At 30.4% G+C, this 144179-nt stretch overlaps 20 pseudogenes; 4 read left to right on the forward strand and 16 right to left on the reverse strand.

Moving 5' to 3' along the window:
- Positions 1-48878: 48878 nt before the first annotated feature.
- LOC131804911 (cytochrome b-like) lies at positions 48879-49599 on the reverse strand (annotated as a pseudogene).
- Positions 49397-50993, reverse strand: LOC131804912 (NADH-ubiquinone oxidoreductase chain 6-like; annotated as a pseudogene).
- A 2259-nt stretch (positions 50994-53252) lies between these two features.
- Positions 53253-53973, reverse strand: LOC131804913 (cytochrome b-like; annotated as a pseudogene).
- LOC131804914 (NADH-ubiquinone oxidoreductase chain 6-like) lies at positions 53771-55366 on the reverse strand (annotated as a pseudogene).
- Positions 55367-57571: 2205 nt separating this feature from the next.
- On the reverse strand, positions 57572-58290 carry LOC131804915 (cytochrome b-like; annotated as a pseudogene).
- LOC131804918 (NADH-ubiquinone oxidoreductase chain 6-like) lies at positions 57873-60282 on the reverse strand (annotated as a pseudogene).
- Positions 60283-61269: 987 nt separating this feature from the next.
- Positions 61270-73945, forward strand: LOC131805064 (NADH-ubiquinone oxidoreductase chain 5-like; annotated as a pseudogene).
- LOC131804920 (cytochrome b-like) lies at positions 69131-69851 on the reverse strand (annotated as a pseudogene).
- On the reverse strand, positions 69649-71245 carry LOC131804921 (NADH-ubiquinone oxidoreductase chain 6-like; annotated as a pseudogene).
- LOC131805063 (NADH-ubiquinone oxidoreductase chain 5-like) lies at positions 72248-73945 on the forward strand (annotated as a pseudogene).
- A 4304-nt stretch (positions 73946-78249) lies between these two features.
- Positions 78250-78797, reverse strand: LOC131804922 (cytochrome c oxidase subunit 1-like; annotated as a pseudogene).
- A 192-nt stretch (positions 78798-78989) lies between these two features.
- Positions 78990-79987, reverse strand: LOC131804923 (NADH-ubiquinone oxidoreductase chain 2-like; annotated as a pseudogene).
- A 2350-nt stretch (positions 79988-82337) lies between these two features.
- LOC131804924 (cytochrome b-like) lies at positions 82338-83072 on the reverse strand (annotated as a pseudogene).
- LOC131805065 (cytochrome b-like) lies at positions 82640-102955 on the reverse strand (annotated as a pseudogene).
- On the reverse strand, positions 82784-84432 carry LOC131804925 (NADH-ubiquinone oxidoreductase chain 6-like; annotated as a pseudogene).
- On the forward strand, positions 85741-87092 carry LOC131805066 (NADH-ubiquinone oxidoreductase chain 5-like; annotated as a pseudogene).
- LOC131804926 (cytochrome c oxidase subunit 1-like) lies at positions 90442-91921 on the reverse strand (annotated as a pseudogene).
- Positions 90442-92796, reverse strand: LOC131804927 (NADH-ubiquinone oxidoreductase chain 2-like; annotated as a pseudogene).
- On the reverse strand, positions 102610-104334 carry LOC131804928 (NADH-ubiquinone oxidoreductase chain 6-like; annotated as a pseudogene).
- Positions 104335-107518: 3184 nt separating this feature from the next.
- Positions 107519-109239, forward strand: LOC109614246 (NADH-ubiquinone oxidoreductase chain 5-like; annotated as a pseudogene).
- Positions 109240-144179: the final 34940 nt, after the last annotated feature.

Raw genomic sequence — 144179 nt, forward strand, 5'->3', positions numbered from 1 at the left:
AATTCATTTTACAAACAATATGTATATATAATATTTACAAAATGTATCTGCATAATCTATCCCACGAAGCCCTTATTAGGCTTGTAGGAAATAATGTTGGATTACGTTTATCTCAATAGAATATATTTCATATAGGCTGTAAGCTTCCTTCACTTCTTGTAATATTATTTTTTACATATATTAACTTTATCATTTTTCAAAAATTACTATTAACAAAATAATTTTTTATATTTTTAATTTTTAATATCTTGTTTCTAATCTCTAAAATCTCCTTCGGTATATCATTAAGGATCTTTGGAACGGCCACTGCCAGTGCGAAGTTACCATATTCATTTACGAACGTGGGTACTTCGTAGCATCCTTCGCTTCTTCTTCTTGTGCTGTACCGATGCCTAATTTTTCAGAAAACTCGCTTGCAATTGTTATTGCATAAAGCTGCTTGACGTTTACTATCCTCTGTTGCTGGTATATATGTTTCAAATTCTCATTGTGATATTCTGTATTTTGTGATTTTTTATGTATTGATTTTAAAATTCTGTCTTGTGTAAATTGAAGTTTTTTACAACACCTCGCATTACCCCATGCAGATATACCATGCCGTAATTGCGACTCAACCAAGGAGTAGTATGCTTGTTTTAGTACATTATAGGGAGCGCAATTGTTAAGGTAATATAGAGCGAATGAGGATTTACGCAACTTTTTTTTTGTAGATTTTCAATGTGTTTTTTCCACTTGAAATTGTGGTCAAGGTGTACACCTAAGTACTTGTACTCTTCCACAAGCTCAAGTTGAGTAGTACATTTATCATTCGATGTCGGATTTCTTTCTCTATAATTGGTGTGAAGGCACTCATTGCTATGGTAAATAATAGGTATGTTATGTTTGGGTACATGTCTGGATCAAAAGTGCATTATTTTAGTTTTTGAAGGGTTAATTATTAATCCCATATCATGGCACCATTTTGTTAGGATATTGAAGTCTTCTTGCAAGAGATTTGTTGCATTGTCGATATTTTTATGTGAGACTATGATTGCTGTGTCATCTGCATAAGAGAACGATGTGTTATTTTTAAGGATTTGCGTCATCTTATTTGTGTATATTAAGTAGAGTATTGGACCTAACTTTGAGCCCTGAGGTATACCATATACTAATTGTTTTTTACTGCTGTTGATTTCATTTATCTTAACGCTGAATGCCCTGTGATTGATGTAATTTTTGAACCATTGTATGCACCGACCTCTGATTCCACTTTGTTCTAATACGTTTATAACTTTGTCATGAGCCAATGTATCAAACGCTTTGCTGAAGTCGTTATGTAGTTTGAGATTTTGGTTTATGTAGTTCGAGAAATATCCAAGAAGTTGGTTGATATTTTTGTTTTTTCTGAAATCCGTATTGATTTTTGTCTATAATTTTATATTTAGAAAGGAAACTAGTTAGCCTTCTTACCACGATTTCCTCTAGCACTTTCTCCAATACGGGTAATATAGAAATTGGCCTATAGTTGTCGTAATCCGATTTATTTCCACCCTTATATATTGGCCTTTGTACAAGTTCCGATACGGTCGAAAGGACTTGTAGGGATTCTAATTCTACTGAGTAGATTTAGAATCGAAGATTATTGTTGAACAGGACGGACAACAATATAAATTTGCAAACTACAACAACACAACAAGTATTCTGACGATACTTACGTTTGTTGTCTGCAAATAAAAACACAAAAAATAAACTTTCAAATTCAAACGTATGACGCTGGCGGTCAATTTATTTGTAATTAATTTATTATTTGTTATTGATCTGGCGATCGACACTATGGGTTTTAAAAACTTCAAGAAGAAGAGTGGTTTTTTTATTGTTGGTGGTGATGGGACCTCATCGATTAATTATTTATCCAGGTCGATGAGGTCCATTTCGATATCATCATCCAAGGGGTTGGGAAGATTCCCAACATGCCGGGCCCCTTGCACTGGTGCAACTGATAGTGCAGTCGCTATCCTCTCCAGCACATCTAAGACTCTATCCAATCTAACCGGTTGTTGTTGAGCTTCCGAACTGTTGTGATCCTGCTCAGTTTGTTGTTGCTGATTTTTATTCTCTTTTTTGGATAGTTGACGTTTTGAATGTGGATTTTTGTTGGCTGTCTGTTCTTTGCCTCGATTTTTCTGCATTTGACCTTGTTGCTGAATTATTTTAGCTTGTTTTTGTAAATCTTTCGTCTTCTTTTGTAGTTTTTTGGCTTCCTGTTGAAGTCTTTTTGCTTCTTGTTGCGGATTCGTTGAATTTCTTATCTGAATACCACTAAGTATTTCGTGTTGTTGTCGTCGTTGTACGTCTCTCTGATTGGCGTATGGGTGAAATCTGGTTGCCGGTAGGTTTCCAATAATTAAGCGATTGCCATTTTCTATTTTTGTTGGTTGCGATGAATGGTGAAGCATGGTGTTGTGGCGAGCACCACACAGTCTACAATTGCCTGACCATAAACAATTGCGGACAAAATGATTTGCCCCCAAGCAATTAATGCAGTACTTGTGAGAAAGTACTACGCCTTCTCTCTGCTCTACAGACATCATCTTGAAGGCTGCGCAAAATCTCAATGGATGCATGCCAAAGCACACCCTACATTGTTCTATCTGGCCCATGTTCATGATTATACAACTGCAATTAATGTTAAGAGAAAAAGAATATAGACGAAGAGGATGCCATTTAAGGCATGACATGTTAATTAAAGTTACATCTTTTCGAAACACACACACTACTTTCTACTAACAACCATTGACTGGAAGTACACACAGTTTAACAATTGGACGAGATATGATACCTGTTGTAGTTTTAACATCAACTACTCTTACGTGGTCATCATGCCCTTCATACACTTTTAAAACTCGCCCCATTTTCCAGTCATTCGATGGCAAAAGTTCATCTTTTATCAAAACCATGTCGTTTTCCTTCAGACTCCGTTGGGGATACTGCCATTTATATCGCTTATGCAGCTCTTGGATATATTCATTTTTCCATCTCTTGCTGAACATGTGATGAAGAGCTTTAACCTTTTCCCATCGATTTATAAGTGATAAATCTTCTGTTGGCATTTCTGGAGCAAATATCAGTGACCCACCTCTCAGAAAGTGTGCTGGTGTTAAAGCTTCTAAATCATCTGGATCTTCGGATAACGGTGTTAACGGTCTCGTATTTAAGACACTTTCAATTCTGACTAAAATCGTTGAAAATTCCTCAAAATTGAATTTTCTATCTTTCATTATCTTTTGGAAATGAGATTTAAAACTTTTAACACCTGCTTCCCATAATCCTCCCATATGTGGAGCACTGGGAGGGATAAATTTCCATTCGAAGCCATTGACTATGTACTTTTCACATACTTCTTTGGAGCATTTTTTAAGAAATTCTTGATATTCTCTCATAAGTATACTATTCGCCCCTACAAAATTTGTTCCATTATCAGACATTAAACATCTGGGCAACCCTCGTCTACCTATGAATCTCGTAAATGTCGCAAGAAAAGCATCACTTGATAATGCAGAGCAAGCTTCGAGGTGAATCGCCTTTGTCGAAAAGCATACAAATATACAAACATACGACTTTTGGTAAGGGGAATTTCTTAAAGAACCTGCCTTAATCTGAAATGGGCCTGCGAAATCTGCTCCAACATATGTAAAAGGAAGAGTGAAAACCGTTCGTTCCAAAGGTAGTGCTGCCATTATCTGGGATTTAACCTTATGTTTATATCTTGTACAAATCAAGCACTCATGAACAATTTTCTTTATTGTCCGTCTTAAACTTGGAATGTAAAACTGGCTTCGAACGGTTGACATCATTAACGATATGTCTGCGTGCAGCATAGTTTTATGGATGAATTCAAAAAATATTTTACAGAAATGCGACGAATTTGGCAATATTATTGGGAATCGTTCATCATAGGAAATGTTAGCGTTCGCTAATCGACCATTAACTCTTATTATGCCATCTTTATCCAAAAACGGATTTAGTGCGCGCAATAAGCTTTGACGTGAAATGTCTTTCGAATTTCTTAAATCATTATACTCTTGCGGATAATGAAACATTTGGGTTGTTCGGACAAGAACCAATTTTGCATGATTTAACTCTTCGTGAGACAGAATCTTACCATTTGACAACTCAGACTTTTCATTTTTTTCTTTACGCTTCTTCATACTAAATATGTATCCTACATATTTATTATTTTCAGGACTAAGTAACCATATTGGACCATTCCACCATAGCGAATTACTACATAAATCTTCAGTACTGGAACCTCTAGTTCCAAGATCTGCTGGATTACACTTTGTAGAAACGTGTCTCCATTCACCATTTTCAACATTCTGAAATATTAATGCAGTTCTGTTTGCAACATACGTATTCCATGTGGATGGATGTTTTTGCAACCATCCCAATACAATTGTTGAATCTGTCCATAAATGAACAGAACAATTTTTAATAGTCAAATTTGAGACAACATATTTTACCAAAGATGAGAGCAATACGGCACCACAAAGCTCTAGTCTTGGTAAACTTTTTTTTCCAATGGCGCAACTTTGCTCTTAGCCATCAATAATTTTACAGTTGTGCTATTCTCTGTATTCGTACGAATATATATTGTAGCACAATAGGCTTTCTCAGATGCATCACAAAACCCATGTATTTGAATTGTGCCCTCTAGGCAAAAATTAATCCATCTTGGGATTTGTATTGAATCAATTTTTGAAAATTGTTCCACAAAATTTTTCCATTTAATCAATGTGGATGATGACACTTTATCATCCCAATTAATGCCTTCTAACCAAAGGTCTTGCAACAAAATTTTAGCTTGTACGATTAAAGGCGTTAACCACCCTGCTGGGTCAAATAATTTCGAAACTGTTGACAAGATTTTCCTTTTAGTTATTTGGCCAGTCACCTCTAGTGACTTCATACTATAAGAAAATGAGTCGGTAATGGCATTCCACCGAATACCTAATGTTTTTGTTGAACTCATATCTTCAATTCTCAAAAATTCTTCATTCAATAAATCCTCCGATCGGACGTTTGAAAGCAAACTCGGATGATTTGCCGTTATCTTTTTTAACGGAAATCCTGCCGAATGCAATGTATCAGTAAGTTGTTTTTGCGCCTCCAGCGCTGAAACAATGGTATGACCTCCAGTCAAAACATCATCAACATATAGCTCGTTTTTTATTATTTTAGACGCAATTGGACTTTTATCACTTGACTCTTCTGCCAATTGCAACAATGTGCGAATCGCCAAATACGGAGCACAATTTATACCAAAGGTAACTGTGCATAACTCATAATCTTTAACTTCTTCATTAACATCTTTTCTGAATAATATTCTTTGATACTGCCGATCAGAAGGATGCACATAGATCTGTCGGTACATTTTCTCAATGTCACCGTTAAACACATACTTATACAAGCGCCAATTTAAAATTACAGATACTAAATCATTTTGTAATATTGGCCCTGTATGCAAAACATCATTTAAGGAATACGAGCTTTTCGTTTTACTCGATCCATTAAAGACCACTCTCACTTTTGTGCTAGTACTTTCTGGTCGAAAGACAGCATGATGTGGTAAATAATATGAATAATATTTTCCATCATTACAAATTTCTTTTGAATTTGTAGGCTTCATGTGTCCTAATGACAAATACTCATTCAAAACATCATTATATGATTTTTCTACTTCTTTATTTTTCCTCAATTTTGCTTCCATATGCTCATATTGCCTCTTTGCTTTAAATCTGGACGAATCTAAATATTTTTTATTACGAAATTCATCTTTAAATGGTAATTTTACAACGAACTTTCCATCTGAACGACGGTAAGTCGTATTTGCGTAGAATTCCTCACAATAGTTGTCCGATTCTGTAGCAATTGGAACGTTATTGACTTCTTCTTGTTCCCAGAATTTCTTTAAGGCGGAACTAATGTCATCTTCACTATGTTCTTCTACTTCTACTGAAGCTAAACAAATTTCATTTGCTTTTATTGGCCCATAGATGTACCAACCATAAATTGAATTTTGAGCTATCATGTTTCCCAATATGTTCTTCTTAACACCTTCCAATATTATTTGTGGGATAACATCGCTCCCAATTAGCATGTCTACTTGGGCAGAAATCATAAACCCAGGGTCTGCCAATTTTAATTCTTTTATACTTCCTAAGTCAGAAATTGATACTGTTTGTGTCGGCAACAAACTCGTTAAATTTTGAACAATTAATGCTTCAGTTTCAATTTCGTTGTTGATTGTGTCTGAACACAGCGTCAGCATACATTTTTTATTGGAGTTTGCAACGACTGTTCCACTCAGACCACTTATTTTAAAATTTGCCTTTTCTGTGCAAAGTCCAATTCTTTTTACAATTTTCTGGGTTATAAATGTTCGCTTAGAAGCAGAGTCAATGAGCGCTCTAACAGTAAATAGTTCCCCAGCATGTTTAACTTTTACTAATGCTGTTGGCAACATAATGTCATCATGACACACTGAAACATGTGTTTCCACATTGGAAGCTTGAACTAACGAACTAGATGAACAAGGTATTTCATCAACAGTATTGTCAGTGGTAACAAGAGTATTTGTTTGACGCCCATTTGCTGAACGGACAGGTGCTTGGTTATCCCTTGTTACATTTCTTGGTTGTATAGATCACTCCTGCCCATTACTTTGTAGGTGCAATTTAATATGATGTTTCTTTTTGCAAAACATACACCTATGCACACTCACGCATTCCTGCGAAATATGTCCACTTGTTAGACAATTATTACACAACCTCTTTTCTCTTGCGAACTCTATTCTCTGATTAACAGTCATATTATTAAATCTCATACAATTTTTCAAAATATGGTTCTTATAACACATGACACATCTGTTTGATTGTATCAAATGAGCATTTTGATGCGATATATGATCATTGCTAAATGAAGTTGAAGCTGTTTGACTTCTGAGACCATCTATTCGCTCTAGAACCCGATGTCTGTTCTTAAGAAAATCTTCCATTTGCGACCATTTGGGTAGCTCTGAATGTGATTCGAGCGATTGTTCCCATAGGGTCAGTGTATCAACCGGAAGCTTAGTTGAACATAAATATATTAAAATTGGATCCCATTGATCCACCTTTACACTATGAGCTCTCAATATAGCCAAGCAGTCACTAACTGTCGATTGAATTCTTTTAATATCTTTGCTAGATTCAACCGTTGCTGCAGAAAGATTGAATAATATCTTCAGTTGGTTATCAACTAGTACCCTAACATTTTCATATCGCACCGATAATGCTTCCCATGCTAACGAAAAATTTTGATCAGATAAAGGGTACCGATCTATAATTCTACCAGCCTCACCTTTAGTTTTATTACGCAAATGATAAAGCTTTTGCGCTGGTGTGAGTCTGGGATGATTTCCATAAATAGCCGTAAACATATCTCTAAATGTTGGCCATTCTTCATAACTTCCGTAGAAGTCTTGAGTGTCACAAGGTGGCACTTTAATACAAATCTCAGACATATCAAACGTTGTACCCGGAGGATAAACAGCTGAGCTGTGAAACAACGATGGATTTGTAACTTCGCCTCTAGCGTTATTACTTTGGCTCTGCGCCTTTCGATTTTTTAATATTTCCAATAATGTAGCTTTAGTCACTTGGTAATTATCTCTGACTGACTCATAATATTTTTTTACCTTTATTTTATATTGTTTATCTTCCTCATCTTCTGTACCCGCAAAAAATACACTCTCAAACGCACTACGTAAATTTTGCCAATCTTCATCAAGCGATTCTAATTTTGTTTCTATTAAAGAATCGCTTAAATCCTTTTCTGGCATATTTCTCAATTTTTTGCATTCTTCCAAAAGGTTGTCAGCTTCATACTCGAACTTAGCACAACTTACTGACTCCATTTTTGATTATTTTATTGTTATCTTTTTTTTCAAAATGTTATCTAATTTTTTTTTATTTATGAATTTTATTAATTTATGAGTATCTATTTTTAAACGTTTTATGGTAGTTATATCGTATTTGCTTATACTTGTTATTATATCAAACTTTAACGTTCAATTTATTTACTAAATAATAAATAAATGAAGTTATTCCACATAGATTTCAAAATGTTTGAAGTATAATTATATTCGTTTCTCAATAAATATTTAATATATAAAAATTTATTGAAAATTTATTAATATGTTTTAAATTTAGTTTTTAATTAAATATATATATTTTTTTATTTTTTAATTTATTATTTTTATTGTATTTATTCTTGTATTTTATTGTTATTATTAGTTTTATTTCTATTCAATATCAATTTATGATACGTTCAGTACTTGTGCTACGTTAAGATACGTTTACGACAACCTTTCGTTACGTTTCACTAACTTGCTCACTTTCCTGAACACTTCCTAAAATAATCGATGGTCAGTATGACAGCTGACAGATCGATGTAAACAACAAGGAACAGGTGATTATGACTTGTTCGATGTTGTAAAATGGCAGATGATCAAAACGACGAGCAAATGCCAAAATGATGGAAAAAATAAATGCAGTGAGAGTGATCTTTATAAATGTGTTAGTGTATATGTGTTATTTTAAAGCGTGTTAGATGTAATAAGAACACCGCTTTCAATGTATTTCACAAATTACTTCAATTTGTTGTATGTATTAGTGACAACAAACAACACAAAAGCCGCCACTTTCAAATGCAAATTACAAAACAACAACACTTCTCACTACTTTACAATTAATTTTAAATTATTATTTTTTTGTGATTTTGTTGGCAAATCAGCCGATTCTTATTTTTTGGACTCGAAGGACCATGTACAAGTTCCGATACGGTCGAAAGGACTTGTAGGGATTCTAATTCTACTGAGTGGATTTAGAATCGAAGATTATTGTTCAACAGGACGGACAACAATATAAATTTGCAAACTACAACAACACAACAAGTATTCTGACGATACTTACGTTTGTTGTCTGCAAATAAAAACACAAAAAATAAACTTTCAAATTCAAACGTATGACGCTGGCGGTCAATTTATTTGTAATTAATTTATTATTTGTTATTGATCTGGCGATCGACACTATGGGTTTTAAAAACTTCAAGAAGAAGAGTGGTTTTTTTATTGTTGGTGGTGATGGGACCTCATCGATTAATTATTTATCCAGGTCGATGAGGTCCATTTCGATATCATCATCCAAGGGGATGGGAAGATTCCCAACAGCCTTATTATTGATTCTTTTAATTAATGTTTGCGGTATTGATGATTCCTTTAGGCTTGAGTTTATGAAATGTGTTACGATAGGTGTAAGAATATCGGCATTATTTTTAAGGTCGATTGCTCTTATATTGTCAATTCCGGCACTTTTTCTTGCATTTAATGTCTTAAGTATGTTATTTATTTCACTTTCCTTAGTGTATTCAAGATACATTGAGTTTGATATGATTCTTTGAGCCCGGGTTTCTAGAGTTGTTACATTACATGGATGCACAATGTTTATGACATTCTGATTGAAATTTATTGCGAATTTCTCTGCAATTTCTCATATTTCTGTCGGTAAAACTGAGTTTAATCTGTTGATCTATGTTGTTAGTTTTTTTTACCAATCACCTCGTTTATAATTTTCCACGTTCCCCTTATGTTGTTTTTATTGTTAAAAAATTGTTGATATATATGCCTATTTTTTGAGGTGTTATTTATGTTGCAAAAAAGTTCATTTGTATTTGTAGATTTGTTAATTAGTTCTTGCCAGTTTACTTTTATAATGCCATTATTTACTTTATTATTATTAATTTTATATTCTATGTCACTCTGTATATTTTCTTTTGTTTTATGGCCTATTTCTGCTATGCTTCCGAAAATTGCATGATGATCGGATATATCTGTAGTAACAACTGCTGCGTAAGCTTCTTTTAATTTTTTGTCCCACCTGATAAAAAAGTGATCAATGCATGTTTTTGACCCGCTTCCTTCTCTTGTAGCGTTGTTCACCAGACTCTTTAATCCATTTGATGAAAGAATACTCAGATACTTTGTTGTATTTGTGTTAGTTTTCTGAATATCTATGTTGATGTCGCCAATTAGTATAATTTTGTTTATCTTGCTTACATGATAAAGTAATTGCTCAATTTCATTTAAAAATTGTGAAATACTTTTATTTGGTGTGCGGTAGGTTGGAAAAACAGTCAAAGTATTGTGTGTTGCATATTGTATCTCAACTTGCAATATTTCGGCTGAGATCATGTTTATATTCATAGTTTCATATTGCATATGATCTCTTATGTAAATTGCGATACCACTTCCTTTGCCTTCTCTGTTTAGGAATATGGAATTGAATCCATCAATTGAGTACAATTCATTTTCCTCATCTGCAATGTTGGTTTCACATAGAATTATGATTTGAATTTTGTTTATGATACTATTGATGTTTGCTAGAAACGTAAGAAAGCATTTCCTCAAAGATCGTATGTTTAAATGTTTAACCACGGAGAGAGAGAAATCAAGGTAATTTGGTTTAATTTCATTAAAATTTGTTAATATTTCTTCTGTGTAATTCATTTCTTTTAGTTGCTTTTAATTTTCAAATTCAGAAAAAATGTATTTGCAATCTAATTTTCTTTAATATAGACCACATTATTTGAAAAAAAAAGAAATTATATTGTTTGTTTTTTGTGATTTATTTATTTATAATTTGGATTTTTACCAAAAATAAGAGACCGATATTATGATATTGATTTTAAAAAGTTTTTTTTTTCAATGATAGAATTTCTACATATAAATTAAATTGCTTCGGTTAATTTATTTTGATTCTGGTTAGTAATATTTTCCAAATCAGCAGTGTTACGTATAATAGTGAATGAAGAATTTTCATTTTTCCTGGCGTATATGTTACCATTTTTCACCCATACGAATTTCCATCCGAATTCTTTTGCCTTAATCTTCGCCAGCCATAGCAATCTTCTGCAATGTGGTGTAAGTTCATCGTTTATGTATAAGAACGTGTTAGTACCACCAGATTTTCTTATTTCGACACGATACTCTTTATTTTATTCATAATCTCTCTTTTTTTCTTAGCGTGGAGAATTCTACAATAATCTTGTTCTTCTTCTTCAATTTAAATGCTCTATCTATGTCATCTTCTTCAATATCAATTCCTATGGATTCGCTCATTTTATTCAACACCTCGCTCACCACAGCATTCTCATCTGTAACGTTCCCGATTTCAATGTTCCTAGCTATTGCTTTTTGTTCCAACATATCAACTCTTGTACATAGATCGTTTATCTGTTTACCTTTCTCTTGATCTCTCATTTATTTGAGTGGTGATTGTCGCTACATTTTTGCGAATATCGGCGATGTGTTCTTTTATTTCAACATATCAACTCTTGTACATAGATCGTTTATCTGTTTACCTTTCTCTTGATCTCTCATTTATTTGAGTGGTGATTGTGGCTACATTTTTGCGAATATCGGCGATGTGTTCTTTTATTTCAACGTTAGCATTGGTGATTTTTGTCATGTTTTCAACAAGTTCTTTCATACATATTTGGATGCTATTCACTCCTTCTTTTAGATCAGCAATGTCTCTCTGTTGAGTTGATGTTTCTTGGCAGGCTTGTGATGTTGTTGGTGTTGACATATTTCGGAATCTCTTGCTTGCTTTACCCATATTCTCATCATCTCTTTGCTGTTTTGTTTGTGCTTGTTGTTCAATTTCATTTTTGGTTTCTTTTACAAATACGTACGTTTTGTAAATATTGTTGGGAGATTTTGAGAGGGTTTACACAAGTGATATTTCCATTCCGTTTTTCTTGCATGTCCCATGCCATCATACGTACTCTCCGCTAGAGAGCAGCACGGGCTAAAATGGAATTGTCTATTGCAATTATAACAGCGCACATATTGAATTGATTTTATTTGGAGTAAACATTGACCACAATTATTACTATTTGGCACTTCTAATTGCGACATTATTAGGATTATATTATTTGGAGTTTTGGACGAGAAGTTTAAATAAAGTTCTGTATAAGGTTTATTTACTTCCGATTTAACTTCTTTTACGATTTAAAATAAGTATCGATGCGCTAAACAAAAGTACGTCCTTTCTGTTGAAGGCTACAGCGAAGTTTAGGTTTTTTTTTAAGAGAAAAGCTAACCATTTACAACTTATATCAGGTTCTTAAATATATGCATTACTCGCTAATACTATGGGCCAGCAACGCGGTATGTGTTAGCTAGTTATTATTAGTATTACTATTATTATTATTATTATTATCATTATTATTATTGTTATTATTACTATTTTTATTATTATTATTATTATTATTATTATTATTATTATAATTATTATTATTATCATTATTATTATAATTATTATTATTATTAATATTAATATTATTATTATTATTATGCTGTTCACCTTGGGAAGCTTTGTCATTCCGTTTGTCACATCAATAAATATTCGCCGTAGACCCTATAAAGTATATATATATATATATATATATATATATATATATATATATATATATATATATATATATATATATATATATATATATATATATATATATATATATATATATATATATATATATATATATATATATATATATATATATAAAAGTCGATTTTACAATGTCCGTCTATCTGTCTATATTGTGTCTAGGATGGTATAATATATAACGGTACCTCCCGATATTCGGTATTTTGATGATTTTGGCCACATTTCCCAACAGATTTGTCTAAAAATTGGTATATGTAGGTCATAATGGTTTCTAGCTCATGTCGCGAAACATTGTATGTACAGGTCCACGTCTTTGTATAGTCCCATATAACGGTACCTCCCAGAATACTTTGGTGTTTCTTTGTAGTTTGCTAAATAATATTGTTGTTCGTCTTTGTGCAACAATAAATTCCGGCTCAAAATCTACTCAGTAGAATTTGAACCACAACAAGTCCATACGACGGTATTGGAACTTGTACACTCTCTATTCTCACTAAAACAGTGGCAAATTCCTCAAAATTGAACTTTCTTTCAGACATTACCTTTTTGAAATGTTTAACTCCTGCTTCCCATAATCCGCCCATGTGTGGAGCGCTAGGTGGAATAAACTGCCACTCGAAGCCATTAACAATATACATACTTCTCTGAAATTTCTTTGGAGGACTTTTTTATAAATTCATGATATTCCCTCGAGAGAGTACGACTGGCATCCACAAAATTGGTTCCATTATCTGACATTAAACATCTAGGCAAACCTCTTCTACCTATGAATCGTGTAAATGTTGCAAGAAACGCTTCTATGGATAGTGACGAACACGCTTCAAGATGTATTTCTTTTGTCGAAAAACATACAAATATACATACGACTTTTGATACGGTGAATTTCTCAAATTGCCACTTTTAATTTGAAATGGACCTGCAAAGTCTGTTCGAACATAGGTAAAGGGAAGTGAAAAAGACGTTCTCTCTAAAGGCAAGGCAGCCATTATCTGTGATTTAACATTCTGTTTGTATCTTGCACAAATTACACAATTATGCACTACTTTTTTTAACGGTTCTTCTTAGTCTAGGGATTTAAAATTGCCGTTGAACCATGGACATCATAAGTCATACATCAGCATGCATTAATGTTTTGTGGATAAGTTCCTAGAATATATGACATAAACGAGACGAACTTGGAATTATTATTGGAAATCGTTCGTCATTAGAAACATTTGCATTAGCTAGACGTCCATTAACTCTCATTACCCCATTCTCATCCATAAATGGATTCAAAGCACGTTACGGACTTTTTCGTGATATAAAAATTTTTGAATCATTTCTTTATAATCATCTTTCTCTATAATTGGTGCACAATGTACTTCAATATTTCTCTTTTCTGGCGGATCTTTCGATACCATATTAGATTCTGGCCAATTATTACCAGGACTTAATAACCACATTGGGCCATTCCACCATAGCGAACTACTTAACTCTACAGAATTACAACCTCTTGTTCCAAGGTCTGCAGGATTACATTTCAAAGAAACATGTCTCCAAGTTGCATTTTCGATATTTTTGAATATAGTTGCGGTTCTATTTGCAATATAAGTATTCCATGTGGATGGATGTTTTTGCAACCATGCCAATACAATTGTTGAATCTGTCCACATGTGGACAGAATAATTTTTCACATCTAATTTGGAGACAACATACTTCACCAAAGATGAGAGCAATACGGCACCACAAAGCTCTAATCTTGGCAAACTTACTCTTTTTAATGGAGCAACTTTACTTTTCGCTATTAACAAGTTTACTGATGACTTTGATTCTGTGTCCATTCGAACGTATACTGCGGCACAATACGCCTTCTCAGAAGCGTCAAAAAATCCTTGAAATTGTATATTGCCCTCTAGGCAATAATTAATTCATCTTAGTATTTGAATAGAATCAACACTTGAAAATTGATCCAAAAATGTTTTCCATTTATCATACGTGGATGAACTTACTCTTTCATCCCAATTAACACCTTCTAACCAAAGGTCTTGCAACAAAATTTTTGCCTGTATAATTAAAGGTGTAAACCACCCTGCTGGGTCAAATAATTTCGAAATGGTTGAAAAGATTTTCCTTTTAGTTATCGGGCTAGTCACCTCTAGTGACTTCATACTATAAGAATATGAGTCAGTTAGGCATTCCAACGAATACCTAATGTCTTTGTTGAACTCATATCTTTAATTCTTAAAAATTCTTCATTTAACAAATCTTCTGATCGGACGTTAGAAAGAAGGGTCGGATGATTTGCCGTTATCTTCTTTAACGGAAATCCAGCCGAATTCAACACACAAATTAATTGTTTTTCCGCCTCCAAAGCTGAGGCAAGAGTATGACCTCCAGTCAATACATCATTAACATATATCTCATTTTTAATTATTTTCGAGGCAATTGGTCATTAATATCTTGACTCTTTCGCCAATTGCAACAATGTGCGAATCGCCAAATAAGGTGCACAGTTTATACCAAAGGTAGTAGTAAACAATTCATAATCTTTAATATCACTCTGACCTTCTTTTCTAAATATAATTCTTTGGTATTGCCAATCAGAATCATGAACACATATCTGTCGGTACATTTTCTCAATGTCACCGTTAAACACATACTTATACAGGCGCCAATTCAAAATTACAGACACTAAATCATTTTGTAATATTAGCCCTGTATGTAAAACATCGTTTAAATAATAAGAGCTTTTTGTCTTACTCGATCCATTAAACACCACTCCCACTTTTGTACTAGAACTTTCTGGGCGAAAGACTGCATGATGCGGTAAATAATATGAAAAATATTTCCCACCAGTACATATTTCTCTTGATTAAGTGGGTTTCATATGACCCAATGACAAATATACATTTAGTACTTCATTATATGAATCCTCGAGGTCTACATTCTTGCTTTACTTTACTTCCATATGTTCATATTGTTTCTTTGCCTTTTTGGGGAAATTCTTCTTTGAAAGGTAATTTTACAACGAATCTTCCATCTGATCGACGGTATGTCGTGTTAGCGTAAAATTGCTCGCAATATTCGCCAGATTTCGTGGAAATGGGCATTTCACTTATTTCTTCTTGTTTCCAAAACTTTCTCAATAATTCACGAACGTCATCTTCAGAATTATTTTTTATTTCTATAGACGCTAAACAAATTTCATTGGCTGATATTGGCCCATAGATATACCAACCGTATATGGAATTTTGAGCTAACATGTTGCCCAATATGTTCTTTTTAACTCCCTCTAGGATTATATATGGGATAACATCGCTACCTATAAGCTATCAATTTGAGCAGAAATCATAAAGCCTGGACCTGCCAACTTCAAATCCTTAATACTTCCCAAATCTGAAATTTTAATAGTCTGCGTCGGCAATAAACTTGTCAAATTTTGCACAACTAAAGTTTCTGCTTCAAATTCCGTTTCATTTATTTCTGAACACAGCGTCAGAACACATTTTTTATTTGAATTAGCCATGACTGTTCCACTCAGACCACTAATCTTGAAACTAGCTTTTTCAGTTAATATGCCAATTCGTTTAATTATTTTTTGGGTAACGAATGTTCGTTTCGAAGCAGAGTCAATGAGAGCTCAAACTGTAAATATTTCCCCAGAATACTTTACTTTTACTAGAGCTGTAGGCAGCATAACGTCATCATGACTTACTGACACATGTGTTTCCACATTAGAAGTTTAAGCTACAGAATTGGACGAACATGGCATTTCTTCTACAATATTCTCTGTGGTAACTAGAACATTTGTTTGGCGTCCATTTTCAGAACGGTAAGTGTTTTGACTTTCTCTTGCTACCAATCTTGGCTATGTAGATCTCTCTTGAACGTTATTTGGAAAATGCAGTTTAGTGTGGTGTTTCTTTTTGCAAAACATACACCTATGTACACTAACGCATTCCTGAGAAATGTGTCCATATATAAGACAGTTGTTACACAACCTTTTTTCTCTTGCAAATTCAATTCTCTAATTAACACTCATACTATTAAATCTTGAACAATTCTTCAAAATATGATTTCTATTACACATGACACATCTATTCGATTGTGTCGATTGAGCTTTTTGATGCGCTTGAAATTCATCATTAAAGGCAGTTGAAGCTGCTATAGTTCTTAGACTGTCTATTCTCTCTAGGACTCTATGTCTGTTTTTTAGAAAATCCTCCATTTGTGACCATTTGGGTAGCTCTGAATGTGATTCGAGCGATTGTTTCCAAAGAGTCAATGTTTCAACCGGAAGCTTAGTTGAACACAAAAATATCAAAATAGGATCCCATTGATCTACTTGCACCTTATGTGCTTTTAATATAGCTAGACAGTCGCTAACTGTTGATTGAATTCTTTTTATATTTCTGCTAGATTCAGTCTTTGCTGCCGAAAGATTGAATAAAATCTTTAATTGATTATCTACCAGTACCCTCACATTTTCGTATCGCACTGATAATGCTTCCCATGCCAACGAAAAATTCTGATCAGATAACGGGTACCGACCAACAATTCTACCAGCCTCACCCTTTGTTTTGTTACGCAAATGATAGAGTTTTTGCGCAGGTGTGAGTCTGGCCGTAAACATGTCTCTAAAAGTTGGCCATTGTTCATAACTTCCGTAGAAGTCTTGAGTGTCACAAGGTGGCACTTTCCGACATGTCAAAGGTTGTACAAATTTCCGACATGTCAAAGGTTGTACCCGGAGGATACACAGCTGAGCTGTGAAACAGTGACGGATATGTAACATCGCCTCTAGCGGTATTATTTTGATTTTGTTTTCTTTTCTTCAAAATCTCTAATAATTTAGCTTTTGTAGTATGGTATTTGTCCCTGAGGAACTCAAATATTTTTCTGACTTCTAATTTATAAGCCTTTTCTTCTTCCTCCTCTATTTCTGCTAAATATACACATTCAAATGCACTGCGTGCATTGTGCCAATCTTCATCAATGGATTCTAATTTGGTTTCTATTAAAGAATCCGAAAATAGTTCCTCGGGAGTATTCTCCAATTGAATGCACATATTCATAAGGCTTTCGGTTTCGTATTCAAACTTAGCACAAATTGTTGAATCCATTTTTCTATTTATTTTTATGTATATTTATATGAGGTTTATTTATAGTTATTTATTATTTTCTATTTACTTTTTTATTTACTGTTTTTTTTATTATTATTTATTATTATACAAACAAATTATAATTATCACTTTACTTATTGTTAATAAATAAAATGAAATTATTTCTGCTAATGTTTTTGATTTGCCGTATAATATTACTTTTCTCAGCAAAAGTTTAATTTGTTTTTAAACTTATTGAAAAAACGTTTTCAATATATTTTTATGATTTGTTTATTTAATTATTTTTTTTTTAAACTTAGCTTTTATTATCTTATTATTTATTTTTATTCAAAATTATTCATGTGTATTATTATTTTTTATTCATTCAATAATTTATGCAAAGTTTTATACGTTTCGTCAGAAACTTGCATTACGTTAGCGAGTAATTGCACAACTTTTCTGATCCAGCAGCTGATCGATAGTCGATATGGTAAGCACAACAGACGGATCGATCTGGCACAATAAACATGCGTCAAAAGATTGTTTATTACAAACGGCACAAATGACGAATGCGACAAATGTAACACAAAACAAAATGAAAAAAATGCCAAAAATAATGATGGAGAATATGAAAGTGATTGTGGTGTTTTATAATGGTGTTAGTGTATGTGTTTTTGATAGTGTTAATAAACAATGAATACAAATAAATATCTCTTTTTCTTCTAACTTCACACAAACGATTTCTTTTGGAAATGGCAGTGCTGATTTGTTGAATGTATGTGTGTCTACGACAAACAACACAAAAGTCGCCACATTCGAACACAGATGAAAACACAACAACACTTCTTACTACTTTCAAATTAATTTTAAATAAAAATTAGTGCTTTTTTTGGAAAACATTTTGCCAAATAAGCCGATTCTTTATTTTTTGGACTCGAAGGACAATGTACAAGTTCCAATACCGCCGTATGGACTTGTTGTGGTTCAAATTCTACTAAGTAGATTTACCCATTAAATATTACCCAATGGTCATGGAAGTTGAGTTCCTGGCGAGAGTTCTCAACCTATCGCTGGCCTCCCATATACTACCCGAAGCCTGGAAAATGGGTCGGGTGGTCCCGCTGTGGAATAATAAAAACATGAATTATGTGATATTTGATTTATTCCAGAACTGCAAGAATGTAAAACTTTTTACTAATAACTTGAAGATTCTCGCAGGTTCTGAAGCAAAGCAACAGGATGAATTGTGTGTTACCTGTTGGCTTTGTCTTAATCAATGAATTGTCAAATGTGCTAGGATCAATGCTAACGTGGTAGATGCAATAAGAAATAACGTTGGCGTCCATTGATGTTGTGTGCAGCGTAGAAATCTCTCTGCAAGCTTTAACAATTTTGTAAAGGATTGGCAGTCGGAATTGACATACAGGGTTGCCCATATTCGACGGACCCATGGGCCCATTCCAACCGATGACGCTTGTCCGCAGGCAACATTCTTTGCGTCAATTGAATTTTGTACGGGAACAAATGCAAATCAATGCGAATAATCCGTTGTAAAGTGGACCGAGCCATGCCCAACTGCTGAGAACGGCGTTTTTGGGATGTTCTTGGGGACCTGGCTCGTACGGCAGCGATATTCTCGGCCGATCGCCTTGGTCACTTTTATATGGCCTCTTCGGATTAGAAAGAGCCTTACCAGTCGAAAATTTTTCGTATAAACGCTTAGTGGTGTTCTTAGAAGGCGCACTTCTCAAATTTTTTAATGTTTTAAAAGCACGTTGAGTTTTAACAATTGACTTCTTCTGTTGAATGTAAATTTCAACTATTTCAGAACGCTCGCGTGTCGTGTATTGGTTCATGGTAAAAATCTGCTTGGACTGACGCTTCAAACGCGGTATGTTATTGAGCGATGTGACATCTCTGTCAAAAGTTATGGCGTTGCCAGATGGGTCCGTCGAATATGGGCAACCCTGTATATGAAAACTGTTTGGGAAATGCCAAGAACTGTCAGTTTCTGGTCAGAATCGCGAAAGTGGCATCAAATAAAGAAATGTCTATTCGCAAAGCCATAGTTTCTGTGGAGAACATTGTTCCACAGCCGGTTTCAGTTAATATCATTGATACACAGGAGACCGGGCGTAAACAGTCATATTTCAAAGTTGTTACACATTAAGTTCTGATAATTAACTGCGGTATAAATAAAGAGGTAAATAATCCCGAGGATATGAGTAGATATTTAGTTTCCTAAAATAACGTCATAATCTACTCATGACACTATGAAATTATGATTTCCCATATCATTTGATCGTCCCGAGACTTTTACTGTCAAAACTCAGTCTGTCAAAAGACCAGATGACTTAAATAATTATATAAAATCAAAAATTGAGGAAGATCTTTTTTGAGGCGTTATAAGCTTCCATTTACATTTTGTGAAAGTTAGCTCATTTGCCGCTGAGACCAGATTCAGTGCAACAAATAGAACTCAATAATTCATTAACTATTTGCTATTTTAGAAAATATAGTGTTTGTAAAGAATGTGGTGGCAGCCGTGTTGCGGTGGATGCCAAATATACCACTAATTTAATTGATCTTGAGTTTATTGGCGTATCAATTGAATTGGGCAAAACATAATTGTGTCTAACTTGTACTTATATTCCACCTTCATCGTCACTTGACATTTATAATCAGCATTTGTCATCAATAAATTACTGAAAAAAATTAAAGATTTAGTTTTTAGTTTGATTCTTGGTGATTTTAAAATTCGTTCTATTAGGTGGCTTTCAATGACAGATTCTGAAGCTTTGATCCCTTTGTCATTCGTAACGAACAATACCCAGCATATATTCTAAGTTATTAATCGTTTTTGTGACAATAATATTTATGAAATAAACAGTGTTGTTTAATTTTATGTCAAATTTGTTCTAATTTCTAACATTAATTTATGTTTAATTTCATTGTAATTTGAACTGTTAGTATTTCTTGTGATAGCAACGTTTTTAACTCAAATTGGAATAATTTGGATATTGGATTACCTTCAGTCACTATTGGGAATTTGCGAGATAGAAGAAGGATATTTGGAATCAATGACATTGTCGGTCTTTCTTTGCTTGGTGAAAGGCACAGCGAATTAATTAAATTAAATATGCATCCTGATAATGAACAAATTTAACTAAGTACATCACGTGCAACGATTAAACCATCGGGTTCACAAACGGCTAACACACCATTCAATAGTGTAGAACAGGTAACCCAACATTTTACCACATAATCATAGGAAAATATATGATTTGCCAACGTTTTCTGGGTCTGGGTCACCTGAAGAGTGGTCAAAGTTTGTTGAAACTTTCAACTGCACCATCGCGGAATTTGGTTATTCGGACTTGCATATTGCCATGCGATTACGAAATGATTTACAAGGAAAGGCATTTGGTAAAGGCAAACGGTGGAATCATTATTATAAAACTCCAGAAACGTCTCAGCAATTATGAAAATCCTCGCCGAAACATATGGAAGGCCTGATCAGTTAATTAAATCGCAGATTCAAAAGGTAAGGGCCCTTCCTGCTATTAAGGAATCAGGTTTTGATGGGCTATTAAAATTCGCAATTAAATTAATCAATATGACCATATTCATACAGTCGGCTAGAGGTAACAATCACTTAGCAAATCCATTGCTCTTGAGCTGGAAAAGTTTTTATATGTTAAATATTGCAAGCATAGTTGATTTATCGAACTTGTTGAAAGATATACGCAAAGTAATCAATATGGCATCGGATTCACTGCCAGTTACTGCTAATGTTGTTGAGAAACAGTCTAACGGATGTGCTTGAGTAAACTCCACAGTGGAAAGAAAGCCCTGCAAACTTTGTGGACAACAGTGTAAGAGTCTGGCCATTTGTGATAAATTCACAAAATTACCTCTGCAAACGAAAGGGGAAATGGTTAAGGCGATGGGTATATGTTTCTCATGTTTTAAAGAAGGTCACCGAACTGTGAAATCTTTTTCTAAAACGAAATGCGGTGTCAGTTCTTGTCATTGTTGCATGCTAATTTTGAGAAAGATGAAAAGGTGGAGAAACCTGTTAAAGGAATTAATAAAAACAGGAATTAATAAAAAAAAGGAATTAAAAATTAATAAAAAAAAAATTGCAATCAAATGCCGCACGAAATTACTTAGTAGACGAAAATGCTGGAAACGGCTCTGTTTTATTTCACATTTTTCCAGTTAAGCTATATGGACCAAATGGATACGAGGAAATATTTGACTTTATAGATGATGGGGGCAAGTATATACATGGTTGACAATGACGTCGTAACGAATTTGGATATTACTGGAAAACCTGATGTCCTTAAACTACAGCTGATCAATAGTCAGACCTCTAGGGAAAACAATTCAACCAAATTTTCGATTGAAAATGTGTATGTTACTTCCAACTTTAATTTACCAGTACAGAGTTTCAACATGAGCTATATGCTAGAATAATATCCAAATGCCCCTCTTTTGGAAGTAAATTTGAAAGATTATACCAATGTGAAGTCGAAAATGATAGCAAGCATTTCTCATGCCTTTTTGACCAATAGCCTCAAAGTCTAGATTGGGATGGATTATTTACGGGCCGACGGCAAATAAAAGGGGAAAGAGTATTCTTGTCACTATCGAGGATCGGAAATGCAAAAACTAATGGAACTAGATGAAGCGAAGAATTGTTATTTTGGAATGGAAACGTTTGGTATCAAAATTCCCGTGAAGAAATTATTTTCGAAGTATGACGAAAGAGCATTGAAAATCTTAAACAAGACAACGGTCAGGAAAGGCAATCGCTTTGAATCTGGACTACTTTGAAGAAGTGATGACTTCACTCTCCCTGGATAGCGCTGGACCTACCTCTCTAGATCATGTATGTCCTTCCTGACACGCCAGGGTGGGGGAGATTTATCCACCATATGATGGTTGGGATGATTCTCATGGTAACACCCAAGCAGGTACTTCAACGAAAGCATATGATTATGCTGACGTAAGGGAAGGTCTTTCGTCTCCTCATGTAGATGGTCCACTGGTGTCATGAGAAGGCACTACGTCGCAGTTCTCAGGGCAGCGTTCTGGCAGGTCTGGATATGCTTCCACAGCGTAGCGCTAGTATTCGCAGAACCACACTGGAGCCGCATAGCTGACCACAGACCGACCTATCGCGTTATAAGAGGTCTACAAGGTTTCTTTGTCCGCACCTCAAAAACTGCCGGCTAGCGCCTTAAGGACATTGTTCCTACTTTTCATCTTGTCGCATATTGCTGTGGCTTACGCGGTCGAAAGTGACCCCAAGAATCTTGGCGTAGTTCGTGGTCGGTATTAGATTCATCTTGACCTGAACATTCAGCTGGTTCTCATCTCCGCAGACTATGTGGTAAAGAGTGTGGCCGTTGATTTCGTGGCGGATATTTTCATATTCCTCGCGTGGAAGTATGCGGCAAGTTCCGCGAGATAGGGTTTCAGCCTTTCACATATGTCATCGACCACTGGGCCCGACGCGATGATCGTACAATCATCCGCATATGTTACGATCTTAATGCCGTCTGGAGGGCGAGGAATTCCGGAAAGGTAGAGGTTAAACAGTTCCGGAGATATCACCCCACCTTGGGGAACTCCCTGTTTCACTCTACGGGCTTTGGACTTCTTGTTGATATAGTTGATTATCCAACGTTTCAAAATTGGCCGGAGGGTAGTTCTCTGCACGTCCTCAAACAGTGTGGCATTATTGACCGTATCAAATGCCTTTGATAGGTCAAGGGCTACCAACACTGTTCCTTTAACACGGCCTGTTCTGGTTCAGTGGGTACTCGACTCCCGGCGTATCCAGCTGCTACAAAATTACCATTGCGATTCTGTCCGGGCCCAACGCTTTGGATGACTTAGCGTTACGGATGATATTTGCAACATCACCCATCGTAAACTGTGGTGGTTCCTCCTCGGCGGGAAGAGATCTGATACGACGTAGTACTTTCGCATCGCCCTATTGGACCCTGGACTGAGGTCTAATCATCCTTTTTTCCAGGGTTCGAGAGCGACTTACCAGTTACCCACAGCTTATTCATATCGGTTCCAATGTTGCAACACTTCAGATGGTCTAGCCACTTTTTCCTCTTATGCTCCTGTACCAACCGGTTGACTTCCACTGTTAAATCACTGACTCTAGGATCAGTAGGGTTGGTACGACGGAGATCATCACGCTCGTTTACTAATCCCGCTGCCTCTGCTGGGAAGTTTGGTCTTATCTCGGGTATTCGACCAGGAGGTATATAGCGAGCGGCTGTAGCTTTGATGATGTTTCGGAAAATCCTTTCTGCTACCCAAACATCAGAAGGGTTGGGCAGTTCTATGAATCGGCGGTTGATGAATTCTATGAACTCTGGCCAGTGAGCTTTCCCATGTTTAAGGAAAGTGCGGCGTTCAGAGGTTATAAAATCGGGCGGCCTGCTTATCAGACCGGGTGACACTATGGTTAAGTCTGGCGAACTGTGACACTCTCCTCTTATTCCTCGTTGACCGTGCAGAATGTGGTGCAGTCAATCTGCTCTGCCAGCGCTGATCCCCTCTGGTCATTACCTAGGACGGAATGCCACAACTCATGGTGGGCATTAAAATCCCCTAGTACCAGGAGACTGCGGTGGAGTGCCATACTCCGACGACGAAGAAGTGGACTCGCTGGGGACTACGTTACTGCAGCAAGTCGCAACATAATCCCTTTAGCTGTAGTCTCCCAAACGCCTTAGTCCGGAACAGTTCTTGAAGTTCTTCCCTACATCCATTACATCGCACCGACACAGATCTGTGGTGGGTAACGTTCTTACAAACCGAGCAGAACCAAGGTCCGGGGTTCTCCTAAATCCCGGCACGGACCAATAAAATCCGGAGCAAGCATTCCGGGATATGCTGCTCCCAATGCAGAAAAATAAACAAACACAAACATGAACATACTGGGCTGGCAGCCGCGGGCCGAATCTGGGATCCTTGTTGTTTCGGGTCAATCCGGTATCGTAGAATCCACTGCCGTGGGATTGCTTTATATTTACGCTCGCTGAAAATTGTTGTTCATTTTACCCACTTAATATTATCCAATGGTCATCCAAAATGCTTCACTGGAACATTTCGCGAGGATTGGACCATCATTTCGACCTGAACATAATACATATAGCATTGTATTGTAAAAAAATTATTACAAAATGTACAATTCAAAATTGAGTGCGCTTTGTATTTTAGCCGACAATTTGTCGAAGACCCCAAGAGCGACAGGGCGAAGCGGAGGAGGAGGAACCACCACAGCAAGGAGGAAACACCACAGCAAGGAGGAATCACCACAGTTTACATTGGACGATGTTGCAAATGTCATCCGAAATGCAAAGTCATCCAAAGTGTTGGGCCCAGGCGGAATCTCAATGGTAATGCTGAAACAACTGGATATGTTGGAAGTTGAGTTCCTGGCGAGAGTTCTCAACCTGTCGATGGCCACCCATATAGTACCCGAAGCCTGGAAAATGGGTCGGGTGGTCCCGCTGTACATGAATTATGTAATATTTGATTTATTCCAGAACTGCAAGAATGTAAAACTTTTTACTAAAAACTTGAAGATTCTTGCAGGTTCTGAAACAAAGCAACAGGATGAATTGTGTGTTACCTGTTGGTTTTGTCTTAATCAATGGATTGTTAAATGTGCTAGGATTAATGCTAACGTGGTAGATGCAATAAGAAATAACGTTGGCGTCCATTGATGTTGTGTGCAGTGTAGAAATCTCTCTGCAAGCTTTTACAATTTTGTAAAGGATTAGCAGTCGGAATTGACATATATGAAAACTGTGTAGGAAATGCCAAGAACTGTCAGTTTCTGTTCAGAAACGCGAAAATGGCATCAAATAAAGAAATGTCTATTCGCAAAGCCATAGTTTCTGTGGAGAACATTGTTCCACAGACGGTTTCAGTTAATATCATTGATACACAGGAGACCGGGCGTAAACAGTCGTATTTCAAAGTTGTTACACATTAAGTTCTGATAATTAACTGCGGTATAAATAAAGAGGTAAATAATCCCGAGGTTATGAGTATAGATATTAAGTTTCCTAAAATAACGTCATAATCTACTCACGACACTATGAAATTATGATTTCCCATATCTTATGATCGTCCCGAGACTTTTACTGTCAAAACTCAGTCTGTCAAAAGACCATTATCTATGATTCCCGTCATGAAAATTATATTTGCGACAAGGTTTGCAACATAAACAACGGCCGATAACATAAGTAATTATAGCAAATAAAAAATTGAGGAAGATCATTTTTGAGGCGTTATAAACTTCCATCTACATTTTCTGAAAGTTAGCTCATTTGCCGCTAAGACCATATTCAGTGAAAAAAATAGAACTCAATAATTCACTTACTATTTGCTATTTTAGAAAATATAGTGATTGTAAAGAATGTGGTGGCATCCTTGTTGCGATGGATGTCATATACCACTAATTTAATTGATCTTGAGTTTATTGGCATATCAATTGAATTGGGCAAAACATAATTGTGTCTAACTTGTACTTATATTCCACCTTCATCGTCACTTGACATTTATAATCAGCATTTTTCATCAATAAATTACTGAAAAAATTAAAGATTTAGTTTATAGTTTGATTCTTGGTGATTTTAAAATTCGTTCTATTAGGTAGCTTTCAATGACAGATTCTGAAGCTTTGATCCCTTTGTCATTCGTAACGAACAATACCCAGCATATATTCTAAGTTATTAATCGTTTTTGTGACAATAATATTTATGAAATAAACAGTGTTGTTTAATTTTATGTCAAATTTGTTCTAATTTCTAACATTAATTTATGTTTACATTCATTGTAATTTGAACTGTTAGTATTTCTTGTGATAGCAACGTTTTTTAACTCAAATTGGAATAATTTGGATATTGGATTACCTTCAATCACTATTGGGAATTTGCGAGATAGAAGAAGGATATTTGGAATCAATGACATTGTCGGTCTTTCTTTGCTTGGTGAAAGGCACATCGAATTAAAGTCGGTCTTTCTTTGCCTGGTGAAAGACACAGCGAAGTAATTTTTATATGATTTTACGAAGTGATAAATTATATCTGCCGAAATGCCGCTACATAGATCTTCGCAACGTCCAATAAATTTGAAAGGTCTGAAGAATTAAATATGCATCCTGATAATGAACAGATTTAACTAAGTACATCACGTGCAACGATTGAGCCATCGGGTTCACAAACGGCTAACACACCATTCAATAGTGTAGAACAGGTAACCCAACATTTTACCACATAATCATAGGAAAATATATGATTTGCCAACGTTTTCTGGGTCTGGGTCACCTGAAGAGTGGTCAAAGTTTGTTGAAACTTTCAACTGCACCATCGCGGAATTTGGTTATTCGGACTTGCATATTGCCACGCGATTACCAAATGATTTTCAAGGAAAGGCATTTGAAACGGTGGAATCATTAGTATAAAACTCCAGAAACGTCTCAGCAATTATGAAAATCCTCGCCGAAACGTATGGCAGGTCTGATCAGTTAATTAAATCGCAGATTCAAAAGGTAAGGGCCCTTCCTGCTATTTAGGAATCAGGTTTTGATGGGCTATTAAACTTCGCAATTAAAGTAATCAATATGACCATATTCATACAGTCGGCTAGAGGTAACAATCACTTAGCAAATCCATTGCTCTTGAGCTGGAAAAGTTTTTATATGTTAAATATTGCAAGCATAGTTGATTTATCGAACTTGTTGAAAGATATACGCAAAGTAATCAATATGGCATCGGATTCACTGCCAGTTACTGCTAATGTTGTTGAGAAACAGTCCAACGGATATGCTTGAGTAAACTCCACAGTGGAAAGAAAGCCCTGCAAACTTTGTGGACAACAGTGTAGAGTCTGGCCATTTGTGATAAATTCACAAAATTACCTCTGCAAACGAAAGGGGAAATGGTTAAAGCGATGGGAATATGTTTCTCATGTCTTAAAGAAGGTCACCGAACTGTGGAATCTTTTTCTAAAACGAAATGCGGTGTCAGTTCTTGTCATTGTTGCATGCTAATTTTGAGAAAGATGAAAAGGTGGAGAAACCTGTTAAAGAAATTAATAAAAACAGGAATTAATAAAAAAAGGAATTAAAAATTAATAAAAAAAAATTGCAATCAAATGCCGCACGAAATTACTTAGTAGACGAAAATGCTGGAAACGTCTCTGTTTTATTTCACATTATTCCAGTTAAGCTATATGGACCAAATAAATACGAGGAAATATATGACTTTATAGATGATGGGGGCAAGTATATACATGGTTGACAATGACGTCGTAACGAATTTGGATATTAATGAAAAATCGGATGTCCTTGAACTATAGCGGATCAATAGTCAGACCTCTAGGGAAGTAACGGAAGTTGTAGATTTGGTCATTAGCAGTGCTGAAAACAATTCAACCAAGTTTTTGATTGAAAATGTGTATGTTACTGCCAACTTTAATTTACCAGTACAGAGTTTCAATATGAGCTATATGCTAGAATGATATCCAAATGTCCCTCTTTTGGAAATGAATTTGAAAGATTATACCAATGTGAAGTCGAAAATGATAGCAAGCTTTTCTCATGCCTGTTTGACCAATAGCCTCAAAGTCTAGATTGGGATGGATTATTTACGGGCCGACGGCAAATAAAAGGGGAAAGAGTATTCTTGTCACTATCGAGGATCGGAAATGCAAAAACTAATGGAACTAGACGAAACGAAGAATTGTTATTTTGGAATGGAAACGTTTGGTATCAAAATTCCCGTGAAGAAATTATTTTCGAAGGATGACGAAAGAGCATTGAAAATCTTAAACAAGACAACGGCCAGGAAAGGCAATTGCTTTGAATCTGGACTACTTTGGAGAAGTGATGACTTTTCTCTCCCTGGATAATATGCTATGGTTTTTAAAGAGCATTTGACAGTGGAAAAAAAGGAGAGAGATGCAACATTTGCTGAAGACTGTTTGCTTGAAAACGTAATTGCGCCAAAACTACCCTGGTTTTTCTAGGCAGCTGACGTTCTTCAGCTGCAATGGATGGGGGCGTGGACTCCGAGGACGGTATGAATGCCACAGAGACCTGAATGATTGTCTTCTTGATCTAGAGGTTCTCTCTTGTAGCGCTGGACCTACCTCTCTAGATCATGTATGTCCTTCCTGACACGCCAGGATGGGGGAGATTTATCCACCATATGATGGTTGGGATGATTCTCATGGTAACACCCAAGCAGGTACTTCAACGAAAGCATATGATTATGCTGACGTAAGGGAAGGACTTTCGTCTCCTCATGTAGATGGTCCACTGGTGTCATGAGAAGGCACCACGTCGCAGCTCTCAGGGCAGCGTTCTGGCAGGTCTGGATATGCTTCCACAGCGTAGCGCTAGTATTCGCAGAACCATACTGGAGCCGCATAGCTGACCACAGACCGACCTATCGCGTTATAAGAGGTCTACAAGGTTTCTTTGTCCGCACCTCAAGTACTGCCGGCTGGCGTCTTAAGAACCTTGCTCCTACTTTTCATCTTGTCGCATATTGCTGTGGCTTACGCGGTCGAACGTGACCCCAAGAATCTTGGCGTAGTTCGTGGTCGGTATTAGATTCATCTCGACCTGAACATTCAGCTGGTTCTCATCTCCGCAGACTATGTGGTAAAGAGTGTGGCCGTTGATTTCGTGGCGGATATTTTCATATTCCTCGCGTGGAAGTATGCGGCAAGTTCCGCGAGATAGGGTTTCAGCCTTTCACATATGTCATCGACCACTGGGCCCGACGAGATGATCGTACAATCATCCGCATATGTTACGATCTTAATCCCGTCTGGAGGGCGAGGAATTCCGGAAAGGTAGAGGTTAAACAGTTCCGGAGATATCACCCCACCTTGGGGAACTCCCTGTTTCACTCTACGGGCTTTGGACTTCTTGTTCCGGAATTCCACGTACAACTGGCGTCCACACATATAGTTGATTATCCAACGTTTCAAACTTGGCCGGAGGGTAGTTCTCTGCACGTCCTCAAACAGTGTGGCATTATTGACCGTATCAAATGCCTTTGATAGGTCAAGGGCTACCAACACTATTCCTTTGACACGGCCTGTTCTGGTTCAGTGGGTACTCGACTCCCGGCGTATCCAGCTGCTTCAACATTACCATTGCGATTCCGTCCGGGCCCAACGCTTTGGATGACTTAGCGTTACGGATGATATTTGCAACATCACCCATCGTAAACTGTGGTGGTTCCTCCTCGGCGGGAAGAGATCTGATACGACGTAGTACTTTCGCATCGCCCTATTGGACCCTGGACTGAGGTCTAATCATCCTTTTTTCCAGGGTTCGAGAGCGACTTACCAGTTACCCACAGCTTATTCATATCGGTTCCAATGTTGCAACACTTCAGATGATCTAGACACTTTTTCCTCTTATGCTCCTGTACCAACCGGTTGACTTCCACTGTTAAATCACTGACTCTAGGATCAGTAGGGTTGGTACGACGGAGATCATCACGCTCGTTTACTAATCCCGCTGCCTCTGCTGGGAAGTTTGGTCTTATCTCGGGTATTCGACCAGCAGGTATATAGCGAGCGGCTGTAGCTTTGATGATGTTTCGGAAAATCCTTTCTGCTACCCAAACATCAGAAGGGTTGGGCAGTTCTATGAATCGGCGGTTGATGAATTCTCTGAACTCTGGCCAGTGGGCTTTCCCATGGTTAAGGAAAGTGCGGCGTTCAGAGGTTATGAAATCGGGCGGCCTGCTTATCAGACCGGGTGACACTATGGTTAAGTCTGGCGAACTGTGACACTCTCCTCTTATTCGGGTGTGGGCATCCTCGTTGACCGTGCAGAATGTGGTGCAGTCAATCTGCTCTGCCAGCGCTGATCCCCTCTGGCCATTACCTAGGACGGAATGCCACAACTCATGGTGGGCATTAAAATCCCCTAGTACCAGGAGACTGCGGTGGAGTGCCATACTCCGACGACGAAGAAGTGGACTCGCTGGGGACTACGTTACTGCAGCAAGTCGCAACATAATCCCTTTAGCTGTAGTCTCCCAAACGCCTTAGTCCGGAACAGTTCTTGAAGTTCTTCCCTACATCCATTACATCGCACCGACACAGATCTGTGGTGGGTAACGTTCTTACAAACCGAGCAGAACCAAGGTCCGGGGTTCTCCTAAATCCCGGCACGGACCAATAAAATCCGGAGCAAGCATTCCGGGATATGCTGCTCCCAATGCAGAAAAATAAACAAACACAAACATGAACATACTGGGCTGGCAGCCGCTGGCCGAAACTGGGATCCTTTTTGTTTCGGGTCAATCCGGTATCGTAGAATCCACTGCCGTGGGATTGCTTTATATTTACGCTCGCTGAAAATTGTTGTTCATTTTACCCACTAAATATTATCCAATGGTCATCCAAAATGCTTCACTGGAACATTTCGCGAGGATTGGACCATCATTTCGACCTGAACATAATACATATAGCATTGTATTGTAAAAAAATTATTACAAAATGTACAATTCAAAATTGAGTGCGCTGAGTATTTTAGTCGACAATTTGTCGAAGACCCCAAGAGCGACATGGCGAAGCGAAGGAGGAGGAACCACCACAGCAAGGAGGAAACACCACAGCAAGGAGGAATCACCACAGTTTACATTGGACGATGTTGCAAATGTCATCCGAAATGCAAAGTCATCCAAAGTGTTGGGCCCAGGCGGAATCTCAATGGTAATGCTGAAACAACTGGATATGTTGGAAGTTGAGTTCCTGGCGAGAGTTCTCAACCTGTCGATGGCCACCCATATAGTACCTGAAGCCTGGAAAATGAGTCGGGTGGTCCCGCTGTACATGAATTATGTAATATTTGATTTATTCCAGAACTGCAAGAATGTAAAACTTTTTACTAAAAACTTGAAGATTCTTGCAGGTTCTGAAACAAAGCAACAGGATGAATTGTGTGTTACCTGTTGGTTTTGTCTTAATCAATGGATTGTTAAATGTGCTAGGATTAATGCTAACGTGGTAGATGCAATAAGAAATAACGTTGGCGTCCATTGATGTTGTGTGCAGTGTAGAAATCTCTCTGCAAGCTTTTACAATTTTGTAAAGGATTAGCAGTCGGAATTGACATATATGAAAACTGTGTAGGAAATGCCAAGAACTGTCAGTTTCTGGTCAGAAACGCGAAAATGGCATCAAATAAAGAAATGTCTATTCGCAAAGCCATAGTTTCTGTGGAGAAGATTGTTCCACAGACGGTTTCAGTTAATATCATTGATACACAGGAGACCGGGCGTAAACAGTCGTATTTCAAAGTTGTTACACATTAAGTTCTGATAATTAACTGCGGTATAAATAAAGAGGTAAATAATCCCGAGGTTATGAGTATAGATATTAAGTTTCCTAAAATAACGTCATAATCTACTCATGACGCTCAGAAATTACGATTTCCCATTTGATCGTCCCGAGACTTTTACTGTCAAAACTCAGTCTGTCAAAAGACCATTATCTTTGGTTCCCGTCATGAAAATTATATTTGCGACAAGGTTTGCAACATAAACAACGGCCGATGACTTAAATAATTATATAAAATCAAAAATTGAGGAAGATCTTTTTTGAGGCGTTATAAGCTTCCATTTACATTTTGTGAAAGTTAGCTCATTTGCCGCTGAGACCAGATTCAGTGCAACAAATAGAACTCAATAATTCATTAACTATTTGCTATTTTAGAAAATATAGTGTTTGTAAAGAATGTGGTGGCAGCCGTGTTGCGGTGGATGCCAAATATACCACTAATTTAATTGATCTTGAGTTTATTGGCGTATCAATTGAATTGGGCAAAACATAATTGTGTCTAACTTGTACTTATATTCCACCTTCATCGTCACTTGACATTTATAATCAGCATTTGTCATCAATAAATTACTGAAAAAAATTAAAGATTTAGTTTTTAGTTTGATTCTTGGTGATTTTAAAATTCGTTCTATTAGGTGGCTTTCAATGACAGATTCTGAAGCTTTGATCCCTTTGTCATTCGTAACGAACAATACCCAGCATATATTCTAAGTTATTAATCGTTTTTGTGACAATAATATTTATGAAATAAACAGTGTTACATTAATTTATGTTTACATTCATTGTAATTTGGACTGTTAGTATTTCTTGCGATAGCAACGTTTTTTAACTCAAATTGGAATAATTTGGATATTGGATTACCTTCAATCACTATTGGGAATTTGCGAGATAGAAGAAGGATATTTGGAATCAATGACATTGTCGGTCTTTCTTTGCTTGGTGAAAGGCACAGCGAATTAATTAAATTAAATATGCATCCTGATAATGAACAAATTTAACTAAGTACATCACGTGCAACGATTAAACCATCGGGTTCACAAACGGCTAACACACCATTCAATAGTGTAGAACAGGTAACCCAACATTTTACCACATAATCATAGGAAAATATATGATTTGCCAACGTTTTCTGGGTCTGGGTCACCTGAAGAGTGGTCAAAGTTTGTTGAAACTTTCAACTGCACCATCGCGGAATTTGGTTATTCGGACTTGCATATTGCCATGCGATTACGAAATGATTTACAAGGAAAGGCATTTGGTAAAGGCAAACGGTGGAATCATTATTATAAAACTCCAGAAACGTCTCAGCAATTATGAAAATCCTCGCCGAAACGTATGGAAGGTCTGATCAGTTAATTAAATCGCAGATTTAAAAGTAAGGGCCCTTCCTGCTATTAAGGAATCAGGTTTTGATGGGCTATTAAACTTCGCAATTAAAGTAATCAATATGACCATATTCATACAGTCGGCTAGAGGTAACAATCACTTAGCAAATCCATTGCTCTTGAGCGAGTCAGTTTCAAAACTGCCTGCATCAAAAAGAATTCAATTTATATGTTAAATATTGCAAGCATAGTTGATTTATCGAACTAGTTGAAAGATATACGCAAAATAACCAATATGGCATCGGATTCACTGCCAGTTACTGCTAATGTTGTTGAGAAACAGTCCAACGGATATGCTTGAGTAAACTACACAGTGGAAAGAAAGCCCTACAAACTTTGTGGACAACAGTGTAAGAGTCTGGCCATTTGTGATAAATTCACAAAATTACCTCTGCAAACGAAAGGGGAAATGGTTAAGGCGATGGGAATATGTTTCTCATGTCTTAAAGAAGGTCACCGAACTGTGAAATCTTTTTCTAAAACGAAATGCGGTGTCAGTTCTTGTCATTGTTGCATGCTAATATTGAGAAAGATGAAAAGGTGGAGAAACCTGTTAAAGGAATTAATAAAACATATAAAGTATCGGAATTGCAATCAAATGCCGCACGAAATGACGAAAATGCTGGAAACGGCTATGTTTTATTTCACATTATTCCAGTTAAGCTATATGGACCAAATGGATACGAGGAAATATATGACTTTATAGATGATGGGGGCAAGTATATACATGGTTGACAATGACGTCGTAACGAATTTGGATATTAATGAAAAATCGGATGTCCTTGAACTATAGCGGATCAATAGTCAGACCTCTAGGGAAGTAACGGAAGTTGTAGATTTGGTCATTAGCAGTGCTGAAAACAATTCAACCAAGTTTTTGATTGAAAATGTGTATGTTACTGCCAACTTTAATTTACCAGTACAGAGTTTCAATATGAGCTATATGCTAGAATGATATCCAAATGTCCCTCTTTTGGAAATGAATTTGAAAGATTATACCAATGTGAAGTCGAAAATGATAGCAAGCTTTTCTCATGCCTTTTTGACCAATAGCCTCAAAGTCTAGATTGGTATGGATTATTTACGGGCCGACGGCAAAAAAAGGGGATAAGAGTATTCTTGTCAATATCGAGGATCGGAAATGTAAAAACTAATGGAACTAGACGAAATGAAGAATTGTTATTTTGGAATGGAAACGTTTGGTATCAAAATTCCCGTGAAGAAATTATTTTCGAAGGATGGCGAAAGTGCGTTGAAAATCTTAAACAAGACAACGGTCAGGAAAGGCAATCGCTTTGAATCTGGACTACTTTGTAGAAGTGATGACTTTACTCTCCTGGATAATATGCTATGGTTTTTAAAGAGCATTTGACAGTGGAAAAAAAGGAGAGAGATGCAACATTTGCTGAAGACTGTATGCTTAAAAATTAAAGAATATGTCGATAAAGGTCATGCAAGAATTATGTCGGAAGATGAGGCAGAATCTCAATCCAGTAGGACGTTTTATTTGCCTCATTTTGGTGTTATAAATCTAAATAAAAAGAAGTTGAGATTTTTTTTGGCGCTGCTGCAGAAACAAATGGCATTTCCCTGAACAAAGCCCTTTTACCAGGACTTGATATAAACTATTCTCTTTTGGCGACTCTGTTAAAACTCCATCAGACTAAGATCGCATTGTGCGGCGATTTAAAAGAAATGTTTCACCAAGTGATTATCTCCAAACAGGATAAAGATGCTCCACGCTTTTTATGAAGAGATGGCGATCCGTCTAAACCTGTAAAGACGTTTGTGACATGTTCTCTAACAATTGCACAACTTGAAGAAAATAAGAATGCACAAGAATACGCAAATATCTACCCCAGAGCGGCGAAAGCAATTGTGAAAAGGCACTATGTCGACGATTAGGTCGATTCAGAAAATAAAGTGATCGAAGTAGCTGAAGCAGTGAAGAGAATTCATAAATCCGGTGGATTCGAAATGCATAACTTAATTACTAATTCTGATCGAGTAGCTGAGAGATTGGGCATTTTGAATGATTTTATTTTTGTTCTGAAATTTCATAAAGTTTCCAATAAAGTTATAACAATGAAGCGAACGCCAACCAAAAGAGAATTATTAAGCATTTCAATGTCAGTTTTTGATCCGTATGGTTTTGCCGCAATTATGATTTGATTTCTTCTAAATTATTAATACAAGAAGTATAGAGATGCAAATTAGGATGGGACCAAAAACTTCCAGAAGATATTTATCACAAAATCACGAATTGGTTGCAAGAGTTAAAGAAGGAGGAAACTTTTAAAATCCCACGATGTTATTTTAGCAACGGTTCAATGTAGAAATTACAGCTTCGCATTTTCTGTGATGCCAGCTTTGGCTGCCGTGGCTTACTGGCGAACAGAATGTGGACAAAATAACATTCAAATAACCTTTGTCATAGGAAAAACTTCTTGTGCACCACTTCGTTATAATTCAGTTCTAAGACTTGAACTACAAGTAGCAGTGATGGCCGTTAGTTTGAAGGAAACAATTGCAAAGAATCACGAATTTAGGAATTTTCAGACGTATTTTTGGAGTGATTCTCATACAGTTATACAATGGAAAAAGTCTGATCACCGTAAATATAAGCAGTATGTAGCGAATCGAGTTGCTGAAATTCTGGAAAACTCAGAGGAAGAACAATGGCGATGATGTGCAACATCTCAAAATTCTGCCGATAAAAAAGAAATGTTTCCGATACCTTACGAACCGGAAAGCGTATGAGAGAGTGGTTCATGAAGAGTCTACTTAGAGCGTCCCGAGGAACAAGGTTGACAAGTCAAAGGAAGATATAAAATTTAAGTTTGTTGTGGATACTGTAAATCAAACGTTTGATATTATAGACAAAATGATATGTCAGTCATCAAAATTAAAAATTCGATGATAAATTACTTGACTTCTGAGATGTAAAAAGTATATACAACATAAGTATTTGAAAACTGAAGAATACACATTGATGAAAAAAAAATCAATTATACTGTCCAGCCAAATTGTATCATTCAGACGAGAAGGGGGCTCATTAGATTAATGACCGTTTAAACAATGCAACCATTTTATTATTTCTTATTTTGCCCAAGAAGCAGAAATACACTCAAGTGATAACTCAATGGGCAATGTAAGGGAAAGCTTTTGGATTCCGTCTATTAGAACTGTTTTGAAAACAGTCGAAGCACAGTGCAGCCTATGTAAGATTATGAAATCCAAGCCATATCAGCCTCAAATGGCTTCACTTCCTAAGGACAGAGTTACGCCTTTCGCTCGACCTTTTTCGTACTGCGGTGTGGATCTTTCCGGTCCTTTCGACGTAAAGAAGAAGATGTACTGAGAATCGCTGGATTGCGCTATTTGCTTACCTTTCAACGAGGGCAATACACATGGAAGTCGTTAAGGACTTATCTTTTTTTTTTTTGATTCATTTCCATTAAGTAGAACTTACATACGAATCTTCGCAACTAAAGAAAAAGGGACAATTTCATCCAATTTATAGCCTTAGGCTTCTTTGTAATCGCGGTGTGAAAATTGAAGAACCTCAAAAAAGAAAAGGCTAACCTCAATGTACAAACTGCCAAGAGTATGGGCATACCAAAACGTATTGTAAATTGCTATCGGTTTGTGTTACTTGTGGTGACCACCACAAATCATCGGAATGTCCACATCCCAAAACTGACCCAAGCGTCAAAAAGTGCAGCAATTGCGGTGGAAATCATACTGCAAACTAAAGAGTCCTGTATATATCCACTTAACAAAATCTAGCTTAGCCACAAAAAATCCTGCAAGCTACCGGGTTCGGGAAAATCCACAATTTAATATCAAAACAGAAGAGTTTCCTGAGCTAAACAAGAGGAATGAAACCACCGCTCCTAATTACAATCTCCCCTCACAGAATATGCAATACTTATGTTCTGATACTTTGAGAAATGACTCACCCAACTATAAAAATTCAAACATAGAATCATCTTTCGAAAAACTTTGTCTTTTATGACAAGTATGCAAAGCATGATGCAAGATATTGTGAGAAATCAATCTCTGATTATGCAAATAGTTTTAAAACAAAAATAGATAAAATTCGAATCTGTTTTTGGAACGCAAACGGCTTAAGCCAACATAAACACGAGGTCGAAAACTTTATTCACTCACTCAACATAAACATTTTACTGGTATCTGAAACTCATTTCACTTCTAGAAACTGTTTTAGAATAAAGGGTTACTAATAAAATTCAGCATTACCCCATGCCAGAATATAAGTTTGACCACCTACAAACTACAATTGTTGCACTATCTTCAACGAATACAGCTATATCTGCTATATATTGTCCTCCGAGACATAGTGTAAGCAAAGACGAATTCGCACACTTTTTCCGCTAAACTGGACATGTTATCTGCTGGCCAGCCTACTTACTGGCCTTCAGACCTGCAAAAACGTCCTGACTTAATTGACTTTGCAGTAAAAAGAATATTAAGAAGGAACAAATGTCCGTGGTACCCTCGTTTGACTTGTCGTCAGACCATTCCCCAACTATAATAACATTAAATGATGTTCAACTCGCAACTTCCCCGGATTATCTACCAAATAAATACACAAACTGGATGAAGTACAAAAAATATGTGAGTACACATGTGAATTCTAAAACTCCTCTAAAGTCCAGAGAAGAAATTGACAATGCAGTTAAAATATTTATTTCGATAGTTAACACCGCTGTCAATGTTGCCACTCCCACTAAATTTTCTAAACTAGAAAATAATTCCTACAATCCATCGACCATTCGAAAACTCGTGTCTGATAAAAGGAAGGCCGGAAGAGAATGGCAGAAGCACCGCTCACCTAGGTTTCGGGAAAAACTAAAAGAATGTGAAAAACTCTTACAACAAGCACTCAGATTAAATGAAGAGCGAAACCTAAAAATATTCCTAAATAACCTGGATCCCACAGCGAGAACAGACTACAGCTTATGAAAAGCCACAAAAAACTTGAAAAGACCTATCGCCCACGGATCTCCAATTCGCCAATTCGGACTTGGGCAAGATCTACAGAAGAAAAAGTAAACGCATTTGCCGAACACCTTGAATCTGTATTTACCCCAAATCCCGGACCCTCGACAGTTGTTCAACCTTTAATTGACGACATTGTTCCGAATCCAATACGATTTTCTCTAAAAGAAAATGAAACTTCTATAGCCTCGATGAAACTAAAAAAATCCCCGGGTAAAGATAGAATTACTCCAAACATGCTCAAGAAATTACCAACACCGGCCGTTAAACTATTGTTATTTATATTTAACAGTATTCTTCGATTAGGGTTCTTCCCGTCTGTATGGAAAGAATCTGAAATAGTAATGATTCCGAAACCTGGAAAAGATCCAGGTAAAATCGTAAAGACCCATCAATCTTCTATCTATACTCTCAAAGCTGTTCGAAACAACATTACTAAGGAAGTTAACTCCCCATATTACAAGTAGCAATATTATCCCCGACCACCAATTCGGCTTCCGTAAGAACCACAGTACTATTGAGCAAGTTCACCGCATAGTCGCAAACATTAGAATGGCATTCGAAGGGAAGGAATACTGCCCCGCGTTATTTATAGGCATTTCCCAAGCGTTTGACAGAGTCTGGCATCTTGGAATTCTATACAAAATTTGTGAAACTCTACCTAAAAACACTCATAAACTTTTTTGTAGTTATTTATCAAATCGTACGTTTGTTGTTAAATCGAAAGACATACTTTCAAATTCGAAAAAAATATTGGCTGGCGTCCCACAGGATAGTATCTTAGGACCAATTCTGTACGTGTTATTTACTGCCGATATGCCCACAACCAATGAAACTCTAACCTCAACGTTAGCTGATGATACTGCTGTCATTAGCCTACACAAGAATCCTCTGATTGCGTCGGAAAAACTACAATACCATGTATATCTTCTCGAAAATTGGCTGACAAAATGGAGAATATCGGTAAATGCCAGCAAGTGCATACACGTTACTTTTGCTCTAAGACGTGAACTTTGCCCACGATAAAAATCTTTAATACTCAAGTTCCACAGAAAGATACCGTAAAATATCTCGGAATGCAAAAATCACACAAATTAAACTAAATAAGGCCAACCTTGAGTGGTTAATTGGTATACGTTCTTCTATTAAATTAGAATACAAAGTCGTATTATATAAGACTGTAATAAAGCCAATTTGGATGCATGGCATACAGCTCTGGGGCACAGCTAGTGCCTCTAACGTAAGTAAAGTACAAAGCAGACAGTCGAATATTCTTCGATCTATTACAGGTACATAAGGTACCATGGTACATAAGGAACGCAAACATCCACAAGGACCTAAATATACTTACTGTTGAAGAAATAAAGAAGCTTTGCCGCAAGTACTTAAACAAACTCTCCGAGCACCCAAATAGCTTGGCCTGCCAACTCCTACTATTCGGAGAACACGATAGACTGCGCAGACGTGACACTCTTTCTATCATATAGTTTATTTTTTTGTCTTACGCTCTCATTATTTTCAGCTCTTGTCTGGCCAATTGATCGTCGCCCACGGTTATACTTCTACAGGTAGTAGTATGCTAAATTGGAAGCTGCTTCTGTGAAGAAATTGAAAAGACTATTACTGAAGTCCGCGGGAAGATAAGTGAAGAAATCGATAAGACTATTACTGTAGTCCGCGGGATGATTAGATATAACTGTATCTAAACAAAGCAACATTATATCCGTGAGACTATTTCTGTAGTTCGTGATTGACTTAGATATAACTGTATCTAAACTAATCTTAACTACCTACTCAATTAATTCACGGATATAACTGTATCCACAAGCCACAAAATAACACACATCTATATCATAAAAAAACAATAATTAATAATTAAAGCATAAAAAAATTGGGGTGATTGTATTGACAACCTCCCTATAAAAAATATTAGTATATAAGATATGAAACCTTATTGTTATTTTCATTAAATATATGAAAGATTCAATAAATTAAACAATATAAAAAAATTCCATTAAGCTTGTGAAATTTTATAAATAGAAGGGGACAATGGAGCAAACTTCGTTGGTAATATGAAAGAATTGAGGAACGAAGCATTTTTTAGATCACAATGAAATTACAAGATATTTTACCCCTCTTGGTATAAAATGAATGAGGCCACACGATCCTGAGCCCTTCACCCCAAATCACTTTTTATTTTATGTCAAATCTGTTCTAATATTTTTCCAATAATTTTTGTTTACATTTATTGTAATTTGAACTGTTGGTTAACGTAGAAGGGTCTACAATTTCAATAAACCCTCACTGATATCGGTTGTCTAAGGCATTTACGTGTTTTGTCTTACGTTAGCAACGTAAGACAAGTAAGACGTCTGTTCACCTAAAACGAAAGGTTTCCTCAAAACTCTCAGTATTGCAATGTAACAATAAGGAATTTGTCCCAGGCACATATATCGTTGAATTTTGCCACAACCTATTCCAATACAACCTGCCAAATCAAAGATTCATATCTCTATAAGTTATCACAGACCGATCAAATTTGAATGTCTAACAAATATGTCAATTTATAGAGGAATCGCAAAATTAAGTGTCATTTCAAAATTGTTCGAAAAATGAATTACTGAAGAAATTTTACTCAAAATTCAATCATTATGGAGTCCATATCAGCATGATTTTCGTACTGGTCTCTCAAATATAACAACAATTTTATTCAATTTATATCAACAGTTATAAAATAATTTGTTCAGCGTAATCAAATTGATACAATTTATACAGATTTTAGTAAAGCTTTTGATAGAGTTAACCACCAACTCATAATATATAAATTAAGTTATAGGGGCTTTAACGAAGTCAAATAGGGGTCATCTTACAAGATAGATCACATCTAGTTTTGTTTGAAAGGGTGACCATAAATCATTCGAAATTGTTAATGTACGCAGATGATGTTAAATTATTAATTTTCTATAATTGTGAAAAACAAGTTTATTTACTTCAAAAGAACTTAAATAGCATTTTTTAATGGTGCAGCTTCAATTGTATGGATTTAATTGTAAGCATACGAGCTTCTCCAGATCTTCTCTGACTTTGCAATATAATATTGACGGTCATTCATTATCAACTGTAGAATCATTTGTCGACCTTTTGATGTATCCAAAATTAAATTTTAATACTTATGTAATAAATTTCTTTGTTGTTACAAAATATTAAGGCAATAATGGAATTATATTGTTGTTTTTATGGAAACAACGTTTGGAGAAAGATGGTAATGCTTAAGGTATGGTAAGCCCAGGTTTCGAAAAGAGACACCAATTATCATCAGTTCCCTTGCTTTTTGATTGGGATATTCTCCCCAGGAGTTATTTTGAAATAACCCCTATGCCAAAAAAAAACTTTTTTACTCAAGTGACGAAATCGTAGGCTCAATAGAAGAGGACCAGAGAAGCAAATAAAATTTGGCAAAAATCATTACAATACCAAGTATCGGGGGGTACCGTCATATGGGGGCTATACAATATTTTCAATTGCAACCATCCTAGACACAATACAAATTGTTCTGCCAAATTTTGAAGCGCTACGTACAATACTATGGGCTGTATCGTGATTTCAACATGCAGACAGAAGGACTTTGTTAAATCGACTTAGAATTGTATCTGATCATAAATATATACACTTTAACTCAGATGATTCCTCACGTACCTGGGCGGAGGTTGCCTATCCACAATTGTGATTGGGATGGATCTATCTGTAACATCCAAGCAGCATTGACAGCATTTTATTAGCTTTCGCGCCGGTAAGATCTTTGTCTTCTCATGTAGATGGTCGGCAGGTGCAATGACGAGGTACCTTGTTGCGGTTGTAAGGGAGCGTTGTGGTAGGACCGAATATTTTTCCACTGCGTAGCACTAACATTGGCGGACCACTTAAAAAGGCTATCGAATGTGACCCCTAAGACCTTGGGATAGTTGATAGTCGGAATTACAACACCGTCGACCTGTATATACGGCAGTCTATGTGGTGAAAAGTGTTGACGTCGATTTATATTCCTCGAAGTGAAAAAGCCGATTAGTTGTACTAGATAAGCTTTTAAGTGATCGAAAGATTGACTGTTTTATAAACCGTTCTGGTTGAGTCCTCTGCTGATATATATGGAAATGGTGACTAAAGCTGCTGTTGTGCTATGCAATTTCCGGAAAACTCTTTTTAACTCGTGATATCGGCTTGTAGAAATCACTTTTGCTGGCATTCTTGCCTGTCCACCCTGCCCAGGGTGGCTAACAACAGGTTGAGGACTTTGGTGAAATACTCAACTCCTAGTTTATCCCGATGATTCAGCATCATTGTAGAGATTCCATAGGGACCAAGCACCTTGGGTGAGATTGCGCTTCTGATGACTTGTGCAACATCTTCCCATATAACGGTACCTCCCGATATTCGGTATTTTGATGATTTATGCCACATTTTTTCACGGATTTATCTGAAAATTGGTATTTGTAGGTCATGACGGGTCCCTGAGCGTGTGGCAAAACATTGCATGTATAGGTCCACGTTTTGGTATAGCCCCCATATAACGGTACCTACCGATATTCGGTATTTTGATGATTTATGCCACATTTTTTCACGGATTTGTCTGAAAATTGGTATTTGTAGGTCACAACGGGTCCCTGAGCGTGTGGCAAAACATTGCATGTATAGGTCCACGTTCTGGTATAGTCCCCATATAACGGTACCTCCCGATATTCGGTATTTTGATGATTTATGCCACATTTTTTCACTGATTTGTGTAAAAGTTGGTATTTGTGGGTCATAATGGGTCCTAGTTCGTGTGGCGAAACATTGTAATTATAGGTGCACGTGTTGGTGTAGCCCCTATATAACGGTACCTCCCGATATTCGGCATTTTAATGTTTTTTGCCACATTTCTTCTAATGTTCTTTTACCCTAGGGTGGAGGGTATTAAAAGTTTGGCCCGGCCGAACTTAATGTTTTTTTACTTGTTCCACTTATGCTCGCTGAGAGCGTCATGCCTGGTCGTGACCTAGAACGGAATGATTTAATTCATGATGGACATTATAATTAACTAACACCAAACGGTTATCAGAAGTGAACTGATATTGGGCATATATAACGCGGGGCAGAACTATTTAACGGTGGGATGTACACGTAAAGCACCTTTAAGACTAATCTCGAGATTGCGTCATTGGCGGATGTAGTCTTTGTTGGATTTGGTAAAGGCATCAATCGAGGCAAATATGTGATTATAATTTTTGTTTGTGATTTCCAGTGGTCCAAGATTGGCAATATGGTAAGTGTGCAGTTGCGAGTCTAATTTCAGTGAAGGGTTTAATTCTCCTTCCTGTTTTCCACGCTTCCAACCAGTTATCACACAAGCAACACAATTCGTTAGAAGTCTGTGAATATCATATACCAGCTTCGGAATGTAGTATTCCTTATTTAGTCTTTTTTATGGAGAAGTATCCCTTTCATAAGCATTGGAACCACTAAAAGTTCACAATCGTTTTCAATCTTGTACAATATACCAAATTTGACAAGAATACTTTATAATTAGGCTTTTTCTTTAAGATTTCTTGAATTGCTTAAAGTTCTTCGTCCAACTCTTGCAGTCTTCTTATACGTTCTACTAAATCAACATCGTGACTAATCATTATCGGGTACTTGGGGCATATACATACTTCATCTGTGTAACAGATCTGTGTTCGACCACTAAATCGTATTCTTGTGAAAATATAATGAATCTTGCTACTCTTGTACTTAAATCTTTTTATCCAGAGTTTTCGAAAGCATTGCAATCCGTCATAAATTAAAAATGTTTATCAGTGTCTGTACCAGGTGAAATTTTTCTATTTTCAATGATGTAACCTAGAAATTGAATTCTTTTCTTTAGGAAACTTCACTTTTTAACATTTATGTCTAATTCATAGTCTCTACAGGTATCCAAAGCTCTTTGAATATTTATAACAACCTCTTCGTAATTACTTGCTGGTATTATTTATGTAACGTTGAAACACGGCCGACGATTTATTCTTCGATAATCAACACATTGTCTAGACGTCGAACCACGGTTCTTCACCATAACGATTAGACTGCAAAATTCTAAGTCCGAATGCTCCAACCAGTTTTCAAATTGATTTTCAACTGCAGTCCTCTCTTGTATTGTTAGTCGTCTGGGATTGCATAATATTGGTGTTTCATGTATAAGTACGAGACTCATTTCCACGTTCGTTGTTTTGCTTTTGTTGGGCTTATATGTTTGAACAATATGCCTCACTTTCAATGCGTCAATGTTTGAATCAATTTTCTTGTATTCGTCGCAAACTTCCATAAACATTATTCTGAGCTCCTCGTCATCTTCTTGTAATGTGTCTTTAATCTTCTCGATCCTCAGACAGTCTGGAGTAGCTGTTTTGTTGGCCTGGCTACAAATATCGGTTCCTATTGTTACCTCAACCTTGCTACATCTATTTGGAACAACATTAAATTTCATATTGGATCCTTCGTTCTCCAATATAATCTTGTAATAATAATTCCTTAAGGGCTTGTCTTTTTTTCTTTGGAGTTCTTACCAAATCCCAGTAGGTGGAAATTGTATTCAATTAGCTTCGGATTCTTACCGAAAAATTTCGTTAATTACCGAAGTTATATGCATTTTAAGTTCACCGACTTTTGTCGGTAACTCAAAAAATGCATATAACTACACAACAGTAGTGGAATTCTCTAACTCATTTTTTGAGTTACCGACAAAAGTCGGTGAACTTAAAATGCATATAACTTCGGTAATTAACGAATTTTTTCGGTAAGCTAGCGACGAAATCAAAGTAGTCGTTAAGACCTACCGATAGATACCAATGTATGAACTTTAACTTCTTTTTCATATCAAAAATTTTGATTTTAAAGTTACCGATTATTGTCGGTAACTCAAATAATGACTTAGAGAATCCCACTACTGGTATGGAAACAAGTCGTTAAAGTCGTATGCAATTATCAACATTTTGCAGATTGATCACAACATTAAATCTATGAGAGAGGAGAAATATCGTTGTATCCAAATATTATACCAGACAAGATTCAACACTTCTGATCTCTCCGGGATTAGCCGCTTAATTTTTGGTTATTTCGAGTTGATCAATGACGTTTCGTTCAAATTATCGCGAGTTGAGCGCCCAAATTTATAGGTTTTTATTCAATATAATTCTGTTAAGTCTTAAATCTATGACATTTAAAATCTCTACCCCGAGAGAACTTTACTATTGATTTACTAATTCCTACCCATGGTAAAATTAAGAAGGTTCTAGTTTTCAGTAATTTAGCTTGTCAAATTTCATTGCATGGAAAGCAAGTTCACATCTCTGATTTGTGTATGTATAATGGATTTATAAATATAAATTTTGACAATGAGATGTTGTCAATTAAGTAATTTTGAAAAAATTGTACACATGTGATTGCATGACTTTGCCTTCTTCATTCTACCATGTTCCTGCCTTTGGCAATAAAAAGTTACAGTTTTACCTTTAATCTATATAATTATAGATTTGGAATTCAAAAATAATGTTTATATAACAGAGTGAATTGATTAAGTAAAATTGAATTGGGAAATGACTGAATGAAAATGAGAGTTTTGCCGATGCACGTCTTTACAGCAGCGAACAAATACGAACTATATGTTTGCAATCGTTTCGTTCTGTATTTTCTCGATGTTCGAAACGAAACAAAACCGACATTGAGATAACGGGACTTGTTTCTTCTTTTGTCCTTTTTGTGTTGATGAGTGAAAACAAAAACAGAACTGTAATCTTCTCTGCTGTATGACGCAACATTGGAAACTAAACAGTACAAAGTAAAAAAGTACAAAATTTATTAAGAATAACAACTCTAAAGGGCTAAGTACATAAGAAGCTTGAAGTCATGGCTAGGCATATTAATGTCAAATTATAATGGAAAACGACGGCTGGATTTTAGTGCGGTTCTGTAATCCCTTTGTAAAATGTCACAAAATATGCCTAGCCATGACTTCAAGCTTCTTATGTGCTTAGCCCTTTAATGTAACAGTCATAATTTCGCTCAGCAAACCTTTCCCGGTGAATCGTTCGCAAGCGATACAGCTCGGCAACTCACAGCCGAAATACGTTATAGCAATCGTATTGCTTGTGTACTTCTGGTATTTAAATATTTGTGGTTTTGTTTTGTTTGGAGTACAAAACGATTGAAAAATAGTTAAAAAGTTTGTGTTTTCGTGCACACACATTATTATAAAACATTCTAATATTTTGTTAATGTGATCTAATTTTTAATCCACATTTCAGAAATATATATTTTTGAAATAAAAACGAAACAACAGCTGATGTAACCAGAGAATTCTTACTGATACTCTGTTCCAAAACGTGCAAGAATCCTTGGTACAATAATTACAAAGTGGGACAGAAAGATTAAATGTAATTAATTTAATGATTTATATTAGTAACAAACGTTTATATATATATATATATATATATATATATATATATATATATATATATAACATATATATATATATATATATATATATATATATATATATATATATATATATATATATATGTATATATATATATATATATATATATATATATATATATATATATAACATGGGCTATATACATTTTTGAATTTCCACTTGGAACTGGATATATAGCATCAGAATCGGAGGTACCTCCCAAAAATTTAGATTTTATATGCACATATCTATTGATTGGTTGAAGATACAGTCTCCAAATTTGCCTCAAACACAATATGAATGTTCGATTCCAATGAAATTTGGAATGTGTGAGGGGATTTAATCCGAAAATAAATTTGTCAAGTTATATTGAAATCGGTTCTGATTTGGATATAGCTCCCATATATATATTCGGCCGATTTCAAGCATTTGATGCACCAAACACGCTATGTATCCCCAATTTCAATGAAATTTGAAACGTGTGATCGATTTTATCTAAAAAATTGATTTCCGAAATTATATTGAAATTGGTTCAGATTTGGATATAGCTCCCATATACATTTTCGGCCGATTTCATGTATTTGGTGGACCAAACACGATATGTAATTCCAATTTTAATGAAATTTAAAATAAGTAACGGAATTGGGAGCAAAAATGAATTTGTCAAATTAAATTGAATTCGGTTCAGATTTGGATATAGCTCCCATATATATTTTCGACCGATTTCATGTATTTGATGCACCAAACACGCTATGTATCTCTAATTTCAATGAAATTTGGAATGTGTAGCGGAAATTAAAACAAATATACATTTGTCAAATTATATTAAAATCGGTTCAGATTTGGATATAGCTCTCATATATATTTTCGACCGATTTCATGTATTTTATGCACCATACACGATATGTATGTTCGATTCCAAAGAAATTTGGAATATGTAACGGGATTTTGATTAGAAAATAAATTAGTCAAATTATATTAAAATCGGTTCAGATTTGGATATAGCTCCCATATATATTTTCCGCCGATTTCACATATTTGATGCACAAAACACGATACGTATTTCCGATTCCAATGAAATTCGGCATGAGTGCTAAGTTTGGTACAAAAATAAATTTGACAAATTATATTCAAGTACGCTCAGATTTGATTATAGCTCCCATATATATACTCAGCCGATTTCACATATTTGATGCACCCAAAGCGAGAGAGACAAAATCTGGCACCAGAAAAAATTGCCAAATTATATTGAAATCAGTTGAGGTTTGGATATAGCTAACATATATATTTCGGCCGATTTCATATATGTTATGCACCAAACATGATATATATGACCGATACCAATGAAATTCAGAATGTGTGGCGGAATTTGGTTACAATAATAAATGCGACAAATTAATTGGAAATTTGTTAAGATTTGGATATAGCTCCCATATATATATATATTATCGGCCGATTTTACATGTTTGACGCACCAATTTCAATGAAATATGAAAGGTGTGGCGGAGTTTGGTGTAAAAGTATTTTTTTAATATTATATTTAAATCGGATCAGCGAAGTATGTTGCTATCTCGAATTCACTAATTGCAATAGAAATGCCACTCAGCTTCAAAAGATTGCAGTATACTGCACGCTTGGTATTTGCTATGAAATAAATAAATCCGAAGGACAAACCCTTCGTGTATGTATGTCATGTTACTGCTTTTCTAACGGTTTTGGTTATTTACGCATTAAAGTAGTGCAATAATTTTTTTTTAAATTTTTAAATTTGTTTTTTTTTTTTAACCAACATATATTCGTAAATAAAATTTTGAATGCATATAAAATCAAAAGGGGTAGCGAAGCGCACCGGGTTCAGCTAGTATATATATATATATATATATATATATATATATATATATATATATATATATATATATATATATATATATATATATATATATATATATATATATACAATTCATGTTGTTGTTATAATAATAAATCCAACGATATCCTTATAAGTAAAATAAGGATGGAAAGGAATTTTATCAATATTAGAATTTAATCCAATAGGATTATTTGAACCTGTTTCATGAAAAAAATAATAAATGAATTATTGTTATTGCTAATACAATAAAAGGTAAAATAAAGTGGAAAGTGAAAAATCGAGTTAAAGTTGCATTGTCTACAGCAAATCCTCCTCAAACTCATTGTACTAAGTCAATTCCTAAATAAGGAATAGCTGATAATAAATTAGTAATAAATGTTGCTTCTCAGAAAGATATTTGTCCTCAAGGAAGAACATATCCTATAAAAGCTGTTCCTATAACTAGAAATAAAATAATTACTCCTACTAGTCAAGTTGGTGTATATAAAAATGATCCATAATATATTCCTCGTCCTACATGTAGATAAATGCAAATAAAGAAAAATGATGCACCATTAGCATGTAAAGTTCGTAATAATCAACCATATTTAACGTCTCGACAAATATGATTTACTCTATTAAATGCTAAATTAATATCTGCTGTATAATGTATAGCAAGAAATAATCCAGTTAAAATTTGAATAATTAAACATAAACCTAATAATGATCCGAAATTTCATCATGATGAAATATTACTTGGAGCAGGTAGGTCTACTAGTGCATTATTTGCAATACTTAAAATTGGATGTTTAAGTCGTAAAGGTTTGTTCATTAGTTAATTAAATATTGGTCGTAAAGGTCCCTTAAATAAATTAGTAATTTTTACTACTGCAATTAATGTAATTAATAAATAATTTATTAATAAAATTGTTAATAAATTAGTTGGATAATTATATAATTTGTTTAAAGAAAGAGAATTTTCTATTATATATGAATTTAAATTAGAAATTGATTGAATTTCTATATTAGAATAATTTAATAGAATTCTTTTGTCAATAAAATATAATGAAATAATTATAATAAAAAAATAGAAACTGATGAAATCAAAATTTTTGAAGAAAATGTAAATATTTCATTTGAAGCTAAAGAAGTTACATAAATGAATAGAACAAGTATTCCTCCTAAAAATACTAAAAATAAAATATAAGAAAATCAAAATGTTTTAGTTATTAATCCTGAAATTATTGAAACTAAAATAGTTTGAATAAGTAAGGTTAATCCTATAGCTAATGGATGTTTAATATTTATAATAATAAAATTAAAAATAAATAGAAGAGTTATTAAAATTCATTGTATAATATCAAGAAATAGTTTAATTAAAATATTAATTTTGGGGATTAATGATAAAGAAATTTCTTTTTTCTTGAAGTTTTAAAAGAGTAACTCTTATTTTTGGTTTACAAGACCAATGTTTTTATTAAACTATTAAAACTAATGTTAATAATTTTAAATTGATGTTTACCTAGAATTTTATTTATTATAGGAGTATTTACTTTTGTTTCTAATCGAAAGCATTTATTGTCTATATTATTAAGATTAGAATATATTGTTTTAAGATTATTTCTTTTATTATTTGTATATTTAAATATATATAATTATGAGAATTTTTTTAGAATAATATTTTTAACTTTTAGAGTATGTGAAGGTGCTTTAGGTCTTTCAATTTTAGTTTCAATAATTCGTACACATGGAAATGATTATTTTCAAAGATTTAATGTATTACAATGTTAAAAATTATTTTTATAGTTTTATTTTTATTTCCTTTATGTTTTATTAAAAATTCATATTGAATGGTTCAAAGTTTTTTATTTTTTATTTCTTTTATTTTTATTTTAATAAATATATATTCAAATTATTTTATATCAATTTCTTATATATTTGGTTCAGATATAATTTCTTATGGGTTAATTTTATTAAGATTGTGAATTGTTTCTTTAATATTAATAGCAAGAGAATCAGTGTTCAAATATAATAATTATGTAAATTTATTTTTATTTAATATTATTTTATTATTATTAATATTAGTATTAACTTTTAGAAGTATAAGTTTATTTATATTTTATTTATTTTTTGAAAGTAGTTTAATTCCTACTTTATTTTTAATTTTAGGTTGAGGTTATCAACCTGAACGGTTACAAGCGGGAGTATATTTATTATTTTATACATTGTTAGTTTCTTTACCAATATTAATTGGTATTTTTTATTTATATAAGGTAACAAATACTATAAATTTTTATTTATTAAATAATTATATATTTAATTATGAAATTTTATATTTTTCTTTAGTTATAGCATTTTTAGTAAAATACCAATATTTTTAGTTCATTTGTGATTACCAAAGGCTCATGTAGAAGCTCCAGTTTCTGGTTCAATAATTTTAGCTGGAATTATATTAAAGTTAGAAGAATCCTTGGTACAATAATTACAAAGTGGGACAGAAAGATTAAATGTAATTAATTTAATGATTTATATTAGTAACAAACGTTTATATATATATATATATATATATATATATATATATATATATATATATATATAACATATATATATATATATATATATAACATATATATATATATATATATATAACATGGGCTATATACATTTTTGAATTTCCACTTGGAACTGGATATATAGCATCAGAATCGGAGGTACCTCCCAAAAATTTAGATTTTATATGCACATATCTATTGATTGGTTGAAGATACAGTCTCCAAATTTGCCTCAAACACAATATGAATGTTCGATTCCAATGAAATTTGGAATGTGTGAGGGGATTTAATCCGAAAATAAATTTGTCAAGTTATATTGAAATCGGTTCTGATTTGGATATAGCTCCCATATATATATTCGGCCGATTTCAAGCATTTGATGCACCAAACACGCTATGTATCCCCAATTTCAATGAAATTTGAAACGTGTGATCGATTTTATCTAAAAAATTGATTTCCGAAATTATATTGAAATTGGTTCAGATTTGGATATAGCTCCCATATACATTTTCGGCCGATTTCATGTATTTGGTGGACCAAACACGATATGTAATTCCAATTTTAATGAAATTTAAAATAAGTAACGGAATTGGGAGCAAAAATGAATTTGTCAAATTAAATTGAATTCGGTTCAGATTTGGATATAGCTCCCATATATATTTTCGACCGATTTCATGTATTTGATGCACCAAACACGCTATGTATCTCTAATTTCAATGAAATTTGGAATGTGTAGCGGAAATTAAAACAAATATACATTTGTCAAATTATATTAAAATCGGTTCAAATTTGGATATAGCTCTCATATATATTTTCGACCGATTTCATGTATTTTATGCACCATACACGATATGTATGTTCGATTCCAAAGAAATTTGGAATATGTAACGGGATTTTGATTAGAAAATAAATTAGTCAAATTATATTAAAATCGGTTCAGATTTGGATATAGCTCCCATATATATTTTCCGCCGATTTCACATATTTGATGCACAAAACACGATACGTATTTCCGATTCCAATGAAATTCGGCATGAGTGCTAAGTTTGGTACAAAAATAAATTTGACAAATTATATTCAAGTACGCTCAGATTTGATTATAGCTCCCATATATATACTCAGCCGATTTCACATATTTGATGCACCCAAAGCGAGAGAGACAAAATCTGGCACCAGAAAAAATTGCCAAATTATATTGAAATCAGTTGAGGTTTGGATATAGCTAACATATATATTTCGGCCGATTTCATATATGTTATGCACCAAACATGATATATATGACCGATACCAATGAAATTCAGAATGTGTGGCGGAATTTGGTTACAATAATAAATGCGACAAATTAATTGGAAATTTGTAAAGATTTGGATATAGCTCCCATATATATATATATTATCGGCCGATTTTACATGTTTGACGCACCAATTTCAATGAAATATGAAAGGTGTGGCGGAGTTTGGTGTAAAAGTATTTTTTTAATATTATATTTAAATCGGATCAGCGAAGTATGTTGCTATCTCGAATTCACTAATTGCAATAGAAATGCCACTCAGCTTCAAAAGATTGCAGTTTACTGCACGCTTGGTATTTGCTATGAAATAAATAAATCCGAAGGACAAACCCTTCGTGTATGTATGTCATGTTACTGCTTTTCTAACGGTTTTGGTTATTTACGCATTAAAGTAGTGCAATAATTTTTTTTTAAATTTTTAAATTTGTTTTTTTTTTAACCAACATATATTCGTAAATAAAATTTTGAATGCATATAAAATCAAAAGGGGTAGCGAAGCGCACCGGGTTCAGCTAGTATATATATATATATATATATATATATATATATATATATATATATATATATATATATATATATATATATATATATATATATATATATATATATATATATATATATATATATATATATATATACAATTCATGTTGTTGTTATAATAATAAATCCAACGATATCCTTATAAGTAAAATAAGGATGGAAAGGAATTTTATCAATATTAGAATTTAATCCAATAGGATTATTTGAACCTGTTTCATGAAAAAAATAATAAATGAATTATTGTTATTGCTAATACAATAAAAGGTAAAATAAAGTGGAAAGTGAAAAATCGAGTTAAAGTTGCATTGTCTACAGCAAATCCTCCTCAAACTCATTGTACTAAGTCAATTCCTAAATAAGGAATAGCTGATAATAAATTAGTAATAAATGCTGCTTCTCAGAAAGATATTTGTCCTCAAGGAAGAACATATCCTATAAAAGCTGTTCCTATAACTAGAAATAAAATAATTACTCCTACTAGTCAAGTTGGTGTATATAAAAATGATCCATAATATATTCCTCGTCCTACATGTAGATAAATGCAAATAAAGAAAAATGATGCACCATTAGCATGTAAAGTTCGTAATAATCAACCATATTTAACGTCTCGACAAATATGATTTACTCTATTAAATGCTAAATTAATATCTGCTGTATAATGTATAGCAAGAAATAATCCAGTTAAAATTTGAATAATTAAACATAAACCTAATAATGATCCGAAATTTCATCATGATGAAATATTACTTGGAGCAGGTAGGTCTACTAGTGCATTATTTGCAATACTTAAAATTGGATGTTTAAGTCGTAAAGGTTTGTTCATTAGTTAATTAAATATTGGTCGTAAAGGTCCCTTAAATAAATTAGTAATTTTTACTACTGCAATTAATGTAATTAATAAATAATTTATTAATAAAATTGTTAATAAATTAGTTGGATAATTATATAATTTGTTTAAAGAAAGAGAATTTTCTATTATATATGAATTTAAATTAGAAATTGATTGAATTTCTATATTAGAATAATTTAATAGAATTCTTTTGTCAATAAAATATAATGAAATAATTATAATAAAAAATAGAAACTGATGAAATCAAAATTTTTGAAGAAAATGTAAATATTTCATTTGAAGCTAAAGAAGTTACATAAATGAATAGAACTAGTATTCCTCCTAAAAATACTAAAAATAAAATATAAGAAAATCAAAATGTTTTAGTTATTAATCCTGAAATTATTGAAACTAAAATAGTTTGAATAAGTAAGGTTAATCCTATAGCTAATGGATGTTTAATATTTATAATAATAAAATTAAAAATAAATAGAAGAGTTATTAAAATTCATTGTATAATATCAAGAAATAGTTTAATTAAAATATTAATTTTGGGGATTAATGATAAAGAAATTTCTTTTTTCTTGAAGTTTTAAAAGAGTAACTCTTATTTTTGGTTTACAAGACCAATGTTTTTATTAAACTATTAAAACTAATGTTAATAATTTTAAATTGATGTTTACCTAGAATTTTATTTATTATAGGATTATTTACTTTTGTTTCTAATCGAAAGCATTTATTGTCTATATTATTAAGATTAGAATATATTGTTTTAAGATTATTTCTTTTATTATTTGTATATTTAAATATATATAATTATGAGAATTTTTTTAGAATAATATTTTTAACTTTTAGAGTATGTGAAGGTGCTTTAGGTCTTTCAATTTTAGTTTCAATAATTCGTACACATGGAAATGATTATTTTCAAAGATTTAATGTATTACAATGTTAAAAATTATTTTTATAGTTTTATTTTTATTTCCTTTATGTTTTATTAAAAATTCATATTGAATGGTTCAAAGTTTTTTATTTTTTATTTCTTTTATTTTTATTTTAATAAATATATATTCAAATTATTTTATATCAATTTCTTATATATTTGGTTCAGATATAATTTCTTATGGGTTAATTTTATTAAGATTGTGAATTGTTTCTTTAATATTAATAGCAAGAGAATCAGTGTTCAAATATAATAATTATGTAAATTTATTTTTATTTAATATTATTTTATTATTATTAATATTAGTATTAACTTTTAGAAGTATAAGTTTATTTATATTTTATTTATTTTTTGAAAGTAGTTTAATTCCTACTTTATTTTTAATTTTAGGTTGAGGTTATCAACCTGAACGGTTACAAGCGGGAGTATATTTATTATTTTATACATTGTTAGTTTCTTTACCAATATTAATTGGTATTTTTTATTTATATAAGGTAACAAATACTATAAATTTTTATTTATTAAATAATTATATATTTAATTATGAAATTTTATATTTTTCTTTAGTTATAGCATTTTTAGTAAAAATACCAATATTTTTAGTTCATTTGTGATTACCAAAGGCTCATGTAGAAGCTCCAGTTTCTGGTTCAATAATTTTAGCTGGAATTATATTAAAGTTAGAAGAATCCTTGGTACAATAATTACAAAGTGGGACAGAAAGATAAAATGTAATTAATTTAATGATTTATATTAGTAACAAACGTTTATATATATATATATATATATATATATATATATATATATATATATATATATATATATATATATATATATATATATATATATATATATATATATATATATATATATATATATATATATATATATATATATAACATGGGCTATATACATTTTTGAATTTCCACTTGGAACTGGATATATAGCATCAGAATCGGAGGTACCTCCCAAAAATTTAGATTTTATATGCACATATCTATTGATTGGTTGAAGATACAGTCTCCAAATTTGCCTCAAACACAATATGAATGTTCGATTCCAATGAAATTTGGAATGTGTGAGGGGATTTAATCCGAAAATAAATTTGTCAAGTTATATTGAAATCGGTTCCGATTTGGATATAGCTCCCATATATATATTCGGCCGATTTCAAGCATTTGATGCACCAAACACGCTATGTATCCCCAATTTCAATGAAATTTGAAACGTGTGATCGATTTTATCTAAAAAATTGATTTCCGAAATTATATTGAAATTGGTTCAGATTTGGATATAGCTCCCATATACATTTTCGGCCGATTTCATGTATTTGGTGGACCAAACACGATATGTAATTCCAATTTTAATGAAATTTAAAATAAGTAACGGAATTGGGAGCAAAAATGAATTTGTCAAATTAAATTGAATTCGGTTCAGATTTGGATATAGCTCCCATATATATTTTCGACCGATTTCATGTATTTGATGCACCAAACACGCTATGTATCTCTAATTTCAATGAAATTTGGAATGTGTAGCGGAAATTAAAACAAATATACATTTGTCAAATTATATTAAAATAGGTTCAGATTTGGATATAGCTCTCATATATATTTTCGACCGATTTCATGTATTTTATGCACCATACACGATATGTATGTTCGATTCCAAAGAAATTTGGAATATGTAACGGGATTTTGATTAGAAAATAAATTAGTCAAATTATATTAAAATCGGTTCAGATTTGGATATAGCTCCCATATATATTTTCCGCCGATTTCACATATTTGATGCACAAAACACGATACGTATTTCCGATTCCAATGAAATTCGGCATGAGTGCTAAGTTTGGTACAAAAATAAATTTGACAAATTATATTCAAGTACGCTCAGATTTGATTATAGCTCCCATATATATACTCAGCCGATTTCACATATTTGATGCACCCAAAGCGAGAGAGACAAAATCTGGCACCAGAAAAAATTGCCAAATTATATTGAAATCAGTTGAGGTTTGGATATAGCTAACATATATATTTCGGCCGATTTCATATATGTTATGCACCAAACATGATATATATGACCGATACCAATGAAATTCAGAATGTGTGGCGGAATTTGGTTACAATAATAAATGCGACAAATTAATTGGAAATTTGTTAAGATTTGGATATAGCTCCCATATATATATATATATTATCGGCCGATTTTACATGTTTGACGCACCAATTTCAATGAAATATGAAAGGTGTGGCGGAGTTTGGTGTAAAAGTATTTTTTTAATATTATATTTAAATCGGATCAGCGAAGTATGTTGCTATCTCGAATTCACTAATTGCAATAGAAATGCCACTCAGCTTCAAAAGATTGCAGTTTACTGCACGCTTGGTATTTGCTATGAAATAAATAAATCCGAAGGACAAACCCTTCGTGTATGTATGTCATGTTACTGCTTTTCTAACGGTTTTGGTTATTTACGCATTAAAGTAGTGCAATAATTTTTTTTTAAATTTTTAAATTTGTTTTTTTTTTTAACCAACATATATTCGTAAATAAAATTTTGAATGCATATAAAATCAAAAGGGGTAGCGAAGCGCACCGGGTTCAGCTAGTATATATATATATATATATATATATATATATATATACAATTCATGTTGTTGTTATAATAATAAATCCAACGATATCCTTATAAGTAAAATAAGGATGGAAAGGAATTTTATCAATATTAGAATTTAATCCAATAGGATTATTTGAACCTGTTTCATGAAAAAATAATAAATGAATTATTGTTATTGCTAATACAATAAAAGGTAAAATAAAGTGGAAAGTGAAAAATCGAGTTAAAGTTGCATTGTCTACAGCAAATCCTCCTCAAACTCATTGTACTAAGTCAATTCCTAAATAAGGAATAGCTGATAATAAATTAGTAATAATGTTGCTTCTCAGAAAGATATTTGTCCTCAAGGAAGAACATATCCTATAAAAGCTGTTCCTATAACTAGAAATAAAATAATTACTCCTACTAGTCAAGTTGGTGTATATAAAATAGATCCATAATATATTCCTCGTCCTACATGTAGATAAATGCAAATAAAGAAAAATGATGCACCATTAGCATGTAAAGTTCGTAATAATCAACCATATTTAACGTCTCGACAAATATGATTTACTCTATTAAATGCTAAATTAATATCTGCTGTATAATGTGTAGCAAGAAATAATCCAGTTAAAATTTGAATAATTAAACATAAACCTAATAATGATCCGAAATTTCATCATGATGAAATATTACTTGGAGCAGGTAGGTCTACTAGTGCATTATTTGCAATACTTAAAATTGGATGTTTAAGTCGTAAAGGTTTGTTCATTAGTTAATTAAATATTGGTCGTAAAGGTCCCTTAAATAAATTAGTAATTTTTACTACTGCAATTAATGTAATTAATAAATAATTTATTAATAAAATTGTTAATAAATTAGTTGGATAATTATATAATTTGTTTAAAGAAAGAGAATTTTCTATTATATATGAATTTAAATTAGAAATTGATTGAATTTCTATATTAGAATAATTTAATAGAATTCTTTTGTCAATAAAATATAATGAAATAATTATAATAAAACAAGTAAAAAAACATTAAGTTCGGCCGGGCCAAACTTTTAATACCCTCCACCCTAGGGTAAAAGAACATTAGAAGAAATGTGGCAAAAAACATTAAAATGCCGAATATCGGGAGGTACCGTTATATAGGGGCTACACCAACACGTGCACCTATAATTACAATGTTTCGCCACACGAACTAGGACCCATTATGACCCACAAATACCAACTTTTACACAAATCAGTGAAAAAATGTGGCATAAATCATCAAAATACCGAATATCGGGAGGTACCGTTATATGGGGACTATACCAGAACGTGGACCGATATATCTCATTTTCAATACCAACCATCCTAGGGACAATACACACACTTGTGCCAAATTTCAAAGGTCTACGTCAAATAATGTGGGCTCTATCGTGATTTCAACAGACAGACAGACGGACAGACAGACAGACAGACAGACAGACGGACAGACAGACGGACATCGCTAAATCGTCTTAGAATTTTATGCTGATTATGAATATATATACTTTATGGGGTCTACGACGAATATTTAGAGGTGTTACAAACGGAATGACAAAGTTAATATACCCTCCTACCCATGGTGGAGGGTATAAAAATAGAAACTGATGAAATCAAAATTTTTGAAGAAAATGTAAATATTTCATTTGAAGCTAAAGAAGTTACATAAATGAATAGAACTAGTATTCCTCCTAAAAATACTAAAAATAAAATATAAGAAAATCAAAATGTTTTAGTTATTAATCCTGAAATTATTGAAACTAAAATAGTTTGAATAAGTAAGGTTAATCCTATAGCTAATGGATGTTTAATATTTATAATAATAAAATTAAAAATAAATAGAAGAGTTATTAAAATTCATTGTATAATATCAAGAAATAGTTTAATTAAAATATTAATTTTGGGGATTAATGATAAAGAAATTTCTTTTTTCTTGAAGTTTTAAAAGAGTAACTCTTATTTTTGGTTTACAAGACCAATGTTTTTATTAAACTATTAAAACTAATGTTAATAATTTTAAATTGATGTTTACTTAGAATTTTATTTATTATAGGAGTATTTACTTTTGTTTCTAATCGAAAGCATTTATTGTCTATATTATTAAGATTAGAATATATTGTTTTAAGATTATTTCTTTTATTATTTGTATATTTAAATATATATAATTATGAGAATTTTTTTAGAATAATATTTTTAACTTTTAGAGTATGTGAAGGTGCTTTAGGTCTTTCAATTTTAGTTTCAATAATTCGTACACATGGAAATGATTATTTTCAAAGATTTAATGTATTACAATGTTAAAAATTATTTTTATAGTTTTATTTTTATTTCCTTTATGTTTTATTAAAAATTCATATTGAATGGTTCAAAGTTTTTTATTTTTTATTTCTTTTATTTTTATTTTAATAAATATATATTCAAATTATTTTATATCAATTTCTTATATATTTGGTTCAGATATAATTTCTTATGGGTTAATTTTATTAAGATTGTGAATTGTTTCTTTAATATTAATAGCAAGAGAATCAGTGTTCAAATATAATAATTATGTAAATTTATTTTTATTTAATATTATTTTATTATTATTAATATTAGTATTAACTTTTAGAAGTATAAGTTTATTTATATTTTATTTATTTTTTGAAAGTAGTTTAATTCCTACTTTATTTTTAATTTTAGGTTGAGGTTATCAACCTGAACGGTTACAAGCGGGAGTATATTTATTATTTTATACATTGTTAGTTTCTTTACCAATATTAATTGGTATTTTTTATTTATATAAGGTAACAAATACTATAAATTTTTATTTATTAAATAATTATATATTTAATTATGAAATTTTATATTTTTCTTTAGTTATAGCATTTTTAGTAAAAATACCAATATTTTTAGTTCATTTGTGATTACCAAAGGCTCATGTAGAAGCTCCAGTTTCTGGTTCAATAATTTTAGCTGGAATTATATTAAAGTTAGGAGGTTATGGTTTATTACGAGTATTTCCTTTTTTACAATTATTAGGGCTTAAATTTAATTTTATTTGAATTAGAATTAGATTAGTTGGAGGAGTATTAGTAAGTTTAACATGTTTATGTCAAACTGATTTAAAGGCTTTAATTGCTTATTCTTCAGTTGCTCATATAGGAATTGTCTTAGCTGAGTTAATAACTATAACATATATAGGAATATGTGGTTCTTATACTTTAATAATTGCTCATGGATTATGTTCTTCTGGATTATTTTGTTTAGCAAATATTTCTTTTGAACGATTAGGAAGACGAAGTTTATTTATTAAAAAGGGTCTATTAAATTTTAGACCTTCAATGGCTTTATGATGATTTTTATTAAATTCTGCTAATACAGCAGCTCCTCCTACTTTAAATTTATTAGGAGAAATTTCTTTAATTAATAGAATTGTTAGTTGATCTTGATTAACAATACTAATGTTATCTTTATTGTCTTTTTTTAGAGCTGCTTATACATTATATTTATATGCTTATAGACAACATTGAAAGTTATTTTCTGGAGTTTACTCTTTTAGAGGAGGAAAGATTCGAGAATATTTATTATTATTTTTACATTGATTTCCTTTAAATTTATTAATTTTAAAGGGGGATATATGTATGTTATGATTATAATTATTTAAATAGTTTAATAAAAATATTGATTTGTGGTGTCAATGATAAGATAAAAATCTTTTTAAATTGTGAAATATTTATTAATTTGTTCAATTAGATTCATTAGTTTATTTTTTTTTAGACTTTTGTCATTTACTATAGGATTAATTTTTATTATAAATGATTTTACAATTTTTATTGAATGAGAAGTTGTTTCTATAAATTCTTTAATAATTGTAATAACAATTTTATTAGATTGAATAAGATTAATTTTTATGTCTTTTGTATTAATAATTTCTTCTTTAGTTATTTATTATAGAAAGGAATATATAGAAAGAGATTATAAGATTAATCGATTTATTATATTAGTATTAATATTTGTAACTTCAATAATATTATTAATTATTAGTCCAAATTTAATTAGAATTTTATTAGATTGAGATGGATTAGGGTTAGTTTCTTATTGTTTAGTAATTTATTTTCAAAATATTAAGTCATATAATGCTGGTAAATTAACTGCTTTATCAAATCGAATTGGAGATGTAGCTTTATTATTAGCAATTGCTTGAATATTAAATTATGGTAGTTGAAATTATATTTTTTATTTAGATGTAATGCAATCTGATAGAGAAATGTTAATTGTTGGAATATTAGTAATATTAGCTGCAATAACAAAAAGTGCACAGATTCCATTTTCTTCTTGATTACCAGCTGCAATAGCAGCTCCTACCCCAGTGTCGGCTTTAGTTCATTCTTCAACTTTAGTAACAGCTGGAGTTTATTTATTAATTCGATTTAATATTGTATTAAGAACAAGTTGAATGGGTAATTTATTATTATTATTATCAGGTTTAACAATATTTATAGCTGGATTAGGCGCTAATTATGAGTTTGATTTAAAGAAGATTATTGCTTTATCTACTTTAAGACAATTAGGTTTAATAATAAGAATTTTATCTATAGGTTATTATAAATTAGCTTTTTTTCATTTATTAACTCATGCTTTATTTAAGGCTTTATTATTTATATGTGCAGGAGCAATTATTCATAATATGTATAATAATCAAGATATTCGTTTAATGGGAAGTTTAAGATTAATAATACCATTAACTTCTTCTTGTTTTAATGTTGCAAATTTAGCATTATGTGGAATACCATTTTTAGCTGGATTTTACTCAAAGTATTTAATTTTGGAAATAATATCATTTTCTTATATTGATTTATTTTCTTTTTTTCTATATTTTTTTTTCAACAGGGTTAACAGTATGTTATTCTTTTCGATTAGTTTATTATTCAATAACTGGAGATTCTAATTTCTCTTCTTTAAATATACTTAATGATGAAGGTTGAGTAATATTAAAGAGTATAATAGGTTTATTAATTTTAAGAATTGTAGGAGGAAGTATATTAAGTTGATTGATTTTTCCTATTCCGGAAGTTATCATTTTACATTTAAATTTAAAGTTATTGACTTTATTTGTATGTATTATTGGTGGTTCAATAGGTTATTTAATTTCTAATGTATCTTTTTTTTTATAAATAAGGCTTTAAGAAATTATAATTTTTCTTATTTTTTAGGTTCAATATGATTTATACCTTATATTTCTACTTATGGAATTATTAATTATCCTTTAATTTTAGGTAAAATAAGAATTAAATCATTTGACCAAGGTTGATCTGAATATTTTGGGGGTCAACAAATTTATTACAATTTAATTAAAAATTCTCAGCTAAATCAAATATTACAAAATAATAATTTAAAAATTTATTTATTAAGTTTTATTTTTTGAATTGTAATTTTATACATATATATAATTTGTTTCTATTCAAATAGCTTATATTTAGAGTATGACACTGAAGATGTTAGGGAGATTAATTAATCTTTGAATATACTGATTTATTTTAAGTAATTTATAAAATAAAATTATTTAATTTTACAATGAAAATGTAATGTTTTTATTAAACTATATACATAGAAGTATAAATGGAATTTAACCATTAAAAGAAAAAAGTTAGCAGCTTTTACTTGAACATCATACTTCCTTAATTGGAGTTTAGAACTCAATTCTATCATTAACAGTGATAAGCCGCTTGTTGGCTTCAATTAATTATTTAAAAGAATAAGGGTAAATTTACCTAAGATTAGGTCGAAACTAATTGCAATATATCGCTTCATATTCAAGGTAGATTGAAAATTCAATACTTTTTGAATGCAAATCAAATGTTATAATTAACTACAACCCTATTTAGTTTGATCAATTTAATATTCCTTGATTTCATTCATGATAAAGTCCTAATAATAGAATTAAAATAATAGACGTAATTGTTCAGAATATAATATTTGAAAATTTAATAATTAAAATAATTGGTAAAATTAATGCAATTTCTACGTCAAAACTTAAAAAAATAATAGTAATTAAAAAAAATCGAAGTGAAAAAGGTAAACGAGATGATGATTTTGGGTCAAATCCACATTCGAACGGTGAAGCTTTTTCACGATCTACAATTGTTTTTTTAGATAAAAGTATTACTACTATAGAAATTAATAGAAGGATTGAACTAATTGTTAAAATTGAAAAAATTTTCTATACTATTAATAATAGACCATATGATTGGAAGTCAAATATACTTTTTATACTATATAGATAATAAATTATCCTCCTTATCAGTAAATAGATACATAAAGGAATAATCAAACAATATCAACAAAATGTCAATATCAAGCAGCAGCTTCAAATCCAAAGTGGTGATTTTTTGAAAAGTGGTTATTTAAATGTCGACCTAAACAAACAATTAAAAAAGTTGTTCCAATTAATACATGAAGACCATGAAATCCTGTTGCTATAAAGAAAGTAGAACCGTAAACTGAATCTGCAATTGTGAATGGAGCTTCAATGTATTCATAAGCTTGAAGAATTGTGAAGTAGATTCCTAATAGTACTGTAAAAAATAATCCTTGTGTAGTTTGTGAATGATTACCTTCCATTAAACTATGATGAGCTCAAGTTACAGTAATTCCAGAAGTTAATAAAATTACAGTATTTAATAAAGGAATTTGGAATGGATTGAAAGGAGTAATACCTAAAGGTGGTCATATTGCTCCTAATTCAATTGAAGGAGATAAACTACTATGGAAAAGTGCTTAAAAAAATGAAACGAAAAATAAAACTTCTGAAAGAATAAATAAAATTATTCCTCATCGTAAACCTGTAGTAACAGAAAGTGTATGAAGACCTTGATATGTTCCTTCTCGAGAAACATCTCGTCATCATTGGTATACAGTTAAAATTGTAATAACATTTCCTAATAAGAATAATGAATTATCATACTGATGAAATCTTTTTACTATTCCTGCAACTGTTGTTAGAGCACCAATTGATGCTGTTAATGGTCATGGACTATAATCTACTAAATGAAATGGGTGATTTGAATGTGTTGACATTAATTAACTTCTCTAGAATACAATGTTCTTAAGACAGCAAATACATATGATTGAATTATTGCAACTGCTGACTCTAAAACTAATAATGCAATTTGTGTAATAATTAAAAAACTAATTAATACTATAGATAAAGAAGGTCCTGTATTTCCTAAAAGAGTAAGAAGTAGATGTCCAGCAATTATATTAGCTGTTAATCGAACAGCTAAAGTTCCTGGTCGAATTACATTACTAATAGTTTCAATGCATACTATAAATGGCATTAAAATAGCTGGAGTTCCTTGAGGAACTAAATGAGCAAATATATGTTGAGTATTGTTAATTCATCCATATAATATAAAACATAATCATAAAGGAAGAGCTAGAGTTAGAGTTAAAGTTAAATGACTTGTTCTTGTAAAAATATATGGAAACAATCCTATAAAATTATTAAATAAAATTATAGAAAATAAATGTAGCTTGCTCCTATAGGACCAAGTAGAGTCTTAAATTCCTTATGAAGTGTTAATAAAATATTATTTAAAAAAATGTGGTATCGAGATGGTATAAGTCAGTATATTGATGGAATTATTAAAATTCCTAAAAAAGTTCTTAATCAATTTAATGAAAGATTAAAAATACTTGATGAAGGGTCAAAAACAGAGAATAAATTTGTTATCATTTTCAATTTAATGACTTTGTTAAATGAGTTTTATTACTTAAATTTGATTTAGGTATTGAAGGAATATATGAATAGTAATTTATTACATTATAAATTACAAATGTAATTGAAAAAATAATAAATAAGCTTAATCAACCAATTGGTGCTATTTGAGGGATTAAAAAATATTAATAAATTAATAATTTTAGTTTGACAAACTAATGTTATATTTTTAACTAATTTTTTCATTAGAAGTAAGTGCTAATTTACTATAAAATGGTTTAAGAGACCAGTACTTGCTTTCAGTCATCTAATGAAGAATTATTTTTAGAAATTGATTGAATTTCTATATTAGAATAATTTAATAGAATTCTTTTGTCAATAAAATATAATGAAATAATTATAATAAAAAAATAGAAACTGATGAAATCAAAATTTTTGAAGAAAATGTAAATATTTCATTTGAAGCTAAAGAAGTTACATAAATGAATAGAACTAGTATTCCTCCTAAAAATACTAAAAATAAAATATAAGAAAATCAAAATGTTTTAGTTATTAATCCTGAAATTATTGAAACTAAAATAGTTTGAATAAGTAAGGTTAATCCTATAGCTAATGGATGTTTAATATTTATAATAATAAAATTAAAAATAAATAGAAGAGTTATTAAAATTCATTGTATAATATCAAGAAATAGTTTAATTAAAATATTAATTTTGGGGATTAATGATAAAGAAATTTCTTTTTTCTTGAAGTTTTAAAAGAGTAACTCTTATTTTTGGTTTACAAGACCAATGTTTTTATTAAACTATTAAAACTAATGTTAATAATTTTAAATTGATGTTTACCTAGAATTTTATTTATTATAGGAGTATTTACTTTTGTTTCTAATCGAAAGCATTTATTGTCTATATTATTAAGATTAGAATATATTGTTTTAAGATTATTTCTTTTATTATTTGTATATTTAAATATATATAATTATGAGAATTTTTTTAGAATAATATTTTTAACTTTTAGAGTATGTGAAGGTGCTTTAGGTCTTTCAATTTTAGTTTCAATAATTCGTACACATGGAAATGATTATTTTCAAAGATTTAATGTATTACAATGTTAAAAATTATTTTTATAGTTTTATTTTTATTTCCTTTATGTTTTATTAAAAATTCATATTGAATGGTTCAAAGTTTTTTATTTTTTATTTCTTTTATTTTTATTTTAATAAATATATATTCAAATTATTTTATATCAATTTCTTATATATTTGGTTCAGATATAATTTCTTATGGGTTAATTTTATTAAGATTGTGAATTGTTTCTTTAATATTAATAGCAAGAGAATCAGTGTTCAAATATAATAATTATGTAAATTTATTTTTATTTAATATTATTTTATTATTATTAATATTAGTATTAACTTTTAGAAGTATAAGTTTATTTATATTTTATTTATTTTTTGAAAGTAGTTTAATTCCTACTTTATTTTTAATTTTAGGTTGAGGTTATCAACCTGAACGGTTACAAGCGGGAGTATATTTATTATTTTATACATTGTTAGTTTCTTTACCAATATTAATTGGTATTTTTTATTTATATAAGGTAACAAATACTATAAATTTTTATTTATTAAATAATTATATATTTAATTATGAAATTTTATATTTTTCTTTAGTTATAGCATTTTTAGTAAAAATACCAATATTTTTAGTTCATTTGTTATTACCAAAGGCTCATGTAGAAGCTGCAGTTTCTGGTTCAATAATTTTAGCTGGAATTATATTAAAGTTAGAAGAATCCTTGGTACAATAATTACAAAGTGGGACAGAAAGATTAAATGTAATTAATTTAATGATTTATATTAGTAACAAACGTTTATATATATATATATATATATATATATATATATATATATATATATATATATATATATATATATATATATATATATATATATATATATATATATATATATATATATATATATATATATATATATATATATATATATATATATATATATATATATATATATATATATATATATATATATATATAACATATATATATATATATATATATATATATATATATATATATATATATATAACATGGGCTATATACATTTTGAATTTCCACTTGGAACTGGATATATAGCATCAGAATCGGAGGTACCTCCCAAAAATTTAGATTTTATATGCACATATCTATTGATTGGTTGAAGATACAGTCTCCAAATTTGCCTCAAACACAATATGAATGTTCGATTCCAATGAAATTTGGAATGTGTGAGGGGATTTAATCCGAAAATAAATTTGTCAAGTTATATTGAAATCGGTTCTGATTTGGATATAGCTCCCATATATATATTCGGCCGATTTCAAGCATTTGATGCACCAAACACGCTATGTATCCCCAATTTCAATGAAATTTGAAACGTGTGATCGATTTTATCTAAAAAATTGATTTCCGAAATTATATTGAAATTGGTTCAGATTTCGATATAGCTCCCATATACATTTTCGGCCGATTTCATGTATTTGGTGGACCAAACACGATATGTAATTCCAATTTTAATGAAATTTAAAATAAGTAACGGAATTGGGAGCAAAAATGAATTTGTCAAATTAAATTGAATTCGGTTCAGATTTGGATATAGCTCCCATATATATTTTCGACCGATTTCATGTATTTGATGCACCAAACACGCTATGTATCTCTAATTTCAATGAAATTTGGAATGTGTAGCGGAAATTAAAACAAATATACATTTGTCAAATTATATTAAAATCGGTTCAGATTTGGATATAGCTCTCATATATATTTTCGACCGATTTCATGTATTTTATGCACCATACACGATATGTATGTTCGATTCCAAAGAAATTTGGAATATGTAACGGGATTTTGATTAGAAAATAAATTAGTCAAATTATATTAAAATCGGTTCAGATTTGGATATAGCTCCCATATATATTTTCCGCCGATTTCACATATTTGATGCACAAAACACGATACGTATTTCCGATTCCAATGAAATTCGGCATGAGTGCTAAGTTTGGTACAAAAATAAATTTGACAAATTATATTCAAGTACGCTCAGATTTGATTATAGCTCCCATATATATACTCAGCCGATTTCACATATTTGATGCACCCAAAGCGAGAGAGACAAAATCTGGCACCAGAAAAAATTGCCAAATTATATTGAAATCAGTTGAGGTTTGGATATAGCTAACATATATATTTCGGCCGATTTCATATATGTTATGCACCAAACATGATATATATGACCGATACCAATGAAATTCAGAATGTGTGGCGGAATTTGGTTACAATAATAAATGCGACAAATTAATTGGAAATTTGTTAAGATTTGGATATAGCTCCCATATATATATATATATTATCGGCCGATTTTACATGTTTGACGCACCAATTTCAATGAAATATGAAAGGTGTGGCGGAGTTTGGTGTAAAAGTATTTTTTTAATATTATATTTAAATCGGATCAGCGAAGTATGTTGCTATCTCGAATTCACTAATTGCAATAGAAATGCCACTCAGCTTCAAAAGATTGCAGTTTACTGCACGCTTGGTATTTGCTATGAAATAAATAAATCCGAAGGACAAACCCTTCGTGTATGTATGTCATGTTACTGCTTTTCTAACGGTTTTGGTTATTTACGCATTAAAGTAGTGCAATAATTTTTTTTTAAATTTTTAAATTTGTTTTTTTTTTTAACCAACATATATTCGTAAATAAAATTTTGAATGCATATAAAATCAAAAGGGGTAGCGAAGCGCACCGGGTTCAGCTAGTATATATATATATATATATATATATATATATATATATATATATATATATATATATACATATATATATACAATTCATGTTGTTGTTATAATAATAAATCCAACGATATCCTTATAAGTAAAATAAGGATGGAAAGGAATTTTATCAATATTAGAATTTAATCCAATAGGATTATTTGAACCTGTTTCATGAAAAAAATAATAAATGAATTATTGTTATTGCTAATACAATAAAAGGTAAAATAAAGTGGAAAGTGAAAAATCGAGTTAAAGTTGCATTGTCTACAGCAAATCCTCCTCAAACTCATTGTACTAAGTCAATTCCTAAATAAGGAATATCTGATAATAAATTAGTAATAAATGTTGCTTCTCAGAAAGATATTTGTCCTCAAGGAAGAACATATCCTATAAAAGCTGTTCCTATAACTAGAAATAAAATAATTACTCCTACTAGTCAAGTTGGTCTATATAAAAATGATCCATAATATATTCCTCGTCCTACATGTAGATAAATGCAAATAAAGAAAAATGATGCACCATTAGCATGTAAAGTTCGTAATAATCAACCATATTTAACGTCTCGACAAATATGATTTACTCTATTAAATGCTAAATTAATATCTGCTGTATAATGTATAGCAAGAAATAATCCAGTTAAAATTTGAATAATTAAACATAAACCTAATAATGATCCGAAATTTCATCATGATGAAATATTACTTGGAGCAGGTAGGTCTACTAGTGCATTATTTGCAATACTTAAAATTGGATGTTTAAGTCGTAAAGGTTTGTTCATTAGTTAATTAAATATTGGTCGTAAAGGTCCCTTAAATAAATTAGTAATTTTTACTACTGCAATTAATGTAATTAATAAATAATTTATTAATAAAATTGTTAATAAATTAGTTGGATAATTATATAATTTGTTTAAAGAAAGAGAATTTTCTATTATATATGAATTTAAATTAGAAATTGATTGAATTTCTATATTAGAATAATTTAATAGAATTCTTTTGTCAATAAAATATAATGAAATAATTATAATAAAAAAATAGAAACTGATGAAATCAAAATTTTTGAAGAAAATGTAAATATTTCATTTGAAGCTAAAGAAGTTACATAAATGAATAGAACTAGTATTCCTCCTAAAAATACTAAAAATAAAATATAAGAAAATCAAAATGTTTTAGTTATTAATCCTGAAATTATTGAAACTAAAATAGTTTGAATAAGTAAGGTTAATCCTATAGCTAATGGATGTTTAATATTTATAATAATAAAATTAAAAATAAATAGAAGAGTTATTAAAATTCATTGTATAATATCAAGAAATAGTTTAATTAAAATATTAATTTTGGGGATTAATGATAAAGAAATTTCTTTTTTCTTGAAGTTTTAAAAGAGTAACTCTTATTTTTGGTTTACAAGACCAATGTTTTTATTAAACTATTAAAACTAATGTTAATAATTTTAAATTGATGTTTACCTAGAATTTTATTTATTATAGGAGTATTTACTTTTGTTTCTAATCGAAAGCATTTATTGTCTATATTATTAAGATTAGAATATATTGTTTTAAGATTATTTCTTTTATTATTTGTATATTTAAATATATATAATTATGAGAATTTTTTTAGAATAATATTTTTAACTTTTAGAGTATGTGAAGGTGCTTTAGGTCTTTCAATTTTAGTTTCAATAATTCGTACACATGGAAATGATTATTTTCAAAGATTTAATGTATTACAATGTTAAAAATTATTTTTATAGTTTTATTTTTATTTCCTTTATGTTTTATTAAAAATTCATATTGAATGGTTCAAAGTTTTTTATTTTTTATTTCTTTTATTTTTATTTTAATAAATATATATTCAAATTATTTTATATCAATTTCTTATATATTTGGTTCAGATATAATTTCTTATGGGTTAATTTTATTAAGATTGTGAATTGTTTCTTTAATATTAATAGCAAGAGAATCAGTGTTCAAATATAATAATTATGTAAATTTATTTTTATTTAATATTATTTTATTATTATTAATATTAGTATTAACTTTTAGAAGTATAAGTTTGTTTATATTTTATTTATTTTTTGAAAGTAGTTTAATTCCTACTTTATTTTTAATTTTAGGTTGAGGTTATCAACCTGAACGGTTACAAGCGGGAGTATATTTATTATTTTATACATTGTTAGTTTCTTTACCAATATTAATTGGTATTTTTATTTATATAAGGTAACAAATACTATAAATTTTTATTTATTAAATAATTATATATTTAATTATGAAATTTTATATTTTTCTTTAGTTATAGCATTTTTAGTAAAAATACCAATATTTTTAGTTCATTTGTGATTACCAAAGGCTCATGTAGAAGCTCCAGTTTCTGGTTCAATAATTTTAGCTGGAATTATATTAAAGTTAGGAGGTTATGGTTTATTACGAGTATTTCCTTTTTTACAATTATTAGGGCTTAAATTTAATTTTATTTGAATTAGAATTAGATTAGTTGGAGGAGTATTAGTAAGTTTAACATGTTTATGTCAAACTGATTTAAAGGCTTTAATTGCTTATTCTTCAGTTGCTCATATAGGAATTGTCTTAGCTGAGTTAATAACTATAACATATATAGGAATATGTGGTTCTTATACTTTAATAATTGCTCATGGATTATGTTCTTCTGGATTATTTTGTTTAGCAAATATTTCTTTTGAACGATTAGGAAGACGAAGTTTATTTATTAATAAGGGTCTATTAAATTTTAGACCTTCAATGGCTTTATGATGATTTTTATTAAGTTCTGCTAATACAGCAGCTCCTCCTACTTTAAATTTATTAGGAGAAATTTCTTTAATTAATAGAATTGTTAGTTGATCTTGATTAACAATACTAATGTTATCTTTATTGTCTTTTTTTAGAGCTGCTTATACATTATATTTATATGCTTATAGACAACATTGAAAGTTATTTTCTGGAGTTTATTCTTTTAGAGGAGGAAAGATTCGAGAATATTTATTATTATTTTTACATTGATTTCCTTTAAATTTATTAATTTTAAAGGGGGATATATGTATGTTATGATTATAATTATTTAAATAGTTTAATAAGAATATTGATTTGTGGTGTCAATGATAAGATAAAAATCTTTTTAAATCGTGAAATATTTATTAATTTGTTCAATTAGATTCATTAGTTTATTTTTTTTAGACTTTTGTCATTTACTATAGGATTAATTTTTATTATAAATGATTTTACAATTTTTATTGAATGAGAAGTTGTTTCTATAAATTCTTTAATAATTGTAATAACAATTTTATTAGATTGAATAAGATTAATTTTTATGTCTTTTGTATTAATAATTTCTTCTTTAGTTATTTATTATAGAAAGGAATATATAGAAAGATATTATAAGATTAATCGATTTATTATATTAGTATTAATATTTTAACTTCAATAATATTATTAATATTAGTCCAAATTTAATTAGAATTTTATTAGATTGAGATGGATTAGGGTTAGTTTCTTATTGTTTAGTAATTTATTTTCAAAATATTAAGTCATATAATGCTGGTAAATTAACTGCTTTATCAAATCGAATTGGAGATGTAGCTTTATTATTAGCAATTGCTTGAATATTAAATTATGGTAGTTGAAATTATATTTTTTATTTAGATGTAATGCAATCTGATAGAGAAATGTTAATTGTTGGAATATTAGTAATATTAGCTGCAATAACAAAAAGTGCACAGATTCCATTTTCTTCTTGATTACCAGCTGCAATAGCAGCTCCTACCCCAGTGTCGGCTTTAGTTCATTCTTCAACTTTAGTAACAGCTGGAGTTTATTTATTAATTCGATTTAATATTGTATTAAGAACAAGTTGAATGGGTAATTTATTATTATTATTATTATCAGGTTTAACAATATTTATAGCTGGATTAGGCGCTAATTATGAGTTTGATTTAAAGAAGATTATTGCTTTATCTACTTTAAGACAATTAGGTTTAATAATAAGAATTTTATCTATAGGTTATTATAAATTAGCTTTTTTTCATTTATTAACTCATGCTTTATTTAAGGCTTTATTATTTATATGTGCAGGAGCAATTATTCATAACATGTATAATAATCAAGATATTCGTTTAATGGGAAGTTTAAGATTAATAATACCATTAACTTCTTCTTGTTTTAATGTTGCAAATTTAGCATTATGTGGAATACCATTTTTAGCTGGATTTTACTCAAAGTATTTAATTTTGGAAATAATATCATTTTCTTATATTAATTTATTTTCTTTTTTTCTATATTTTTTTTCAACAGGGTTAACAGTATGTTATTCTTTTCGATTAGTTTATTATTCAATAACTGGAGATTCTAATTTCTCTTCTTTAAATATACTTAATGATGAAGGTTGAGTAATATTAAAGAGTATAATAGGTTTATTAATTTTAAGAATTGTAGGAGGAAGTATATTAAGTTGATTGATTTTTCCTATTCCGGAAGTTATCATTTTACATTTACATTTAAAGTTATTGACTTTATTTGTATGTATTATTGGTGGTTTAATAGGTTATTTAATTTCTAATGTATCTTTTTTTTATAAATAAGGCTTTAAGAAATTATAATTTTTCTTATTTTTTAGGTTCAATATGATTTATACCTTATATTTCTACTTATGGAATTATTAATTATCCTTTAATTTTAGGTAAAATAAGAATTAAATCATTTGACCAAGGTTGATCTGAATATTTTGGGGGTCAACAAATTTATTACAATTTAATTAAAAATTCTCAGTTAAATCAAATATTACAAAATAATAATTTAAAAATTTATTTATTAAGTTTTATTTTTTGAATTGTAATTTTATACATATATATAATTTGTTTCTATTCAAATAGCTTATATTTAGAGTATGACACTGAAGATGTTAGGGAGATTAATTAATCTTTGAATATACTGATTTATTTTAAGTAATTTATAAAATAAAATTATTTAATTTTACAATGAAAATGTAATGTTTTTATTAAACTATATACATAGAAGTATAAATGGAATTTAACCATTAAAAGAAAAAAGTTAGCAGCTTTTACTTGAACATCATACTTCCTTAATTGGAGTTTAGAACTCAATTCTATCATTAACAGTGATAAGCCGCTTGTTGGCTTCAATTAATTATTTAAAAGAATAAGGGTAAATTTACCTAAGATTAGGTCGAAACTAATTGCAATATATCGCTTCATATTCAAGGTAGATTGAAAATTCAATACTTTTTGAATGCAAATCAAATGTTATAATTAACTACAACCCTATTTAGTTTGATCAATTTAATATTCCTTGATTTCATTCATGATAAAGTCCTAATAATAGAATTAAAATAATAGACGTAATTGTTCAGAATATAATATTTGAAAATTTAATAATTAAAATAATTGGTAAAATTAATGCAATTTCTACGTCAAAACTTAAAAAAATAATAGTAATTAAAAAAAATCGAAGTGAAAAAGGTAAACGAGATGATGATTTTGGGTCAAATCCACATTCGAACGGTGAAGCTTTTCACGATCTACAATTGTTTTTTTAGATAAAAGTATTACTACTATAGAAATTAATAGAAGGATTGAACTAATTGTTAAAATTGAAAAAATTTTCTATACTATTAATAATAGACCATATGATTGGAAGTCAAATATACTTTTTATACTATATAGATAATAAATTATCCTCCTCATCAGTAAATAGATACATAAAGGAATAATCAAACAATATCAACAAAATGTCAATATCAAGCAGCAGCTTCAAATCCAAAGTGGTGATTTTTTGAAAAGTGGTTATTTAAATGTCGACCTAAACAAACAATTAAAAAAGTTGTTCCAATTAATACATGAAGACCATGAAATCCTGTTGCTATAAAGAAAGTAGAACCGTAAACTGAATCTGCAATTGTGAATGGAGCTTCAATGTATTCATAAGCTTGAAGAATTGTGAAGTAGATTCCTAATAGTACTGTAAAAAATAATCCTTGTGTAGTTTGTGAATGATTACCTTCCATTAAACTATGATGAGCTCAAGTTACAGTAATTCCAGAAGTTAATAAAATTACAGTATTTAATAAAGGAATTTGGAATGGATTGAAAGGAGTAATACCTAAAGGTGGTCATATTGCTCCTAATTCAATTGAAGGAGATAAACTACTATGGAAAAGTGCTTAAAAAAATGAAACGAAAAATAAAACTTCTGAAAGAATAAATAAAATTATTCCTCATCGTAAACCTGTAGTAACAGAAAGTGTATGAAGACCTTGATATGTTCCTTCTCGAGAAACATCTCGTCATCATTGGTATACAGTTAAAATTGTAATAACATTTCCTAATAAGAATAATGAATTATCATACTGATGAAATCTTTTTACTATTCCTGCAACTGTTGTTAGAGCACCAATTGATGCTGTTAATGGTCATGGACTATAATCTACTAAATGAAATGGGTGATTTGAATGTGTTGACATTAATTAACTTCTCTAGAATACAATGTTCTTAAGACAGCAAATACATATGATTGAATTATTGCAACTGCTGACTCTAAAACTAATAATGCAATTTGTGTAATAATTAAAAAACTAATTAATACTATAGATAAAGAAGGTCCTGTATTTCCTAAAAGAGTAAGAAGTAGATGTCCAGCAATTATATTAGCTGTTAATCGAACAGCTAAAGTTCCTGGTCGAATTACATTACTAATAGTTTCAATGCATACTATAAATGGCATTAAAATAGCTGGAGTTCCTTGAGGAACTAAATGAGCAAATATATGTTGAGTATTGTTAATTCATCCATATAATATAAAACATAATCATAAAGGAAGAGCTAGAGTTAGAGTTAAAGTTAAATGACTTGTTCTTGTAAAAATATATGGAAACAATCCTATAAAATTATTAAATAAAATTATAGAAAATAAATGTAGCTTGCTCCTATAGGACCAAGTAGAGTCTTAAATTCCTTATGAAGTGTTAATAAAATATTATTTAAAAAAATGTGGTATCGAGATGGTATAAGTCAGTATATTGATGGAATTATTAAAATTCCTAAAAAAGTTCTCAATCAATTTAATGAAAGATTAAAAATACTTGATGAAGGGTCAAAAACAGAGAATAAATTTGTTATCATTTTCAATTTAATGACTTTGTTAAATGAGTTTTATTACTTAAATTTGATTTAGGTATTGAAGGAATATATGAATAGTAATTTATTACATTAAAAATTACAAATGTAATTGAAAAAATAATAAATAAGCTTAATCAACCAATTGGTGCTATTTGAGGGATTAAAAAATATTAATAAATTAATAATTTTAGTTTGACAAACTAATGTTATATTTTTAACTAATTTTTTCATTAGAAGTAAGTGCTAATTTACTATAAAATGGTTTAAGAGACCAGTACTTGCTTTCAGTCATCTAATGAAGAATTATTTTTAGAAATTCACTTAATAAAATAATTTACAGGAATACTTTCAATTACAATTGGTATAAAACTATGATTAGCTCCACAAATTTCTGAACATTGTCCATAGAATAAACCTGGTCGATTAATTAAGAAATTAGTTTGATTTAGACGACCAGGAGTACCATCAACCTTTACACCTAAAGCAGGAACAGTTCATGAATGAATTACATCAGCAGCAGTTACTAAAATTCGAATTTGAGAATTTATTGGTAAAACTACTCGATTATCTACATCTAATAAACGAAATCCGTCTACTGGTAATTCATTTGTAGGAATTATATAAGAATCAAATTCAACATTATTAAAATCTGAATATTCATAACTTCAATATCATTGATGACCAATAGCCTTTAAAGTTACTGATGGTTCATTAATTTCATCTAATAAGTATAATAATCGTAAAGAAGGGAAAGCAATGAATAATAAAATAATTGCAGGTAAAATAGTTCAAATAATTTCAATTGTTTGTCCATGTAATAAATAACGATTAACATATTTGTTAAAAAATAATGTAAACATTAAATATCCGACTAATACTGTAATTATTACTAAAATTATTAATGCATGATCATGAAAAAAAATTAATTGTTCTATTAATGGAGAAGAACTATCTTGTAAACCTAAATTTGCTCATGTTGACATTAGTTTCTAATAAAAGTAAAATACTTTATATATGAAGCTTAAATCCATTGCACTAATCTGCCATATTAGAAATTAGTTAGTAAAGGCAATTCATTATATCTGTGTTCAGCAGGTGGAGTATTTTGTAATCATTCAATTGATGAATTTAATTGAATTGGGAAAATTACTTGTCGTTGAGATACTAAACTTTCTCAGATAATATAGAATAAATATAAAATTCCTAATAATGAAATTGTTGAACCGATTGTTGAAATTACATTTCATGCTGTATAAGCATCAGGATAATCAGAATATCGTCGAGGTATTCCAGCTAATCCTAAGAAATGTTGAGGGAAGAATGTTAAATTTACTCCAATAAATATAATAACAAATTGACTTTTTAAAAGCTTATTATTTATAGTTAATCCAGTAAATAGAGGATATCAATGTACAAATCCTGCTATAATAGCAAATACAGCTCCTATAGAAAGTACATAATGGAAATGAGCAACTACATAATATGTATCATGTAAAATAATATCAACAGATGAGTTAGCTAATACTACCCCTGTTAAACCTCCTACAGTAAATAAGAATCCTAAAGCTCATAATTCCAGTAGGTACAGCAATAATTATTGTAGCTGAAGTGAAGTAAGCTCGAGTATCAACGTCTATTCCAACAGTAAATATGTGATGAGCTCATACAATAAATCCTAAAAGTCCAATTGCTAACATAGCATAAATTATTCCTAAAGAACCGAATGTTTCCTTCTTTCCTGATTCTTGACTAATAATATGAGAAATTATCCCAAATCCAGGTAAAATTAAAATATAAACTTCTGGATGCCCAAAGAATCAGAATAAGTGTTGATAAAGAATTGGATCAACTCCTCCAGCTGGATCAAAGAATGAAGTATTTAAATTTCGATCAGTTAATAGTATAGTAATAGCTCCAGCAAGAACAGGAAGAGATAATAATAATAATAATAATAATAATAATAATAATAATAATAATAATAATAATAATAATAATAATAATAATAATAATAATAATGCAGTAATTACAACTGATCATACAAATAAAGGTATTCGATCAAATGTAATTCCTGTTGATCGTATGTTAATTACAGTTGTAATAAAATTTACTGCTCCTAAAATTGAAGAAATTCCTGCTAAGTGAAGAGAGAAAATAGCTAAATCAACTGAAGCTCCACCATGAGCAATAATTGATGATAAAGGTGGATAAACAGTTCAACCTGTTCCAGCTCCCTTTTCTACTATACTTCTTACTAATAATAGAGTTAATGCAGGAGGTAATAATCAAAAACTTATATTATTCATTCGAGGGAATGCTATATCTGGAGCTCCTAATATTAAAGGAACTAATCAATTTCCAAACCCTCCAATTATAATAGGTATTACTATAAAGAAAATTATAATAAAAGCATGAGCTGTTACAATAACATTATAAATTTGATCGTCTCCAATTAGAGCACCAGGGTGTCCTAATTCAGCTCGAATTAAAATTCTTAATGATGTTCCTACTATACCAGATCATGCTCCAAATATAAAATATAAAGTACCAATATTTTATGATTAGTAGAAAATAACCATTGTTGCGATTAAATGGCTGAAGTTTAGGCAATAGATTGTAAATTTATTTATGAGAATTTTTCTCTTTAATCAATTAGCTTTATAGTCAATAATGACATTAGACTGCAATTCTAAAGGAGTAATAGATTTACTAAGGCTTAAAAGATTATTCTTATATTGATAGCTTTGAAGGCTATCAGTTTATTTAACTTAAAGCCTTAAAAAAAGAAATATAAGGAAGATGTTAAAAATAACCCAAAAGTTGAAATATAAGAAAAAGTTAATAAAAGCTTTATATTTGAAGACTTATAGTATGAAAATGTTATTCAACTATTTTCATAATAGTTTAATATAAAAGCACTATAACATAATCGAATATAAAAATATTTAGTAATTAATGTTATTATTACTATAAAAGTTAATAAAAATAATTGATTATTTATAGTTAAAGATTGAATTACAAATATTTTTGGTAAGAATCCTAAAAATGGGGGTAATCCTCCTAATGAAAGAAGATTAAAAAATAAGAAAAATTTAATTCTTTTTTCATGAAAAAATAAAGAAAATAATTGATTAATATAAGAAATTTTAAACATATTAAATATTAACACTATTGAAATGTTAAAAATGTGTAAAATAAAAAATATACTAGTCAAATATTTCTATTATATATTGCAGCTAATATTCATCCTAAATGATTAATTGAAGAATAAGCTATTAATTTACGTAAAGAAGTTTGATTTAAACCTCCTAATGCACCAATTAAACTTGATAAAATAATTCTGATAATAATTAATGGCTTAAAAATTACATAAGAAATTAATATTAACGGAGCAATTTTTTGTCAAGTTATTAAAATTAATGCATTAATTCATGACAATCCTTCTATTACATTAGGAAATCAAAAATGGAAAGGAGCAGAACCTCTCTTTAATAATAAAGAAGAAAGAATAATTATTTCTATTAAATTTGCATTATTTTTACCAGTATTAAGTAAAAATAAAATTACTGCAAATAAAAATACAGAAGAAGCTAGTGCTTGAGTTAAAAAGTACTTTAAAGATGCTTCTGTAGATATTAATTTATTATCTCTTATTAGGGGGATAAAAGCTAACAAATTAATTTCTAAACCTATTCAGGCTCCTATTCAAGAGTTTGCTGAAATTGCAATTAAAGATCCTATTATTAAAAGAGTTAAAAATATAATTTTTGATGAATTATTAAAAATTAAAAAGAAAAGGATTAGAACCTTTATAAATGGGGTATGAGCCCAGTAGCTTAATTAGCTTATATTTTTATAATATATATATTTTGGTGTACGATGCACAAAAGTTTTTGATACTTTTAGAAATAGTTTAATTCTATTAAATATAATGAATGTAATATTAATTACATAATTTACCCTATCAAGGTAACCCTTTTATCAGGCAATTCATTCAATGCAATGAGGCTCTTTTTTTTATATATATTTATACATAATTTTTGAGAAAAATTTATAATTTTTTTTTATTAATTAATCAATTTATATAATTAAAAATAGTAATTTTTAGATTTTAAGTATTAATGTATATGGATAATTTTTTATTTTTTTTTTTAAATAAGCAAAAAATTAATTTAGATAATTAATTTATGCATAAAGATATATATATATATATATATATATATATATATATTTCTCTATATAAAATTACATATTAATACAAATCTTATATTATAATAATAAGGAAATATAATTATATAAATTATATAATAATATATATTTTATTTATGTAATTACTTATTAATATATAAATTATTTATATAATGTATACTATATATTAGACATTAGATAACCATTAATAGATAAATACCTGAATAATCAAGATTAATCGTACTATTATGCTTAATTGGATGGTTGTGAAATTTTTTTTTTGATTTGGATTAATATTCATCTATTAATTAATTAAATATTTATATATATATATAGATGTATATATAATATAATATATATAATATAGTATATAGACTAAATTTCAGATTTTGTAATGCTCAATATAAAAATAGAGACCTATTATTGTACAAATTATATATTAATAAAATAGAAAAAATAATTACATTAAAAAATATTTATAATTTTTAAAAAATTTTTTAAAAAAAAAAAAAATTCGAGATTTTTTTAAAAAAATTAAAAATCTAAAAATTTAAATTTTGATTTATTTTTATAAAAAAATTTTTTTAAAAATTTAATTTTGATTTATTTCATAAAATATAATTAAATTTATATTTATAAATTATTTGTCTACTATATTTAATTATTTATTAAATTATTATATTTAAAAAATTTTGGATATAGCTCCCATATATATTTTCGACCGATTTCATGTATTTGATGCACCAAACACGCTATGTATCTCTAATTTCAATGAAATTTGGAATGTGTAGCGGAAATTAAAACAAATATACATTTGTCAAATTATATTAAAATCGGTTCAGATTTGGATATAGCTCTCATATATATTTTCGACCGATTTCATGTATTTTATGCACCATACACGATATGTATGTTCGATTCCAAAGAAATTTGGAATATGTAACGGGATTTTGATTAGAAAATAAATTAGTCAAATTATATTAAAATCGGTTCAGATTTGGATATAGCTCCCATATATATTTTCCGCCGATTTCACATATTTGATGCACAAAACACGATACGTATTTCCGATTCCAATGAAATTCGGCATGAGTGCTAAGTTTGGTACAAAAATAAATTTGACAAATTATATTCAAGTACGCTCAGATTTGATTATAGCTCCCATATATATACTCAGCCGATTTCACATATTTGATGCACCCAAAGCGAGAGAGACAAAATCTGGCACCAGAAAAAATTGCCAAATTATATTGAAATCAGTTGAGGTTTGGATATAGCTAACATATATATTTCGGCCGATTTCATATATGTTATGCACCAAACATGATATATATGACCGATACCAATGAAATTCAGAATGTGTGGCGGAATTTGGTTACAATAATAAATGCGACAAATTAATTGGAAATTTGTTAAGATTTGGATATAGCTCCCATATATATATATATATTATCGGCCGATTTTACATGTTTGACGCACCAATTTCAATGAATTATGTAAGGTGTGGCGGAGTTTGGTGTAAAAGTATTTTTTTAATATTATATTTAAATCGGATCAGCGAAGTATGTTGCTATCTCGAATTCACTAATTGCAATAGAAATGCCACTCAGCTTCAAAAGATTGCAGTTTACTGCACGCTTGGTATTTGCTATGAAATAAATAAATCCGAAGGACAAACCCTTCGTGTATGTATGTCATGTTACTGCTTTTCTAACGGTTTTGGTTATTTACGCATTAAAGTAGTGCAATAATTTTTTTTTAAATTTTTAAATTTGTTTTTTTTTTAACCAACATATATTCGTAAATAAAATTTTGAATGCATATAAAATCAAAAGGGGTAGCGAAGCGCACCGGGTTCAGCTAGTATATATATATATATATATATATATATATATATATATATATATATATATATATATATATATATATATACAATTCATGTTGTTGTTATAATAATAAATCCAACGATATCCTTATAAGTAAAATAAGGATGGGAAGGAATTTTATCAATATTAGAATTTAATCCAATAGGATTATTTGAACCTGTTTCATGAAAAAATAATAAATGAATTATTGTTATTGCTAATACAATAAAAGGTAAAATAAAGTGGAAAGTGAAAAATCGAGTTAAAGTTGCATTGTCTACAGCAAATCCTCCTCAAACTCATTGTACTAAGTCAATTCCTAAATAAGGAATAGCTGATAATAAATTAGTAATAAATGTTGCTTCTCAGAAAGATATTTGTCCTCAAGGAAGAACATATCCTATAAAAGCTGTTCCTATAACTAGAAATAAAATAATTACTCCTACTAGTCAAGTTGGTGTATATAAAAATGATCCATAATATATTCCTCGTCATACATGTAGATAAATGCAAATAAAGAAAAATGATGCACCATTAGCATGTAAAGTTCGTAATAATCAACCATATTTAACGTCTCGACAAATATGATTTACTCTATTAAATGCTAAATTAATATCTGCTGTATAATGTATAGCAAGAAATAATCCAGTTAAAATTTGAATAATTAAACATAAACCTAATAATGATCCGAAATTTCATCATGATGAAATATTACTTGGAGCAGGTAGGTCTACTAGTGCATTATTTGCAATACTTAAAATTGGATGTTAAAGTCGTAAAGGTTTGTTCATTAGTTAATTAAATATTGGTCGTAAAGGTCCCTTAAATAAATTAGTAATTTTTACTACTGCAATTAGTGTAATTAATAAATAATTTATTAATAAAATTGTTAATAAATTAGTTGGATAATTATATAATTTGTTTAAAGAAAGAGAATTTTCTATTATATATGAATTTAAATTAGAAATTGATTGAATTTCTATATTAGAATAATTTAATAGAATTCTTTTGTCAATAAAATATAATGAAATAATTATAATAAAAGAAACAGATGAAATCAAAATTTTTGAAGAAAATGTAAATATTTCATTTGAAGCTAAAGAAGTTACATAAATGAATAGTATAATATATATACTATTAATATATAAGAAAATCAAAATGTTTTAGTTATTAATCCTGAAATTATTGAAACTAAAATAGTTTGAATAAGTAAGGTTAATCCTATAGCTAATGGATGTTTAATATTTATAATAATAAAATTAAAAATAAATAGAAGAGTTATTAAAATTCATTGTATAATATCAAGAAATAGTTTAATTAAAATATTAATTTTGGGGATTAATGATAAAGAAATTTCTTTTTTCTTGAAGTTTTAAAAGAGTTACTCTTATTTTTGGTTTACAAGACCAATGTTTTTATTAAACTATTAAAACTAATGTTAATAATTTTAAATTGATGTTTACCTAGAATTTTATTTATTATAGGAGTATTTACTTTTGTTTCTAATCGAAAGCATTTATTGTCTATATTATTAAGATTAGAATATATTGTTTTAAGATTATTTCTTTTATTATTTGTATATTTAAATATATATAATTATGAGAATTTTTTTAGAATAATATTTTTAACTTTTAGAGTATGTGAAGGTGCTTTAGGTCTTTCAATTTTAGTTTCAATAATTCGTACACATGGAAATGATTATTTTCAAAGATTTAATGTATTACAATGTTAAAAATTATTTTTATAGTTTTATTTTTATTTCCTTTATGTTTTATTAAAAATTCATATTGAATGGTTCAAAGTTTTTTATTTTTTATTTCTTTTATTTTTATTTTAATAAATATATATTCAAATTATTTTATATCAATTTCTTATATATTTGGTTCAGATATAATTTCTTATGGGTTAATTTTATTAAGATTGTGAATTGTTTCTTTAATATTAATAGCAAGAGAATCAGTGTTCAAATATAATAATTATGTAAATTTATTTTTATTTAATATTATTTTATTATTATTAATATTAGTATTAACTTTTAGAAGTATAAGTTTATTTATATTTTATTTATTTTTGAAAGTAGTTTAATTCCTACTTTATTTTTAATTTTAGGTTGAGGTTATCAACCTGAACGGTTACAAGCGGGAGTATATTTATTATTTTATACATTGTTAGTTTCTTTACCAATATTAATTGGTATTTTTTATTTATATAAGGTAACAAATACTATAAATTTTTATTTATTAAATAATTATATATTTAATTATGAAATTTTATATTTTTCTTTAGTTATAGCATTTTTAGTAAAAATACCAATATTTTTAGTTCATTTGTGATTACCAAAGGCTCATGTAGAAGCTCCAGTTTCTGGTTCAATAATTTTAGCTGGAATTATATTAAAGTTAGGAGGTTATGGTTTATTACGAGTATTTCCTTTTTTACAATTATTAGGGCTTAAATTTAATTTTATTTGAATTAGAATTAGATTAGTTGGAGGAGTATTAGTAAGTTTAACATGTTTATGTCAAACTGATTTAAAGGCTTTAATTGCTTATTCTTCAGTTGCTCATATAGGAATTGTCTTAGCTGAGTTAATAACTATAACATATATAGGAATATGTGGTTCTTATACTTTAATAATTGCTCATGGATTATGTTCTTCTGGATTATTTTGTTTAGCAAATATTTCTTTTGAACGATTAGGAAGACGAAGTTTATTTATTAATAAGGGTCTATTAAATTTTAGACCTTCAATGGCTTTATGATGATTTTTATTAAGTTCTGCTAATACAGCAGCTCCTCCTACTTTAAATTTATTAGGAGAAATTTCTTTAATTAATAGAATTGTTAGTTGATCTTGATTAACAATACTAATGTTATCTTTATTGTCTTTTTTTAGAGCTGCTTATACATTATATTTATATGCTTATAGACAACATTGAAAGTTATTTTCTGGAGTTTATTCTTTTAGAGGAGGAAAGATTCGAGAATATTTATTATTATTTTTACATTGATTTCCTTTAAATTTATTAATTTTAAAGGGGGATATATGTATGTTATGATTATAATTATTTAAATAGTTTAATAAAAATATTGATTTGTGGTGTCAATGATAAGATAAAAATCTTTTTAAATCGTGAAATATTTATTAATTTGTTCAATTAGATTCATTAGTTTATTTTTTTTAGACTTTTGTCATTTACTATAGGATTAATTTTTATTATAAATGATTTTACAATTTTTATTGAATGAGAAGTTGTTTCTATAAATTCTTTAATAATTGTAATAACAATTTTATTAGATTGAATAAGATTAATTTTTACGTCTTTTGTATTAATAATTTCTTCTTTAGTTATTTATTATAGAAAGGAATATATAGAAAGATATTATAAGATTAATCGATTTATTATATTAGTATTAATATTTTAACTTCAATAATATTATTAATATTAGTCCAAATTTAATTAGAATTTTATTAGATTGAGATGGATTAGGGTTAGTTTCTTATTGTTTAGTAATTTATTTTCAAAATATTAAGTCATATAATGCTGGTAAATTAACTGCTTTATCAAATCGAATTGGAGATGTAGCTTTATTATTAGCAATTGCTTGAATATTAAATTATGGTAGTTGAAATTATATTTTTTATTTAGATGTAATGCAATCTGATAGAGAAATGTTAATTGTTGGAATATTAGTAATATTAGCTGCAATAACAAAAAGTGCACAGATTCCATTTTCTTCTTGATTACCAGCTGCAATAGCAGCTCCTACCCCAGTGTCGGCTTTAGTTCATTCTTCAACTTTAGTAACAGCTGGAGTTTATTTATTAATTCGATTTAATATTGTATTAAGAACCAGTTGAATGGGTAATTTATTATTATTATTATCAGGTTTAACAATATTTATAGCTGGATTAGGCGCTAATTATGAGTTTGATTTAAAGAAGATTATTGCTTTATCTACTTTAAGACAATTAGGTTTAATAATAAGAATTTTATCTATAGGTTATTATAAATTAGCTTTTTTTCATTTATTAACTCATGCTTTATTTAAGGCTTTATTATTTATATGTGCAGGAGCAATTATTCATAACATGTATAATAATCAAGATTAACTTCTTCTTGTTTTAATGTTGCAAATTTAGCATTATGTGGAATACCATTTTTAGCTGGATTTTACTCAAAGTATTTAATTTTGGAAATAATATCATTTTCTTATATTAATTTATTTTCTTTTTTTCTATATTTTTTTTCAACAGGGTTAACAGTATGTTATTCTTTTCGATTAGTTTATTATTCAATAACTGGAGATTCTAATTTCTCTTCTTTAAATATACTTAATGATGAAGGTTGAGTAATATTAAAGAGTATAATAGGTTTATTAAATTTAAGAATTGTAGGAGGAAGTATATTAAGTTGATTGATTTTTCCTACTCCGGAAGTTATCATTTTACATTTAAATTTAAAGTTATTGACTTTATTTGTATGTATTATTGGTGGTTTAATAGGTTATTTAATTTCTAATGTATCTTTTTTTATAAATAAGGCTTTAAGAAATTATAATTTTTCTTATTTTTTAGGTTCAATATGATTTATACCTTATATTTCTACTTATGGAATTATTAATTATCCTTTAATTTTAGGTAAAATAAGAATTAAATCATTTGACCAAGGTTGATCTGAATATTTTGGGGGTCAACAAATTTATTACAATTTAATTAAAAATTCTCAGTTAAATCAAATATTACAAAATAATAATTTAAAAATTTATTTATTAAGTTTTATTTTTTGAATTGTAATTTTATACATATATATAATTTGTTTCTATTCAAATAGCTTATATTTAGAGTATGACACTGAAGATGTTAGGGAGATTAATTAATCTTTGAATATACTGAATTATTTTTAGTAATTTATAAAATAAAATTATTTAATTTTACAATGAAAATGTAATGTTTTTATTAAACTATATACATAGAAGTATAAATGGAATTTAACCATTAAAAGAAAAAAGTTAGCAGCTTTTACTTGAACATCATACTTCCTTAATTGGAGTTTAGAACTCAATTCTATCATTAACAGTGATAAGCCGCTTGTTGGCTTCAATTAATTATTTAAAAGAATAAGGGTAAATTTACCTAAGATTAGGTCGAAACTAATTGCAATATATCGCTTCATATTCAAGGTAGATTGAAAATTCAATACTTTTTGAATGCAAATCAAATGTTATAATTAACTACAACCCTATTTAGTTTGATCAATTTAATATTCCTTGATTTCATTCATGATAAAGTCCTAATAATAGAATTAAAATAATAGACGTAATTGTTCAGAATATAATATTTGAAAATTTAATAATTAAAATAATTTGTAAAATTAATGCAATTTCTACGTCAAAAATTAAAAAAATAATAGTAATTAAAAAAAATCGAAGTGAAAAAGGTAAACGAGATGATGATTTTGGGTCAAATCCACATTCGAACGGTGAAGCTTTTCACGATCTACAATTGTTTTTTTAGATAAAATTGAATCTAAAAGTATTACTACTATAGAAATTAATAGAAGGATGGAACTAATTGTTAAAATTGAAAAAATTTTCTATACTATTAATAATAGACCATATGATTGGAAGTCAAATATACTTTTTATACTATATAGATAATAAATTATCCTCCTCATCAGTAAATAGATACATAAAGGAATAATCAAACAATATCAACAAAATGTCAATATCAAGCAGCAGCTTCAAATCCAAAGTGGTGATTTTTTGAAAAGTGGTTATTTAAATGTCGACCTAAACAAACAATTAAAAAAGTTGTTCCAATTAATACATGAAGACCATGAAATCCTGTTGCTATAAAGAAAGTAGAACCGTAAACTGAATCTGCAATTGTGAATGGAGCTTTAATGTATTCATAAGCTTGAAGAATTGTGAAGTAGATTCCTAATAGTACTGTAAAAAATAATCCTTGTGTAGTTTGTGAATGATTACCTTCCATTAAACTATGATGAGCTCAAGTTACAGTAATTAAAGAAGTTAATAAAATTACAGTATTTAATAAAGGAATTTGGAATGGATTGAAAGGAGTAATTCCTAAAGGTGGTCATATTGCTCCTAATTCAATTGAAGGAGATAAACTACTATGGAAAAATGCTCAAAAAAATGAAACGAAAAATAAAACTTCTGAAAGAATAAATAAAATTATTCCTCATCGTAAACCTGTAGTAACAGAAAGTGTATGAAGACCTTGATATGTTCCTTCTCGAGAAACATCTCGTCATCATTGGTATACAGTTAAAATTGTAATAACATTTCCTAATAAGAATAATGAATTATCATACTGATGAAATCTTTTTACTATTCCTGCAACTGTTGTTATAGCACCAATTGATGCTGTTAATGGTCATGGACTATAATCTACTAAATGAAATGGGTGATTTGAATGTGTTGACATTAATTAACTTCTCTAGAATACAATGTTCTTAGGACAGCAAATACATATGATTGAATTATTGCAACTGCTGATTCTAAAACTAATAATGCAATTTGTGTAATAATTAAAAAACTAATTAATACTATAGATAAAGAAGGTCCTGTATTTCCTAAAAGAGTAAGAAGTAGATTTCCAGCAATTATATTAGCTGTTAATCGAACAGCTAAAGTTCCTGGTCGAATTACATTACTAATAGTTTCAATGCATACTATAAATGGCATTAAAATAGCTGCAGTTCCTTGAGGAACTAAATGAGCAAATATATGTTGAGTATTGTTAATTCATCCATATAATATAAAACATAATCATAAAGGAAGAGCTAGAGTTAGAGTTAAAGTTAATGACTTGTTCTTGTAAAAATATATGGAAACAATCCTATAAAATTATTAAATAAAATTTTAGAAAATAATGAAACGAAAATAAATGTAGCTTGCTCCTATAGGACCAAGTAGAGTCTTAAATTCCTTATGAAGTGTTAATAAAATATTATTTAAAAAAATGTGGTATCGAGATGGTATAAGTCAGTATATTGATGGAATTATTAAAATTCCTAAAAAAGTTCTTAATCAATTTAATGAAAGATTAAAAATACTTGATGAAGGGTCAAAAACAGAGAATAAATTTGTTATCATTTTCAATTTAATGACTTTGTTGAATGAGTTTTATTACTTAAATTTGATTTAGGTATTGAAGGAATATATGAATAGTAATTTATTACATTAAAAATTACAAATGTAATTGAAAAAATAATAAATAAGCTTAATCAACCAATTGGTGCTATTTGAGGGATTAAAAAATATTAATAAATTAATAATTTTAGTTTGACAAACTAATGTTATATTTTTAACTAATTTTTTCATTAGAAGTAAGTGCTAATTTACTATAAAATGGTTTAAGAGACCAGTACTTGCTTTCAGTCATCTAATGAAGAATTATTTTTAGAAATTCACTTAATAAAATAATTTACAGGAATACTTTCAATTACAATTGGTATGAAACTATGATTAGCTCCACAAATTTCTGAACATTGTCCATAGAATAAACCTGGTCGATTAATTAAGAAATTAGTTTGATTTAGACGACCAGGAGTACCATCAACCTTTACACCTAAAGCAGGAACAGTTCATGAATGAATTACATCAGCAGCAGTTACTAAAATTCGAATTTGAGAATTTATTGGTAAAACTACTCGATTATCTACATCTAATAAACGAAATCCGTCTACTGGTAATTCATTTGTAGGAATTATATAAGAATCAAATTCAACATTATTAAAATCTGAATATTCATAACTTCAATATCATTGATGACCAATAGCCTTTAAAGTTACTGATGGTTCATTAATTTCATCTAATAAGTATAATAATCGTAAAGAAGGGAAAGCAATGAATAATAAAATAATTGCAGGTAAAATAGTTCAAATAATTTCAATTGTTTGTCCATGTAATAAATAACGATTAACATATTTGTTAAAAAATAATGTAAACATTAAATATCCGACTAATACTGTAATTATTACTAAAATTATTAATGCATGATCATGAAAAAAAATTAATTGTTCTATTAATGGAGAAGAACTATCTTGTAAACCTAAATTTGCTCATGTTGACATTAGTTTCTAATAAAAGTAAAATACTTTATATATGAAGCTTAAATCCATTGCACTAATCTGCCATATTAGAAATTAGTTAGTAAAGGCAATTCATTATATCTGTGTTCAGCAGGTGGAGTATTTTGTAATCATTCAATTGATGAATTTAATTGAATTGGGAAAATTACTTGTCGTTGAGATACTAAACTTTCTCAGATAATATAGAATAAATATAAAATTCCTAATAATGAAATTGTTGAACCGATTGTTGAAATTACATTTCATGCTGTATAAGCATCAGGATAATCAGAATATCGTCGAGGTATTCCAGCTAATCCTAAGAAATGTTGAGGGAAGAATGTTAAATTTACTCCAATAAATATAATAACAAATTGACTTTTTAAAAGCTTATTATTTATAGTTAATCCAGTAAATAGAGGATATCAATGTACAAATCCTGCTATAATAGCAAATACAGCTCCTATAGAAAGTACATAATGGAAATGAGCAACTACATAATATGTATCATGTAAAATAATATCAACAGATGAGTTAGCTAATACTACCCCTGTTAAACCTCCTACAGTAAATAAGAATCCTAAAGCTCATAATTCCAGTAGGTACAGCAATAATTATTGTAGCTGAAGTGAAGTAAGCTCGAGTATCAACGTCTATTCCAACAGTAAATATGTGATGAGCTCATACAATAAATCCTAAAAGTCCAATTGCTAACATAGCATAAATTATTCCTAAAGAACCGAATGTTTCCTTCTTTCCTGATTCTTGACTAATAATATGAGAAATTATCCCAAATCCAGGTAAAATTAAAATATAAACTTCTGGATGCCCAAAGAATCAGAATAAGTGTTGATAAAGAATTGGATCAACTCCTCCAGCTGGATCAAAGAATGAAGTATTTAAATTTCGATCAGTTAATAGTATAGTAATAGCTCCAGCAAGAACAGGAAGAGATAATAATAATAATAATAATAATAATAATAATAATGCAGTAATTACAACTGATCATACAAATAAAGGTATTCGATCAAATGTAATTCCTGTTGATCGTATGTTAATTACAGTTGTAATAAAATTTACTGCTCCTAAAATTGAAGAAATTCCTGCTAAGTGAAGAGAGAAAATAGCTAAATCAACTGAAGCTCCACCATGAGCAATAATTGATGATAAAGGTGGATAAACAGTTCAACCTGTTCCAGCTCCCTTTTCTACTATACTTCTTACTAATAATAGAGTTAATGCAGGAGGTAATAATCAAAAACTTATATTATTCATTCGAGGGAATGCTATATCTGGAGCTCCTAATATTAAAGGAACTAATCAATTTCCAAACCCTCCAATTATAATAGGTATTACTATAAAGAAAATTATAATAAAAGCATGAGCTGTTACAATAACATTATAAATTTGATCGTCTCCAATTAGAGCACCAGGGTGTCCTAATTCAGCTCGAATTAAAATTCTTAATGATGTTCCTACTATACCAGATCATGCTCCAAATATAAAATATAAAGTACCAATATTTTATGATTAGTAGAAAATAACCATTGTTGCGATTAAATGGCTGAAGTTTAGGCAATAGATTGTAAATTTATTTATGAGAATTTTTCTCTTTAATCAATTAGCTTTATAGTCAATAATGACATTAGACTGCAATTCTAAAGGAGTAATAGATTTACTAAGGCTTAAAAGATTATTCTTATATTGATAGCTTTGAAGGCTATTAGTTTATTTAACTTAAAGCCTTAAAAAAAGAAATATAAGGAAGATGTTAAAAATAACCCAAAAGTTGAAATATAAGAAAAAGTTAATAAAAGCTTTATATTTGAAGACTTATAGTATGAAAATGTTATTCAACTATTTTCATAATAGTTTAATATAAAAGCACTATAACATAATCGAATATAAAAATATTAAGTTATTAATGTTATTATTACTATAAAAGTTAATAAAAATAATTGATTATTTATAGTTAAAGATTGAATTACAAATATTTTTGGTAAGAATCCTAAAAATGGGGGTAATCCTCCTAATGAAAGAAGATTAAAAAATAAGAAAAATTTAATTCTTTTTTCATGAAAAAATAAAGAAAATAATTGATTAATATAAGAAATTTTAAACATATTAAATATTAACACTATTGAAATGTTAAAAATGTGTAAAATAAAAAATATACTAGTCAAATATTTCTATTATATATTGCAGCTAATATTCATCCTAAATGATTAATTGAAGAATAAGCTATTAATTTACGTAAAGAAGTTTGATTTAAACCTCCTAATGCACCAATTAAACTTGATAAAATAATTCTGATAATAATTAATGGCTTAAAAATTACATAAGAAATTAATATTAACGGAGCAATTTTTTGTCAAGTTATTAAAATTAATGCATTAATTCATGACAATCCTTCTATTACATTAGGAAATCAAATCTATTATTAAAATAGTTAAAAATATAATTTTTGATGAATTATTAAAAATTAAAAAGAAAAGGATTAGAACCTTTATAAATGGGGTATGAGCCCAGTAGCTTAATTAGCTTATCTTTTTATAATATATATATTTTGGTGTACGATGCACAAAAGTTTTTGATACTTTTAGAAATAGTTTAATTCTATTAAATATAATGAATGTAATATTAATTACATAATTTACCCTATCAAGGTAACCCTTTTATCAGGCAATTCATTCAATGCAATGAGGCTCTTTTTTTTATATATATTTATACATAATTTTTGAGAAAAATTTATAATTTTTTTTATTAATTAATGAATTTATATAATTAAAAATAGTAATTTTTAGATTTTAAGTATTAATGTATATGGATAATTTTTTATTTTTTTTTTTTAAATAAGCAAAAAATTAATTTAGATAACTAATTTATGCATAAAGATATATATATATATATATATATATATATATATATATATATATATATATATATATATATATATATATAAAATTATAAAATTATATATAAAATTATATAAAATTATATACTATATAAAATTACATATTAATACAAATCTTATATTATAATAATAGGGAAATATAATTATATAAATTATATAATAATATATATTTTATTTATGTAATTACTTATTAATATATAAATTATTTATATATTGTATACTATATATTAGACATTAGATAACCATTAATAGATAAATACCTGAATAATCAAGATTAATCGTACTATTATGCTTAATTGGATGGTTGTGAATTTTTTTTTTTTTTGATTTGGATTAATATTCATCTATTAATTAATTAAATATTTATTAATATATATATAGATACCTAGATTAATATCTATCTATTAATAAATTAAATATTTATATATATATATAGATGTATATATAATATAATATATATAATATAGTATATAGACTAAATTTCAGATTTTGTAATGCTCAATATAAAAATAGAGACCTATTATTGTACAAATTATATATTAATAAAAATAATATATAATTTTTAAAAAATTTTTTTAAAAAAAAAATTCGAGATTTTTTTAAAAAAATTAAAAATCTAAAAATTTAAATTTTGATTTATTTTTATAAAAAATTTTTTTTAAAAATTTAATTTTGATTTATTTCATAAAATATAATTAAATTTATATTTATAAATTATTTGTCTACTATATTTAATTATTCATTAAATTATTATATTTAAAAAATTTTTTTATTTTTTTTTTTATAAAAAATTATTAAAATATAATTATATTAGGGGATATAATTGGTTTTTTTTTATGTTAAAAATAACATTTATTTTATATTATTAATATTTTATAAAATTAAATAGGGGTATATTTTATAAAATATTAATTATAAATAAATTTATTAATGTTTTTTATTTAAACGTTTGTTTATTAGTGGAGAACGATGGTAATGTTTACCAGGGGGTAAGGCAGGGAATACCTAGGTTTCGGAAAGAGCCACCAATCCTCATCAGTTCCCTTGTTTTTGTCTGGGATATTCTCCCCAGAAGTTATTTTAAAAATAACTTCTATGACAAAAAACATATTTTTACCCAAGTGACGAGATCGTAAGCTCAATAGAAGAGGAACCAAAGAATTAAATAAAACTAAAATTCTCTTGGAAAGTCTTCTAAATCTTACAACCGCACTTATAAACATTTACATCAACAAAAACCCCTTCGTCGACCGTGCCTTGTCTATTAATAGAACAGTGTAGCTTGTTTGTTCGGGATACCGTAGTATTTTGTTGTTGCAAAATGGTCTGGCTTTATCCCTTTATTGTTGGTTTTATAAAAACAACGTTTGTTTATTAGTGGAGAACGATGGTAATGTTTACCAGGGGGTAAGGCAGGGAATACCTAGGTTTCGGAAAGAGCCACCAATCCTCATCAGTTCCCTTGTTTTTGTCTGGGATATTCTCCCCAGAAGTTATTTTAAAAATAACTTCTATGACAAAAAACATATTTTTACCCAAGTGACGAGATCGTAAGCTCAATAGAAGAGGAACCAAAGAATTAAATAAAACTAAAATTCTCTTGGAAAGTCTTCTAAATCTTACAACCGCACTTATAAACATTTACATCTTTCTCCACTTGTTATGCTTTCGTTCAGCCTGAACGAAGTAGCATAACCATGTAAGTTGGTTTTGTCTGTTACAACAAAAACCCCTTCGTCGACCGTGCCTTGTCTATTAATAGAACAGTGTGGCTTGTTTGTTCGGGATACCGTAGTATTTTGTTGTTGCAAAATGGTCTGGCTTTATCCCTTTATTGTTGGTTTTATAAAAACAACGTTTGTTTATTAGTGGAGAACGATGGTAATGTTTACCAGGGGGTAAGGCAGGGAATACCTAAGTTTCGGAAAGAGCCACCAATCCTCATCAGTTCCCTTGTTTTTGTCTGGGATATTCTCCCCAGAAGTTATTTTAAAAATAACTTCTATGACAAAAAACATATTTTTACCCAAGTGACGAGATCGTAAGCTCAATAGAAGAGGAACCAAAGAATTAAATAAAACTAAAATTCTCTTGGAAAGTCTTCTAAATCTTACAACCGCACTTATAAACATTTACATCTTTCTCCACTTGTTATGCTTTCGTTCAGCCTGAACGAAGTAGCATAACCATGTAAGTTGGTTTTGTCTGTTACAACAAAAACCCCTTCGTCGATCGTGCCTTGTCTATTAATAGAACAGTGTGGCTTGTTTGTTCGGGATACCGTAGTATGCTACTTCGTTCAGGCTGAACGAAAGCATAACAAGTGGAGAAAGATGTAAATGTTTATAAGTGCGGTTGTAAGATTTAGAAGACTTTCCAAGAGAATTTTAGTTTTATTTAATTCTTTGGTTCCTCTTCTATTGAGCTTACGATCTCGTCACTTGGGTAAAAAGATGTTTTTTTGTCATAGAAGTTATTTTTAAAATAACTTCTGGGGAGAAAATCCCAGACAAAAACAAGGGAACTGATGAGGATTGGTGGCTCTTTCCGAAACCTAGGTATTCCCTGCCTTACCCCCTGGTAAACATTACCATCGTTCTCCACTAATAAACAAACGTTGTTTTTATAAAACCAACAATAAAGGGATAAAGCCAGACCATTTTGCAACAACAAAATACTACGGTATCCCGAACAAACAAGCCACACTGTTCTATTAATAGACAAGGCACGGTCGACGAAGGGGTTTTTGTTGTAACAGACAAAACCAACTTACGTGGTTATGCTACTTCGTTCAGGCTGAACGAAAGCATAACAAGTGGAGAAAGATGTAAATGTTTATAAGTGCGGTTGTAAGATTTAGAAGACTTTCCAAGAGAATTTTAGTTTTATTTAATTCTTTGGTTCCTCTTCTATTGAGCTTACGATCTCGTCACTTGGGTAAAAATATGTTTTTTGTCATAGAAGTTATTTTTAAAATAACTTCTGGGGAGAATATCCCAGACAAAAACAAGGGAACTGATGAGGATTGGTGGCTCTTTCCGAAACCTAGGTATTCCCTGCCTTACCCCCTGGTAAACATTACCATCGTTCTCCACTAATAAACAAACGTTGTTTTTATAAAACCAACAATAAAGGGATAAAGCCAGACCATTTTGCAACAACAAAATACTACGGTATCCCGAACAAACAAGCCACACTGTTCTATTAATAGACAAGGCACGGTCGACGAAGGGGTTTTTGTTGTAACAGACAAAACCAACTTACATGGTTATGCTACTTCGTTCAGGCTGAACGAAAGCATAACAAGTGGAGAAAGATGTAAATGTTTATAAGTGCGGTTGTAAGATTTAGAAGACTTTCCAAGAGAATTTTAGTTTTATTTAATTCTTTGGTTCCTCTTCTATTGAGCTTACGATCTCGTCACTTGGGTAAAAATATGTTTTTTGTCATAGAAGTTATTTTTAAAATAACTTCTGGGGAGAATATCCCAGACAAAAACAAGGGAACTGATGAGGATTGGTGGCTCTTTCCGAAACCTAGGTATTCCCTGCCTTACCCCCTGGTAAACATTACCATCGTTCTCCACTAATAAACAAACGTTGTTTTTATAAAACCAACAATAAAGGGATAAAGCCAGACCATTTTGCAACAACAAAATACTACGGTATCCCGAACAAACAAGCCACACTGTTCTATTAATAGACAAGGCACGGTCGACGAAGGGGTTTTTGTTGTAACAGACAAAACCAACTTACATGGTTATGCTACTTCGTTCAGGCTGAACGAAAGCATAACAAGTGGAGAAAGATGTAAATGTTTATAAGTGCGGTTGTAAGATTTAGAAGACTTTCCAAGAGAATTTTAGTTTTATTTAATTCTTTGGTTCCTCTTCTATTGAGCTTACGATCTCGTCACTTGGGTAAAAATATGTTTTTTGTCATAGAAGTTATTTTTAAAATAACTTCTGGGGAGAATATCCCAGACAAAAACAAGGGAACTGATGAGGATTGGTGGCTCTTTCCGAAACCTAGGTATTCCCTGCCTTACCCCCTGGTAAACATTACCATCGTTCTCCACTAATAAACAAACGTTGTTTTTATAAAACCAACAATAAAGGGATAAAGCCAGACCATTTTGCAACAACAAAATACTACGGTATCCCGAACAAACAAGCCACACTGTTCTATTAATAGACAAGGCACGGTCGACGAAGGGGTTTTTGTTGTAACAGACAAAACCAACTTACATGGTTATGCTACTTCGTTCAGGCTGAACGAAAGCATAACAAGTGGAGAAAGATGTAAATGTTTATAAGTGCGGTTGTAAGATTTAGAAGACTTTCCAAGAGAATTTTAGTTTTATTTAATTCTTTGGTTCCTCTTCTATTGAGCTTACGATCTCGTCACTTGGGTAAAAATATGTTTTTTGTCATAGAAGTTATTTTTAAAATAACTTCTGGGGAGAATATCCCAGACAAAAACAAGGGAACTGATGAGGATTGGTGGCTCTTTCCGAAACCTAGGTATTCCCTGCCTTACCCCCTGGTAAACATTACCATCGTTCTCCACTAATAAACAAACGTTGTTTTTATAAAACCAACAATAAAGGGATAAAGCCAGACCATTTTGCAACAACAAAATACTACGGTATCCCGAACAAACAAGCCACACTGTTCTATTAATAGACAAGGCACGGTCGACGAAGGGGTTTTTGTTGTAACAGACAAAACCAACTTACATGGTTATGCTACTTCGTTCAGGCTGAACGAAAGCATAACAAGTGGAGAAAGATGTAAATGTTTATAAGTGCGGTTGTAAGATTTAGAAGACTTTCCAAGAGAATTTTAGTTTTATTTAATTCTTTGGTTCCTCTTCTATTGAGCTTACGATCTCGTCACTTGGGTAAAAATATGTTTTTTGTCATAGAAGTTATTTTTAAAATAACTTCTGGGGAGAATATCCCAGACAAAAACAAGGGAACTGATGAGGATTGGTGGCTCTTTCCGAAACCTAGGTATTCCCTGCCTTACCCCCTGGTAAACATTACCATCGTTCTCCACTAATAAACAAACGTTGTTTTTATAAAACCAACAATAAAGGGATAAAGCCAGACCATTTTGCAACAACAAAATACTACGGTATCCCGAACAAACAAGCCACACTGTTCTATTATTAATAATTCTAATTTTTATGTTTTAATTTAAATTTTTAAATTTTAAATAATTTTAAAAATTTTTATAAATTAAGTTTAAAGTTTTATTTTAGCTTAAAAATTTATTATTAGTTTAATTTATATGTAAATTTTTGTATGAATTTTTATTTATTTTAATAATAAATAAAATAATTTATATTCGCAGCAATTAGTATTATTAATTAGAGAAATCTAGAAATAGTAATATTAAAGAGTATTGGCTAAATTTGTGCCAGCAGCCGCGGTTATACGAATAATGCAAATAAATTTTTTCAGTAAAAGTTAAATTGTTTAATTTAAAATAAAATATAATTTAATAGGTGAAATTTTTATTGTTTGTTTTATTGTTTTTTAAATAATTAATAGAAGCTTAAAAATTTTAATAATAAACTAGGATTAGATACCCTATTATTTAAAATGTAAAAGGAATTACTTAGGTAGTAGTAGTTATGTTCTTGAAACTTAAAAAATTTGGCGGTATTTTAGTCTATTCAGAGGAACCTGTTCTGTAATCGATAATCCACGATGGACCTTACTTAAATTTGTTTAGTTTATATACCGTCGTTATTAGAATATTTTATAAGAATGTTAATTTTCAAAATTTTATAAAAGAAAATATATCAGATCAAGGTGTAGCTTATATTTAAGTAGAAATGGGTTACAATAAATTTATTTAAACGAATATAAATTTGAAATGTTTATTGAAGGTGGATTTGATAGTAAAATTGTAAAGATTAATAATTTGATTTTAGCTCTAAAATATGTACACATCGCCCGTCACTCTTATTACTAAGATAAGATAAGTCGTAACATAGTAGATGTACTGGAAAGTGTATCTAGAAAGCAATTTAAAGCTTATTCAGTAAAGCATTTCATTTACATTGAAAAGATTTTTGTGCAAATCAAAATAAATTGATTAGATTTTATTTATTAATTTTTATTGTTTTTTATCTATTTTATTAAAAATAATTATAAAGTGATTATGTTTTAGTATTTTATAAAGAAAAAATAAATTTAATTATAGTGAATTAGTATTGTGAAAGAAAATTGAAATAATTTGAAAAATTATTATTTTAAAAGAAAATTTAATTTATTGTACCTTGTGTATCAGGGTTTATCAAATAAAAATTAAATATTTAATTTTCTCGATTTTAAAAGAGTTAATATATTATGAAAGTTAATGTGGCAAAATTATTTTTAATAATATATTAGAAATGAAATGTTATTCGTTTTTAAAGGTATCTAGTTCTTTAAGAAATAAATTTAATTTAGAAATTTTATATTATTTAGTTAGTTAAATTAATTAAATAATTATTTAATTTTAATATTTTATGGGATAAGCTGTAAAATAAATTATTAAAAATATTTAAATAATATAATAAATATAGATTTAGAAATAGTTATTATTAGCAAAAGTGTTATAATTTATTTTATAAATGTTATTTATTTATTTAAATTTTAATTTTTTATTAAAGTATTCATTTTAATTTTAAAAATGAAGGAATAATGATAAAATTAGTATATATTTATGTATAAATAAGTTTATATGAAAAGTTTTTATAAAGAACTCGGCAAAATTAATGTTCGCCTGTTTAACATTTTTGAATTATTTAAAAAGTCTAACCTGCCCACTGAATTATTTTAAATGGTCGCAGTATCCTAACTGTGCAAAGGTAGCATAATCATTAGTCTTTTAATTGAAGGCTGGTATGAATGGTTGGACGAGATATTAACTGTTTCATAAAAATTTATAATAGAATTTTATTTTTTAGTCAAAAAGCTAAAATAAATTTAAAAGACGAGAAGACCCTATAAATCTTTATATTTAGATAATTACAATTTTGTGGATTTTTTTTGTTGTGATTGTTGATAATATTTTATTGGGGTGATATTAAAATTTAAAAAACTTTTAATTAATTAAATCATTAATTTATGAATAATTGATCCGTTATTAACGATTAAAAATTTAAGTTACTTTAGGGATAACAGCGTAATTTTTTTTGGAGAGTTCATATCGATAAAAAAGATTGCGACCTCGATGTTGGATTAAGAGATATATTTTGGTGTAGCCGCTAAAATGTTAAGTCTGTTCGACTTTTAAATTCTTACATGATCTGAGTTCAAACCGGTGTAAGCCAGGTTGGTTTCTATCTTTAAAAAATTAAAATATTTCAGTACGAAAGGACCTAATATTTGATAAATTATTATTTTTATAATTAAATATAATTAATTTACTATTTTTACAGATTAGTGCAATAAATTTAGAATTTATATATGTAATTTATATTACAAATAGTACATGTTTTATTTAGAAAATTTATTATTCATTATTGGTAGTTTATTATTAGTAATTTGTGTTTTAGTAAGAGTTGCATTTTTGACACTTTTAGAACGAAAGGTATTAGGTTATATTCAAATTCGTAAGGGACCTAATAAGGTAGGAATTATAGGAATTCCTCAACCTTTTTGTGATGCAATTAAATTATTTACTAAGGAACAAACTTATCCTTTATTATCAAATTATATTTCTTATTATTTTTCTCCTATTTTTTCATTATTTTCGTCTTTATTGGTATGAATGTGTATACCTTTATTTATTAAATTATTTTCTTTTAATTTAGGTTTATTATTTTTTTTATGTTGTACAAGTTTAGGAGTATATACTGTAATAATTGCTGGTTGATCTTCAAATTCTAATTATGCTTTATTAGGAGGTTTACGAGCTGTTGCTCAAACTATTTCTTATGAAGTAAGATTAGCTTTAGTATTATTAAGTTTTATTTTTTTAATTGGGGGTTATAATATATTAATATTTTATAAGTATCAATTATTTATTTGATTTTTATTTTTAATGTTTCCAATAGCATTAGTTTGATTTAGAATTTCATTAGCTGAAACAAATCGTACACCTTTTGATTTTGCTGAAGGTGAATCGGAATTAGTTTCTGGATTTAATATTGAATATAGAAGAGGAGGATTTGCATTAATTTTTTTGGCTGAATATGCAAGTATTTTATTTATAAGAATATTATTTTGTGTAATATTTTTAGGATGTGATGTGTTTTCTTTTTCTTTTTATTTAAAGTTAACATTTGTTTCTTTTATATTTATTTGAGTTCGTGGAACTTTACCTCGATTCCGTTATGATAAATTAATATATTTAGCTTGAAAAAGATTTTTACCTTTTTCGTTAAATTTTTTATTATTTTTTGTAGGATTTAAGATTTTTTTATTATATTAATTATAGTGAATTTTATTTAGTAAAAGTTAATAGAAAATTAGATTTCTATCTTATGTTTTCAAAACATATGCTTATGTTCAAGCTCATTAACTAATTTAATAAATTATCTCATCACTTTGTTACTAAAGGATTAAATAAGAAATAAGAGAAATAAACTATTGTTAAAATTTGACCAACTAAAACATAAGGAGCTTCAACTGGTCGAGCACCAATTCATGTTAATAAAATAACTGTAACTACTATTGTTCAGAATATAATTTTATTAATTGGATAAAATTGGATTCCTCGGAACTTTCTTAAGGGATAGAAAGGTAGAATTGCTAAAATTGCAATTGATAAAACTAATGCAATTACTCCACCTAATTTATTTGGAATAGATCGAAGAATAGCATAAGCAAATAAAAAGTATCATTCAGGTTGAATATGAACAGGTGTAACTAAAGGATTAACAGGGATAAAATTATCTGGATCTCCTAATAAGTATGGATTAATTAATACTAATAAAATTAAAATTATTGTTATAATAATAAATCCAACGATATCCTTATAAGTAAAATAAGGATGGAAAGGAATTTTATCAATATTAGAATTTAATCCAATAGGATTATTTGAACCTGTTTCATGTAAAAATAATAAATGAATTATTGTTATTGCTAATACAATAAAAGGTAAAATAAAGTGGAAAGTGAAAAATCGAGTTAAAGTTGCATTGTCTACAGCAAATCCTCCTCAAACTCATTGTACTAAGTCAATTCCTAAATAAGGAATAGCTGATAATAAATTAGTAATAACTATTGCTCCTCAGAAAGATATTTGTCCTCAAGGAAGAACATATCCTATAAAAGCTGTTCCTATAACTAGAAATAAAATAATTACTCCTACTAGTCAAGTTGGTGTATATAAATATGATCCATAATATATTCCTCGTCCTACATGTAGATAAATGCAAATAAAGAAAAATGATGCACCATTAGCATGTAAAGTTCGTAATAATCAACCATAATTAACGTCTCGACAAATATGATTCACTCTATTAAATGCTAAATTAATATCTGCTGTATATTGTATAGAAAGAAATAATCCAGTTAAAATTTGAATAATTAAACATAAACCTAATAATGATCCGAAATTTCATCATGATGAAATATTACTTGGAGCAGGTAGGTCTACTAGTGCATTATTTGCAATACTTAAAATTGGATGTTTAAGTCGTAAAGGTTTGTTCATTAGTTAATTAAATATTGGTCGTAAAGGTCCCTTAAATAAATTAGTAACTTTTACTACTGCAATTAATGTAATTAATAAATAATTTATTAATAAAATTGTTAATAAATTAGTTGGATAATTATATAATTTGTTTAAAGAAAGAGAATTTTCTATTATATATGAATTTAAATTAGAAATTGATTGAATTTCTATATTAGAATAATTTAATAGAATTCTTTTGTCAATAAAATATAATGAAATAATTATAATAAAAAAATAGAAACTGATGAAATCAAAATTTTTGAAGAAAATGTAAATATTTCATTTGAAGCTAAAGAAGTTACATAAATGAATAGAACTAGTATTCCTCCTAAAAATACTAAAAATAAAATATAAGAAAATCAAAATGTTTTAGTTATTAATCCTGAAATTATTGAAACTAAAATAGTTTGAATAAGTAAGGTTAATCCTATAGCTAATGGATTTTTAATATTTATAATAATAAAATTAAAAATAAATAGAAGAGTTATTAAAATTCATTGTATAATATCAAGAAATAGTTTAATTAAAATATTAATTTTGGGGATTAATGATAAAGAAATTTCTTTTTTCTTGAAGTTTTAAAAGAGTAACTCTTATTTTTGGTTTACAAGACCAATGTTTTTATTAAACTATTAAAACTAATGTTAATAATTTTAAATTGATGTTTACCTCGAATTTTATTTATTATAGGAGTATTTACTTTTGTTTCTAATCGAAAGCATTTATGGTCTATATTATTAAGATTAGAATATATTGTTTTAAGATTATTTCTTTTATTATTTGTATATTTAAATATATATAATTATGAGAATTTTTTTAGAATAATATTTTTAACTTTTAGAGTATGTGAAGGTGCTTTAGGTCTTTCAATTTTAGTTTCAATAATTCGTACACATGGAAATGATTATTTTCAAAGATTTAATGTATTACAATGTTAAAAATTATTTTTATAGTTTTATTTTTATTTCCTTTATGTTTTATTAAAAATTCATATTGAATGGTTCAAAGTTTTTTATTTTTTATTTCTTTTATTTTTATTTTAATAAATATATATTCAAATTATTTTATATCAATTTCTTATATATTTGGTTCAGATATAATTTCTTATGGGTTAATTTTATTAAGATTGTGAATTGTTTCTTTAATATTAATAGCAAGAGAATCAGTGTTCAAATATAATAAATATGTAAATTTATTTTTATTTAATATTATTTTATTATTATTAATATTAGTATTAACTTTTAGAAGTATAAGTTTATTTATATTTTATTTATTTTTTGAAAGTAGTTTAATTCCTACTTTATTTTTAATTTTAGGTTGAGGTTATCAACCTGAACGGTTACAAGCGGGAGTATATTTATTATTTTATACATTGTTAGTTTCTTTACCAATATTAATTGGTATTTTTTATTTATATAAGGTAACAAATACCATAAATTTTTATTTATTAAATAATTATATATTTAATTATGAAATTTTATATTTTTCTTTAGTTATAGCATTTTTAGTAAAAATACCAATATTTTTAGTTCATTTGTGATTACCAAAGGCTCATGTAGAAGCTCCAGTTTCTGGTTCAATAATTTTAGCTGGAATTATATTAAAGTTAGGAGGTTATGGTTTATTACGAGTATTTCCTTTTTTACAATTATTAGGGCTTAAATTTAATTTTATTTGAATTAGAATTAGATTAGTTGGAGGAGTATTAGTAAGTTTAACATGTTTAGGTCAAACTGATTTAAAGGCTTTAATTGCTTATTCTTCAGTTGCTCATATAGGAATTGTCTTAGCTGGGTTAATAACTATAACATATATAGGAATATGTGGTTCTTATACTTTAATAATTGCTCATGGATTATGTTCTTCTGGATTATTTTGTTTAGCAAATATTTCTTATGAACGATTAGGAAGACGAAGTTTATTAATTAATAAGGGTCTATTAAATTTTATACCTTCAATGGCTTTATGATGATTTTTATTAAGTTCTGCTAATATAGCAGCTCCTCCTACTTTAAATTTATTAGGAGAAATTTCTTTAATTAATAGAATTGTTAGTTGATCTTGATTAACAATACTAATGTTATCTTTATTGTCTTTTTTTAGAGCTGCTTATACATTATATTTATAGCTTATAGACAACATTATTTTCTGGAGTTTATTCTTTTAGAGGAGGAAAGATTCGAGAATATTTATTATTATTTTTACATTGATTTCCTTTAAATTTATTAATTTTAAAGGGGGATATATGTATGTTATGATTATAATTATTTAAATAGTTTAATAAAAATATTGATTTGTGGTGTCAATGATAAGATAAAAATCTTTTTAAATCGTGAAATATTTATCAATTTGTTCAATTAGATTCATTAGTTTATTTTTAGAATAATTTAATAGAATTCTTTTTTCAATAAAATATAATGAAATAATTATAATAAAAAAATAGAAACTGATGAAATCAAAATTTTTGAAGAAAATGTAAATATTTAATTTGAAGCTAAAGAAGTTACATAAATGAATAGAACTAGTATTCCTCCTAAAAATAATAAAAATAAAATATAAGAAAATCAAAATGTTTTAGTTATTAATCCTGAAATTATTGAAACTAAAATAGTTTGAATAAGTAAGGTTAATCCTATAGCTAATGGATTTTTAATATTTATAATAATAAAATTAAAAATAAATAGAAGAGTTATTAAAATTCATTGTATAATATCAAGAAATAGTTTAATTAAAATATTAATTTTGGGGATTAATGATAAAGAAATTTCTTTTTTCTTGAAGTTTTGAAAGAGTAACTCTTATTTTTGGTTTACAAGACCAATGTTTTTATTAAACTATTAAAACTAATGTTAATAATTTTAAATTGATGTTTACCTAGAATTTTATTTATTATAGGAGTATTTACTTTTGTTTCTAATCGAAAGCATTTATTATCTATATTATTAAGATTAGAATATATTGTTTTAAGATTATTTCTTTTATTATTTGTATATTTAAATATATATAATTATGAGAATTTTTTTAGAATAATATTTTTAACTTTTAGAGTATGTGAAGGTGCTTTAGGTCTTTCAATTTTAGTTTCAATAATTCGTAAACATGGAAATGATTATTTTCAAAGATTTAATGTATTACAATGTTAAAAATTATTTTTATAGTTTTATTTTTATTTCCTTTATGTTTTATTAAAAATTCATATTGAATGGTTCAAAGTTTTTTATTTTTTATTTCTTTTATTTTTATTTTAATAAATATATATTCAAATTATTTTATATCAATTTCTTATATATTTGGTTCAGATATAATTTCTTATGGGTTAATTTTATTAAGATTGTGAATTGTTTCTTTAATATTAATAGCAAGAGAATCAGTGTTCAAATATAATAATTATGTAAATTTATTTTTATTTAATATTATTTTATTATTATTAATATTAGTATTAACTTTTAGAAGTATAAGTTTATTTATATTTTATTTATTTTTTTGAAAGTAGTTTAATTCCTACTTTATTTTTAATTTTAGGTTGAGGTTATCAACCTGAACGGTTACAAGCGGGAGTATATTTATTATTTTATACATTGTTAGTTTCTTTACCAATATTAATTGGTATTTTTTATTTATATAAGGTAACAAATACTATAAATTTTTATTTATTAAATAATTATATATTTAATTATGAAATTTTATATTTTTCTTTAGTTATAGCATTTTTAGTAAAAATACCAATATTTTTAGTTCATTTGTGATTACCAAAGGCTCATGTAGAAGCTCCAGTTTCTGGTTCAATAATTTTAGCTGGAATTATATTAAAGTTAGGAGGTTATGGTTTATTACGAGTATTTCCTTTTTTACAATTATTAGGGCTTAAATTTAATTTTATTTGAATTAGAATTAGATTAGTTGGAGGAGTATTAGTAAGTTTAACATGTTTATGTCAAACTGATTTAAAGGCTTTAATTGCTTATTCTTCATTTGCTCATATAGGAATTGTCTTAGCTGGGTTAATAACTATAACATATATAGGAATATGTGGTTCTTATACTTTAATAATTGCTCATGGATTATGTTCTTCTGGATTATTTTGTTTAGCAAATATTTCTTATGAACGATTAGGAAGACGAAGTTTATTAATTAATAAAGGTCTATTAAATTTTATACCTTCAATGGCTTTATGATGATTATTATTAAGTTCTGCTAATATAGCAGCTCCTCCTACTTTAAATTTATTAGGAGAAATTTCTTTAATTAATAGAATTGTTAGTTGATCTTGATTAACAATACTAATGTTATCTTTATTGTCTTTTTTTAGAGCTGCTTATACATTATATTTATAGCTTATAGACAACATGGAAAGTTATTTTCTGGAGTTTATTCTTTTAGAGGAGGAAAGATTCGAGAATATTTATTATTATTTTTACATTGATTTCCTTTAAATTTATTAATTTTAAAGGGGGATATATGTATGTTATGATTATAATTATTTAAATAGTTTAATAAAAATATTGATTTGTGGTGTCAATGATAAGATAAAAATCTTTTTAAATCGTGAAATATTTATCAATTTGTTCAATTAGATTCATTAGTTTATTTTTTTTAGACTTTTGTCATTTACTATAGGATTAATTTTTATTATAAATGATTTTACAATTTTTATTGAATGAGAAGTTGTTTCTATAAATTCTTTAATAACTGTAATAACAATTTTATTAGATTGAATAAGATTAATTTTTATGTCTTTTGTATTAATAATTTCTTCTTTAGTTATTTATTATAGAAAGGAATATATAGAAAGAGATTATAAGATTAATCGATTTATTATATTAGTATTAATATTTGTAACTTCAATAATATTATTAATTATTAGTCCAAATTTAATTAGAATTTTATTAGGTTGAGATGGATTAGGGTTAGTTTCTTATTGTTTAGTAATTTATTTTCAAAATATTAAGTCATATAATGCTGGTATATTAACTGCTTTATCAAATCGAATTGGAGATGTAGCTTTATTATTAGTAATTGCTTGAATATTAAATTATGGTAGTTGAAATTATATTTTTTATTTAGATGTAATGCAATCTGATAGAGAAATGTTAATTGTTGGAATATTAGTAATATTAGCTGCAATAACAAAAAGTGCACAGATTCCATTTTCTTCTTGATTACCAGCTGCAATAGCAGCTCCTACCCCAGTGTCGGCTTTAGTTCATTCTTCAACTTTAGTAACAGCTGGAGTTTATTTATTAATTCGATTTAATATTGTATTAAGAACAAGTTGAATGGGTAATTTATTATTATTATTATCAGGTTTAACAATATTTATAGCTGGATTAGGCGCTAATTATGAGTTTGATTTAAAGAAGATTATCGCTTAATCTACTTTAAGACAATTAGGTTTAATAATAAGAATTTTATCTATAGGTTATTATAAATTAGCTTTTTTTCATTTATTAACTCATGCTTTATTTAAGGCTTTATTATTTATATGTGCAGGAGCAATTATTCATAACATGAATAATAATCAAGATATTCGTTTAATGGGAAGTTTAAGATTAATAATACCATTAACTTCTTCTTGATTTAATGTTGCAAATTTAGCATTATGTGGAATACCATTTTTAGCAGGATTTTACTCAAAGGATTTAATTTTGGAAATAGTATCATTTTCTTATATTAATTTATTTTCTTTTTTTCTATATTTTTTTTCAACAGGGTTAACAGTATGTTATTCTTTTCGATTAGTTTATTATTCAATAACTGGAGATTCTAATTTTTCTTCTTTAAATATACTTAATGATGAAGGTTGAGTAATATTAAAGAGTATAATAGGTTTATTAATTTTAAGAATTGTAGGAGGAAGTATATTAAGTTGATTAATTTTTCCTACTCCGGAAGTTATTATTTTACCTTTAAATTTAAAGTTATTGACTTTATTTGTATGTATTATTGGTGGTTTAATAGGTTATTTAATTTCTAATGTATCTTTTTTTTATAAATAAGGCTTTAAGAAATTATAATTTTTCTTATTTTTTAGGTTCAATATGATTTATACCTTATATTTCTACGTATGGAATTATTAATTATCCTTTAATTTTAGGTAAAATAAGAATTAAATCATTTGACCAAGGTTGGTCTGAATATTTTGGGGGTCAACAAATTTATTACAATTTAATTAAAAATTCTCAGTTAAATCAAATATTACAAAATAATAATTTAAAAATTTATTTATTAAGTTTTATTTTTTGAATTGTAATTTTATACATATATATAATTTGTTTCTATTCAAATAGCTTATATTTAGAGTATGACACTGAAGATGTTAGGGAGATTAATTAATCTTTGAATATACTGATTTATTTTAAGTAATTTATAAAATAAAATTATTTAATTTTACAATGAAAATGTAATGTTTTTATTAAACTATATACATAGAAGTATAAATGGAATTTAACCATTAAAAGAAAAAAGTTAGCAGCTTTTACTTGAACATCATACTTCCTTAATTGGAGTTTAGAACTCAATTCTATCATTAACAGTGATAAGCCGCTTGTTGGCTTCAATTAATTATTTAAAAGAATAAGGGTAAATTTACCTAAGATTAGGTCGAAACTAATTGCAATATATCGCTTCATATTCAAGGTAGATTGAAAATTCAATACTTTTTGAATGCAAATCAAATGTTATAATTAACTACAACCCTATTTAGTTTGATCAATTTAATATTCCTTGATTTCATTCATGATAAAGTCCTAATAATAGAATTAAAACAAAAATAATAGACGTAATTGTTCAGCATATAATATTTGAAAATTTAATAATTAAAATAATTGGTAAAATTAATGCAATTTCTACGTCAAAAATTAAAAAAAAATTAGTAATTAAAAAAAATTGAAGTGAAAAAGGTAAACGAGATGATGATTTTGGGTCAAATCCACATTCGAACGGTGAAGCTTTTTCACGATCTACAATTGTTTTTTTAGATAAAATTGAATCTAAAAGTATTACTACTATAGAAATTAATAGAAGGATTGAACTAATTGTTAAAATTGAAAAAATTATCTATACTATTAATAATAGACCATATGATTGGAAGTCAAATATACTTTTTATACTATATAGATAATAAATTATCCTCCTCATCAGTAAATAGATACATAAAGGAATAATCAAACAATATCAACAAAATGTCAATATCAAGCAGCAGCTTCAAATCCAAAGTGGTGATTGTTTAATTTCAAACTGAATTTTCATTAAATTGCGTTAATATTACATATTTGTAACACGGGTGATTTTTCTCCTCCTTAGATAATGTCTACTACCTCTTAATACGACTTTGTACTTCGTACATAATGTCAAAGGTAATGACATTTCCTAAGGAGTGACGTTTTGTAATTGCCGCCTTTACAGTATTCCACCGACTCTACGAGTACTAACAAGCATAGGATTACGTCCTACTGCTAAAAACCCTTTGTACGAAGGTAATATTGTTCCACGAACAGCCACCCTATAAAAAATATACAGTCCACTGCTCTGTGGGAAAAATTATTAATCATTAGTATTTTTATTTTTCTCCCAATTTCTTTATTTTCATTTTGCTACGCAAACATTGGTCCGATCGACCCGGATTTTACGACCTGTCTCCTTCCTTCACGAGGAAAAACAACAAAGGAACGACTGTTTCGCACCAAAAACATTGGATTCTACGATCCGTCTCTTTGCCTCACCGAGGATACAACGACTACGTCGTCAACAACAACTACGGGATCATCGATCACCACCATCACATCTATTTAATTATTTTCATTTTAATTAAACCGCCACAACAAAGGTATGTACACTCTGAATTACGTTGAAAGTGACATACCGAACATTGTTATTGTTGTGTTAATTAAACAAAACAAAGCCTTCGGTCATTTTCAACAAGTTTTTATGTCCGTCCGTCTCCTATGAGATTGCCGTCGGCATTTATCACAACAACAAAATAGTGTCAAAGTGATTTTTGTTTCCAACAAAACACACACTTACAACCACAATCACAGAATTGCATATTTTCTCATTGCCTATTTACATTTTTGGCATATTTCTTTTATATTTGTAATTTCTTTTCTCGTTGCGCTTATTGTGTTTTACATCTTCATGTAAGTAGTTAAACGTAACCACAACAACAGAAAAGAATATTTGTTGTCATTACTGCTGATTGTTGGTTCCTTTTTATTTACATATTCGTGTAAATAACAATAGTGACACTCACTGATAAATGATACCTGATCACATACAATAGGTGTGTTCACGATCATTTATCATAATATATTTATTAAAAAATTTAAAGTGCCATTTGCAATAAAATTTTGTGTTGATTTCTTCGAATATCAACCAATAATAAAATTTTGCTTGTGTCTCCGATACAATACACCCTACATTCGGTATATACATACATATATGTGCATGGCAATATTTTATTAAATAACGTTTAATACAAATATTACTATTTATTTTTGCAAACTCTTTCGAGAAAACTGTTTTGTTTCTTGCTTTATTCTGAACGATTGGAAGAGCACAACTAACGGTCCGTGCACCCTACCATCGGCTTTAGTGATTTTCGTCACATTTTTGAGCTTTTCGACTTTTTACACATTTCTTTTAGATTTTTTTTGTCGGTAAGTGGTATTTACGATACCCTGCCACATACTGTATGTATTTTACGATACACTGTAAACAATATAAAATACACTGAAAGAAAAAATTTACAATTTTTGAGTTTCTTATAATATTATTTAACTTTTTGTGGTTTAATCACGTTAAACCTCAATTATAGTCCACGACTATTATACAATAAGTGTATTTTCATCAAATAAATATTGAATTTCTTGACATTACGTGTCGTTTTAAAAACATTTTACGCATTTTCGTGCAAATTAAATTACAATTTCTTGTATTTTCGCTGCAGTTTTGTATTCTTCGGCTGCATTTGTTTTTCAAACAAGACATTACGTGTCTAAATAAACATTATTCATTTGTTTTGCTTCTGATTTGCATTCAAAACGCCACTCTCTCCTTTGGATTTATTCATCCGAGCTACTAATGCTTTGGTAAAATTTGATGCCAATTTCAGTTCCCAACGGGACGAAGAGCTCGATGTTTACATCCTAGAATTACAAGGAGCTGAGGTCAGAACACTATGGGATAAAGTTAAATTCCAATTTGAAAAGTGCCTCGATTACCTACATGAAGATAAAAATTCTAATGAGGACGACATTTCAGCCGCTGACATCAAATACGATGTCGCCTACAAATGTTTTTTAAATGTTTTAGCGTCCATTAATAGAAAGTTAGGTGCGCTACGGGCTCCGCCTGAGTCCCCTACTGTAATTACACCAAAATCTCATGTAGGTAACACTTCAATATCTCGTTCCGAGGATACAGCGACCGTATTAAATGCTCCGCATCGATCCGAAACTTCCCAAAATTCGTCTTTCACATCCTGTGGAAATGAAAATTCCAGTCACAGGTTAAATTTGCCACCCTGTGATATAGAAGTGTTCAATGGCGATTTTCTTTCCTGGCCTACGTTCAGGGACTTATTCTCTGCCATTTATATAAACAACAGCAGCATAACCGATATTGAGCGTTTATGCCATTTAAATAATAAAACCAGTGACGATGCCCATGAAATTGTGTCTAAGTTTTCGCTTACACACAAAAACTTTAGCTTAGCATGGAGTGCCTTGTTCTCTACTTATGACAATCCTCGAATTTTGGTGAAACACCAACTTAAGTTCCTCTTTGACCTTCCAGTTTTAGACAAAGAAACTAGTGCAGGGTTAAAGAAATTACAAAGAGGCATAAACGGGTGTATTTCGTCCATGTCTAATTATGATGTGCCGACAAAAGACTGGGATCCTATTCTAGTTTTCCTGTGTCTTCAGAGGTTACCTAAGAACTGCGTGGTGCTTTGGGAACAAAGTATAAAGAACAAATCTACTTTGTCTACGTGGAAAGATTTGGATCACTTTCTTACAGAAAGGATCCAAACTCTGACCTGTTTACGTGACATTAGGGGCATCGATTACGTCGAACCTCTAAACAATGATAAACGTTCCCTTTCTACGAATGGTGCAACGAATACATCAAATTCCGTCACGGCCCAAAGTGCCCCTCATTTCTTTAAGTTACCTCGTACAACCTCGCCTAAATCATGTGCGCTTTGTTCACGACAAAGGCATCATCTAAGAGTTTGTCATAAATTCCTTAGACTTTCAGTTCCTGAAAGAATCAGCAAAGTTAAGAAACACTTCTGTTGTCTTAATTGTTTGTCTCACGGACATGCATCTTCAAAATGCAACAGCATTTACAACTGCACTATATGCAATAAACGGCATCACACGCTGTTACACATCGAGGCCACGCCTCAATCGTCTCCTACGACTTCAAATGTTAGAAGTCCAGATCAGATAATTCTACCTACTACTTCTACCAATATTATATCAGGGTCTTCAAACCGACAGGTATTTCATTCCACCCAGAAAAGTATTGTTAGGCACAGCTATGGTGCATATTGTGCACAAAGGTACTATGTACCCGGCTAGAGCCTTAATAGATCCTGCTGCAGAAGCATCTCTAGTTTCTGAACGTATACAAAAAAGATTGGGTATAGGCGCGAATAACGTTCAAGCTTCAATCTCGGGGGTTAGTGGGTCCGTTTCACAAATTTCCCGTAAGCAATGTCCCATTCATATCAGTTCTCCATTGGACGCTACGCATACAATGGAAACTAATGCTCTGGTTCTGGTTCATTTTCCATAAAACGTGACACCATTCCGCAATTGCCAAATATTCGTTTGGCCGACCCTGATCCTTTTTCTTCTCGTCCCGTTGACCTACTATCAGGGGCAGATCTTTCTCCGAAGATTCTGCTACAGGGTACACGTACCAACGTATTAGGTTCATTGATAGCGCAGAGCACCGTCTTCGGCTGGATCATTACTGGTCTCATGCCAAACTCCCCTCTACAACCTTTTGTTTAGGGATTCTCCTTAGATTAGGGTAAAAGACTGGGGACTTTGAGTCACTTTTGCTCACATCTTTCCCTACGGACGCTATATTTCCATACGTTTTAGGTATACATAGGTAAGTTTTCCTACCGAAAACTTTAAGATTTCATCGCCTACACCTGTATTTTCTACTCGCTACGCAAATATTGGTCAACGACCATCTGGATCGACTACGTCTTCTTTTTTCATTTGTCACGCAAATGACTTCAATCCGCATAAACAATGGCTATACGGCCGCCTGTACTTCATTTTCAAAGAGGCATTCCATATTGTTCATCTGGCATATTTTGAATGCCAAGTCTTGAAGCAGATGCTACGCATCTATAATTATTTATATTGCTGGATCACCGATCCATAATTCACATAAATATAACCGAATGTGAGGAGCGAAATTTAATATTGAAAACGGCACTTTCCGACGGCCATTTCAATTCCTTTCCCAATCCTACGGAGTTAGTTATAGTCGATGTTTCGCATCGTCTACGCCTCCTCTCTATTTTTTCACTACAAATTTAGAAAAAACTTAGTTTGATGGCCGCGTTAGAGCCGCGAAGCATCGAACTATACAGTTGAAAAACGACCTACGGTTTTGTGGTCATTCTGACCAAAGTTCGTTCCTATTTACATTTTCGCTTCCTCTCTACTTTTCATATGAGTTGGAAAATTTAGAATGATGGTTACGATGATGATGTGCGGATTACGTCCCATATAAAATAAGGAACAACGATTTGATGGCTGCGCTGATCCCTGAAGCCCACGGCATACACAACGGATGAAGCAGAACCTCCCTCGGAGAAAATTGAATTAGAAATCCGTCTTCGACGGTCCCTGGAGTTCCTTCAGGAGAGATCAGTGGTTTCGCCACATTGGATTCAACGAGTTCAACCTTTAAAAGATCAGGACCTTCTCGAGGCATTGCACGATCTTGCTCTACGAGCACATTCTTTCAGTTTTCATGTTACGATCGGTTCCTTTTCGGGCATTGCACGATCGTGCTCTATGAGCTCGCATGAAAAATTGAAAACAAAATTTTTAATTTTTTTGACCATTGTTTTCATGATACGATCAGATCCTCCTCGAGGCATAGCAAGATCGTGCTCCACGAGCTCACATGAAAATAACTAACTTTAACGTAAAATTTGCAACACGGTGAAATGTTGCAAAGACCGGCGGAATGTTTAATTTCAAACTGAATTTTCATTAAACTGCGTTAATATCACATATTTGTAACACGGGTGATTTTTCTCCTCCTTAGATAATGTCTACTACCTCTTAATACGACTTTGTACTTCGTACATAATGTCAAAGGTAATGACATTTCCTAAGGAGTGACGTTTTGTAATTGCCGCCTTTACAGTATTCCACCGACTCTACGAGTACTAACAAGCATAGGATTACGTCCTACTGCTAAAAACCCTTTGTACGAAGGTAATATTGTTCCACGAGCAGCCACCCTATAAAAAATATACAGTCCACTACTCTGTGGGAAAATTATTAATCATTAGTATTTTTATTTTCCTCCCAATTTCTTTATTTTCATTTTGCTACGCAAACATTGAAAAGTGGTTATTTAAATGTCGACCTAAACAAACAATTAAAAAAGTTGTTCCAATTAATACATGAAGACCATGAAATCCTGTTGCTATAAAGAAAGTAGAACCGTAAACTGAATCTGCAATTGTGAATGGAGCTTCAATGTATTCATAAGCTTGAAGAATTGTGAAGTAGATTCCTAATAGTACTGTAAAAAATAATCCTTGTGTAGTATGTGAATGATTACCTTCCATTAAACTATGATGAGCTCAAGTTACAGTAATTCCAGAAGTTAGTAAAATGACAGTATTTAATAAAGGAATTTGGAATGGATTGAAAGGAGTAATTCCTAAAGGTGGTCATATTGCTCCTAATTCAATTGAAGGAGATAAACTACTATGGAAAAATGCTCAAAAAAAATGAAACGAAAAATAAAACTTCTGAAAGAATAAATAAAATTATTCCTCATCGTAAACCTGTAGTAACAGAAAGTGTATGAAGACCTTGATATGTTCCTTCTCGAGAAACATCTCGTCATCATTATATTACAGTTAAAATTGTAATAACATTTCCTAATAAGAATAATGAATTATCATACTGATGAAATCATTTTACTATTCCTGCAACTGTTGTTATAGCTCCAATTGATGCTGTTAATGGTCATGGACTATAATCTACTAAATGAAATGGGTGATTTGAATGTGTTGACATTAATTAATTTCTCTAGAATACAATGTTCTTAGGACAGCAAATACATATGATTGAATTATTGCAACTGCTGATTCTAAAACTAATAATGCAATTTGTGTAATAATTAAAAAACTAATTAATACTATAGATAAAGAAGGTCCTGTATTTCCTAAAAGAGTAAGAAGTAGATGTCCAGCAATTATATTAGCTGTTAATCGAACAGCTAAAGTTCCTGGTCGAATTACATTACTAATAGTTTCAATGCATACTATAAATGGCATTAAAATAGCTGGAGTTCCTTGAGGAACTAAATGAGCAAATATATGTTGAGTATTGTTAATTCATCCATATAATATAAAACATAATCATAAAGGAAGAGCTAGAGTTAGAGTTAAACTTTCATTGCATGGAAAGCAGGTTCCCATCTCTGATTTGTGTATGTATAATGGATTTATAAATATAAATTTTGACAATAAGATGTTGTCAATTAAGTAATTTTGAAAAAATTGTACACATGTGATTGCATGACTTTGCCTTCTTCATTCTACCATGTTCCTGCCTTTGGCAATAAAAAGTTACAGTTTCACCTTTAATCTATATAATTATAGATTTGGAATTCATAAATAATGTTTATATAAAAGAGTGAATTGATTTAGTAAAATTGAATTGGGAAATGACTGAATGAAAATGAGAGTTTTGCCGATGCACGTCTTTACAGCAGCGAACGAAAACGAACTATATGTTTACAATCGTTTCGTTCTGTATTTTCTCGATGTTCGAAAGAAAACAAAACCGTCATTGAGATAACGGGACTTGTTTCTTCTTTTGTACTGTTTGTGTTGATGCTGTATGACGCAACATTGGAAACGAAACAGTACAAAGTAAGAAAGTACAAAAAATTATTTAGGATAACAACTCTTAATGTAACAGTCATAATTTCGCGCAGCAAACCTTTCCCGCTGAATCGTTCGCAAGCGATACAGCTCGGCAACTCTATATATATATATATATATATATATATATATATATATATATATATATATATATATATATATATATATGTATATATGGCCAAACTTTTAATACCCTCCACCTTAAGGTAAAGAAAACATTAGAAGAAATGTGGCAAAAACCATTAAAATGCCGAATATCAGCAGGTACCGTTATATTGGGGCTATACCTAAACCTCGACCTATAATTACAATGACTCGCCACACGAACTAGGACCCATTATGATCTACAACTACCAATTTTCAGAGAAATTCTTAAAAAATGTGTCAAAAGTCATCAAAATACCGAATGTTGGGAGGTACCGTTATATGGGGACTATATCAAAACGTGGACCTATACATACAATATTTCGCCACCGGAGCTGGAACCCATTATGACCAACGAATACCAATTTATAGACAAATCAGTGAAAAAATGTGGCAAAAACCATCAAAATACCGAATATCGGGAGGTACCGTTATATGGGGGCTATACCAAATCATGAACCCATACATGCAATGTTTCGCCACCGGAGCTGGAACCCATTATGACCAACGAATATCAATTTATAGACAAATCTGTGAAAAAATGTGGCAAAAAACTTAAAATACCGAATATCGGGAGGTACCTTTATATGGGTGCTATACCAAATCGTGAACCCATACATTCAATGTTTTGCCACACGCACAGAGACCCGTTATGACATACAAATACCAATTTTCAGACAAATCCTTGAAAAAATGTGGCAAAAATCATCAAAATACCGAATATCGGGAGGTACCGTTATATGGGGACTGTACCAGAACGTTTACCGATATTTCATTTTCAATCCTAGACACAATACAAATTGCTCTGCTAAATTTTGGCGCTCTACGTCAAATAATGTGGGCTGTATCGTGATTTCAACAGACAGACAACAGACAGGCGGACATCGTTAAATCGACTTAGAATTTTATGCTGATTATGAATATATATAACTTATGGGGTCTACGACGAATATTTAAGGATGTTACAAACGGAATGACAAAGTTAATATACCCTCCTTTCCAAGGTGGAGGGTATAAAAATGATTCAGTTACAACTTTTTATACAATATAGATATCTGGGCGAAATAATTATATATTATATTCTACGACGTTTTATATTCTTTGAAATTTATTTGGGGTCATCTATTATACTGTGAATCCCTTCGGCCAATTTACCTGAAATGCGCGTATCATATACAACAATAGAGGTTGCCACCGCTATGTTAAATTTTACCATTTTTTTTGTTTTTTTTTTTTTTTGTAAATTGAACAACCTCTCCTTTGAATTTGAATTAATTTTGTTTTGGATGAGCGCAATATTTCTACAAAATGTCACATAATAGGAAAAAATTGGCTGAAAATTACTATAAACGCCCAGAAGAAACGGCTTAGCTAGAAGCTCAGAATTTCCCACGAGGGTCACTCTTGGTTCGTAGACGTGTGATTAGGTTGCTTTTTTGTATATATGTACTATAAGGGTACAAGAATCACTTAAATATACTAAAAGCAGAATATTCGTATTGACCAAACGGAATGAGCTAAAATTCTAAAATTTGAAACGAGAGACGCTGATGCTCAAAAAATAACCTTTAAAATACAGGTATCAGTGGAATTCAACTAATAAATTTGATGATTCAACTAATAAATTTCCTTAAAAAAAACTTGTGTTTAAAAAATTGACCTGACCGGGAATTGAACCGGGGTCACCTGGGTCGCAATCAACAAAAACAACTCAGCCCCTGCCGCCTACCATTGAGCCACAACACTATTCATGATCACGCTATCTAAATAAAAAAAATAGTTTTACATGTTGATGGCCGCTAGCTTGATTGTATACTAAAGGGATTGGTTTATTGTGAGAAATGCAACTACATGAAAGGGCAACAGCTTAACTCTGTATACGTCAGCCAAATAAACTGTTCATTTTGGTACAATAATAATTTTATTAAAATAATGTGCAAAATGACAATATATGCATTCCATTATTTCAATTATAATAGCGTTTATCTAATAATTTCTTCTTGGCTTTTTGCGGAAAATTTCATATTTCTATTCCTATATCAGTCGTGAGCAAAGTAGAAAGAAATAATTTAAGGGAGAAAAAAATTTTATTTTTCATAATTTGGCATGAACTTTTTGATACAACGATATTGTGAACCAAATATTTAAAACAACAAAAGTCTTAAATCTGATTTATTAAAAGAAGAAATAGGCGTCATGTCCAGAATATAATTCATCTAATAATAGTAATAAAAAGTAGAACAAAAACTGAACTATAAATACCTGCATTTTAATTACATTCCATGACGATGCTGTTAAGAGTTTCAGATGCAACATTAACATGAACTTTTGTTTATAAACATGTTGCTTCATTCAGATTGCGAATTTAGATCACAATGTAGCAGTAGCATGATGGCCGGGTTGGTTAAAGGCAACTGTTGGCGTGCGGTGGTTTGGGATTTCAAATCCGCGGTAGGGCATTTTAAGTTTATTCACTTTTTTTGGAACATAAAACGGATGAATTCGGTAATGCATGTAAATGGTACAGGGTATATATCATTTGATACGGTTAAAAAGTAAAATAAAAAAGCGATGTCCGTCCGTCTGTCTGTCTGGCTGGCTGGTGCGCACGATAACCCTCGAAGGGAGTATCGATTTAGTCCAAACTTGGAACATCGTAATACCTCCCCCACAAAAAGGTCGAAATTTTCAAAAAATATATTTTCTGCACAGAAGAGAAACGATAATCCAATTTTAGTCCAACCTTGCAAATCCTAATATTTGCGTCAGTGCTAAGTCAGGTGCGAAAAAGGACAATATCGGTCCACTCCAGCAAGTACCTACCCCACAAAGGGTCAACATTTTGAATAATTTCAGCTCTTATAAAATGTGATGTAAGAGTCCAATTGTCTTATAATTTCAGACATCCTAATATTTTTATCAACTAAAGATCTGATGTTAAGATGGAACATATCGGACCACTCTTTCTAGTACCTTCCCCACAAAGACTTAATATTTTGAATATCCATAAAACTCGTAAAAAGTGAAATTAAAATCGATAAAAAAACATATTCATATCAGATTTCTGGTTAAGAGAAATATTTAGATATAGCAAGTTGTAAAGAATCGCCGACTTTTTTTCGCAAGTTATGACAGATATAAATATTGGAAATTGTGACCCTTTTTGGGTGAGGTACCAGAAGGAGTTGGAAGAGTTGGGTGTTTTTTCGCTTTCTGTCCTTCTGGCTGGCTGGTGCTCACGATAACTCTCGAATGGAGTATCCGATTTGGTCTAAACTTGGTACGTCGTCATATTTTTGTCAAACTTTGATCGAGTTCGGAGATGGGCATATCGATCCACTCCTTCTGGTACCTCCCCCACAAAGGTCGACATTTTCAAAAAATATATTTTTTGCGCAGAAAGAGAAAGGATAACCCGGTTTTGCTCCAACTTTGCATATCCTTTGCGTATCAGTTAAGGGTCAGGTGTGATGGACAATATCGGCCCACTCCATCGAGTACCTCCCCCATAAATGGTCAAAATTTTGAATAATTACAACTCTCATAAATTGTGATGTAATGATCCGATTGTCTTCAAATTTCACACATTACAATATTTATATATACCCAAGGTCTGGTGTTAAGATGGACAATATCGCCCACTCCTTTTGATAACTCCCCTACAAAAGGTCGAAATTTTCAAAAAATATATTTTTTTCACAGAAAGAGAAAGGATAATCCGATTTTGCTCCAACTTTGCAAATCCTAATATTTGCGTCAGTGCTATGTCTGGTGCGAAAATGAACAACATCGGCCCACTCTTTCTGGTAGCTCCCCCGGATAACCCGGTTTTGCTCCATTTTTGCATATCCTTTGCGTATCAGTTAAGGGTCAGGTGTGATGGGCAATATCGGTCCACTCCATCGAGTACCTCCCCCATAAATGGTCAAAATTTTAAATAATTACAACTCTCATAAAGTGTGATGTGAGAGTCCGATTGTCTTCAAATTTCACACATCCATATATTTATATTAACCCAATGTCTTGTGTTAGATGGAAACAATGTCGAGATATTCACAAAAAAATCCGATTTTGTTCCAACTTTGCAAGTCCTAATATTTGAATTTATTTGAACCAGAAGGAGTGGATCGATATATCCCATCTTCACAACAGATCTTGTATTAGTGGAAATAATGGGATGTGTGAAACATAAAGAGAACATCATGATTATTTCGGATTTTATAAACGTTTTGGTTATTCAAAACATTGACCCTTTGTGAGGGATTAACCAGAAGGAATAGTCCGATCTCTACCGTTTTTATACCCTCCACCATAGTATGGAGGGTATATTAAGATCATCATTCCATTTGTAACTCATCGAAATAATAATTGTAGGTCCAACAAAGTAAATATATTCTTGATCAGAGTAAAATTCTAAGACGATTTAGCCCTGCCCGTCTGTCCATCTGTTGTAATCACGCTACAGTCGAAACTAATTAAGATAGAAAACTAAAATTTTGCACAGATCTGTCTTTGGTCTGCAGGCAGGTCAGGTTTGAAGATGGGCTATATAGGTCCACGATATCGTATAGCCCCCATAGAATGGTACCCCCGAAATTCGGTATTTTTGTTATTTCAGCCACATTTTTCAATGAAATTGTCTGAAATTGTAAACAAGGCGATCGTAACGATTTCTTTGCCCCCTGGCTAAGAATTATCTATATAGGTCCACGATATCGATATTCGGCATTTTGATGATTTTAGTCACATTTTTAATGGAATTGTCTGAAATTGTATATAAGAAGTTCCTAATGCGTTCTTTACCCCCTGGCAGAGAATTGTCTATATAGGTCCACGATATCGTATAGCCCCCATATAACGGTACCCCCGATATTCGGTATTTTGAGGATTTTTAAATGGAATTGTCTTAAATTATAGACAAGGAGTTCTTTATGAGTACTTTACCCCCAGGTAGAGAAATGTCTATATAGGTCCACGATATCGTATATCCCCCATACAACGGTACCTCCCAAAATTCGGTATTTTTATGATTTCACCCACATTTTTCAACGAAACTATCTGAAAATTCTCCCGAGGAGTTCATTGTGAATACTTTATCTCCTAAAAGAGAATTGTCTATATTGGTCCACGATATCGTTTACCATATAACGGTACCCCGATATTCGGTATTTAGATGATTTTATCCACACTTTTCAACGGAATTCTGAAATTGCATAAAAGGAGTTCCGTGTGAGTACTTTATTCCCTGAAACAGACTTGTTTATATAGATCCACAATATCTTATATCCCCCATATATCGGCACCATCCAATATTCGGTATTTTTAAGATTTTAACAGAACTTTTAATGGATTGTATGTTTTTGAAAATTTTATAATTCGTCCCAAATGGCTGAGGGTATTCAAAGTTCGGCCCGGTCGAACTTACTGCTTTTTTACTTGTTATAACAAATCCTGTGTTGATAGAAATATTGAGATGTACCAAATCTGGAGTGGAATCAGACATTTATTTCGCGTTTTATGCTTAATTGATATACAAAATGTCGACTTTTTTGGGGGAGGTACCTGAAGAATTGTACCGATGAATGCCATCTTTTCGCCAGACCTTGGGTTAATAAAATTATTGGGATGTGTGAAATTTGAAGACAATCGATCTCTAACATCACATTTTATAAGATTTGTAACAATTTAAAATTTTTACTCTTTGTGGGGGAGGTACTTGATGGGGTGGACCGATATTGTCCATTTTCGCATCTGACCTAGTGCACCTGACGCAAATATTAGGATTTGCAAATTTGGAGCAAATTCGGATTATCCTTTCTCTTTCTGTACAATATATTATTTTCTTTGAAAATATTGACATTTTGTGGGGGATGTACCAGAAGGAGTGGACCGATATTGCCCATCTCCGAACTTGATCTAAGTTTTGACAAAAATAGTACGATGTACCAATTTTGGACCAAATCGGTTACTCCCTTTGAAAGTTATCGTGCGCACCAGTCAGACTGACGGATGGACGGACATCGCCAGATAGACTCCAAATGTCCAGAACCGGATTTGGTTCACAGAGACCTAGTGTCTAAAACCGTTACGTTTTAACCGTATCAAATGATATATAACAAAGACATAAAACTATAAAGATTGGAGAAAATGCATATTGGTTTTAATTTTTATATCAGATAACAGATGACAGGCGACATAACAGAAATGCACTGAAAATTTTAGAAAGCCGAAAGTCGCGGAAAAATTGTCAGTTATGATAGACATGCTCTCAAAAATCTATTTCAAAGCATTTCCTTGTACATTGAATCGATAAAAATCAACAACAACCCTAAAAATGTGTCAGCTCTGTCAAAGTATAAAGTAATGCTATGTCACGATATCGTGACATAAAATATTTTTCCACAACCCACGCCATCTATTGAAGAAAAGTAACAATGTAATGTCCCATCTTATTATATTTTATGTCTTTGTATGTACCCTCTCTAGCCATGTGGCTGAGGGTATAATAAATATTATGAAACATTGGTAGGTCTATTGTATTTAATGATAAAAAAAACATTTATAATACATTACCGAATTCCTCCGTTTTATGTTCTAAAACCAACCCGGCTATCACTTCACTGCAACACTGTGATCTAAGTTCGAAATTTGAATCGTGCAACATGTTTATAAACAAAAGGTTACGTTGATGTTGCATCTGAAATCTTAACGGCATGGTCATAGAAAATAACGGCCCATGAAAATTAAAATGCAGGTATTTATAGTTCAGTTTTTGTTCTACTTTTTTATTGCTATTATTAGATGAAATATATTCTGGACATGATGCCTATTTCTTCTTTTTATAAATCAGATTTAAGACTTTTGTTAATTTTAAATATTTGGTTCACAATATCGTTGTATCAAAAAGTTCATGCCAAATTATGAAAAATAAAATTTTTTACTCCCATTATTGTTGTTTTTATAAAAACAACGTTTGTTTATGAGTGGAGAACGATGGTAATGTTTACCAGGGGGTAAGGCAGGGAATACCTAGGTTTCGGAAAGAGCCACCAATCCTCATCAGTTCCCTTGTTTCTTGTCTGGGATATTCTCCCCAGAAGTTATTTTAAAAAATAACTTCTATGACAAAAAACATTTTTTACCCAAGTGACGAGATCGTAAGCTCAATAGAAGAGGAACAAAAGAATTACATAAAACTAAAATTCTTTTGGAAAATCTTCTAAATCTTACAACCGCACTTATAAACATTTACATCTTTCTCCACTTGTTATGCTTTCGTTCAACCTGAACGAACTGATGAAGGGAACTGATGAGGATTGGTGGCTCTTTCCGAAACCTAGGTATTCCCTGCCTTACCCCCTGGTAAACATTACCATCGTTCTCCACTCATAAACAATCGTTGTTTTTATAAAAACAACAATAATGGGATTTTGCCTGACTATTTTGCAACAACAAAATACTATGGTATCCCAAACAAGCAAGCCAAACACTGTTCTATTTTTTACTCCCTTAAATTATTTATTTTCACTTTGCTCACATCTGGTATATAGAAGAAGGTCCACTTTTGAAATAAACCCCATAACCCTTCTTTGGTCATTTTTGTTTGTTTAAATGTGTTCGCATCTTCCAGCTGAAGCACGATGTAGGTCCTGGAGTAGAAAGCATTTAACATCGTACTGCACCCTCATTTCATTTTTAATATTATTCATTCAGAATTCAAACCAATAAAAAAATGTACACTTCAATATAGAAAAAAGAAAAAGAATCTTCAACTGGTTCGCTGATTTTTTTTGCGGCAAATTTTTAAAGGTCCTTACGAAGTTTGTCGGTAGAATGTACTATTATTTTTAAATTCGATTCCATTGAAAAATTGTCGATTTTCCCCGATTTTAGAATTTTCATATAAAGCGACAACGGATAAAATTGTTATTTATAGATTTTATGTATTTATTGGGTATTACGAATAAATACATAAAATCTATATATAACAGTTTTATCCGTTGTGGCTTTATATTACCCAAAAAAACCTACACATCATATTAGAATTCAAAAAAAAAAAAAAACACTACAAATGTACATTCGAAAATAGTAAGTCAAAATGGAAAAAATATACAATATAAAACATTACTATTGTACATTTTAAAAGTCAAAATGAAAATGTTCAAATTTCACATTTTTACGCGATTTTTTTGGATTTTATTCCTTTCTGCCAAGAGGCAATTCCGAATTTGTCTAAATCGTTAAAATCAGACCGGCGGTCTTTATGTTATAAGAGTAGTAACTAACACAACTTTCTTTTACATATAGAGAGATAGATAGATTTAAAAGTAGGCGCGTTCCTCAGCCCCTAAATAAGTACTTAGGGTTGGATGGAAAGCCAACAGCATCTCGTGTAATAATTCTCAAACCGATATCTTCACTATTTTGGCAGATATAAAGATTTTAGATAAATCGTAATAGTGGGCGTAAAAGGAGGCGTGGTCAATATTTTTTCTTTAAAAACCTAACTCGGGGTATGACGAACGTTTGTACAAAAAATTATGCAAATCGGTCCAGCCGTTTTCAACTGATTCCGTTACCAACAAACAACAATTGATTTTTGTATATATAGACTAGCTGGCCCGGTCCGCGTTGCCGGCCCGTAGTTTCTGTCTATTATGCATATTTGTCAAAGCATAATTATTCAAAGATATGAATGTTATAAATGTTCACGTACTGGTCGATTAATTTTTAATTTTTAGTCAAATGAGCAGTAATTTGGAATTTACTGTACTTTGTACACCTCATAATTGAGGGCTAATTGATTTAAGAATAGCCAAAGTTAATTACTTTTTTAAACTCATTAGCACCTCAGATTGTGCATTCGAGTCCTCATAAGTCCCCCTAACCATGTCGGTCTGTTTGTCCGCCAAAAGGTGGACTTGAGGGGGAACTATTACATGGAGAAAATTCTAAAATTTGTAGATATGTTGAAATTTTTGTGTAAGATTTTCACCCCCAAATACACATTTTTAGCCAAATCCTTTGAAATATGGTAAAATGCGAAACATCGACCTACATTGGAAACTTTCTTCACCCCTTATAATCCAAGATGACAAATAGAGACGAAAATATAGCAGAACAACAGAGCATGTCAAACTGAAAAAAAAATCACGTGATTTAAATAAGTAAAAATAGTTTTTTCCACCTCATAATTGAGGTCAGACTGATTTCAGAATAGTCAAATATAATTACTATTTTACACATATTTTTCATCATAGTTTAATTCAATGAAGATTCAACAAATATTCGGTCCCGTGCTACTTTCTTATATTTGTAATTTGTTCATGTTTTCACAATTTATTTCATATAGATGTATATCCCAAATCTACGTTCCCAACCAATATTCTCTTGGGGGTTACAAATTCAATAGAATACAAATTTTTTTCTGACACATTAGATGTGAAAGTGGACTTGGGGATACTCCAATGTGGTGACTTTACATGAATAAATTTCTATGTGGCAATTATCTGTACGATGGTTCCTTACCCCAGGGTAGCATAAATACAATTTTTTAGTGGTCAAGACCAATATGGGCCCTATTCCGAAAATTTTATGCGAAGAGGTTCTCTACCCCCTTAGAAACAAAGATGCCAAATAAGGGCCAATAGAAGAAAGTGGCGAAGACTCCAAAAATGGCTTAAATCATACGATGGTTATTTATGATCGATATCATGACCTGAAAAGCGATTTAAGGTATCTTAAATGTTCAGGAAGAATTTTTGGAAGAATAGAAATCCTTTTCTTACTAAAAGTCCCATTCGCTCTACTATTTTGCACCCTTTATATTTGGTATTTTACTGATTGTACTCCCAAAAATTTTTGCATTTTGAGCTCTCATTGGACGGATTATTGTCACATGAAAGAAGTAGGTCCACTCTTTGAAATAAGCCCCATTAGTCTTTTAGTATGATATTACAAATTGAAAAGAATGACAAAAGAAAAATAACAAATTGAAAAAATCTTCAACTTGTTCGCTGATTTTTTTACAGCAATTGTTTAAAGATCCTTACAAAGTTTGTCAATAGAATGCACTTTTATTTCAAAATTCAATTCCATTGGAAATTTTTTTCGATATTTTCCCGTTTTGAGAATTGTTGCAATGAGATCTCTTTTTTCGTGATTTTTTAACGATTTTGAAAATGTAATTATCTTTTAACTTTGGTGTGACCGCATTAAATTATTTCGGTATCATCTATTCCGTTTCGCCACCACATAATTCGGTACTACACTTCCATGTAACCCGCCATCAATTTCAGTTCTCAAGAAATCAAGTCAATTAAATAAATTGGTATTAATATTCGAATTCAAAATCTATCTATATATATAAAAATCAATTGTTGTTTGTTGGTAACGGAATCAGTTGAAAACGGCTGGACCGATTTGCATAATTTTTTGTACAAACGTTCGTCATACCCCGAGTTAGGTTTTTAAAGAAAAAATATTGACCACGCCTCCTTTTACGCCCACTATTACGATTTATCTAAAATCTTTATATTTGCCAAAATAGTGAAGATATCGGTTTGAGAATTATTACACGAGATGCTGTTGGCTTTCCATCCAACCCTAAGTACTTATTTAGGGGCTGAGAAACGCGCCTACTTTTAAATCTATCTATCTATCTATATGTAAAATAAAGTTGTGTTAGTCACTACTCTTATAACACAAAGACCGCCGGTCTGATTTTAACGATTTAGACAAATTCGGAATTGCCTCTTGGAAGAAAAGAATAAAATCCAAAAAAATCGCGTAAAAATGTGAAATTTGAACATTTTAATTTTGACTTTTAAAATGTACAATAGTAATGTTTTATATTGCATATTTTTTTTCCATTTTGACTTACTATTTTCGAATGTACATTTGTAGTGTTTTTTTTTTTTTTTTTGAACTCTAATATGATGTGTAGGTTTATTTGGGTAGTATAAAGCCACAACGGATAAAACTGTTATTTATAGATTTTATGTATTTATTCGTAATACCCAATAAATACATAAAATCTATAAATAACAATTTTATCCGTTGTCGCTTTATATGAAAATTCTAAAATCGGGAAAAATCGACAATTTTTCAATGGAATCGAATTTCAAAACAATAGTACATTCTACCGACAAACTGCGTAACGACCTTTAAAAATTTGCCGCAAAAAAAATCAGCGAACCAGTTGAAGATTCATTTCTTTTTTTCTATATTGAAGTGTACATTTTTTTATTGGTTTGAATTCTGAATGAATAATAATAAAAATGAAATGAGGGCGCAAAACGATGTTAAATGCTTTCTACTCCAGGACCTACATCGTGCTTCAGCCGGAAGATGCGAACACATTTAAACAAACAAAAATGACCGAAGAAGCGTTATGGGGTTAATTTCAAAAAGTGGACCTGCTTCTTTCATATGACAATAAATTGTCAAATGAGAACACAAAATGCAAAATACATTGGGACTGCAGTCAAATACCGACTATAAAGAACGCAAAATAGAAATTCTACCTAAACATTCAAGATACCTTTAATCGCTTTGCCAGGTCATGATATGGGTCATAACCCCCGATAACGAAACAACCCGATTTCAAGTATATTCTACATTTTAACCATATTTTTCGTACTAATTTTAGCTTATGTTGATAATTTAAGAAGAAATCATCTTTTCAAAATATTATCACGTTTTGGTATCACCATCATATGATTAAAGGTATTTTCGGGGTCTTGGCCACTTTTTTCATTTTTGGCTCTTATTTGACATCTATGTTTCTAAGGGGGAAGAAAACCTCTTCTTATAAAATTTTTATTTTTCGGAAAAGTGCGCATCTTAGTCTTGAGGCTACCTGGGGTAAAAAACCCTGAGGTAGAAAATCATCTTACAGATTATTATCCTCATAGGAATTTATTTAAGTATAGTCCCCACATTAGTATACCCCCAAGTCCACTTTCCCAACCAATGTGTGGTCAGAAAAGAAAATTTGGTATTCTATTGAATTTGTAACCCCCAAGAGAATATTGATTTGGGATGTACGTCTATATGAAATAAACTCCGAAATATCAATCTGGGACTCATTCAGTCGGAAATTGTGGCAGAAACATGAAAAAAATACGAAATTATAAAGTAACTTTATTGGATCTCCACCAAACAATTTAAATGACAAACAATTAATGCCCATCTTACGGTAATCGGAGCAAAAGAGTATTTTTTTGGCTATTCTGACAACATTCTGCCTTCAAGTATGAGGTGGACAAAACTGAATACCACGCAGTACGGGATTTTAAATGTTGGAAATACAAATTTCAAATTATAGCTCATTTGAATGCTTTTTACAATATCAAAAATTGAGCTGAATTTTCACATGGGGCTATTATAGATGTTCTTTATCATATAGGTATTTAACACTCAAATTAAAGCCTATAGCTAAAAAATAAGATCAGGCTATTCAAAATATCTAAAACCGACGGTAATTATAATTTTTTTGAATACTAATTTATACTTAATCATGGAGTCATTACTCATAATCAAGTCATTACTTATAATCAAAATTGGAATAATTATAATGGCGTCATTACTTATAATCAAAATTGTGCCGCGTACTTAAGTCAGATCTGTGATTTATTATGCTTTAAAGACTAAAAGTACGGGCCGGCAACGCGGACCGGGCCAGCTAGTAAAATATAAAAAACACTACAAATGTACATTAGAAAAAAGTAAGTCAAAATGGAAAAAATCATGCAAAATAAAACATTACTATTGTACATTTCAGAAGTCAAAATGAAAATGTTAACATTTCACATTTTTACGCGATTTTGTTGGATATTATCCTTTTCGGATAAGAGACAATTCCATTTATATATATAGATGTATAGATAGATTAAAAAGTATGCGTGGTCAGTTCCTCTGCCCCCAAACAAATACTTAGGGTTGGAGGGAAGGTCAAAAGTATCTCGTGTAATAATTTTTAAACCAATATCTTGTTTATTTGGGAAATATAAGGATTTTAGATAAATAAAAATTAAAAACCTAACTCGGGGTATGATAAACGTTTGTACAAAAAATTATGCAAATCGGTCCAGCCGTTTTCAACTGATTCCGTTACCAACAAACAACAATTGATTGTTATATATATAGATATACATATATTGTAGGGTAAAAAAATACAAAATGTACAATTCAAAAATAAACAACAAATATTCACATTTTTTGGCATATTTTTACACGATTTTCGTGTATTTTATCCTTTTCTGGCAAGAGGTTATTCTGAATCAAGCTCAGTCCAGCGGAATAACTAACATAAATTTCTTTTTATATAGATTGTACCTATTTTACTATTTATCCGATATCTTTCAGCATCACTGTAATGGTCGGAAATGACCCTATAATTATATAGAGTTTTACCTGTTTGGCTTGTAATACGAGAATTACTTTCAAAACAATCAAAAAATAAAACAACTTGTTGCACTGATTTTGAATAAATAATTTGAAACCGCGAAAACTGAATGAAAGTTCATAGCATAGGTTGCAACAAGCATTTTGAAAACACCCGCATTTGAATATTTTCTGAATATATTTCTATTATTGAAAAGAATACACACAAATAAACAAATAATAGGTGTGTCTGGTTAAACCAAAATTTTGTAACAATTGTTACAAATTATTACAGGAAGCTGTTAACCCAAAAGTTCTGCAAAAGAGAACGGTTGGAGAGAGAAATGTTGAAAGTTCTTTCAGCGAGAGTTTGCAAATTCTAGCTGGACAAATTTCTTCTTGCAATCACTTGCAACTCTTCTTCTTCTCATACGACGTCATTCATTCAGATTTTTTCTATTGTTTATTTATTTGTTTTTATGCTTTTATTTTTAATTTTTGGAATTTTTGGAGAACAACTTTACAAAATATGAAAAACGTAAACATTATATATATATATATATATATATATATATATATATATATATATATAAATATATAAAAAAATAAAAGACTATTTCCAAAATTTTTAGACAAACGCCATTAGCAACACGTTTAAAGGATTCCGAGGAACTTTTTTTATTTTATTTTTTTTATTGCTAATTTCCTTTAAATTATAAAAAAAAACTTGTAAAATTAGTAGTGCTTCCTTCTTTTAATTATTTTAATGGGGACAAATTGGTTTGTTTTGACAAATTAGGACGAGTTCATTGTGAATACTTTATCCCCTAAAAGAGAATTGTCTATATTGGTCCATGATATTGTTTACCATATAACGGTACCCCGATATTCGGTATTTAGATGATCGATATTGTCCATTTTCGCATCTGACCTAGTGCAAATATTAGGATTTGCAAATTTGGAGCAAATTCGGATTATCCTTTCTCTTTCTGTACAATATATTATTTTCTTTGAAAATATTGACATTTTGTGGGGGATGTACCAGAAGGAGTGGACCGATATTGCCCATCTCCGAACTTGATCTAAGTTTTGACAAAAATAGTACGATGTACCAATTTTGGACCAAATCGGTTACTCCCTTTGAAAGTTATCGTGCGCACCAGTCAGACTGACGGATGGACGGACATCGCCAGATAGACTCCAAATGTCCAGAACCGGATTTGGTTCACAGAGACCTAGTGTCTAAAACCGTTACGTTTTAACCGTATCAAATGATATATAACAAAGACATAAAACTATAAAGATTGGAGAAAATGCATATTGGTTTTAATTTTTATATCAGATAACAGATGACAGGCGACATAACAGAAATGCACTGAAAATTTTAGAAAGCCGAAAGTCGCGGAAAAATTGTCAGTTATGATAGACATGCTCTCAAAAATCTATTTCAAAGCATTTCCTTGTACATTGAATCGATAAAAATCAACAACAACCCTAAAAATGTGTCAGCTCTGTCAAAGTATAAAGTAATGCTATGTCACGATATCGTGACATAAAATATTTTTCCACAACCCACGCCATCTATTGAAGAAAAGTAACAATGTAATGTCCCATCTTATTATATTTTATGTCTTTGTATGTACCCTCTCTAGCCATGTGGCTGAGGGTATAATAAATATTATGAAACATTGGTAGGTCTATTGTATTTAATGATAAAAAAAACATTTATAATACATTACCGAATTCCTCCGTTTTATGTTCTAAAACCAACCCGGCTATCACTTCACTGCAACACTGTGATCTAAGTTCGAAATTTGAATCGTGCAACATGTTTATAAACAAAAGGTTACGTTGATGTTGCATCTGAAATCTTAACGGCATGGTCATAGAAAATAACGGCCCATGAAAATTAAAATGCAGGTATTTATAGTTCAGTTTTTGTTCTACTTTTTTTATTGCTATTAGTAGATGATATATTTTCTGGACATGATGCCTATTTCTTCTTTTTATAAATCAGATTTAAGACTTTTGTTAATTTTAAATATTTGGTTCACAATATTGATGCATCATTATAAAATTATTTATTTTCACTTTGACTATACATAATAAAAATTAAGGTGTATTTAAGGAAAGAATGTGTGGATATTCCACAAATATTGCTATTTATAAATTTTGTCCCCGAATTCAGAATGTTCTCTAATATATATATATATATATATATATATATATATATATATATATATATATATATATATATATATATATATATAAGTTAACGGCTCACCCTAATAAACATCAAACTAAATATGCAAACCAACTAGTAAACATTCCCATCATTATGCTGCGCAAGCAGTCCGACAAATCAACAGGAATATGACACCAGGGCAGTCATCCGCCACAAACACGCGCACTAATACCAGCGCACCGCAAGTGATGACTCAGCGTAATAACGAGCACGACCAGGCTGCAGTATAATATTAGTTTTAAGTTGAAGTAATTCATAATTGTAAATCCAACAAGAGAGGTGCATAGCACCGCAACATAAATGTTAGTAACAAAATAAAGAAACACCATAGCAGTGTGAAATAAACTTTAACTTCTAACATTAACTGGCGCCCAACAACTACAAGGATCAACACATCCTAGAACCCAACAACCACAAGGATTAAAACATCCCAACAGCCGGTACGAGAACCGTTCCTGAGTAGGAGTACGAAAAGGATGTTACGTAAGAACTAGCGGACTACCGGGATATAAGGAAAATGATCAAATTATTATTAGTAAGTTATTATAAATTTAACAAAAGTAAAAAAGAAGAAATGTTAAAATAAAATTAAACAAAATAAGGAATAACACAGAAAGTGAAAGTGTGAAATCTAATTTACAAAAAATCATATTTGTGCTAGAATACGTTTAACAAAAATAACAAAGTAAGAAGAAAGAAATGTTAGAGTAAGGTAAAACAAAAAATAAAGTGTGACATCTAAATTTACAAAAAAAATCATATTTGTGCGAAATTAACAAATGTAAGAAATATGAAATGTTAGATTAAGTTAAACAAAAAAATAGAGTGTGGCATCCAAATTTAAAGAGTCATATCCGTGCTGAAATAAGTTTAAAGAAATTTTGATAATAGATTTGTGACGAGAACTAGGATTTGGTGTTTCTTTTTCTCCCTTTTTTCGAGCGGCCAATGCCGGAAGATTTAAACAACTTAATAACAAGGGTCGAAGCTATGAGTGTTTCAGGACAGACATCTTCGCCTTCTGGGGCAGCTCCCGTAAGGTTTAATCCCTTTACAGAAAGTCAGACTAATGAGGTGAAACGAATAATAAGTGAGACGGTGGCAAACCTTCTCAAACAGGGGGAGGATGTTACCGCCACTAAAGATGTCGACATAGAAGGATCTGGGGATATCTCAGAAGGAGAGAGAATACCAGACATAGTGAAGACGTTAAGGGAATTCTCGGGCAAGCCAGGAGAATTTAGTTCGTGGAGGAAAGCTGTTGATAGGATCATGAACATTTATGAGTCACAAAGGGGAACAACCAAATACTTCACAATTCTACACACTGTTAGGCATAAAATTGTTGGTGAGGCCGACACGGCTTTGGAGTCTTATCGGACCCCATTAAATTGGAAAGCGATAAGAAAGTGTTTAGTGCTTCATTTTTCAGATAAGAGAGATATTTCGACCTTAGAGTATCAAATGACCGTCCTATCTCAGGGTGGGCAAACCATAACAGATTTTTACCAGAAGGTTTACCACCATTTGTCTTTGATTCTGGACAAGATTGATTGTCTGGATATAGGGAACGAGGCTTTGGATGTATTGACCCAAACATATAGGGACAAGGCTTTGGACACCTTTATTCGAGGACTTAATGGTAATCTTCCAAGCTTAATGAGTGTTACAAACCCGACAAGTTTGCCTCAGGCTCTAAATGCCTGTTTAAAATTAGGTAATCTAGGTGTGCGTATTCAACACGCTACCGAGAAAGGATCTAGACCAAACAGGATCCCCCAAACTAACCCTCCTAGACATTTTTACCCACAGCTGACGATTGGTGATAGGAATTTTCAAGGTGACCAAAGGTACAGAGGCCCTACTCAATATCGTTATCGGAATTTCCGAAGTGGAGAACAACAATACGGAGGGCCGGCGAACTTTTCGAATCGACCTCCAGTAGTGAATAATTTTGGACACCCCCAATACGGAGGATACAGACCCCCACTTCCTCCTAAACCTGCTGTACCAATGGACGTGGATCAATCAATACAGACTAGGCAGGTAAACTATCAGAATAGGCCACAGTTGAGTAATGCTTTTAACAATGTTCAGCCTAACTTTAAGAGAAATAACTCAGGAAATATTCATCAGCCGCAAAAGCAGCAGAGAATGTTTAATGTTGAGGCCCAAATACGTGAGGATGCAGAGCCGGATGAAATGAATGGTTCTGATGAACAGGAATATGAGGTTTCCTATGACGAAGCGTACGAGGAGGATCTAGACGATCAGTTGGCAATTGTAGATGACGTTAATTTTTTAGACTAGCTTCAACGTTGCCATACCTCCCTTTCAGAATGAAAAATGGCAACGAACTTAAATTTCTTATAGACACCGGTTCGAACAAAAATTATATTAATGGCAAATTTATTAGAAACCCTCTAAAGAACCAGAAACCTTTTCATGTTAAGTCCGTAGGCGGCATAGTTAGTATAGAGACCCATAGTTTTATTGACATTTTTAATTGCGGGATCGGAAAGTTAGAATTTTACATCCTTCCTGGTCTAGAGACCTTTGATGGGATAATAGGGAATGATACCCTGAAATCTTTGAATGCAGTGATTTACACTTGGAGATCCTATCTCACAATTCTGGATGGAAAGAAATTTCCTTTGAAAGAGCTGCAAATTGATGAGATTAATAACATGAATCTACGTTTAAATCATCTAAATCCCGAAGAAGAAAAAGAAGTCAGGAATATTTTGGATGACCATCCAAACCTTTTTGCAGATCCCAATAAAAAACTCACTTATTCAACAATCGTACAAGCTGAAATTAATACGAGTAGTGATAGTCCAGTTTATTCAAAATCCTATCCGTATCCAATGGCACTGAAATCCGAAATTGACAAACAGATAGAAGAACTATTAAGGGACGGGATAATTCGCCCTTCCAGGTCCGCATATAATGCTCCAGTTTGGATAGTACCAAAAAAACCAGATGCTTCAGGTGTGAAAAAATACCGCATGGTTATTGACTATAGGAAACTTAATGAGATAACTAGACCTGACAGATACCCCATACCTGAAATTACAGAAATCTTGGCTAACTTAGGCGAACAGAAATACTTTTCCACCATAGATTTAAAGAGCGGATTCCATCAGATTCCACTTAGGGAATCCGATATTGAGAAAACAGCTTTTTCCGTCAAGAATGGAAAGTTCGAGTTCACAAGACTACCATTTGGACTACGTAACGCGTCTGCAATATTCCAAAGAGCTCTAGATGATATTCTTAGAGAGCATATAGGGAAACGGTGCTACGTCTACATTGATGACATTTTGATATTTGGTAGGACTAAAAAGGAACACATTGAAAATTTGAGGATAATATTCCGCACTTTGGAAGACTCTAATCTGAAAGTTCATTTGGACAAGAGTGAATTCTTAAAGGAAGAAATTGACTTCTTAGGGTTCAATGTAAAGGAAGGAGGTTTTTCTGCAAACCCAGACAGACTTAAGGCCATAGTTAATTTCCCTCAACCCAGAACAGTTCATGACTTGCGATCGTTCCTGGGTTTGACCGGACATTATCGGAGATTCATAAGGGGCTATGCTCAAATAGCCAAACCATTAACTTCCATGATGAGAGGCGATATAGGGAAAACCCCGAGAAACCAGTCAAAAAAAATCAGTGTCAATTTGAATTCCGAACAGATTGAAAGTTTCAAACAGCTCAAGAACTGTTTGGTATCGGAGGAAGTCGTTTTGAACTATCCCGACTTTGATAAGCCCTTTGAACTCACTACTGACGCCTCGAAATACGCTTTAGGAGCAGTTTTATCTCAAGGCAATAGACCTATCACATACCTTTCTAGAACTCTCAGTAGGGCAGAAGAGGAATATGCGACAAATGAGAAAGAAATGCTGGCGATAATTTGGGCTTTAAAGGAATTGAATTGTTACTTGTATGGAGCAAGAAGCATAAAGATATTTACCGACCATCAACCTTTGACATTTGCGCTAAGCAACAAGAACACAAATGTGAAGATGAAGAAGTGGAAGGCACAGTTAGAAGAATATAATTACGAGTTAATTTATAAACCAGGTAGCACGAATGTAGTCGCGGACACGCTATCGAGACCACCAGTGACAGATGTTAACTCCCTAACGCCCACGGTTCACAGTGCCGAGGACTCATCGGAAGACCTAATTCCTTCCGCTGAGGTGCCAATAAATACCTTCAAAAATCAGATCATTATTGAGGAATCATCAGCTTCCTCATATGAATTTAACATTGTATTTCCCTCCTACCATAGACATATCATTAAAGAAACCAGTCTAGCGGAATCAGATCTGAAAGTCATATTAAAGAGATACTTAAATCCTACAGTAGTCAACGGCATCAAGACCTCAGAGCCAGTTATGCTTATGATTCAAGCACTGTACCCTCATCACTTCAGAAACATTAAAGTACGATTCGCTCGAACAATGGTTGAAGATGTTACTGATGAGGAGAGACAAAAACAAATCATTATTGAGACTCACAACAGAGCACATAGGAATAATGCCGAGAATAGGAGACAAATTTTAGAGAGCTATTACTTCCCTTCCATGACTAGGAAAATAAAGAATGTGATCAATATCTGTAAAGTATGTAAAGAAAATAAGTATGAGCGACATCCGAACGCTCCCAAACTTAATAAGACACCTATGCCAACTTATCCTGGGCATACAATCCACATAGATATCTTCTCTACAGACAAGTTTCGAGTTTTAACCGCAATAGACAAATTTACAAAATTCGCAGTAACCAGAATGATAAATGGCAAAGGCATTGAAGACATTAGGAAACCATTGAGAGAAATAATTTTCTACTTTGGGGTCCCGAAGTCAATTGTATTTGATAACGAGCGATCTTTCAATTCTCAGACCATTCGGTTTATGTTGGAAGACGAACTTGGCATGGAAATTTTTACGGCACCGCCTTATAAGAGCGAGGTTAATGGGCAAATAGAGAGATTCCATTCGACCTTATCGGAAATTATGCGTTGCAGTAAGTGTGAGCGACCCGATTACTCTTTTGAGGAGCTATTGCAAGATAGCGTTAACAAGTACAATCACACAATACATTCGTCAATTGGAAAGAAACCCGTAGATCTATTTTTTGGACGACCGACGACCTTTGGACCAGAGGACTACGAAAGGACTCGCCTTAACAACTACGAAAGACTCTTGAGGAAACAGGAAAATGATTTGGCAAATCATAATCGTATTAGGGAAGAACCAAAAGAATATCAAGAAGGTCAGAAAATATTTGTCAAACAGAACAAGAGATTAGGAACCAAATTATCTAAACGTTTCAAAGAAGAAGTTGTAAAGGAGAATAGGCACTCAACTGTCCTGACTCAATCAGGGAGAATAGTCCATAAGAGTCATATCAGAAACTGACTTACTTATTTACCGGGTTTCCAGTTCTTAATTACAGGTTGCCTAGGGGTCACAGAAATATTGGACTACTCTCAATCAGAAGTGGTTCTTATAGAGAGTGGAATAGGAAAAATACAAACAGGGACATTCAAAATTTTGCATGTTATTAACATCAAGGAATATCATGACACTCTAGAGAGGATCAAGGACGACTTGGCCAAAGGAATTCCAGACAACCACCCACTACTCCCCTTCCTACATAATGACATCACTACCCTATCTCACCTTATAAATCGGCTAATGCCTGAAGAGAGATCTAAAAGATCTCTTGATGAGATTGGAACGGCGTGGAAATGGCTGGCAGGTAGTCCAGACCATGATGACCTTATGCTTTTGAAAAACAAAATCAATGAGTTAACAGACAACAGCAATAACCAGTTAATAATCAACAGAGATCTAATAGAAAGAATGCAGGAGATAACGAATGCGACAAATAGTATTTCAAAAATTTTAAAGACTAGTGAGGACTTCCGTAATACCCTCATATTGCAGGCAAAGTACAAAGTTGAAATTTTAAAGGAGGAAATAACGAATATTAATTCGGCCATTCATTTAACAAAATCCAACATTGTAAACACATTTATTTTATCGGAAATAGAAATTAGGAAAATAGAAGAAATATTTAATCAAGATGAAATCCCGTTTCAAAACATTGAACAAGCTTTAAATTTCGCACGAATAAAAATTGTAAACAATAGTACTAATATAATTTACATTATAAGCATTCCCAAAACTGTAAAAGAAATTTGTAATGTCATAACCATAAGACCTGTAAAAAATCAAAATACTGTTTTAAATCTTGATTATAAGAAAATTGTAAAATGTGAAAGAGCAACATTTGGAATTAAAAGTCCTTGTCAAAAAATAAATGGTATTGAATTATGTCTAGAATCTAATGTAGCCAATATAACAAACAATACATGTATTCCTAAATTAGTAACTAATAGCCCACATAATTGTTCAATAGTAAATGCAGATCACATTAATAATTTAGAGGAAATAGAACCTGGATTAATTTTGATAAATAACATAAAAGAAAATATTGTCATAAATGGAAACGAAAAAAATGTAACAGGAACTTATTTAATAAGATTTAGTAATTCTACAATTAGGATAGGCAACAAAAATTTCACCGTCGAAGAAGCTGCTTACTCCAAACCGTTGCCTGCGCTACTAAAACACTCAGCTAGAAACAACTACACCGAAGAAATACTATCTCTACAACTACTAAAAACGTTGCACGTGAAAAGTAATAAAAGAATCGAGCGTCTAAATACTGAATTCAAGACCAGTTTATGTTTTAACATCAGTCTCATATTAGCATTGGTCATCCTCCTGATGGCAGTAAAAATGAGGCAAAGGCGCAAAACTAGTATGAAAATTATAAAAATGACCCCACATGAAGGAATGTCTAGACCTCAAATAGAAATGACTGTGTCAGAAAGCCAATTGGCAGCCGGCACAACAGAATCTGTTATCAAAACAAAACAACTAGCAAACCACAATATTAACTTGAATCAACGCGGCAGTCTTTATAATCTGCCATATTTCTAAACACATCAATCGAGACGCTTGATAATTCGAGAGGGAGGAGTTAACGGCTCACCCTAATAAACATCAAACTAAATATGCAAACCAACTAGTAAACATTCCCATCATTATGCTGCGCAAGCAGTCCGACAAATCAACAGGAATATGACACCAGGGCAGTCATCCGCCACAAACACGCGCACTAATACCAGCGCACCGCAAGTGATGACTCAGCGTAATAACGAGCACGACCAGGCTGCAGTATAATATTAGTTTTAAGTTGAAGTAATTCATAATTGTAAATCCAACAAGAGAGGTGCATAGCACCGCAACATAAATGTTAGTAACAAAATAAAGAAACACCATAGCAGTGTGAAATAAACTTTAACTTCTAACATTAACTTATATATATATATATATATATATATATATATATATATATATATATATATATATATATATATATATATATATATATATATATATATATATATATATATATATATATATATATATATATATTATTTATATTTATATATTTATATATATAGATATAGATATATAAAATATATATAAATATATTAAATATATACATATATATATATTTTTTTTTTTTTGAACTAGCAAGACTAATTGTTTTGGGAGAACAACTTTACAAATATAAAAAACGTAAACATTAATATGTAATAAAAAAATAAAAGACTATTTCCAACATTTTTAGACAAACGCCATTAGCAACACGTTTAAAGGATTCCGTGGAACTTTTTTATTTTATTTTTGTTTATTGCTAATTTCCTTTTATTGCAAAAGAGAATAAAACTACCTTACTAACTTACAAAGGGGTTGCTGGACAATTCCTGCAGGAAAAGTAACCAGACACACCTAATGTTGACTATTAGTGAAGAAAATAAAAAAAAATAATATCATATGGTATCATAGCCCACAGTGTTGTATGGTATAAATTAGTCATTCAATATCAATTTGTGAGCAATTAATTCTATTAGACGTTAAATCGAAATTAAAAATGTGCGTAAATGAATAATTAACCAATATAGTTAAAGTGAGTGCTAATCTGTCTGAACAATACTTGAGAATTATATTAGGTATGCCATTTGGGCCTGTACATATAATCGATTTTAAACTGCGTAAATTATTCCCCGGCCGAAGGCCGGCTATTTACAAAAAGTGCCGTATTCAGAAACTTTTTTACGCGGACATACCCAAAAACAATTCGAACAACAATAGATTTTTATATATAGATTAAAAAGTAGTCGTGGTCAGTTCCTCTGCCCCAAATAAATACTTAGGGTTGGATGGAAAGTCAATAGTATCTTGTGTAATAATTTTCAAACCGATATCTTCATTATTTTGGCAAATATAAGGATTTTAGATAAATCGAAATAGTGGGTGTAAAAGAAGGCGTGGTCAATATTCTTCTCTTTAAAAATCTAACTCGGGGTATGACGAACGTTTGTACAAAAAAAATAATGCAAATTGGTCCAGCCGTTCTCAACTGATTCCATTACCAACGAACAACAATTGATTTTTATATACATAGATACCTCTGTCATGAGCTGTTATTCAATAAAGTGTAGCCACAAAACATTTGCTCAAAATGCATTTTGTCTAGTCTTTACCATTTTAGGTCTTTGCTATTTACCATTGTTATTACGTGGGTATTAAAATCTAGTTTTGAATCCATCAAGAGACCAAGATCGACAAATGAATCTACAGTTGATAATGAATGACCATCAATATTATATTGCAATATTATATTGCTATTTACAAAAAGTGTCAAAACTTGTTGGATAAGTATTTTCATAAGCTTTCCAAAGATATTTATATTGTCTATATCGGGTAATTGGATTCGGATCTTGTCGGGGTCTTGAACCTGGACTTTCGGGTCAAAAATCTGGGGTCCCAGATCCGTCCCCCAAGAAAAAAATAGTTTCCCGGGATCAGGGTAAAAATACCTACCACTGGAAATAATTTGAAGAGTTTTTACTAAATTGAAGAGTTTTTACTAAACTAGAGTTAAGCCAAAATCTTATATTATACCTTTGCATAAGTCTGTTAGTATCACAAGTTTGTCAAATCATAGATTATATTAATTATATATATAATTATAGAGGCATTGCAAAATTAAGCGACATTCCAAAATTGTTTGAATTACTACAGTGTTTTCACTCAAAACTAAATCTATATTAAGTCCATATTAGCATGGTTTTCGTAGTGGTCTGTCTCTCAACCACAACAAATCTTATACCATTTACGTCAACAGCGATAAAAGGATTACTTCAGCGTAATCAAACTGACACAATCTACACTGATTTTAGTAAAGCCTTTCATAGGGTTAACCATGAACTCCTAATATATCAATTAAATTACATGGGTTTCACAAACTTAGTCAAATGGATATCATCTTACTTACAAGATAGATCACAACTAGTTTTGTTTGAAGGGTATCTTTTCAAATCGATTAAAGTTTCATCGGATGTTCCGCAAGGAAGTTACCTTGGACCGGTCCCCTTTCTTTTATTTGTCACCGATTTACCTAATTCCACAAATTACTCGAAAGTATTAATGTACGCAGATGGTGTTAAATTATTCATTTCCCATAATTGTGATAAACAAGTTAATTTACTTCAAAAGAACTTAAATAGCCTTTTTCAATGATGCAGGTTCAATTGTATGGATTTAAATTTAAGCAATTGTAAGCATTCGGGCTTCTCCAGATCTTCTCTGACTTTGCAATATAATATTGACGGTCATTCATTATCAACTGTAGATTCATTTGTCGATCTTGGTCTCTTGATGGATTCAAAACTAAATTTTAATAGCCACGTAATAACAATGGTAAATAGCTGTAAATTGGGATCATTTAAAAGACCAAACGTCTTTTCCGTTTGAGCGTTTGTAAGACACTGAATTTATTTATTAAAAACTTTTCTTAAGAACTAGTTGTGATAATATGACTTAACCTAAATTATAACTAAGTGTAAATGAGAGAGAGAGAGAGATAGATACCAACCGTACACATGCATATGCACCATGCCACCATAAACCTTAGGGGGAGGTCATACACACGCATAGCTATCTCACATGTGGCAAGCAAACATGCTGCACTTGCTTATCAGTCTGAGTAAAGATTACATCCCATAATCTAACTCGACCATAACACATGCAGCAATTGAAAATTCTGTATTATTTATTTCTAACTCGAAGGTCTGCTCACCACATTTTCTTATCTTATTTCATGTGGACTGTATTAAGAAGATCCCAGTTTAACAAATCCCTCTCATCATTTTCTGTCACCTCGGCTTGTATTTTATTCGCTGCACCACTTCCACTAGGCATCTTCATCACAACTTGACCGTCTTCCAGCATTTTATTATTCCAGCGACGCATATTGCTTTTCTTCTTAGTTTTCATCTCGCTGGCAAACAGTTTATCTTCGACTTCTTCCAATCTCCCTGTGTCCAGTTTAAAAAGAGAGCTGTTCATCTACCTTTTCCATAGTTGATTCCTTTTTGGCAATTGGGTCTTCCATATAAACCTCTTCAACCATCATTTCTTCGTTGATATTGACCACTAATTTTGCAGCCAATTCATCAGCCTCGATTTTGGATGTTTTCTGCGATATGAGCAACTCTTCCTTAAGTTGCAATATTTCAGCCTCCAGCAGAAATATCCTTCTTTCTTTTTCTTGACCAGCTTCTAAATTTGCAGCCAACCCGTCACGTTCGGTTGCAGCTGCAAGCCGTTCTCTTTTTGCACAAGACAACTCATCACTAAGTTGTCTTATTACCGTTTTCAACGCCTTGCCCTCGCGTTCTGCCTCCTGGTTAGCCGCTCGTAATTTGTCCTTAGTATCCTCGGCTACACACACAGCATTTTCAACTTCCTCCTTCAATTTGGAGACAAGTTTGAGGGCATCTTCTTTTTCATCTTTCTGTGAAATCAAGGCAAACTCCATTTCCTAAATATCACCTTCCATTTTTCTCATTACGGCTACCGCTGCTTCGCGCCCCTCTCGCTCGACGTCCAATTTGGATGTTATGCAGGCCACTTGTTTCTTCAAGCCAAGGACTTGCTCTTTGGTCTCCACATTAAGATCCTGCGTGACTTTAAGGATGATCTTAACATCTTCCAAATACAGCCTCGCTGTCCCTTTCGGCTGACTTGCTCTGACAGCAGCGGCTAGTTTGGACTTCTTTAGAAGCATCTCTAAAAAGCGCCTATGAACGCATGGATGCAATATTACGTCTCTTGCCGCGT

Source organism: Musca domestica, unplaced genomic scaffold (genome assembly GCF_030504385.1).
Source record: "Musca domestica strain aabys unplaced genomic scaffold, Musca_domestica.polishedcontigs.V.1.1 5, whole genome shotgun sequence".
NCBI lineage: Eukaryota > Metazoa > Arthropoda > Insecta > Diptera > Muscidae > Musca > Musca domestica.